Genomic DNA, 144,179 nt, shown 5'->3' with positions numbered 1-144,179 from the left:
AGAAGTGATTGGTCTGAAGGTTATGCTTTTATATTTGCTGATCTTACATGGAATACATGGAACTTAGTGATACAAAAAATCCAGAGATGAATTTGAAATTACTTTGATAACCTACTCTGCTTTGGGTACAGGCACTTGGAGATAACCTGGATAAGATCTATGCTGGCATAGGGAGAACATACAAACTCCACACAAAAAGCCCTGTTCAAAAATATAAACCAAAACTTCTTGAAAAAAAGTTAAGTTTAGGCCCTATTCAGTTGAGGTAAAGTAAACATAATGACTTATGTTAAACAGGCACAGTATTAATATAACACTTCAAATATCCTTTCCCTTGAATACCAGTTATGGACTGCCCACCCTGTGAATCACAAGGTTGGAGACAGGAAGAAAAATCCCCACTGAAAAACATTACTTTGAAAGTTATATTGGATTGAACTAAAATCGTCCATCTTCACATTTTTTAAAGTACTTATTGGAAAAGAAGTGACACATTAATAATCTAAGACTGTCAGTTACAAGTAAGCAGTTCTACTCTACTGCACATGATTACCTCGTGGTATTACAATGCTGGTGCTTGGCAGCTGCAGGTCTTGCAGTTCACAGGCCTAGCTGCAGATATGTTGTGTCTGTCAATATTATACACCCAAATACAACACTTTGAATTTTCCCTTTAGTCTTTTTAGATTCAGACAAATCTGATTGGGTACAATAAATCTTTGGCAAGGAATCATCATTAGTTTATTTATAAAGTGCTTTAATGCCACAGCTGAACAAAATGCTGTACATATGTAGGTAAAATAAAAGCATAAAAAGTGCATAAAAAGCATAATAAAACAATTAAAATGGATAAAGTAAAATAAAAGTAGTAAAATATATCAAATCAAATACAGTAAAAAAAATAAAAAATAAAAATAAATTACAAACTTCAAGCAAGTCTCAAGCTGGATTGAAGACCAATGAGTAAAAGTGAGTTTTAACATAGGTTTTAAAAATGGACACTGAGGGGCACTGGCGAATGGGCAAAGGTAGGTCGTTCCACAATTTAGGTGGTGCATTGATAAGGTCCAGGAACAGCTGATCAGCTGACCTGAGGGACCCAGGAGCAAAGCAGTTGAGAAGCTCAAATGAATAAGGTGGAACAATAGAATAATAGAATAACTTTATTGTCATTGTACATTATAAAACGAAATTGAGTGCAGTCCTCCTCGCTGCATGTGTAAATAAATAAACAAATAAATAAAATCAAATAAAAACAAAAAAATAAATCACTGAGATGAAAGTGCAAAGTTAAAAACACACATGCACACACATCCATACATCCAACTAATTCATTCATGGCTCCCTAATATTGCACAGAAAAGTCGAATGTTGCATTAAAAAAGCACTCAAATTATGGCAGCATTTGCCATTTGAACCTTTAAAAGCAAACTAATGGACTCTAAAATGCATAGGCAATCAGTGAAAAGTTAAACCAGGATCATTGTTATGTGCTCTCTTTTTTGGGTTCCTATTGAAAGTCGTGCAGCGGTGTTATGAACTAGCTGCATGTGAGTAAGAACGGATTTACTCCAAAATACAGAGAATTACAGTAATCCAGCTGTGATGACATAAAGGCTTGGGTTGAAATTTCCAACTGCTACTTAGAAAGAAAAGATTTAACCTTAACTAGTTTCCTTAAAAATATGAAAGCTTCACTTAACCATGGCATTGATTTGACTGCCCAAGTTAAAATCACTGTCCATTCTAAAACCAAAATTTACGCCTGTGTGCTTAATATGCATGGTTAGGGGACCCAGCTCGGCAAAAGGGGTCTAACGCGAGCCACTAGGTTCAAACACAATCCTTTTTTCATTAAAGTTTAAATGTTTAAGGCCCCTGCAATAGACTGGTGACCTGTCCAGGGTGTACACTGCCTCTCACCTCCTAAATGTTGGGTTAGGCTCCAGCTTCCCCATGACCCTTAATGGACAAAGTGGTACAGATAATGAATGGATGGATGGATGGATATATGTTTAAGGCCATCCATGTGTGGCAAGACAGGTTGTCACCTCTCTTACTCACTGGAGTGTTCACCTTCCCTCCCCATTTGGCATGCAACAGGTGTGGCCTATTGTGGTGATTGCTGGGTTGAGCAGGCAGCCCTTTTATATGAGAGCAGGTGCCTGCTCTTCAGGATGCCTTCACTCATTCGGCTGTGTGTCAGCGGTTGGTCTGGCTGGTTTTGCCTTGGACTCTACTCTGGATCTGTTGTGGTCTGCTGGCTGTGGCCGGGCTGGCCTGCGTCTCATGTTCAGCTTAAGTGAGCTGATTTTGTCTGCTCCCTGGATGGTATCATCTGGCTGTGTCTCCTTCCTCCCTGCATGAGGGGGAGCTTGTCACCTGGCATAGAGGTTGACTGTGCGCTGCAGCGTGTCGTCCCTTCCTGCAGTGCTCCTGGCTACACTGCTGTCTTGTCTAGATTCGGGGTTTGGCTCACCCTGGGTTTTATTAATCTTAATTGCTGCTTTTAAGAACTGCCAGTCCTGTGTCTTCTCACCCTGGAATCCAGCAATACGCCTGGCTCACCAGTTGTGGTTCCAGGGGGCGAACGTTAGGACCTCACCTACTCTGGTGACTAAGGGCAAGATTGAGCTCGTTGGTCCCACGGTACAGCCTGCTTCCTGGACTTTTGTGTGGCTTTATTTTTGTTTGTTTGCTGTGGTTTGGTTTGAATTGTGTTGTATTAATTTTTGTCCATTTTTCAGGTTGTTCGTTGTTTACCTCCCAGTTCTCCACCCCTTGGTACCAAGTGGTTGAATTCTTTTAATTGTTTTAGTAGCTACTGTTAATAAACTAATTTTTAAGGTCAATCACATTCTGTTGTCCTGGTGCATCGGACCTGCGTGTCTTATTATTGGGGTGAAATTCCCCAGTTGGCGTTGTCAGGTTTAGAATAGTTTTGATTTCCTCTCATCCCCCTTTTCCCCGCTCGCCACACTTGGCGTTGTCGGCAGGATTGCACCTTTTGACAGATGTGATTTATTTATTTTATTTTTTTTTTTTCCTTCTTTGTATAACTATTGTATATTGTAATTGTGGGTTGAGTTATTAAGACAAGACAGCAGTAGTGGCTGGAGATTTGGTAGCCCAGTTAAGGGCTGAAAATAAAAGACTGCTTGAGGGTGCTCCCCAGGCAGGTTCTAGTGAGACTGTTCAGGTTCCCCCGGCCGCAGCTGGTGGTGCCGCGGCTGCGGGAGCTGCTCTCACTGAGCGTTTGGTGATTGTGCCTAGAGATCGTCGCTGCCCCATGTTTGATGGCAAGACTGGTATTGGTATCAGCGACTGGGTGGAGGAAGTCCAGGCATGCATGCGTGCCCGCCATCTGTCAACGGCTGATCAAGCTTTGTTTCTTTTTGATCACCTTGAAGGGGAGGCATGGGAGGAAATAAAGTATCGCACCAGGGCGGAGAGGAGTGACCCAACCAGGGTTGTAGCCATCCTTAAAGAGCTGTACAGTTGCTCTAAGTCTTATGTAACCTTGCAGCAAGCCTTCTTCTCTAGGAAGCAGGAAGAGGGGGAAACGCTAATGGCATTTTCCCTGGTTTTAATGGCCCTTATGGAACGGGTTAAGCTGACTGCACCAGATGGCTTGCTTAACGCAGATATTCTCCTGCGTGATCAATTTGTGGAACATGTGTTAGATAACACCCTCCGCCGGCATCTTAAGCAGTTTGTTCGTTCTAATTCTACTGCTACCCTTCTAGAGGTGCGTGGGGAGGCCATCCGGTGGGAGAGGGAAGGATTTTCGGGTGGTGCTAGGGAACGTAGCTATTCCTTGCCCTCTGTGCATGGTTTGCAATATGGGGTGCACGGTAGTCCTCGGTTAGCCCCATCTGCCTCCTCAGGCTCTGATCTTGATGAGCTGAAAGAGCTTTTGAAGCAGCAGCAAGAACAGCTTAATCAGCTCACTAGGACCGTCACCACTTTGCAGATTTCTTTTCCACGGGCACACTCATCTGGCTCTGTGATTTGTCATCGTTGCCGAAAACTTGGTCATATTTCCAAGGATTGTGAGGGGGAGCGTGTTCGCCCCCGTGGTCCCCGGGTTGCTGGTCAGTCTTCTACTGTGGCCAGGCCTGCTAACATTGTTCAGTCGGAAAACTAGCACCCACTGAGCTGCGGAGCCAAAGCTCAGATGGGGGAAAGGTGGGCTCTCATGTGGCAGATGCTGCTCGACTTATGGCATCGTGTCCGACCATAGATGTTACTGTGGGTGGTGTTCCTGTTACTTGCTTAGTGGACACCGGGTCTATGGTGTCCACTGTCACGGAAAGTTTCTTCCAGGAACACTTTGCTCCTTGGGGACACGATCGCCTGCAGTCATGTCATTGGTTACAGCTTCGGGCTGCCAATGGTCTTTTCATTCCATATATTGGATACATGGAGTTGGACATCAGTCTTTGTGATGAGGTAATTCCGCGTTGTGGGATTCTGGTGGTAAAGGATCCAATAGGCCTTGAATCTTCTGTTCCTGGAATCCTTGGGATGAACGTCATTCGTCGTTGCTACCAGCTGTTGTTTGGGGCCCATGGCTGCTCTCTTTTTAACTTACCTGCTGTGGCACAGTCTCCTGGTCCAGTCATTAGGGCCTTGCAGCAATGCCACCAGGCTGTTTCCAGGCAGCATGGCCCATCAGCTGGTACTGTTCGGGTTCGAGGCTCTCGAGGGGTGCAAATCCCTGGTGGCGTTATGAAACTTGTGGCTGCTACCTGCCCCGAACAATTTTCTGGTCAGGCTCCACTTTTTGAGCCCCCGGAGACTGGTCTCCCAGCTGGGCTGCTGGCTTCACCCTGTCTGGTCGTGGTTGAAGGAGGTACCACCTACATTCCTGTCATTAATGTAGGTACCACAGATGTTGTCCTCTACCCACGAACCTGTCTTGGTGCATTGAGTTTAGCGGATGTGGTCAGCCTTCCCCCTGAGGTCACAGAGGTCAGATCCTCCGTCACAGTTTTTTCCCAGACAGCCTCTAATTCAGAGCCCAATGTGGCTGAGGCAGTTGACTTGTCTGCTCTGACAGAGCCTGAGCAGACACAGGTTGAGTCACTGTTGCAGAGGTTTAGCTCAGTTTTCTCAGTTCAAGAGGGTGATTTGGGGTGTACTAACCTGCTCTCCCATGACATTCCACTATTGGATGATGTTCCAGTCCGGCAGAGGTACAGACGTATTCCACCGTCAGAGTATGAGGCCGTTAAGGCGCATATTAACCAGCTTTTGGAGACTCAAATAATACGGGAAAGTAGCAGTCCTTATGCTTCCCCGATAGTGCTTGTTAGTAAGAAGGATGGCAACCTTCGTATGTGTGTCGATTACCATTTTCTCAATAGCAAGACGAGGAAGGATGCCTTCCCTCTGCCTCGCATTGAGGAAAGCCTTGATGCTTTGGCAGGAGCTCGGTGGTTCTCCACTTTGGACTTGGCCAGTGGTTACAACCAGGTGCCTGTCTCAGAACATGACAAGCCAAAAACGGCATTCTGTACACCATTTGGTCTTTTTGAGTGGAACCGCATGCCATTTGGCCTGTGTAATGCGCCAAGTACTTTCCAGCGTCTGATGCAGAGAATGTTTGGGGCTCAACAGGGCCAGTCTCTCCTTTTGTATCTGGATGACATCATTGTCTTCTCCTCTTCCGTCTCCCAGCATGTTCAGCGGCTGGAGGTGGTTCTAGACCGGCTCCAGAAAGAGGGTTTGAAAGTGAAGCTCGAGAAATGCTCTTTCTTTCAGCGGGAGGTCAGCTATCTGGGCCACATTATCTCTGATAAAGGGGTGGCCACAGACCCTGCTAAGATCGATGCAGTGGCCAAATGGCCCCGTCCCTCTCATGTCTCGGAACTTCGTTCCTTTCTTGGCTTCGCCAGTTACTACAGGCGCTTCGTGGAGGCCTTTGCCAAGTTGGCTAGCCCTTTCCATAAGCTGGTGGCACAGTTGGTGGGTACAAAGTCTAAAAGGGGGTTTGGCCAGGCACTTCAAGAGGCATGGACACCGGCCTGTGAAGAGAGCTTTGAGGCTCTGAAGTCAAAGTTGACCTCAGCTCCAGTACTGGCTTATGCAGATTTTTCACGCCCCTTCATTCTCGAGACTGATGCTAGTCATTCGGGACTTGGTGCTGTGCTTTCGCAGGAAACGGAGGAGGGAGTTAGGCCTGTTGCCTATGCCAGCCGAGGCCTTAGACCAACTGAGCGTAATATGGCCAACTACAGCTCCATGAAGCTGGAGTTTTTGGCATTAAAGTGGGCCATGACTGAGAAATTTAGAGAATATCTTCTGGGGCATCAGTGTGTCGTCTATACAGATAATAACCCATTAAGCTATCTTAACACAGCCAAGTTAGGAGCAACTGAGCATCGTTGGGCAGCTCAACTTGCTGCATTTAACTTTACCATCAAGTACCGATCTGGTCCTAGCAATACAAATGCTGATGCGCTGTCCCGTCAGCATTCATCAAGCGCCAGCTTGGCAGAGCAGGTGTTGCCTGGCACCCCTGTACCTGATGCCCTTCAGTCAGCCCCCTGTCCAGTATCTGCAAGCCAGTCAGTGGTGACTGTTCTGCCATCCCATTCTTCCTTGGATCTGTGCACCTTGCAAAAAGATGACCCCATCCTGAAGGATGTGTTGGGTTATTGGAGGAGGCAGGCTCGCCCCACTCCAGAGGAAAGGCGGCAGCTCTCAAAACCTTCTTTGGTTTTATTAAAGCAATTGAGTCGTCTTGTGGACAAAAATGGGGTTGCGTATCGGCGAGTCCATCGTTCAGATGGGGGGGAAGAGATTCTGCAGCTCCTTTTGCCATCTGTCCTTAAGCAGGAAGTATTGACACAGCTGCATCAGGAACATGGACACCAAGGTGTTGAGCGCACCACAGAGTTGGTGCGCCAGCGCTGTTATTGGCCTGGGATGTCCACTGACATTAAGGACTGGATTCAAACATGCCAGCGCTGCCAGGTTGCTAAAGACACAGGGCCTGTGTCTACCAGCTTCATGGGTCACTTGTTGGCTTCGAGGCCAAATGAAATCATTGCCATGGATTTCACATTATTGGAGCCTTCAAAAAATGGCTGGGAGAATGTTCTGGTAATAACTGATGTATTTAGTAAATACACAGTTGCTGTCCCTACCCGGGACCAGAGGGCATCTACGGTTGCCCAACTCCTGCTGACAGAGTGGTTTTTTAGGTTCGGAGTTCCAAGCAGAATTCATTCAGACCAAGGCCGGAGTTTTGAAAGCACCCTGATTCAGCAGCTTTGTCAGTTATATGGTGTGATAAAATCGCGCACCACCCCATACCACCCAGCAGGGAATGGGCAATGCGAGAGATTCAATCGCACTCTCCATAACCTCCTGCGCACTTTGCCAGTGTCACGAAAGCATGACTGGGCTTCCTGTCTCCCACAACTGCTGTTTAGCTATAATACCACCCCTCACCAAGGTACTGGTGAATCACCATTCTTGCTCATGTTTGGCAGGGAACCTCAACTTCCTGTGGATTTTTTGTTGGGTCGTGTCTCTGACCCTCTGCCAGGAAAGGTTGAGGACTGGCTGGCTGAACATCAGGCCAGACTTAATGTGGCTTTTCGGCATGCTAGAGAGCGCTTGCTGGTGGCGGCAGAGCGCCGAAAGGAGCACCACGATCGGGGTGTTCGAGAAGCTCCTCTGCACGTGGGTCAGTTGGTGTACCTTCGTGACCATAGTGCAAGGGGGCGCCATAAAATCCAGGACCTTTGGAGCCCAGTGGTCTACCAGGTTCTGAGGGCCCCTTTAGGTGGAGGTGCAGTTTATCCCATTGCCCCAAAGGATAATTTGCAAAACACCAGGAATGTGCATCGTGACATGCTGAAGGCTCAGGTGGGATCAGAGGTTGTGTCTTTACCTCTTCCACCTCCAATATTACCACCCTCAGAAGGTGATGAATCTCTGGAGGAGGATGTATGGTTGTTGGTTCCTGACACTCCGGCACCATCCACCTCTGGTGCCAGAAGGCCCCCGGCTTTGGCCACGGCGGACACTCAGCCAGTTTCCGAAACATCGGTGGTCATTCCTTCAGGGACGGATCCATCAACTGTTGGGGGATTGGTCTTGCGCCGTACCACCCGCTCAAGAGCAGGTCAACACTCAAATCTGCATCATCTCCCCCAACCAGTGGGTTAGTGTTTTTTTTTTTTTTTAAGATCCTTGCAACCAGTTTGCACTCTTTTGACTCTGGCATTAGTATGGAATGTTCATTAGTCATCGTCGGGGCGCCGATGTAAAATCGGGGGGGTAGAATGTGGCAAGACAGGTTGTCACCTCTCTTACTCACTGGAGTGTTCACCTTCCCTCCCCATTTGGCATGCAACAGGTGTGGCCTGTTGTGGTGATTGCTGGGTTGAGCAGGCAGCCCTTTTATATGAGAGCAGGTGCCTGCTCTTCAGGATGCCTTCACTCATTCGGCTGTGTGTCAGCGGTTGGTCTGGCTGGTTTTGCCTTGGACTCTACTCTGGATCTGTTGTGGTCTGCTGGCTGTGGCCGGGCTGGCCTGCGTCTCATGTTCAGCTTAAGTGAGCTGATTTTGTCTGCTCCCTGGATGGTATCATCTGGCTGTGTCTCCTTCCTCCCTGCATGAGGGGGAGCTTGTCACCTGGCATAGAGGTTGACTGTGCGCTGCAGCGTGTCGTCCCTTCCCGCAGTGCTCCTGGCTACACTGCTGTCTTGTCTAGATTCGGGGTTTGGCTCACCCTGGGTTTTATTAATCTTAATTGCTGCTTTTAAGAACTGCCAGTCCTGTGTCTTCTCACTCTGGAATCCAGCAATACGCCTGGCTCACCAGTTGTGGTTCCAGGGGGCGAACGTTAGGACCTCACCTACTCTGGTGACTAAGGGCAAGATTGAGCTCGTTGGTCCCACGGTACAGCCTGCTTCCTGGACTTTTGTGTGGCTTTATTTTTGTTTGTTTGCTGTGGTTTGGTTTGAATTGTGTTGTATTAATTTTTGTCCATTTTTCAGGTTGTTCGTTGTTTACCTCCCAGTTCTCCACCCCTTGGTACCAAGTGGTTGAATTCTTTTAATTGTTTTAGTAGCTACTGTTAATAAACTAATTTTTAAGGTCAATCACATTCTGTTGTCCTGGTGCATCGGACCTGCGTGTCTTATTATTGGGGTGAAATTCCCCAGTTGGCGTTGTCAGGTTTAGAATAGTTTTGATTTCCTCTCATCCCCCTTTTCCCCGCTCGCCACACATGCTTTAATATCTTCAAGACAAGTTAATAGAGTTTTTAAGAGCAAGCTAAAGACTCAGTTGTTTAAGGAGCATTTCCACACTTAGCTTAACTCTTCTACAGAATGAGTTAAAAAGATTTGTCCAGCTCTTTGGCTCAACCAAGTACTGAAGAAGCTGTGTGCACTGATGCCCAAGTTGATATTGTTTGATGAAATCGTGATGTTTGTATTTAAACAAAATGACTTACAAAAACTTTAAAAAAAAACCTGCTGAATGACTGTATAATAGAATAGAATAGGTTAAATTGACCAGACATCTCTTCACCTCGATGGTACATAAATTGGGCAGTCGTTTTCAGAGATATTACCACTCTTTTAATAAAAAAAGACCAAGGGTCTTTATAACATAAAAAAGTAATCTTCAATACATGCATAGATTTGCTGGAACTGAAAGATTCATCCATCCATCCATCTATTTTCTACAACTTATTCGGGGTGGGCTTGAGGGGGCAGCTGCTTAAGCAGGGATGCCTAGACTTCCTTCTCCCCCGGCCACATTCGACTGCTCGTCCCTGCAAATCCCAAGGCATTCCCAGGACAACTGAGAGATGTAGTCCCTTCAGCATGTCCTGGGTCAAATAACAAAACACCACTCTGACGCAGATCAGGGGGGCATTGCCCACGTGAGCATTGAAGTCCACCAGCACAACGAGAGAGTCCCCGGAAGGAGGGCTCTCCAACACCCCCTCTAAGGACTCCAAAAATGGTGGATGCTCTAAATTGTTATTTGGTGCATTAGCACAAGCAACAGTCAGGACCCATCCCCCCACCTGAAGGCAAAGGAAGGATACCCTCTTGTCCACAGGTGTAAATCCCAATGTACAGGTGCCAAGTCTGGGGGCAATGAGCATGCCCAAATCTGCTTGGTGCTTCTCACCGGGAGCAACTCCAGAATGGAGGAGGGTCCAGCCCTTATCAAGGACAGTGGTTCCAGAGCCCAAGCCGTGCATCGAGGTGAGTCCAACTATATCTAGCCGGAACCGCTCAACCTCCCACACCAGCTCAGGCTCCTTCCCTGCCAGAGAGGTGACGTTCCAAGTTCCCTTCAGCTGCTGCCCAGCTAACAATACACCCCACCTATTGCCCCTCCTGCAGGTGGTGAGCCTGCAGGACTGGGGGGGAGGGGGCATATTAACCTTTCAGGCTAAGCCCAACTGTGCCCAGTGGGCAAAGGCCCAGCCTCCAGGTGTTTGCTTCTGTGCCCCAACTCCAGGCTTGGCTCCAGAGGGGGGGCCCAGTGAACCACATCCAGGCAAAGGAAACCTGGATCCATTGTTTTTATATATCATAGGGGTCTGTTCAACCACTCTTTGTCTGGTTCCTCCCCTAGAGACCTGTTTGCCATGGGTGACCCTACCAGTGGCATAAAGCCCCCGACAAAAAGGCTCTTAGAATCTTTAGGACGAGCAAACTCCTCCACGGTAGTAAGGTGATGGCTAACGGAGGAGTGTAGGATTCACAAAAAAATTGAATTCTACTTTCTGCTTATTATACCTTAACAGCAGCTTTTTGAGCATAGCCATGGGATTCTGGGATTTCTTTGTGCAGTTTAGGATTCCATCTACAAATTTCCTGTATGTTGACATTGTTGATATGCAGGCAACTCCTCTTTATCCAGGGACTATCAACTTTTACTGTTGAGATAGTTACTGCATTTATCATTTCTTTCCAAATGTATTAAACATGAAGACACTCTTTAAGCAGTTTTAGTACTTTATCCTTAACCACTGTTTAAAGCACAACTCAATATTCTCAGTAGTCTCTAGTGGATCCCCCTTCATTGAGCTCTTGATGGATGGGCCTTTACTTGCCTATCAACCAAGTACAAAGCATATTACTAAAAAAAAAAGGGGGGGGGGGGGGGTGGATGCCTTTCAAAGCAACCCGCCTCAATCATAAAGCACTAAAAGTGTCTAATGATGAATTTCTCTGCAGAAATCCCAGCCTCTCAGGTGATTACCTTGTTTTCCATTATTTTGCTATAGTCAGAAAGCCAGAGGGTCACTTTATCAGGGGGCTACATCCAAAGAAAGGAAACTATTATATTTCTCTCTCAAGCACACTCATACAGACATTCACATTGTTGGCATCCATCTATTAATGAAAGGAAAACCATGAAATTTACTGAAATAACCAACAATGAATAAAAATTAACTGAAAATCAACCAATGAAAATCAAATGTTTCTTTTGAATAAAAATTAACAAAATTATTAAAAAAATAATAATGAAACAGGCCTGGAAAAAATATTGTCATTCTTAATTTAATATTGTTTAACTTAAACAATATGTTGCACAACCTTTTGAAGCAATCACTGCAATCCAACAATTTCTGTAGATGTCAATGAGACTTCTGCACCTGTCAACAGTTATTTTGGCCCATTTTTCATGAACAAACTGCTCTAGTTGTCTCAGGTTTGAAGGGTGCCTTTTCCAGATGGCTTGTTTTAGCTCCCTTCACAAAGGTTCAAAAGAATTTAGAGCAGGGCTCGTAGAAGCCCACTTCAGAATAGTTTGTTTTGTTCTTAGCCATTCTAGAGTGTTTATAGCTGTGTTTTGGGTCAGTATCCTATTGAGCCATGAGACCCATGACCTGCTACTGAGACCAAGTTTTCTGACACTAGGCACAACATTTTGCTCTAGAATGCTTTAATAGTCTTGAGATTTCATTGTGCCCTACAGATTTAATACATCCTGTGCTGGATGCAGCAAACAACCCCCAAAACATAACCAGTTCTCCTCCATGTTTCACAGTAGTGACAGTGTTCTTTTCTTGGTATGCTTCTTTTTTTATATATATGATATAAATACATATATGATGTAAAACACAATACCAAGTTTGATGACATTATGTCCATTATTTCAAAAACCATACAGTTTTATAAATTTTTTAAAAAATAACAGTTTTGGACATAGGAGGGTTGCGCCCGACAGCAGCGATATGTGCCTATCTGTTCAAAGGACATTCTCCCAGAAGCTTTGTGGTTTTTCAATGTGCATTGTGGCAAATTCCACATTCCAAATTCTGGCCTTTTTATGATTTGCTTTCAACAGTGGTGTCCTCCTTGGTCATCTGTCATGAAGTCCACTTTGGCTGAAATAGAGAGGGATGGTGTAATCTGATCCTGATCTACCTTGACCTTGGAGTTCACCTTTAATGTCTTTGGAGGTTGTTGTGGGATCTTTGATTCATTCATTCATTCATTCATCATCAGTCTCTTCAGTTTGTCATCAATTTTCCTCTTGCAACCACATCCAGGGAGATTGACAGTCACGTGGACCTTAAACTTCTAAAAATATGTGGAACTGTAGTCACAGGAATATCAAGCTGCTTGGAGATGGTCATATAGCCTTTACCTTTAGCATGCTTGTCTATGATTTTCTTTCAAATCTCCTGAGACAACTCTTTCCTTTGCTTTCTGTGGTTTATGTTCAGCGTAGTACACACCGTGCTACCATAAAGCACAATGGCTACTTGTCACTCTTTAAATAGAAAGATTGACTGATTACAAGTTTGAAAGCACCTTTGTAATTAAAGGACATACACTAGGCAACGCAAGGCAAGTTTATATGTATAGCACATTTCATGGACAAGACAATTCAAGGTGTTTTGCATAAAACAAAAGCATTCCAGCTGGGTGCAGGAAGCATTAAAAAGTACATTAAAAAACTTTAAAAAGAAATTAAAGAAATTAATAAAAACAGAAAAAGATAAAATAAAACCGATAAAAATGCAGGATTATCATGAATGCATTTTGGCCTAAACCTGTTACAACCGCACCAGGTTCTGCCTTGGATTACTAATTGTCCATACCCGTTCCAGTCATTACCAGCATACCAGTCATCCACACCGGTATCCAGTCTACTCACCCAGCTACTTATACTCCAGCACCACACTCACTCCTTGTCGGAATTCGTTTCATCATGCATGGATTATTCCCCTTTCCCTTCCCAGCTCCATATCTCCAGTCTACTCCTCCGTGTCTACAAGTAGTAAGACCATTCCTCCTGCTACCTTTGTTAAATAAAGTGTGTTAAACCTTCTCCTGTCTCCCAGAGGTCCTAAAGTGTAACAGAAAGTCTGACCAAAATACAGAATGTACTGACCACACAAGGAACTGGAAGACTGCCAACACATCGAGGAGTGTCTACACCTGGCCAAGAAATCCTATCTGGACAGTTTGGTGGGGCCTTATCCACTCTTCGTGCATATGGCTAACAGATTGCGAGGTTTGAGTACCCCGACTTTCTGGGGGCAGCCGATCCACAGTTACACGTGGCAGTTTAGAAGGCTATGACTGAAATCAGTTAGCTCAGCGGCCCACGTCTTCAGTGCTGCCTTCAGCACCACGGTCCACGTCTCCAGTGTCGCCTCCAGCTCTGCAGCGTCCCATGCCTGTACCCAGATCCTGCCCAGCTCTGCAGCATCCCATGCCTGTACCCAGGTTCTGCCCCCACCTCAAAGTCCGACCCAAGTGTTCCAAGGGGGTCTCTGGTCGAGACACTCCTCTCCCGCTACTGGTTCCTGGCTTCAAGGGGGTCTCTGTTCTAATTGTCTACTACTACTAATTGTATATTAATTGTCCACTAATTGTCCACACCCTTTCCAGCCAGTCATCACCAGCATACCAATCATCCACACCTGTATCCAATCTACTCACCCAACTACTTATACTCCAGCACCACACTCACTCCCTGTCAGACTTTGTTTCATCAAGCATAGACTATTCAGGCAGATCTATGCTCACGTGGCGTCTGTGTGTGGTCGGTTATGGCGTGGCTGACGCTGGTGAGTTTGCTCTTGTCACTGTCTCATTATCGTCAAGAAAAAAATGTTCATAAACGAAATAAATTCGTCATCGCTGACAAAAACAACACTGCTCTTTACCCAAGTGTCCAAGACATGCGGCCGCAAATCCGATGATGTGATTACAAAGTCGATCACTGTACTGCGGCCTAGAGTGTCCTGCTTCTGTGCCCCACCTCCAGCTCTGGCTCCACGTCCACGTCCAGGCAAGGGAAACCTGGATCCATTGTTTTTATTTATCAGCTGTACTTTGTCTGGTCCCTCCCCTAGAGACCTGTTTTTAAGTATGCCTTACTTTTTCCACCATCGAGTCCCATATGAATGGCAAAAATTATCCCTGCTCTCTTGTTCTCTTTGTCATTTTCAAAGGCATGTCTGAAGTGTTTGAAATGTCAATGGAAAATTGATCAATGTCTGAATGGCTGAATGTCATTAGATTTAAAGCCATTACTGTTATGCATCTGATATGTGGAAAGGTAAACAACAAATACATACTTTAACTATAAAAGTTCAAAAATACAGTATGTAGCAAAATAATAACTCAGTTAAAGTACTTAGTTAAAGTAGTTTAAAGTCATTTGATGTTAACTGAAAGTGTAAATTTAAGAAAGCCTGGCAGGCTCCAGAGCAGAGCCAACCAGGTCTACCCCTCACATAGACAACCCCCAGTGAACCTTTTATACAAACCCCATGTAAGAGGTGTTTGAAAGACAAACAACTGATTCAGCAGAGGTTAAAAAGGTAAAACAATAATTCTGACCCAGTGGCAGCTCCTGACAAATTTCTCAGGGGGGGGGCAATTGTTGTGATGATGACTAAGGTGACCCATTCAATGGGTAAATTAAAAAGTGGCAAGGCAATTGTCAGTTTTTACTGGTCAGCTGAGCAACATCACTTGTAACTACTACACTGTTAGACAAAGATTTTCCCTTTCACTACCCTTACCATTAATTAGGGGGACTAGATATGAGTAAAAAACAAAATATTTTTTTTTAAAAAGTAGCAAATTCAGTGTGGATCTTGACATGTTGCAATTCCTTTTATTTTATGAAAGAAGGCTATTTACAGTCACAATAGGAGACCAAAATTCATAAATCTCTGATATGATATAGATAGATTTGTGTAAATATGTAATACATACATACATATTACATATAGCTTTGTAAACATGAACAAAACTGAAGACATTAACCTACTGTATTAAAAACATTAACTATTAAATTATTGAAAACCAACATCAACAATTAACAGATTTTGTGTGTGTGCGTGCTTGTGTGAGCGTGTGACGGAGGGAGACAGAAAGAATGACTGTCATTATTTAGACCACATCAGTTGTACTGAAATTTTGCTCGTCTTTCTTTCAAAGCAGCGATCAATGACCCTTTCATTGAAATCAGTCATGTTCCTGACAAGCTCCCTCTCCGTGGAGAGCATGGCCAGAGCATTCAGATGTTCCTGCTCCATTGCATTTCTCAGGAATGTCTTAATCCTTTCAGTGCTGAGAAATAACTCTCAGCTTCAGCTGCCGTGTGGTTAGGAGGATGTTCAACAGAGCTACAGTCTTAGAAAAGGTCTCCTGGAGGTTGTACCTGAGAAGAACCTATTACAGTGCAAGTGAACCACAGAAGCCATTGAATTCAGCATCCTTAGATGAGAGACAGCTCTGTCTTCAACTTTGTTCAGCATATGCTGTCACAGTAGCATCCAGAGCCTCACCAGGAAATGTATGGCGGTGCGACTCAAACATCTCTGCCTGTAGCAGTGTGGCACTCATGAGGTGGTCAGTGAAGCAGAAGCGCTCTTTCAGCAAGAGCCAGGATTGTGTCACAGATCTTCTTTGACATCCTCTGCTTCTCCCCTTCTCCCAAGACTCCTCTGCTACTTGCTATTGCTGTTGAGACGAGTCCCTGAGGGCAAGCGGACCAACAAAGTTTGTTTGTACACAAAAATATGAGTGTCTGATGGCATTTAGAATGTTCATGTAGAAACACAAATATAGCTTTACTTCATGAAAAGTTCCTCTAAATGATTCACAAACGTTCACCAAAGCCTGCCGATAACCTTCGTTTCCTTGATCTGCCTTGCTGGCTCTTCTTCCCGGTACCCATCCCCCACCCAGTGCCTGCTGTTGCTGATCTCAAAGCATCATCCCTTCAGAAATTTAAGTACTTAGTTCTTACTCTGTGACCCTCAAGTGGATAAAACAAGTGTAAATAAGAAATGGGTGAAGGTATTAAAGTAGAGTGGTCAACACTGATAAGATGATGTCAAAATCTCTGGAGCAGAATTGGAAGATGCCACCAGAAAAGGCATACTACAGCCGGTCAGTCAATCCTGTCATGACCATTGGTGCTTGATAATTATCAGTGGCTTAAAATAATTGGCAGGTAATTGAAAACATATATGTCCATAGAAATGAGGAAAACTAGTCATTAAAGAAAGAAGCAGGACTGTAAATTTTATCCAAGATCAGCAACCAGAAGGTGTGGTGGGCCGAGAAGAAGCAGGCAGGCAGGTCAGGGAGACGAAGTTAACAGATAACCACTGCCCATGATTTGAGTATAAGGGACGGACTGCAAAATAAAAGTTCTACATTAAATTAAATATCATTAGAAAATAAAAGTGAAAAATAAATAAATGCATAATAGCATTTATTAATTAATTAATTAATTAATTAACAGACAAATAAATAAATGTTAATAAAAAATAAATGAAAAAATTTAATACATTAAATAAATCAAATTAGATAAATCAATAAGTGACATTAAGTAAATAGTCAATGAAAACTGTACATTTTATTAATTTATTTAGTATTTATTTCATGGGATGTTTATTAATTTTAGTATTTATTATCTATTTATTTAAATATTAATTAAATGGCTCTCCATATATTTCGTCCCAAATTGTATTCCATTTTTTCACAGTTTTATCTTAAGAAGTGATTCTGTAATTTTCTGCTGTTATGCATTTGTAGCAGCGAAACATGTGATACAACAGGAGTGGTCATTTGTTATCATTTAAAAGTCTCTTCCTGTTACAATACAGCTTATAATATTCCTTGCAAGCTTCACTGTTTTTTATGTTGAAGAAAACACAATACATCAGGCAAGAAAGCTGCTCTGTTATTTTTTCATGTTCCTTGTGACCTGTGGGCAATTCTCCAGCAGCATGGCTCCAATCCATTTCCTGGAAGTCTGCAGTCTTCTTCATCTTTAAGTCATGGCTCATCATCTTAACTGCATCATTCTCCTTCTCTCCTCTTCCTCCTCTAAGCTATTTATTACATGTATTCGGTACTAATCACTGCTATAATGACGTACTACTGTATTTTTTGCATTTTTAAGCCGGTCCAGAGCTTGTGAAATTGCATATTATATGTAAACGCATTTAAATGAGAACTGCAAAATCTACACATGCCACTTAATAACTGTGTATTTCACAAAGTTGGCCAACTTCAAATCTGTTTTACGCTAAATGGTAGAATAGTTTACAAAATGAAACTACCCATTAGTTTTTTTTAAAACTATTTAATATTTTTTAAATCAGTGTAAATCCCAGATATGTTACTGATTAATTGTTGACCTAATCTGCTGGGTTGTGAGATATTGGTTTTGTTTAGAATTACATACCTCATGAGTTGCATGATGTCTCTGTTAAAAAATGGCAAGGCTGTTACCAAAGAATGGCAGTTAATCTAAACACCGCCTACCTAAACATCTACCTTCCTACCTACCTGGCTGTTTAACTTTCACTAGTATTAAACAGCCAGTACAAAAATCCTCAATTATAAGTGTAGTAGTATTTCCAGAGCTCCATGAAAACCATAAAATGAGAAAGGAAACAAAACAAAACAAAACAAAAAAACAAACAAAAAAAATAACAATTACTATAAAAGGAAAAGAATGAAGTATTGCAGTTGTCACCCTAATCACTTGCCAATTTTTAAAATAATGAGAAAAAAAAATCACATATGTACACATACGTATACACATGAACACACGGATGGATGGATGGATGGATGGATGGATGGATGGATGGATGGATGGATGGATGGATGGATGGATGGCTGGATGGATGGATGGATGGATGGATGGATGGATGGATAGATAGATTAAATGATTTAAAAAATTAATCAGATTAATCAGTTTTTTAAACTGATCATGATTAATTACAGTTTATAAATTAATCATGATTAATCACGATTTGCTACAAACGTTTACTGTTAACTGACTTTCCCTTGTATGAACTTCAGATGTCTAAGAGTCAGTAAATGCAACATGTATTGTACTTCTACATGTTGTTCTAAATTATCTATACCATGTCCTTGATCATAATTCAGAATTCAAATATCATCATCTTACCAACCATCTCCATGGTAAAAATTGCTGTCATTAAACCACCAGATGTGATGACTGAAGTTAAACATCCAACATGTTTTCTTTTTATCATTGAAGTGTAAGTGTTAGTGTGCAGTGATACAAGTCCTATGGCAACAATTATATAATAAATTGTGTACCTCTATGTGTAGTCATTTATCTCTATTTTTTTTTTTTTTTTTTTTTTTGTACATTTCATTCTCAATCTGACCCTCTAGCTGACATCATCTGTGAGTGCTTTTTAATGAGGGAGGGGGCTGTGGCAACGCTACCCATTGAGAAGAATTAAACGATAAATGCTTACATGGCAGTCTTCAAAAGTCTTTAATAACACCAGAAAAAGTTGTTTGATTTATTGCTAGTTGCTTCTTTGAAAATGAATGGGTTTGAAAACTCGCTAAACATAGCGCCAAAGTTGCTTGGTTGGCATCACTGATTTAGTTGAGCACTGACGTGTGCATCAGGAAATTGTGCACTGACAAACATGCTATGTTGTTTGGAATGCATTAATTAAACTGAATAATGTGTTCAAGTCCTACCCCATACTTATAATACCATCTCATAAAATGCAAAGTATGTCATTTCTGGCACAAAGTGACTCTTAAAAATGAATGAGGAGTAAATGAATGATGATACAATGTAAAATGCTTGGAGTGCCTTAAAAAGTGTTGTATAAATCTAACCCCTTATTATTATTTACCAAGATATTTTTACAGAAGACTTGTTTAATAACCTTGTATAATAGTGTGTAATTAGGGATGTGTGATGGCCACAATAAAGTCAATGTAGTGTTAGCTAACCTTCCATTAAACAAGTTAACTGCTATTATTGCTACTTCAGCTAATGTTATGAGTCACAGTCAGATTGTTATATTTAATTAAAAAAAAACATCCACAAATAACATTGCACTTTTATAATGAGCTTTTTTTTTTTTTTTTTTTTTTGGAGTTGCTTTTTTTTGGATTCACCTAGCATCCTTTCACTCAGTCTGACAGTAGCAACACCTTCACTACATTTGTCACAACAACCAATCTTTATTAATTTGTCTATTAAAATGAACTAATACCCAGTCATCACTCATTTTTTGTTAAAATATTCCCTTCTAGAAGTGAAATCTGTCTCAAATAAAGCATTATGTCTTAAAGAGAAATGTCACATTTCTTTTTTTTTCCTTTATAGTTTTATTTTCACATGGTGTTGTGCTGTAAAAACCTTTAGTAGACAGAAGATTGAGTATTCCCAGTTTAAAGAGTCAGAAATGAAACCTGCTTGCTAAAGAGTATTCGGAAGTCGGCAATCAGGAAAGTTTTTCATTTTCTTCTGTCCATGACAACAAAAAAACCCTAACCTGGGGTTGAGTTTCAAGTGAAACCTATTTTGTGTATAGTTAGAGCACTTTACTTCATCAGTTTATGATGACTGGATAGGCTCCAGTTGACTGCCACCCTGAACTGGATTACAGGGCATGGAAAATGAATGAATGAATGAATGAATGAATGAATGTTTTTCAGTTGTAAAACATCCATCTTGTAACACAATTTACAGTCCTTTGCAAAGCCATGCAACAACATGGACTAGTTCACACAGACCCCATACGTAACTGTCTGAGGCCAACATGATGTCATAATCCAGAATGATCCACACTGATTTCCCTCTTCAACACTTGCAGCGCATCTTCTCTTTTTAGCAGGATTATTTTAGTTGTCATAGGCTGCTGTAACTGACTAGATGGCGATGCTGATCTGAAATCCTAAAACCATTGTTGCATTAGGTATAACTGTCATAGTGGTCTAATTCTTTTAACTTTTTCAGCCTACAACACAAAGTAGCATGTCAGTATGAAGACAAATTCCCTTGTATTCAGTCATTTGTGAGAAATTTAACCTTCTGTAAATGGTAAAAAAAAAATCAAGGATGCAAATGCATACATGCTGAAAAAAAGATGAGCTTACATATGTACATGCATCTTTAAAATTGATGTCTGTCAAAATGTAGATCAATGGGGCATGTATAGATATTTACAAGACAAAAAAGAAAAAACAAATTCATTGTTACAGATAGAAAATTACACAAATTAAGTGTTAAGGATGTACAAGTGGTTCAATTAACTCTTTTGTGGAGCAGAATCATGCTTCCAGGTGCAGCGACTCCTTAGATAAGCAAACAGGCTTTGATAAATAGTTTATAGAGTCAAGATGATTTATCAGCAAGTAAATGCCACCTTATGGTTAATTAAAGCTGCAGTTGAACACAAGATGCCTCTGGGAACTCACTTTGTACAGAGCCTGCTGTTTGAAGCAAAACTTGGCATGTAGACTATCAGAGACAAATCAGATTAAAGGTTTTGATTCCAGGTTTAAAAAAAAAGGAAAGAAAATTAACATTGTGGAGAAAAAGTTTGCCGAACATAGTTTTTGAAAACTAAATTAGAGCCTTTTAAAATGATTCCTTGCATTAACTGGAATACATTGTCCTTGACATAGAGCCCAACAACATTAGCTAAACCAGGCTAAAACACACAACTGTAAGTTGAGAGTAGTGCACACACAGATAAACTTTCTGGCAGACAGCATCAGCCAGAGGAATGCTCCTATTTGTTTGGCTATTAAGTTTAGATCAGGTTGTAAAAAATAAGTAAATAAAAGAAACAAAGAAAAAGAAGAAAAAAATGTGTAATGACCAGCCCTTTCAAAAGGTCATTTTAATCTATTTATTGATTTATTTATTTTGGTCAAAGCACATTCTTAACTGGAGTGTACAAGCAATCAACTATGAGGATTATTTGCTATGTCTTTCAGCATTTCACCCTTATAAATAAATGTAATAAAAAATTACATTAGTCAAAAATGAAGTTGTTTGGATTCCTTGCAAATAAATGCAAATAATCATTATGCTGACATTTTCAGAACAGAGCTCTCTGATGAAGTGCCAATCAGTAGGGACAGCATAATAAGTGTCAGTAACAATACATTAACTTTAGATATTCAATTTGCTCTGCTGTAATACATGAAACATTAGAACAAGATTGAGAGGATAGTGCACCAACTACAGCACTTGAATATTATGAAATGTTGGGTCTTTTGTCCAGCACTGCTCCTCCTGCTGTCTCATTTGCAAATGCTGTGTCACATTTTGTTGTCCCTGCTGATGCATGTCACCTTTCAGAACGTATAATGCTGAGTTAGGTGTTTGTCTCCCATCAGGACTATCCATGTTGGAAATAGCATTCACCCGAGAAAGAAAAGATGCTCAGGGGGGAAAGCATATACTCAGCAAAAGTAGAAAATGACATCTTTTGTTCACATGCCCTTCAAATTACCCACTGACAGGTACAATGTGTTTCCAGTTGTGGAATGAGCTTAAGTAGATGTCAGTGATCAGTGCAAAAGATTTATGCCAACAGTATGTCTGCCGGTCCTTAGTGGAATACATTAGTGAGTGAGCAGAGGAATAAAGATGACTGGATTTAAGGTTCTGTTTGGGATTGGATTATGAGCTAAACCCCAATGTGACTGACAGCATAATAAGCCTCAAAGATTTGGAATACTGTAATCACTATCTCCATTTAATAGCCATTAGTTCAAACATACTGTTTTCATACATTCTATAACATTTTCCTACCAATAATATATTTGATACACGTGTATTTAAATGTATCACATATAAAATTTCTTTTTTTTTTTCATAAATTTTACCATCTCTAGACTCCATGTTTCATCTAATTTTTTTTTCCCTTGTCTGTCAGTCTTATTGCCGTGCCCTTGGATTCAGTTTTTCTGGGGCTTTAATGGCTGCTCTGGCGGCAAGATGATTGACATCTTGAGCTGATTTCCCCACACTAATCATGACATCACTGCTTAGTCAATTTAATTTCACATCACATCACATCATATCATATCAAATCAAAATAGCCTGAATAGAAGGTGAAAAAGCCCGAAAGACATATTTCTCTATATCTTGTGGGAGAATAATGTATATTTTAGTATCATTTCCAGCATCAACAATTTCCTTTCACTTCAATGTGTTTTTAGTTATTTCAAACAAACCTTAACTGATCATAACTAAGAGCTTCTGCAGCAAGCAAAATTCATTTTGTTATTCTTGTTTATTTTTTGTTGGTTTGTTTGTTTTCCAATTTTCTGTTATCTCTCTTTTTATTTAACATTTACAGTTTTTTTCAGTTTATGATGTCACTCTTCTTGATGTACTTTCTTTTTAAATTCTCCTTGTACTAATCCTGTGTTGTAGAGATGGCATTTTGTCATTAGCAACACCCACTGTGTAGGCTGATAATATACTTGCTTTCTATCCACATGCTTGTGGTAAAATTGTAGGCATACTGCATGTTACTGGTGGATTTTACTAGGGAACACATTAGAGAACTTATACCAAATAAAGTTGCGGAATTTGTAGGATGTAAACAAGACAATAAACATGGCAAAAATAGAGGAAGTTAGGATTTGGTTAATTCCGGGAAGAAAGAATAATAGCAGTAGTGTTGTAAATGATACTTAAAGCCCCTGAACCATGCAGTAACAATGAAAAACAATGTCCATATTTCAATGATACATAAAAATACAGGTTATTTCAGACTTGGACAACAAGCTTATCTTCGAAACTTTCATCTGTACTGCTGTCAATCCCTAATTTCTGAGTATGAGCAAAAATAACCCTTCAAGAAAATGCAAGATATGCAAGGCAGCCAGGCCAAACATGCATACATGCAATCAAAAGCAAGTATATTCATGGCTTTAGAAAGAAGACTACAGTAGTGCAGCACACCACAAGTGTCACTATAAAAGGTCACGATGCTGTGATGATTTTACCATTTGCTTGTGCTTTCAAAAATATGACAAGAATAATTGTGGCTTAAGGAAAAGTTTAATGCTTTACTTGGATGCAAATCCTTTAATGTCACTGCAAAAACTCAGACATCAATTAATGTTCAAGTACCTTAATAGGACGTGACAGGCGTTTTGGCTGCTGGTTGTTTGTGGGCCTTTATGCTCTTTAAGTTCGATCAGTTTTGTTTGATAAACAAGAAAAAAAAAAGCCAACTACTACAGCTATGTGATGAATAATGGGTACTGCAAAGCACCATGACAGCAATTTTCACCACTTAACTGAATGTGAGTTGAGTGATTCTCCTCTTTCAACAATCTAGGTGTAATTTGTTTAAATATTGTGCTTTATTTTGGGTCTTTTCAATCTTTACTTGACATTTTCTTCTGAATGCACACGCATAGTTTACATTAGCAGCCAAAGAACTTTTGATTTGCCTCATGTCTTCTAACTCCTTGCTTGGTCATATAAACACAACAAATCACAAAGTGACCTTAAGAGCCCAAACCTGAACATGACACAATAATCTGTCAATATTTAAAATCTGTAACAACACGGGCACCTTTAAAAAAAACAAAAAAGTTCATTCCTAAATATTTAAATCAATATTTTTGTCCATAAAAAGTTAAACATTAACTGCTTTTTGATCATATTTCTGTCTCTTCCCTGCTCCCAGGTACTGAGGAGCCTTGGGCGCGAGCACTGCAGCTACAGTGAATCTGTGTAATTGGCAGACCGAGCTGCAGTTGCTGGCATCGAAAGCTTCACGTGAAATATAAATCTTAGACTTGGTTTTGAGTTGAATTGTTTATGACCATTGTTGTCTTTGTTACTTAACTTGAATTGTGTTTCTTTTTACTGAGGCTGGCTATTCTTGATGGAGGTCTTTTGAAATCTACTTGCTGCTAGTAGCAGAGGTTTATGTAAACACTATCTTGTGGACTGTTTAAATATTTCCATTTCAATAGTGTTTATTGTTTTACATTGTGCCCTGGTCTAGTTGATCTATTTGCACCAACTAGACCAATTTCCTGTATGCTACTAGCATTGTAACGTGTTAAAACTGTGCTACTGCCTTGACCTGGAGTGTAAATAAATTGTGAAATAAATCCAGATGTCCTGGGTGATTTTAAAAGAAGTATAACAAGTTGTATTATATCTTCAGTGGGAAAACTCAAAAAAGGACCTTTTCTATTAAGTTAATCATATTTAAAAACTTAAAATAAAACTACAAGATTGCATTGATGTCTAAATTCTTACACTGATTCCTATGACTATTTGTCCTTTGCATGTGCTAATATGACATCTACTGTTGAGCAGTGTTGGGTAGTAACACGTTACTTTTGTCAGTAACTAGTACTCTAATGCATTACTCTTTAATCAAAATAACTCACCATAGGGAGAAGTTACCGTTACCCTATGGTGCATTACTCCATTACTAGCTAAATTAATAAATTTTACCCAGCAGCTGTGAGCACAGGAAAGTCCACTTGTTGGGCATATATTTCTGTTAAGTCGCTTGTAAATATCTTTAGTTACTGGTTGCTGGTTGTTGGGCCTGTTTTCTTAAGTGCAGTTGCTTACTTTTCCTCTGCTCCTTTTGTGAAGCCCTTATCCTCTCATAGATGTGCATAAAGCAATGATCTCTGGATGCGGAACGGGAAACATGAATGCTACAGTCCGTTTTTCCAGAAACTAGCTTCCACAGCCCTGTTTCCTTGCTTATAGCGGGCATCCGAACTGGCATACCCCTACCCACACACGCACACATCTTTATTTGACAGAGAGACAGTAAATACAAAGATATATAATAAAAAAACAGGAGAAAGATGGAAGCTCAACATGCTGCATGGATTTAATTTCTGAGCTTCTGTTATATAACATTTTCTTTTTTTTTTTTTTTCCTGCTGGCCTGACTTAAATAAAATAACGTTACAATTTACTTTGACTTTGTTTAAATTTAGTACAACATAATTAAGTTATAAGGATTTTAAAAGGAGAGTTTTTAAAAATGTTCTTTTTCATATGTAACTAAAAAGTTACTTTTAACCTAACACATTGCTTTTTGGCATAAGTAATCAACAAAGTAACTGAGTTACTTTTTGGATGAACTAGTAACTGTAACTAGTTACTTTTTTTTCGGTAACTAGTAACAACACTACTGTTAAGCAGACAGATATGCTTAAAGTTCAACCCACCGACTGCTGCACACAACAGTGTCCAACGTTTGGGTGTTAGCTTTAAATCACATCCTGCATTGAATTAATGTTGGCAGCCTACACACAAGCAGAATGAGACTCTTCAGCGCGGATCCCCGCCTCCTCCTGACACGGGCTGCCACTGATTGGTCAACTAGCGAGAGTAGTTGTCAGGAGCACGCACTATATTTCACCATACAAACACAGGCAAAACAAACCAAAAGATTATATAAATACTTAGTAAACAATGTCAACACAAAACCTACAGCCGTACATGTCTGAGCCTGAATCAGACCCTGAAAACAAGAGTGAACAACTCAACAACCCGCAGCAAAGAATGCAGCAGGACGTATCTGTTTGGTAAATACTCTGCTTACCCGCTATAGTCCGATATAATGTTGATTGTCGTCCTTCACTTGCCCTACATATTTGTAAGTTCCACTGTTAATAGTGTACATGTGGCAAATGTAAAACAATGCTAACAGAGGTGGAAAAAAAACTATGCCCTCACCTGGTCCAGCCAGGCACCACAGCCACCACATCCAATTCCCTGATCATCCACACCTGTTCCTTCTCATCTCACCCTGCCACATTCACTCCAGTCCTGTCCTTTAGCCAATCACTTCCTGGATCCCTGATCAGTCACACCTGTCTCTCATTGGCTCACCAGCCCTTATATACCCCAGCACCACAGTTGCTCCCTGTCAGACCTTAACCTACGCACCTGATGGACTCACTCCCTCTCCCTTCCAGGCTCCATGGTCCCCGTATCTCCAGTCGGCTCTGCCATGGTCTGTCTCAGTAAAATCATTTATCTACGTTCTTTGTGATCAATAAAGATCTGTTAACCTACCATTGTCTCCGAGGGGTCCATGCATTACAGTATTGTTACACTATCATTAGCTATACTTCACTCCATGTACATCTATTGCTTCACGTGGCTAATCAGCTGGATATTTTTAGACTAGTAAGTGTGGGTTAATTCCTTTAGTTTGACCGTTGCTCACACACTAACTATCAAAACAAAACAGACAACTTATTCAGTTTTATTTACAGCTTGTGGCTCAGGATCGTAAACACGGTCTTTTAATGTAGGAACAGAGTCTCCTTTCAGCTAAAGCATGGTTGCAAATCCCTCATTGTACCAGCCATTATTCATCAAGCAGTCTTATCACAAATGCAAACGTTGACGAAACTCTGTGGCTGGCTCCCAAAAACAAACTCAATCTATTGCTGTCTAACCGTAGTTTCCTTCATGAATTTGAACAAATGTCGCTTTCCCTCACAGCCGAAGAAGCATTTCTTGTATGACATGTTTACACTGAACACGTCTCAGTGTCCACCGCGGTGTCTTCCACCTTACACAAAGCAGTAAAGGTGCATAAACTGGAAAGAATGACCAATAATGTCACTGAAATATCGTAGCAGAAAAAACTTGCTAAAAACTATTGTTTTCATCGCCATGGAAACTGAATGTAGAGACATACAAGAAAAGTCAAACATGCATTTATGAGATAAAAAAAACAGTGCCACGCACATGTCTGAGTGTTCAATACTATAACACTACAGAAAAGTCAAAATAGCATAACTAACATTTTGCCGACATACTTTTTAAATGTATTATGAAGATGATTCACTTTAATGTCAAGCAGAATTGTGAGTTCACTGAATAAATCTAAATCAAGGATTTTAATGATATCACCATCACTGTGTTAAATCAAAAAGATAAAATTAAAGGCATCCCTGAAGCTAAAACAAAACTCAGTTTTCACTGCAAATTTTATTTTTGATTAAATCCAGGGTAATACTGTCTGCATGAGCCTCACTAAAGCAACAAAAGATCCTCAGATGCATCTTATCTAATATATAGGGGCCATATTTTTACATCCAAATGCTAAATGGTAATTCTAAGAATTTTGAGAACTCTCAGCTTGCTAGTAACATTTTCAGACTACAGAGGGAAAATTTTGTGTCATTATAGACTGACAATAGAGTCACAGTGCATAAAGAATTGCTGTTGTTAGAGGGTAAAAAGAAAGCCAAGAAAAGAAACTTTGGCTAAGCAATTATAAAGCATGCATGACATGATGCACTTTACTTTAGCATTTTTAATTTATTTTCACTAAACAAATATACAAAGAAATATTATTTGAAGAAACCAAATTATAAAGCCCCACAGTTTATCACATGCCTAGCTGCAGATCTGACTAAATCAAAGGAGTAAATTTTGTTTGATAGTTACTAGGAAGCTGTGGTTGCAGAAAATATTAGCGGAATGCATTAGGTTTCCTTTCTTTTCCTGCCGATGACACCAATGATCTAGGTTGAGGGGGCTCGCAAGGCTGGCACTGTGCAAATGTCTTTTGACTGTAAACATGTTTCAGTGGAAAAGCAATCTTTCAGGCTATGGTTTAATGGCAGGGACTGTCTAGAGCATCTGATCATAAGCTATTTGATCATCAGATTAAGAGCCACAATGACTGGAAACTTGCCATGAAGTCAGTTAGAGGCTTCCATGAGCTTTGAAACAGCATTTCACCCGTCAATCTTATTTAAATGCTAAATAAGGCAAGATGTGAAATATGAAAAAAAAAAAAGTTAAAAAGTATACAATATATCATTTCAACTGAGGAGTCACAACAAAAATATGTGGCTAAATTTCTACGATCTAGTAGAAACAACCAGGTGACTCTTTTCATAAGTCTGTTGACAGAGGTAGGGGCTTTTTCTCTGCAATTATTGGAATTTTTTATTTTTTTTTTTCGTATTTATTTTCATTAACTTGAGATTCATAGCATCTATGTTATGATGCGCAGAAGTAGCTGATATATATCGTAAAAAGTATTCCTTCTGGTGCAGTGATAAACAAGACTTTTAAAGTATTTAATTAAGATGGATGACAAAATTAGGTCAGTAGGACAATGTTCTTTGACAAATACTTTAAAACAGACCTTTCATGGTGAAGCTCAATTTTGAAAATTTGTGGGTGCCACTAGGGTTGTGTGGCCCTGTAGTAATAATAATATTGGATTAGATTTCTATAGCGCTTTTCAAGGCACCCAAGGCACTTTACATTGTATCCATTATTCGTTCACTCCTCATTCATACTTGGGATGGTAAGCTATATGTGTAGCTGCAGTTGCCCTGGGGCAGACTGATGGAAACATGGCAGCCAATCGCGCCAATGTCCTCTAAGACCATCACCAAATATTTTTCCACATTAATACACCAGTGACGTGACACTGGAGGCAAGGAGGGTAAAGGGTCTAACCCACAATGACAGATTATCTGATTAACTGGGGCAGTGGGATTCAAACCACCAACCTTTCAATTATTTGACAGCCCACTCAAAAATGTGTCGCTAGGTAAATTTGTTAATTAAGTGCTCATGCTGGAGAAGGTGATGCAAGCTAGTTATAAGGTGATGGAATTACTTTGTCCTTGTAATAGGTAGTTCTCCCTTATGGAAAACAGACTTATATTTTACTGAAATAGTACAAAGACAAAAAAATCAAATAGTGAAACTCAGAAATTTTAATAATTGTTTTGTGAATTCACGTGTACTACATTGTTTCTGTTTTCACAACAGTCTTTACTTGCTTCTTATATTTACGAGTATTTAAAAAAAACCAATATTGTTGTGATGAAAACGATGATGCAACATATGTCACATCAAGATTAAAAGGCAAGCGTGTCCATGTGTTGCATCAGGTCTGAACAGTCTTTTGTCTTGTTCCTTTACTACAGGTATTTCTGTGTATTCTCTGAGTGTTTGAATAATGGTATGTATTATAGATGATGAAATTCAGAGCAGTGAAGCTCTCCTCATGTTTAGTTCTGAGAAATGCAATCTTTGTGAGGGCTATTTTTAAACCCAATCATATTACTGACCTGATGTCATGTAAAAGCAGACTTTTATAGTTTCCATCTGAGTGATATATTAGGATACACTTGAAATGTGGATTGGAGTGCTTCTTTGTAAAAATGCCATCCTCCACTTTCTTGCATTGTTGCATTGTTACATTTTCAGGTAGCAATATATGTGTGTATGTATGTGGGATGGGGAACCCAACTAATGACAGCATTTGGGTGTGAGGACTGTACAAACAGCATTTAGTTTAACCCATAAGAGCCCAACATGACATATTTGTCACATACAGTTTGTGAGACATTTTGCTTCAATTTATGGAATAAACTTTGCTCAAAATCCTGTTGAACACAATCTGATACTTCGTCCCTTCGTGTATCAAAGGCAAATTGTACAGGAGGATGAAAAAAAGATGCTGCACACTGCTACAAAGTAATGAATATTTCAAATAACATCTTACTAATAACATCTTACTAACATGGCTCATTGACTAGGGTTGTACCTGGTCACAGCCTAAATTTTGTTTAGGTGTGGGGGGCAATTGTGTTTGTTGCAGTTGGAAAAAGCCTGTGTATTTTTCATGTATGTAGCAGTGAAATGATGCCTTTTTACCCCTTTTTTTGGTGTGTGTGTGTGTGTGTGTGTGTGTGTGTGTGTGTGTGTGTGTGTGTGCTCGCACTAATGTGTGTTAAATAAGGTTTACAATCTTTACAAAATGTGTAGAAACTGCGAGAGAATATAATTACAAAAAGATTGAGAGTTTTGATTTAATGTGATTGTGAATATTTTGTGCCAAGGAGGTTAATTAATTTGTCTGTTAGCAGGTTTACAAAAACTTTATGGATGGATCATTTGTGTGAGTTTACCGGAGGTATAAATGTCCGTTTTAGTTGAAATTTAGATTCCAATCCCAATCTAGATATAGAGTGTTTTTTTTTCTTGTTTTATTTGTTTGTTTTTTTGTTGTTTTTTTTTTTTTTTGTTTTTTTTTGTTACTACTCCAATCAACGCTCATGAACGATCGACAGGTACAGGCAGGCACATAACTGGTTAAACTCTCACAAACGTTGGACCGGGTAGGCTGCCAAGCAATATAATGAAGTCAAATTTCAGAAGACATAAATGGGCTCAAAGGTTTTGAGCTAAAAACAGGTAAGCTGGCAGAACAATGGCTGGAAACTGATGGCAAACACAAACAGGCAATCTGGCAGGGACTGAAAAGGTAATGAGATGAGTAGGAACCAGCAAGTGGGGAGGTGAGGAAAATTAGATGATCGTACTGGCTGGAAAATAGGGCAGGAAGGAGCAGCTGGCATGGAAATGACAAGATCTGGTTAACTGCACAATTCACATAAGATGATGAAGTGGATCGATAGAACCGTGATACTCAGTTGGTAACTCTGTCAACCATTTGTTGTTTGGAAAGGACTTTATCAGATTTCTTGTATTTAAATAGGCATGTAAAATAATATAATTAAGTCAAGAGCTGCCGCAGTGTCACTAAAATGAGAAAACAAAATATTGACTGTAATTTGAAACAAACATATTGTATGATAACTACCTTAGTTTTACATCTCAACTAATGCATAAACTGTCGGTACTCATAACACAACCCCATCTTCACATCTCTCATCATTAGCTCCCCCTTTCTCACTGTCTTGCTCTGTCTTTCAGCTTTTATCTTCTTGGCTTTGCATGACTGTACTGTTCTATAAATAGCTTTCATCCAAATCATCTTCTCATGGAGGGAAAGGAGTGTTAAACCTAAATAACCACGCCTTTGCCTGACAGGCAAAAGGCCAGCATTTCACCTCTAAGCCTGACGCTAATCAAGGTGACAATATTTACAAAAAATGCACACGACTACTCACTGCAGCTCTGTCATCACTGACATTTCCCATTTTCCATCTTGTTATCTGCTGCCTTTTGTTGACATTCCCAAAGCCTCACGTGCAGAGCCAGAAACAGTTGAAGGAGGATCTAAAAATAGCTGCAGCATACAGCTCAGTGTGCACAATATGAGTGAGCACGTTTTTAATATCTCCTCATTAAATATGCATGAGATTAAGTACTCCAGACTCCCTGTTTTATTGAGTGACAAGCATTGTTTGAAATTCCTCCTTTCCATGCACTCATACCCCAAATTTGTTATTAATCCAGCTCAATATAAATAATCCAGTAAAGAATCCATTGAAATGATCTAGTCCTATATAAAATGTAGCAGATACGATCATTATCATATTACTGTGGCTAGTATTTCAAAGTATTCATTGACTAATTTTTTAAATCTTTCATAAAAACTAGCAGAGTTTAATCACAAATAAAAATCTTATAAAAATCTTATAAGAATCTTATAAGATATAAAGTTTGATCTCCCAAAAATAATGGAACAAGTTGCAAATTCTGTCTGTGCAACTCTCTGACATTCGTTTTAAAATGTTTCTATTTTGATTTGAGTGATTTAAATGTCAAAGGTTGCACACAGTCACCCTGCAGGGTATCTGTTTGTTGTGGAGCTCTCTAAAAGATCTTGGAAGGAAATGCTATGCTGAGTTTTTCCTATCAAACTGTGCTCAAAACCTTCTAATGATCTAAGCGGGTGCCATTAATTCCAATGTGGTTCATCAGTCCTGACCCAACAGACCATTCAGCATATGCCACAGCTATTGCCCATAAATATGGCCAAACATCATACATGCACTTCATGAGGACCAAATGTCTGTGGGCCACCTTCATCGATTTTCAACAATTCTTCATGAAAACGCCATATCTGTGGTAAAATAGGTGCAACTGCTACTAGGCAGCTGAAATGCCCTTTGCTGAATTGCCCCCCCATGACAGCTTCTGTAATCTGAAGGGACAGGTGTTGCCATGACAACAGCTTGCCTTGAGCTGAGCTGGCAAAGCTTACAAACAAATGATTACATGAGTGAAAAAAACTATGTCTGTGCCAGATATGCCAGCGAAGAACACTCTGCTTCCTCTGCAGTGGCTGAGGCAGATAAAAGAAAATCTAAATACTTATTATGTGTTTCTAAGTTAAGCTAACACAGAAAGTGAAAGTTAGCATTTAGCAGAGGATAATTTAGTAAAGAAAGAGCACACAAAAAGTGCATCATGGTTTATTTAGTGCAAAGCAATATGACAGGCAGAAAAGATTGAAATATGTGAATTAATAAGTTTGTGTCCAGCTTTTAATAGAGGCTCTGACCCTTTTTATGTTTTTATTTTCACTAAGGAACACAAAAACTCTAAACATAAAGCCAAAATTAATTTCCTATCTATAATTTTGAAATATCTTACATAACCAGGCAAGAGCTGTAGTTGGAAAAAAACAAACAAATCAAACAACCTATTTGACTTACATGCTTACGTGAACTACACTAGATGCTCTGGTCTTCCCACATTAGGTAATGCATTGTTGCTCGTAATGGCTGCATTCACAGCCACACATAAGGAACAGTAATACACACATACACACACACATATACTTGTCTTTTATGTTTCTTTATATACACATATATATATATATATATATATATATATATATATATATATATATGTATGTATGTATGTATATAAAGGATTTAATGTACAGTCCAATATATGATTTTGACATTAGTTCAGTTTAATCATTTACATCACATGTATTCTAAAATTGGCACACATTGTGGTTTATATTGTGGTGCCATGATTTATTAACTGTTTTTGTTTCTCTTTTGAGTTGTTTCTGTGGCTCCAGTCCTTTGGCTCTGGAACCAGCAGGTGGCTACAGGGCAGAGCCAACTAATTAGACCAGAATAAACACCAGTATCAACAGGGGGGGGGGGGGGGGGGGGGGGGGGGGATTCTGTTTTCCTTTGTTAGCTTAGTTAAGTTTTTGTGTGTCACCACTTTGTGCCTTTTTGTTTGGGCTGATCAGTCACTATTTAAGTTTACCCTTGTGTCTCATTTGTTTGCTTGGTTTGTTTGAGCTAGTTAACCATATTTTACAACTTTATCTTCTGGTAAACTGCATCACTTTACAGCTAAGTTTCACTCAATGCAACACGTCACATGCCAGTCACTGGCTATTAACACATTGGCCATTTTGAATGCTCACCACGACTAATTCATTAAAGAAATTCAACACACTAGTGCCTTAAAGATGGTGTCAGTGTGTATGGCACATCTTTTACCGCTCTCTACTGTTTATCTTTACCCCCACTCCTGGCTGAAGTACTGGCTTACCTTTGCCGGGCACTACACCCACTTCACCGGATAAGGCGTTTGGTCAGGGCAGCTAGGCTGAGGAATTGTTTGATCCAGTCTCCAGAGAATTTTCCTAAATCAACTATGAACCTGGTGTTCCTTGTACCCCACTGATCCCTGAGGGTTCCTGTCGTCGACTCAGAACCAATTGTTCCATCCTCCATGCCCCACTTCTCTTCATCTGCTCTGGTGTTAGGACAAACTCTGGATTCTGCAGCATCTTACACATATTTCACCTACTTCTTCGGATCCGGCATTCATTTGAATAGGACAAAACTTTTATTCTTAAGGATTTATTCACATCCCAGGGTTTGGTCTTTCTCTGCGTGCCTGAAACGTAAATCTCTGCGGCTGAGTTCAAGTCCTTTTTTTCATAACAAAAGAAAAAAAAAAGCTAAAATAAATCTTTTTCAGTTCTGCCATTCAGTTTGGTAGTAAAAATTGTTTAATTTGGCAATAATCTTTATACTATGTTTGATTTTGATCATAATAATCATCAGTTATTGAAGGTAAAATCATTAAATGATTGCAAAATTTCAAGGAGAAAATATCAATATCTGTGATACTTGGTATCGAATAGATACCAAAAGTATCACCCGGCCCTCACATCAAGATAATACAATGGACCTTACCCTAAATCTCGACTTACAAGTACAATACTGTGATAAAGTCCTGCTTTTTTTAGTTGAGGCGGCTGTCAAAAATCAAACCCCTCCTATCTAGATGCTACCTAGAGACAGCAGCTGCTTTTCATTTTCATTATTTCGCAAAATAAAAGCGATATTTCTAAAATTTTGACGAAGTGCAATTAAAATTTGCAGGTGCTTCCACTGAATGGTGTTTAGCACATTAGCCAGTATTCTCGTAAAATCTCGTCCTCCAGACAAGACTCCACTTTGAGGAGGATGGAGATTTCTAATTCTTTGTAAAACTCTTGCATTTCACTGTTGTTTGCTATCAAGGATAGCAGTTATATCTTTTCTTTAACTGTTTGTAAAACAATTTCCATCTCCTCCTGAGACTAGTCATACTGCGCCATCTTTATTTGAAATGAACTGGTCACGTGACCCCTTACGTCACGTCCGGGGATGTGTAAATGCAAAAAGAAACAGAAAAAAAAGTGTTTCCATTACACCTTTGCGATTTACTTTTATATCAACACGTCTGAAAAACCACCTCATGACAGCATAAAAACTTTTTAGAGATATTTGAGAGGTTTTTCAAAATGTAGGTGTTTCCATTACCTTTTTTTTTAATTGCAATATTTAGGTTTTGTGCAATTCTTGGGGTAATGGAAACGCATGTTTTTATTACCACACATCTCGAATATTTTAAGTGTTTTAATTGGAATAGCCAGGCTTCTCTCTTGTGCCTACAGCTGGTACAAAACGCTGTTATGCTCTTAGATCAGATGACCAGATGCTTTTAACTGTCTCAAAAACATTTTATAAATACAGAGGAGATGGACCCTTTTCAATTTTAACTCCTAAAATATGGAATGAGCTCCCACTGCAAGTTAGATAGGTTCCTTCTCTTGTTTTTTAAACTGGTTTAAAACCACACATTTACTCCTTGGTTTTCCTTGTTTTTTTTTTTTGTTTTGTTTTGTTTTGTTTTTTTTTTACATTGTACAGCACTTTGGTCAACTGTTATGTTCTTTTTAAGTGCTTTAGAAATTAGATGAGATGGGATGGGATGGTATATCTATTACATCAGGGTGTAAGGATGACATGGGCCTCTCCTTCTGTGGGTTCACCACCTGCAGGAGGGGCCATAGGGGTCGGGTGCATTGTGAGCTGGGCAGCTGCCAGAGGCGGGGACCCTGGGGGTCTGATCCTCGGCTGCAAAAGCTAGCTTTAGGGACGTGGGATGGTATATATGGTATGGTATGGTGGCCAACATTGCTCCTTGAGAGCCACTATCCTGCAGGTTTTCCATAGTTCCCTGCTCTAACAGAGTCATTGTGCAGCTCCTTATGGGCTGCTGGATCCATTTAATTTGTGTCATGTGTGCTGGAGCAGGGAAATTTGGAAAACCTGCAGGATTGTGGATCTGGAGGACCAATGTTGGTCACCCTTGGTATATATGGTATGATATGGTATGGTATGGTATGGTATGGTAGATAGATAGATAGATAGATAGATAGATAGATAGATAGATAGATAGATAGATAGATAGATGTCAGTAAATGTCAGTTTGGTTTTAACTAGGTTGCAGACAGTTTGTGTGGTGTGCCTTTTCAATTGTTTGAGAGTTGTAGTTTCATATGCAAAACAGTATTTATGATGCTTTATAAAATGTTGTATAACATAAACTGCACAGCTGTTTTGTGGAAATAAAATCACAGCCGGTCCCTGGAACTCTAAATTTTAACTTTACTTATTGTGTAACAGGAAGAAAATGGAGTAAATGACAAGCACTGCTAGCATCCCTTATATCTACAGTGGTGAGCTTTAGGAACAGTTCGTCTGCCAATTAGACTTTGTTACTGTTTTACAGAACTGGAAGCATTGGCCCATTGTTAACAACAGAAAAAAGGTCACAGTATGACCAATGTAAGATGTATCCTTTTTTGTAAAAAAAAAAAAAAAAAAAAAAAACAAGAAATCAGTTTTTGAAATATCTTATAATGAGCCAAACGTTGACTGGAATGCTTCTCTGTCTCACACTGTGTTTACTGTTATTAAATACACTGTCAACAACATAAGGACAACATAGAAACAGGGTGTTCATCAGCAGCCTGTTCTTAGCATTCAAAATCAGAAAAGAGTTTATTGTTTACCATTTTACACACACACACACACACACACATATATATATATATATATATATATATATATATATATATATACACTGTTACGTAGGGACTCCACAGAGACATAGGCAGGTTAACGATACTTTATTATCAACCAGGAATACAAGGTAAAGGTCTCACTGAGACAGAACTGAAGGAGTCGGTTGGAGGGACAGGAACCAGGAACAGAGAAGGGGTGAGTCCATGAAGTGCATAGGTTTAAGGTCCGACAGGGAATGGCTGAGGTGCTGGTGTATATGAGGACCAGGAGACAGGTGTGACTGGTTGGGCTTGATTATGGTGAGCAGATCAGGACCAGGTGTGGAGAATCTGAGATGAGCTGCCGGAGGACTACCAGCCCTGGCCAGGGGAGGTTGTAACACACACATGCAAACTCATGTGCACAACGGCAGCAAAATGCTCCACAATATTTGCTGACACATTTGTAACTTGTAGATTTAACCACTTGGTGGAAAGTCTCCACAGAAACATGCCACCACTCTGCAACATCTTGAGAACATTTCAGGACTCCAGTGCACACACCATGGAGACTTGACAAAGCCATAATTCCCAGAGTGAATTTTCACAGGCACAGTGAGAATAAGAGAGGCCCCAACAGTGATTATTGTTGTGAGGTGACAAATCTAACCAATACACCACCATGCAGCTCAGAAAATTAAATAATTTTGGTGTATTTCTGAGACCATTAAAACATTTTTTGTTTTAAGGAAAAAAAAAAGTTCCTGTTAGATAACTGTATAAGAGTAGGATTAACATCGGTCAACAGAAATCTTAAAACTCTACCCAAAATTGATCAACAGGCTTAAAAACAGATCCTGTCAGCTATTTCTGACTGTAGCTTTTCTTTTCTATGAATGAACTTGTTTTTTTAAGTTCCTATTACACACTGCACACATTAAAAAAAATTACAGAATAAATTAATTGTGAAACTATTTTTGGGGACCACAACCCACAAAAAGCTACTATTCCCTAGGTAGCACAGGCTGCCAGGGTAATTTAGGTTTCTAAAACCAGCTCTCACGTTTGTGCTTGTGACAGAAGAGCATTAAAGCATGGAGGCATTGTAAGTCCTTCTCTGTGGACTCCGGCTTATATTCTCGCAGAGCTGTCTCATACAGGAACACTTCAAATTAGCATCTCTGCCCACGGGGCAGTAGTAGGAAAACACTGGACTGTCTGTAACGTGGGAGCCAGGAGCTAGCTGACAAAGCCCAAAGGGCCAGAGCAGCCCTCTCAGCCTATGGTTAGAGGTTTTAGAGAGTGAGTAGGAAAAATGGAGTGGGTGGACAGATCCATCACTTTGAAGAAAGAATCGAAGCACAGTATTCTCCCAAATTAAAGAAGAGTAGAGTTGAGTTGATTGCTTAATGTGAGAAAAAGCTCACCTCAGCACTGTGTCAGTCATTCAAATCCACACATTCACTCTCAGGCATGGACTGTAAATGAAGCTGTCAAATAAACTTGTTAATGTGTCACAGTTTACGCATCAATGGCACATTAACACAAATTCCTTCTAATGGCACTATTTTCTTTAACGTGTGCATGTACGTGTGATGCAGAAATTATGTTGTAGTTTTGAAGCAGAAACAGATGTAAAATGAGTTTTTCACATGGACAGTTTAGCTTTAAATCTTAGCAAGATGCTTCTCTGGACAATACTAAGGTAATTTCTAACTACTGATGTGAACTGAGCATACAACCATAGTACATCACATCTCCAATACCACCTGCTGTGTGTGCACACAGCTGATTCAGAGAGCCCTCTTCCTCCTCATCGCTTCCAGCAGGAACATCCTAAAAAATTCTGCAAGTGGCAACCGTTCAACAGCTGATCTAGATAAACTAGAGAAGTTGGAAATGTTGATAGGACACTGCAGTAGTTTACTCCTGTTTATAGTATGTTTCTCTCTAGATGAAGGTGAGGCCATCAGAAGTGGTATGAGAGAGAATGTGTGTGTGTGTGTAAAGGGGCTTATCTGTGTGTATGCGTGTAAATTCATTCAACCTCAGGTGAGTAAATATTACAAGCAACCAAAGTGCATTGTTTGCAACTGCAGCTACATATCTGCTTACAGGAGTATTAAAAACATTATATCTATCCTGTTATGGTACATTTTAAAAAAGAAAAATAAATAAATACCTGCAATTAATATATGATTAATTATCAGTGAACAATTATTAAACATTTTAAATGACTGACAGGCCTCATGATACATGGAAAAAATAAAAATGCATGATGATTACTCTAATGATTAAGTGTCAAGACAGATAATTGAGAGGAATTTAATATAATGTAATGGTACTGCAATCATTCCTACTTGGTTGTATCTTCTGAGAAAATTTCAAGTTGCTGCTTTTAAACAGTAGTACTAATACAGAAAGTAATAAATATAGCTTTTAATCCTGGGTTGAACATTTTAAATGCTGACATATACCCAGGTTGCTGCTCTGACAAACCAGGTACTTCGAAACACGTAGAAATAACCACTTACATTAAAGTAGGGAATTACAGCTGAGAGTGAAATAAAAATGATAAAAACTACTAAAAACTGTCAAGTTACGTCAAGTTAGGGGCCAGTAATCTTGTGCATAAAAGAACCAGTAAAGGTGTGGAAACCTGGGGTACTGATTTTCTGAAGAATCTAAATTTAACTTGTATCTATCCAGGAAACAAAGTGAGAAAAACATAAAAAGTGTACAATTTGCGAGCAGTTAACGTCATCTTTATCTGTGAGCCAATATAGGTATTTCACAATCTGCCATGAGATGAGGTCAACAGTGACAAAAGAAGAATAAAAAGTCACTTATTTATTATCATAAACGTCATAATAATTTATATATTAGTGAAATATGGATAAGGATGAAATGAGGAGGAAGTCTCTAAACTTCTAGTTAGCTCAAAACCCACGACCTGTCCTCTCGATTCTGTTCCCTCTGACATCCTGCAGAGCATTTTGCCTACAATCAAAACTGCAGTAACCCATTTTATCAACTCCTCTCTTAAATCTGGTGTCTTTCCCTCTCCCTTCAAGCAAGCTCGGGTTAGCCCGCTGCTGAAGAAACCCACACTCAACCCAGCCCAGGTTGAAAACTACCGGCCGGTCTCACTGCTTCCATTCATGTCTAAATTACTAGAGCGTGCCGTCTTCAGTCAGGTCTCACAGTTCCTCCAAGACAACAACCTGTTTGATCCATATCAGTCTGGCTATAGGCAAAGCCACTCTACTGAAACTGCTCTCCTGTCAGTTACTGATTCCCTACGGCTTGCCAGATCCGCTGGTCAATCCTCAGTCCTTATACTGCTGGACCTGTCTGCTGCCTTTGACATGGTCAACCATCATATACTGTTCTCCACACTCTCGGAGCTTGGCATCTCAGGATCTGTCCTCACGTGGTTTATGTCCTACCTCACAGGAAGATCCTTCAAAGTAACTTGGCAAGGGGGAATGTCCAGATCACATGGGCTGACAACAGGGGTGCCTCAGGGCTCTGTGATTGGCCCTCTTCTCTTTTCACTATACACCTCCTCACTCGGTGCTGTCATTAGCTCTCATGGTTTCTCCTTCCACTGCTATGCAGATGACACTCAGCTTTTTCTTTCTTTCCCACCTGACGACACAACCTTCTCAATGCGAATATCAGCATGCCTTGCTGATATCTCCGCATGGATGAAGGATCGCCACCTTCAGCTAAATCTGTCCAAGACTGAGCTTATTGTCTTTCCAGCCAATCCTTCCTTACCGCCACAAATAAGCGTGCAGCTTGACTCTATCACACTTGTGCCTACGTCTTCTACCAGGAATCTTGGTGTCATGGTAGACAACCAGCTGACCTTTAAGGACCATGTTGCGTCGGTTGCCCGATATTGCCGATTTGCTCTCTACATCAGGAAAATCAGACCCTACCGGACTGAACACACGGCACAGCTCCTGGTCCAGGCTCTGGTCATTTCACACATTGACAACTGCAACTCCTTACTGGCTGGCCTGCCTGCATGCTCAGTTAAACCTCTGCAGATGATCCAGAAAGCAGCAGCACGTCTGGTCTTCAACCAGCCCAAAAGAGCTCATGTCACTCCGCTGCTAATTGAGCTTCACTGGTGTCTAGTTGCAGCACACATCAAATTCAAAGCTCTGCTTCTGGCTTACAAAACAATAACCCAAACAGCTCCTGTCTACCTTCACTCCTTAATCCAGAGCTACACTTTCTCTCAGCAGCTACACTCTGACAGCAAAAAACGCCTAGTGCTCCCACCACAACGTGGCGCAAAATCTGAAGCTAGACTCTTATCCTCTGTTGTTCCCCAGTGGTGGAACGATCTACCAAACTCCGTCCGGTCCGCAGAGTCCTTATCCACTTTTAAGAGCAAGCTAAAGACTAAGTTGTTTAAGGAGCATTTCCACACTTAGCTTAACTCTTCTACTCAACAGAATGAGTTAGAAAGATTTGTCCAGCTCTTTGGCTCAACCAAGTACTGAAGAAGCTGTGTGCACTTATGCCCAAGATGATATTGTGTGATGAAATCATGCACTTATGCTCAAGTTGATATTTTTTGATGAAATCATGATGTTTGTATTTAAACAAAATGACTTACAAAAACTACAAAAAAAAACTTAAAAAAAAAAAAAAAAACTGCCTCTAGCACTACATGACAGCACCTGGGTCCAACTGGACTCAAAGCAGTCTGACTATCACTTAATTATGATGTCCTATCTTGTTTGAATTCATGCTTGTGTTTTTCTTACTCTCAAATCTAAGTCGATTTGGATAAAAGCGTCTGCTAAATGACTGTTGAATAGAATAGAATAGAACAGAATGAAATAAAAAGACTCCATTAAAATTTGGCATGGGTATAAATAATTCTGGTCTTAACTGTATGTGACTGTAAGTCAGTGATCTTCACTATTTTTTGTATGAGAGCCATATTGGCAAAACAAAGACAACCAGAAAGACACTTTTACCACAAAATGGAAAAAGCCAACCAGGAATATCAACTTCATGAACTGGTGCAGGTTTGTTTGCAAAATAAACACAAAGTGTTGGAAATGTGGAAGAGAAATAAAACGTGTCTGTTTCCTTATAATTTTCTCTTTTCATCTTGCATAGCTCATGCATGGCTCAGGTGGTGGTGGTCAGGTGAGCAGGTCATCCAATAGCTGCATCACAGTGGTTCGATTCCCACTCCCCAACAGCTGCCATTGTGTCATTGGGCGAGACACTTCACCTTTCTTTCCTCCAGTGTCGGCATCGCTGGTGTGTGAATGTCGGTGAATGTTTGGTTATGGTCAGAGAGGCTGTAGGCCCGAATTGGCTGCCACATTTCTGTCAGTCAGCCCCAAAAACTGCAGTTTACCCTCAAAAACTCATTGTCTACTCATTTGTCCCTTCTCTGGTATGTCTGTCCCTTCTCTGTTATCTTTTTTGAATATATCCATGCCACCATCCAATGCTGTGGTGGGCAAACACAGTATTGCCAAGTTGGTAACAGTTTTTCCCTTAATGAAACCATTAGCTGCCACACAAGCCACAAATGACAACTTGGCGCACCATGTGAGGCTTGAGAGCTGTGTGTAACACTGTTTTAAGGTAAGAATGAACTTTTTTGTTTAATTGTGCATGGAAAGTATGCTTTGTGTAGAAAGTAAAATGAGAGCTTTTTGTGTAGTTTAAATTAATATTGGGAAAAATTAAGTTTCCCACATTTAAGGTGGAAAACAATCATTAACACTGTATTGTAGCCTTTATTGTCAACTATTTTGTACTACAGTACATGTATGTATGCACTCAGGGGACAAAAACTTTAGCCATTTGCACAGTTAGATGCCATTTGATCAATAATCTATTGATTTGGTTAATATACCAGTTGCTTTTGCACAGCATTAGCTGCTTTAATTAACTTGTAGCATTATTATCAATTGAAAATGAGATCCAACAGTTGTCAAGATTTTTAAAAAGCTGTGTTGCATTTTCAACCAAGAGCCCTTTTCTTTCATTTTCACATTTCTATTTTTGGACCTGTTCTGTGTTGTCCAGCATAGCCTTTCCTTCCAGAGGCTTGTTACTTAGAGCTGGTGGGATCTGGGCACATGTGTCCCTGTTTGTTTCCAATGTATTTTCAGAGAGGTTAATGCGTGCTGACATCACATAAATGTCCTCTCATCCCACTGAGAATATGCCAACCATGCAGCAAGCAAGCTGACTGCACACATGCAGGCACGCTCACACATGACTCTGTCCCCACCTCCCATCTGAGGTGATCTTTCTTCTTTCAATACACTGTAATTCCATCTTGCTTTATCTTAATTTGGCAATACCTAGCTTCCCTGCTTGATTACTCTAACAAGTACATGCCTTTTCTTCTGACAGACTAGAGCATTTTCCAGCTCTGATATACAACAGATTAACAAAAACAGTTTTAGGTCAAACACACATACACACACACACACAGAGAGAGAGAGAGACACACACAAAAAAGAAATCCAGCTGCTTTTATAGTGAAATGGTTGTTTCAGGCTGTTTGTGACTCTAGACCAGAGGTTCTCAGTCTATTTTTTTGGGGGGACCCCCTTCATGCAAATTTTAAAAAGCCTTTGAGCCCTTGCCTCACCCCGTGCTGTAGCCATGCTTGGTTTTATGTTTGCAAAAGTGACATTCTCACCATAAAAAAATTTTGTGGCTGAGTCATGTCCTTTGACAAAGCCAAAGTTAAATTAACAATATATAACCTTACTTTATTTTTTTTTTTTTTAACAGGGACAATGTGTGGACATTAACACAATGGCTCTGAATGTTCAAAGCCTTGAGGACCCCTTGTGCTCGTTATGGGGCCCATTGGGATCCCGGATCCTAAGTTGCAGCTTGGAGGACCCTGTGGCAGCTTCCACTTGTCATAGACTTTGCACCCTCAAACCAGGCAGGACCACTTCTTTGTGTTGGCAACTAAATTTTCCAAGTTACAGCAGCAGCATAGAGCCTATATAATTTTAATTTTAATCTTCATAAGGCCATCAGCGTCACCACTGGTACATATTAACCAAAAGCAACTGAGTAAAAATTGCTGGACTTTTTCTGCTCTACAAGAATATCTCCATAAAATGTTCCCAACATTTCTAGGTTGCAACAACAAAAAAACTGTAAGTTTATAATGTGATAAGGTCCAATGTTTTGTTGTTTTTTTGTTTTTTTACCTTGGGTGGCAGTTTTATGCTTCTGTTGGATGGAGACTTTGGAAAACTTTCTGAAAAAAAAAAGAAGACAACAGAGCTGTCGTCAGTAAAAAGCTACAACAAACAAGGCACCTCTGTGAATTGCTGCAGTAATGTACATCGGAAGCAGGGAACCATTTCAAAAGTGTCATGTCATGTAATAACAACAGCTTGTCAGAAAGCAATAATCTTATATGTATCTTTAGGAAACTGTTGACAGCTGTGTTGTAGTGCGCAGGTCTATGTTTTGTTTTGTAAAAAGCACAAGCGTTGATTGACAGTAGGCAGTGACAAGCCACCAATAAGGGTAATGATGTGCTGTGGAATTTCTAATAAATTACTAAACAGGATTCAGTTTTCACCTCATGAAATAAATGCCAGATGTAGTAGTTTTCTGTGCATTTTTTTTAAAGATATGATGACAGTTAAGGGAAGTTCATATAAAAACATCACTTTACACAACAAAAGAATAGTCTTAGACTCAGCTATGCAAAAGATCTTTTATACATTTATAGATTGTAAATGGTTGAGATTATGAGTATTATACTGGATATTATACTCTTCCATAAAAACCATTCATAAGTTACACAACTTGTCACAATTCATCTGATACGCTCATACAACTCATCTGATCTGATGTTGCTTCTACCAGCATTACAGTAGCAGGGAGAAAGAAACTGAACAAACTGTTGAAGAAGGCTGGCTCTGTCATGGTCCGCAGTCTTCACCCTGTGGAAGAGGTGGGCAGCAGGAGGATGAACATGAACAATGCCTCCCACCCCCTTACATGAGACTGTTAGAGCCCTGGAAAGCAGTATCAGCGGCATACTTCTTCACCTGTGTTGCAAGATGGGGAGGTAACGTAAGTCCCACCCACCCCTCAGAAGAGCAGATCACCCACCCACAACAAAGCTCATCATTGTGCAATATCTTGTCATAAAAAGTCCAGCAATTTTCCTTTATACAACTCACAACTGTACATTTTTACATTTATATCTATCTATCTATCGGTTCAACCCCACTTTCACTTTGCATTGCCTTTTACACATTTTGCACAGTATTTATTTTTTTTTTTGTATATACAGTATGCAGATGGGTGTGTTTTTATCTTGGGTTCTGTGTATTTTGTGTACATCTGTCTGCAACACTGTGAATTTCTCCAGTTAGAGATTAATAAAAGTCTAAAGGACAAATTTATACATAAAGATTGGTGAGCCTACACACCTGTGGGGAAAAAAATTGTACTGTCTCTCGTCATAACTTAACCAGCATTATCAGAACATTGCTGACATGATCCCAAGAATATGAAGTGGAGCAGTGATATAACAGGAGAAAAATAGCGCACATATAGCAATCTGTTGTTGAACTAATCTTGTTTTTATTGCTCATATCAGCTATTTTTACCCTAAAAGACAACTACGGTACAATCTCAAGTTTTAATTAGCCCACCCTTTGGCTAAATAAGCTATATTATCAAGTTAATTTGTTTTGTGTCTCACACCATCACATTCAAACACTTGCAAAGGCCAGAGGACCTCTAATTCTTCTTAAAGGGTTTATTTATAAATTCATTTGTTTCTTTGTGAAAATGCTGATACGTAGTCAGTGCCTTACCTGCAGTAGACAGCAGTTAGGGTACAACGGAAGAATTTAGATATAAGTATTAAGCTAATAGCTACTCAGAACAGGGTCACAGAGGGGTGAAGTATTCACATTTTAAAACAAAACCTAAAAACTGTCACAGCAGTTAGATCGAATAGATGTTTTACTGATCTAGCATCTCATATGCTATTTATTTTTTTAAGCAGAGAATTTCCATCCATGTTCTAAACTTTCTCTGAAACAGGCTTGAAGGAAAACAACGGCCAGTGATTTCAAGATTTTGACCAGTGTGTTTACACCTTTTTATGACTTTTTACATGTACAAACACACAACAAAGTACTTGCTTTATCCCAATATAAGCCTGCAGAATCTGTTTAAATCCAGTTTAAAAACATTTATTTTCATGTGCCTATGCATGAAATCTGTACTGTATCTTGTAACTTATCTAGATTGCTGTTTACCTTTAATCATTTTAATGTAGTTATTTTATATGAATTTATGTATTTTAGATTTTTTATTATGATTTTAATTGTTTCACAGTTTGTACTTTTCTTTATATGTTTTTGTTATTGTGTAAAGCACTATTAATTGCATTAAAGTATGAAATGCACAATAAACTTGACTTTCCTTGCCTAAAGAGATTTGTATCAGGAACAATTCATCAGTGCCATGTCATCAGCAATTTCTCAGTAGTGATATTTTGTCTTCACAATATTATAAAGAGGTCTGCAGATATAGGGTTTGATTTTACTAAAAAAAAATAAATAAAAGAAAGAAAAATACATTTATCATAGTATGTTTTGGTGATTTAACACTAATGGTGATAAGCCAGTCCATTAATCATATTCCTATGCACAGACAGAAGAATAAATGAGCACAAACAAAAACACAACACATTGACTTTAGGAGTGTCACCATTCACAGTAGGGTAGAAAAGCCTGGCATCATTGCAGATAAAGCCACTTGAAAAAAGGAGGATCTGTTTACTGCAAAGCAGTACAAGACATATGTTCTGCTACACAGTTCATTAACCCCATATGTTACCCTTGGCACAACACACCAAATGCTAGCAGAGTACAGTGCAGTTGAAGAGTAAAGTCATGTCACTGACAAATAAACAAGCTGGTAAATCAGACTCGCTTATATTCAATTTGCAGTGGTTTAAAAATGAATTCCCACCTTGATCTTATGAGAAAATCTATAAACAAGACAAATAAGGTACTTTGAATTACTCCCACTTTACCTCACTAAAAAAAAAACTATTGTGCTTTTGATTTCAATATATTTATTTGACAAATATTAGTCATTGGTTGCTTTTCATCTCAATATTTTATCCTTCATAAATTACTGCCTTATTATCGTGGTTGAATTTAAGTGCCCAAAGAATTGCAAGAGTTATTACTGCCCTTTTAGGGTCTCCAAGGTCAAATTTGTCTTGGGCAGGGGTCATTCAAAATGCAATCCAAAGAAAGGAAAAAAAAAAATTAAATTCTAGATCCCTTAGAGATGCTAAGACCTCACCCTTGAGTCAGGCCTGTGGTATAGACTCAACTATGTGCGCCCGGTTGTCTGACTTTTCCCCATGGTGTCACAGTCCAAATGAGCTAAACAGCCATGAACCAGTCATCTGCCAGGGGTACCAGAATGTGAATTGGGTAGCAATCTAAGGCAGAACCTTAAACTGTCTCTTGACTGGAGGGAAAAGCCCCAGACTTATTCTGGAAGTTGACAAACAGAGACTAGATATGGTCGAACTAACCTTGACGTAGAGCAGGGGTCAATCTTCTGGATAGGGAATGGACACTACACTGTCATCCTGGGTGAGAAGTAGCAAGTGGGGAAAGGTTTACTCTTGATTTGATTTATTTATTTATTTTTACCTAGGGCAAAACTTTAACTAACTTGCAACTGATGGACTCTAATAAAAGATGAATTATTTTTAACTTAATTTTATTCTCTAACCTTTTAACCAATAAGCACAATGTGAAGTGCTGTGTGACTCAGTCCATTCCTTTTTTCTTCTCTGTGTTGTATGCTCTAAGCAAAATGGAGTCACCATCATTAATGTAGTACATTGACAACACAGTTAAAAATTTTAATGACATCTGTGCCTCTGCACGCCTTAGGTTCAAATCCTCATGTAGTAAATTTGACCCAACGGATTGGAGATGACATCAGTCCCACTAGATGAATTGTTTACATGCAGAATGGAGAGGAGAATCAGTTAGTTTTAGCTGTATTTGTATAGTGCCAATTCTCAGCAAAATTATTTCAAGACACTTTACAGATAATTGATTCAAGCCAATTTCATTGTGGTCCAATTAAAACAAAGCCACATTAGTCTAATTTTAAATGGTATTCAAACAAGCCAATTTGTAAACAATATCAAAGGAAAAACAACGGATTGCATCAAATCTTATCTTCGATGCAGTCCCCAATCTTGAGCATGCACATGCCCTTGGGTGACAGTGGAAAGGAAAAATCTCCCTCTTAACAGGAAGAAAACACCTCTGGCAGCAGTGTTGTTTTTAGCAGCGATGACGAATTTATTTAGTTGACGAACCTTTTTTTCATGACGATAACGAAACGATGGCTCTCTGATGACGAAAACATGACGAGGCGTTTGTGAGATTTCGTTGACGAGACGAGACGAAAATGCTCAAGGGCTGATTGTCCAACATTAAAAATGCACATTTCTGCCTGTTGAATGCAATCTGTCAGTCAGCAATGCTGCTGCACCTTGGCCACGCCCACCACCAGACGTGCAGCGCACACAGACAAGCAGTTTATTCATTATGTTAACCTTTCCTGTTTTCCTCTTCTGACCGTGGTCAGAAGACACGGGGGAGATCCTTCTTCTCCAGGGCTGAAGTAGCATTTGCTTCGGGGTTAACTCCCTACGCTCCTCTCTACACTTGTTAACGGGGTGAAACACAAGGAAAGGAAGGCAGCAGTGGCGCTGAGAAACGGCTTTATTACAAGACCTCGTTCATACTTTTTACACCACTTCTCCGCTCTCTTCACTCCCGATGCACATATCCCTCCGCGTGCACGTTCACTCACGCTCACACACGCATGGAGCTGGCTGAACCACACACACAGCAGTTAGACACATCCCATAACACATAGATGAATCTTGACGGCAGCATCGACAAAGGGGTTTGGTGGAAGCGACGTAACGATATATGGACATATTTTAACTATAATCCATCATAATTCCACTGGCAGACCAGGTCAAGTTCAGCATGTGTTCCTCATCCTTTGCTCATGTTTTGGGCATGTGTATGTTCAGGGTGGATTATTGCACTTCAGAAAATTCTCAGAATTAAAGCCACAGTTACCAAAGTAAGAATGTTGTTATTCTTTGCTTTTTTGGAGTAATTGATTACAGTATTTGCTGTTGGCTGGGAAACTTTCTAAGTCTAAAACCATTCCTTTTAATTTTGTAATTACTGATGAAAATAAGCAAACAACAAGCTCACAATGTGTTGCTGCTATTTTTTTGTGTGACATTTTTGTATGATGAAGTAAGGCATCAATTTATGAAAAAGTTTAAATATAGAAATTAAAGCTTTCTGCCCACCAGCGGTTAAGTTTAGCACGGCAGCATTGCATCCCTGTTGATGGGAAAGTCTCGGCTAAAGCTATCAGTCTGGTAAAGGATCTGGTTATTATGCAAAAGCATTAAGATTAACTTGTTTTATGAATTACTTGTTATAACCCGTCAACCTTGATTCCACTTTTTAATATGTATTATTGACCTAAATTAATTTGTTAAAAACATATACTTTTTTTATTTGACTAAAACTTTTTTGGGTTTTCGTCTAATAAAGCTAGACTAAAACCATCAAACTTAGACATGACTAAAACGTGACTAAAACTAATAAGCTTTTTTGTCAAGACTAAAACTGAGATGCCTGCCAAAAACAACACTGTCTGGCAGAACCTGATTCAGCGAGGGCTGCCATTTGCCTCGACCGTTGGGGATGGAGAGGACAGGAAGGAGGGATCAATAGGCACCACAACCTTTAGCGAGGGAGACCTGCAGCAATAGAAGAAAAGATTTACAAGTTAATGATTCCAATATTGTCATAAAATAATAACCGATCAAAATTATGTCTTCATTACTATCACACAAAAAGAGCCCTTGATCCTTCCCAATCAAAAAATATATCATGCTAAAATAAGCTTCTTTAATAAGCTCATAACTCTCACATAAATATTCCAAAATTTCACATCCACTGACTGTATTTTCAAAAGCCAACTGGTATAACCCAGTCCTTAGTAGATCATTATCTGTGTATTTGATCCTGTTTCTCAATAAAATTATCAATGCAAGACCATCAATTATCCCTCTAGCTGTCCTCATTTTTTCAATCTGAACCCTCACATATTTGTAATTTCCTTTTTGACCATTTCTTTCGTGATTTTTTTCAATGAACCCCTTGACCCCATTACTCACACTCATTCCTATGAGCCTGTTTGACATTATGCCCAACAGAGTATTTCAAGAGAGAGCAGCTTTATTGGGCTAACTCTGCTCTTTGTGAAAAGAAAAGAAATAAAAGATAAGATGAGATGGGATGAGATGAGATGAGATAAGATAAGATAAGATAAGATAAGATAAGATAAGAGAAGATAAGATAAGATAAGATAAGATAAGATAATGTAAGATAAGATAGGATCACATCTTAATCACATAACAGTATTTGCCCAAAAGCAACATTTTTCCCATTTAAATGAATTTTAGTGGACAACTAGTTTACTCTTGTAAACTCAAGATCTAAAAATGTCTGGAAAAATGCATTTAATTGCATTTCAATTCCAGATAACAGAAAAAAGAGATATGAAAATATGCCTGGGCCAAAAACCGAACAGATCTAAAGTTAAAGTGTCATTTTAAGTACTTTAACTAGAAACCCTGGCTGTTCTCTGATTGTGTCCACAACATGTTATAGAACTTTTAACTTTTTTAATGTTCTGTCGACACTCTTCATTAATAGGCATTAATATCTGACAATAAGCCAGCTCAGCTTGCAGAAGCTTTACGAGTTTCATTTTCAGTCTGGTCATGGAGCAGAGGTGAACATCGCCTGCTCTGACTGCAGCTGTGAGCGCTAATGGACGGGGGAGGGAGGGTGGAAGCTCTGCTTATTGTGAAGAAGTAAATGTGCTTTCATGTCAGTTTCCAAAAGTCTCTAATAACCCCAGAAAAAGTTGCGAGATTTTTCGCTAGCCGCTTCTTTGAAACAGGGTCACTAGATGAGTCTGAACACTCGATAAATATAGAACCAAAGTTGCTAAGTTGTTAGCCGAGCTCTGATGTATGTTTCAGTTAAATCGGTGTACCAGAACTCTTGCACTGACAAATGTCTCGTGTTGTTTGGAATGCAAACTGTGACTAAATGCTTTAATTTTTTTTAACGCAATAATTTTTTTGTCATTCTTATTAATAATTAAGGTGTTAAAGTCCCACCCCTAAAGATAGGATAAGTTTGTTGTTGGCAACAGTGCAAAGAAGCTGCAATGTCATACAAAAAAACACAGCAAAAAATGTGCTTCACAGTACAGACACATGTCAACAATGAAAAACACTAACCACACTATGACATGGAATACTACCAACAATTAGAAGCTGGTATTCATACAGTCATATAATTACACTTAGATTACTTCAACCATCTTTATTCTTGCGTAAGTTAATACTCTAACCACATGTTTGCAGTTGGATCTAAACTCTCCAGCAAGTCTGCTCACTTAGGCCACGCATCACTCTAGTTCTCATGTTACTGGCTTCCAGTGATATTTAGGATCAAATTCACAATCCCCCCTCTTGTCTATGAAGTCTCAATTATGGGGTCAAAATACATTAGTAAACTTATAACTCTGTTTGTTCTTCTCAGACTCTTTTTCCTTGATCTTTTTTTTTTTTTTTTACTTATATATTTACCTGTGTTTGATAGTTTCTACATCTCACATTGCTTTTCTATGTTTCCTGACATTTTCATTTCCAATTTTGTCGTTGCCCTACATTGTCCTGGGGTGGAGAAACCACACTTCATAACTTTATTTTCTAGCCCAGTGCACCGTATAACGGCTGTGTTTTGCTTTACGGCCTTGTGTCACATGCCAGCAACTGGATATCAAAAATAAACATTCAACACTGGACTGACTTTTACTGACTGGAGAGAGCTCAGAGAAAAGACAAGATGGATTCCGAATTAGTCTTCGTCAGGACGTGCCAAAGTGTGAAGGTCTGCCAAAGTTTAGTAGTGCCGCCTTTAAAAGTGCTACAAATAAAATTGTACAGCTTACTCACTAGTGGCCTCCAAATATTGAGTACTGGAGTTTTCCTTAGTGAAAGAGGGAGTGGTTTTGCTATTCCTTAAGACTTGTGAAAAGGGCTCTGATTGTTTTTTGTATTTATGCATCCAGTTCAGTTCAGAGTACCAAGCCTTCTTGAAGTCTATGGGTGGAGTGCTGCATGATGCATCAACATGGTGTGTCACTGCTCTGAAAGGGAATTTCCATGCACATGTGGACAACAGTAAAATATTGTGAATTTGTAACTGGGAGAAGCAGACTGCCCAATCTAAGTCAAAGTAGCATTTTGTTATTGCACTTATGTACATGCCATCGTTTATCCATAACTTACATGACGTTTGACCATTTGGATTTCTGAACTGTGAAATAGCTGAACTGTTAATGAGCAACTATTGAAATGACATTTGTTCAGGGATGATGCAGCACCAAAATCCTTTTCATATGGAATATTCACATTCTAAAATCATACCTGTACAGACAATACAATTGCCAAGGGACAACAGATAAAAATTAGCCAATGGCTAAAATCTGACACTTGCATGTCAGTGTTCATTGATATGTACTGCCACTAAATGGGTAAAAGCTAATTGGCAAACCCCCAATTTCCATCTGTGCCGTAGTTTCATTCAGACTTCTGCTGAAGATCAAGTCACACCTGGAGTATGTCAGATGCAGATTCACCGGTGAGTGCAGTGCACCTAGCTGGATCCATGAGATCACAAGATGGAGATTTGGAGAATTTTGTGATTCTCCAATTCCTGTAATAATTCACTTCTAGAGACCCGGAAATTTAGCCTCACACAGAATTGTGGTAGAACAAGAAATAATTTATTTCAGGAACAGGCAGGAACGTGGTTCAGGAAAACTGGTAACAGTCCAAGGGCAGGTAACGCTGGTATCTGCAAAAACTCCAGAACACCAGGGTATGAGTCCACAATGCAAAGACGTGGTCATGGGCAGGTAGATCACAGAGACTACTTATCAGGGGAGCGATAATCTGTAGTCTATCCACAACAAAGTCCAATATCCAGGAAGCGTAAGCTGAGGTCAGTCAAAGGCAGAGTTAAATATCCAGGCAGGCTATCAGCAGGAAAACAATCCGACTGGGGCAGGGCAAGAGCGAAATCCAGTAACATGACCGGGTCAAAAACAGGAGGTCTGCAAATACAAGAAAAACTCAAGAACTTGGCAAGGTTAGATGACCATCTGGTAGGGAAGTAGAGACTGGAGAGGGTTTAAGTAGGGAGCCACACAGGTAGATAGAGAGGGCAATCACAGGCACCCAGGTGGAGCGAATGAGCCTGATTGCGGAGCTGAACCAGCAGTGCAGCTACCATGACACCTCCAGGATAAACGTCTCGTCATCCATGATAAAAAAAAAACAACAACAACAACAATAGAAAAGATTGAGATCCCTGACCAATTAATGATGTAATGTTTACAGAGTGCAAATCTGAGCTTTTATTTTGAAAATTACCATAAGCTTTTATACTTCTCATGTGATTTCCTGTGCCCTATTAGAACTACTAAGCTTGCTGCGTTCTGGATGCATGCTTCTTCAAAAATAGACTTGGTGCATATGTTTAGTGGAGAGCTGTGACAAGCCGCTTCGGGGAGTCTTCTGACATGCACCGCGGCATGCCCGATGTCAACTAAACCATTGAAATACCTCCGGAGGCTGCGGCACAGCCAGAACATGCCGCACAAGCACCTAGTGGAAATTGGCCTTTACATTTGTTGTGCATCTCAAGGTAATCAATTACTTTCAATTTTGTACAATATGAAATATCTTTAACATTGTAAAATGACTGAGAGGGAATATGTGCTGTGTTGCTTCGTAAACTGAGTAAAAGGAATGACTGAAAAGATATCATATTCTGGCTCTGTATAGCAAGGAAGTACCCAGTCCATAGTTTATAATGAAAGAGAGCAATTTTATTGGTGTACAGTTTGGTCTATCATGTTGTCGGCTATCAGCCTAAATACGTTTTAGTCATGCAGGAGGACGTTCATCTCTAAAATGGTCTAATTTGGTCTAATTTTTTAAAAGTCACACATCAATACAGCACAACACAGTAGATGAATTATTGTTTCATTTAATTGAGATTATCATAGTGTATGGAGTTCATTTAAATTATTTCTATAATTAAATCTGTAAATTTAACTATGCAATAAGAATTGTCATGGGGCTTCTGAATGCGTTTCATTTGATCATTCCTGTAACACAGTTTCCATTACATCCTGTCAGAAATAAAACAACGTATCGCACCAGCTACGGTCATTGCATAGTCATGAATTTTCTAGCTGGCCATTTATCAAAATGGGATTTGGTAAAATGTGTATTCACACATTCATACATTCCATTTACATTCAGTTTACATTTATTTACATGATTTAGTAGAAAAAACAAAGACTGACAAAGTAAAATGTCATCATGACTTGCATGCAACGAATGGCAAAAGCTTCACGGAAATTTCAACGTGACAGAGGTACTTCAGTACCATCTTAAAGATGGGTTCTTATTTTCATTAAAATAGTTTTTGGTTTGATATGAGTGATTGATATGATAATGAAAAAAACACAAAATTGTTTGCACATAACATCTCCTTGAGAATGACAAATATTTCAGTAGCAGTTTGAAAACTTAATATGACAGCAACAATATGGTGCTCAAGTTGTTCAAAACAGTACCAACATAAAAAAGTGTATCATGTCACTTTCAGGTAAGTTGAGACAAGATGATTTTGGATTTGGCTGCTCTACCTCCTTGGCAAATTACTCTTGTATGAGATGTGAAGTGTGTGTGCCTGGCAGGGGTTCAACAGTCCTAATAATTTCTTTGACTTTATTGATGAACAGATGTAGTGTCATTTGTCTTTGCCTACCTTGACTGTGTGAGTTTCTGAAATTGTCATGTAATTGATAGCAGAAGACGTTCGTGTACCATGTTGTTCTCAGAGTCTGGCTCAAGGTTATCCGTCACTGGAAGTAGAAATTTGTCAATTGCAAGGACAATAAAAACAAACTCAAATTTACTTAGAAATCTGCTTCTTTTTAGATTATTTGCAAAGAAACTATGATGATAAGACAACTATTGCACACATTATTTTATTTATTTTTTTTAGTTTTAATGATTCAAGGCTTTCCTTGAGCATTTCCATTGGTAATACTGAATGAGAACTGAATGTTCTTGCAGTTACTCACAACCTCAGTTTTAACTGCTCAGTTGTGTTGAATGACCAGACCTTCACACATACAACAAGGACTTGTCCTGCCACTGTTGTTTTATTATGCTTTAAATCACAAAGATCTCATAATGGAGTAACATAGGTATAGCCTGGGTCATACGTTGTATAAATCAACTGCTAACCACAACATCATCCTGCATAAAGGACTACTGAGATACTAAAATGAAGTAATGGAAAAGCATTTATTTTTAGTGCCTATAGACACAGATATTGGAACAATCAGATAATAATAGCAGTCAGTCAAAACCCTGGTATGCAAGGTCTCTCTCAAATGAGAGAGTTCATCTCTGGGGCCTTCTTGGTCAGAAAAAAAATGCAACAGCAATAATTACAATATTAATAAAGTCACGTTGAAATATGACAACTTTTTAAATATGCACGTGTTTGTATGATACTGAAATTTTAGCTTAGCTGTTGTTATATCTGTTTAAATTACATTTAAGGTTTGTGGCTCTTGTCACTTTGTCACTTCAATTGACAACTTTATTATTGTATAGGATAATAGAGTGAGCAAAAATGAATGCATAATGGACTTTAATGAGTTTAAATTATTCAGCTGCTGTATTTAACATATTGTAATTCCGCTTCTGTATGCCAGCTTCTATCCAGCTTCTATAATCATTTTCCAAAGAGTTTTTTGACATTGTCAAGGTGACAATATTATCACGCATCTGTTCATCTTATTGTCAGAGGTGGGATTCAAAATAAAGCACAGCTTAGAATGAAATGGAAAATGTGGTTGATAAGGTGTAGTAAGTTTATGGTGTGTATGTGTGTGTGAATGTGTGCATGTGTATACATTTGTGTGTTCAAAATTTCCACAAAGAGAGACATGCAGCCTCCAGCGAACCAAGTGAACACTATTAATGGCTTCCCAGCATGTCCAAAAGCCATCTTGTTCCCTCATTAAGAGAAAGTAAAACTGCCTGGACCTTTGCTGAAAGGCACCCCTTCCATGAACTGAAAGAGAGCTGACCACAGCCTTTAACTGGAGCTGCCTTTACACATCTCTGTCTTTCTGGACACCCTCTCTTTCATTGTCTCTGAACCCATCCATCATTACTTTACTCTTTTTATCCAGGAGCTGAAGACTTCTTAATTAGCACAGTCATTAAAAGTTTTAAAAAAAAAGACAAGAAAGAAAGAAAGAAAATCTCACAAAGACACAGTTCAGGCACTCACTAATTCTACATTCAGACATCCGTCTGTCAAATGGATGGATTGGGTGGTCTGAATATGCCACTGATGAGCTAAAAATAACTGCACTCATTTTTGTTTCATTGATTTATCCTTTTTCCTAATACCAACTGGGATGGCAATGCACTTGCACAGGATCTTTTTATTTACACTTATGAGAAGTCTGCCAACATTTAAAGAAAGATGAACTAAAGATCAAATATATAGTTTCCAAAACTACTAATCTAATACTGAAAATACTTGCATGCATATGCAGTAGATTTTACCAATCCAGTACTTTAACTCTTGAACAATGTTCATTTCGTTCTTACCAAGCCAATCTTTGATAGTCTGGTAGACCAACCAACTTATTGGGTTTTAAGTCAATGTTGTTACAACACTTTGTGTAAATGCTTAACACATGTTTGCTTTATCCCAATCTAATGGAATATGGCAATGTCCTGTTTATTTCCTGTTTAAAAAACATTACATAAAGTATGAGTGAATAATAGAGATAAAAAAAAAAAGTTCTTGAACATTTTTTTTAATATGATTATTTTTATATACCTGCTGATATTTATTTATTTTCATCCAGTAACCAACCTGTTATTGTTGTCCGACTTTCCTTTGAGGCATCTCAATTAATCATGATTTCTCTTTTGTTGTTGTTTTTTTTATCCCCCTGGCCTCAGTTTCTTTATTCCCACTGCAGTGTCCTGAGGAGTACTGTGTTTTGCTTTTCTTCAGAATGTAGGACACCGGGGACACAAAATCTTGGAAGAATTGATAGGAAAGTTTCTTGTATCAATGTTACGTTCCCCTGGGCTAGGGACCAGTTAAAGGTAACAAAGAACAAATGTCTGGAGTCTGGAGATTTGTAAAAGGAATATCAGTTTTATTCCTGCACAAAACAAATTAACCAAAACACAGAAATATACACAAAACACCTCGGGAACTTTAAAGATAACAGAAAAGGTTCCTATAAAAAAAAAAAAAAACAACAAACAAACAAAAGGTGTCCTTTTCCAGGTATAATATTTTCTACAATAAAACCGAAAACCAAAAGTCCTCCAGATAGTCTGGGATTACTACAAAGGAGAAACAAACCAAAATAAACCAAGTTAGATAACTCAAAAGCGTCTCCTAATGAGAGCGTCAATTATTAAACAGTTGAACACAAATGTCAATAACACAAACCAAAATCCGCCATAATAAAAGCGGTTCGCATGAATAACGGAGAAAATCTTTTCACCACAACAAAGAAATCAATCTGAAAAGTTCAGCACAATCAAATCCAATTTTGTATAGGTTTACCATCCAAAGTATTCCACTACACAAGGACAAAGCCACCCTGGTGCACTGGTGTCACACAACCACACAGCCGCCCTGACAGGTTGTGTCTGCACGGTTTTTATAGCAGAGGAGTTCTTCTGGGTTGCCATCCTTGATTTATCCGGGTACGTAGTCGTCCACTCCGGACATCAGAGGGAGGGGACGTGGCTTGGAGCGGTAGCCAATCCTCGCATTGCTCTGGCACAGCAGTTTTGCATCGTCCTTATAGATGCACAGGCCTGGGGCCGTAACAATCAAACACTGAGTTTAAAACTTTATGTTCTTGAAACCAGTCCAAACACTATTCTCTTTAGATGCACTTGCTTGTTTAAGAAAAAAAGAAGGAAAGAAAAAATGTAATTTTATTGGTTCTTCTCAGGACTGTTGTCTCTTTTATCAAGCCGGATAATCCTGGAAATAATGTGAAAATTTTTCATAATAATTTAAAAAAAATGTATCTCCATTTTTATAATACTAATAAGTTAGTTTGCGCTGAACTAATGATCTTCATCTTTTCAAAGCTCTTCGTTTTCACGGCTTTCCAAAACCTTCTGATGTCATTCACAAAAGTCTCATGAGCAGAGAATATTTTCACCACCTTGATCAACTGGAATGAGAACCACACGAGCAAAACCATTTATTTTTCTTGCATCTTGTGTTCAGTATCAAGTAGGAATCAGGTGCAAGAAAATAAAGAATTGTTCCTACAAGACAGAGGGTAAAATGTGAAGGAACATGGAGCTGACAGCTGTAGCCAGTTGACAGTTAACAATGCTGTGACCTTGTGCAGGAGTTGCATAGCCATTTAAAAAAAAAAAAAACGGCTTGTATGCACTAACGTATGCAAGAGCACATACACAGCAGGCCCAGGTGTGAGGATGACCTACAATTTGCACACCTTTATTACAATCTGGAAAAAAACTATAAGGACATCATACTGCAATTGTCCAAGGCAAGGTAAGTTTATTTGTATAGCACATTTCATGTACAAGACTACTCAAAATGCTTTAAATAAAACATTAAAAGCATTATAGCAAGGTGCAGGAAGCAATAACAATCGCATTAAAAACTAACTTTTAAAGAAATTAAATAAAAACAGAAAGAAAAAGCTAAAATAAAATAGATCAAATCAGAATCAGAATACTTTTTTTAATCCCTTTGGAATTCCTCAGGGAAATTTGTGTTTCCAGTACAACCCATCCAAGACTAGACAATAACAACATATAACACAAACAGGATCAGGCATACTGAGGCAGCAGCCGTTTCTACAGCGCTCCTTTGTCTTAGATATACGTGAAAGGTAACATTAGGGGAGTAAGATGTAAGAATGCAAGAATTAAAGTTCCAGTGTGGGGAATTTAACAGTTGCTTTGATAAAAGGCAGTAAATAGAAAAGTTTTTGATCCTGATTTAAAACTGCATAGAGTTTCAGCAGACCTGCAGTTTTCTGGGAGTTTGTTCCACATGTGAAGAGCATAAAAGCTGAACGCTCCTTCTCCATGTTTAGTTCTGACTCTCGAATAAGAAGGTAGACTTGACCCTGATGACCTGAGGGACCTGGTTGGTTCATAACAAACCAGAAAATCCAGAATGCATTTTGGTCCTAAACCATTCAGTGCTTTGTAAACTAACAGCAGGATTTTGAAGTCAGTTCTTTGACAGACAGGAAGCCAGTGTAAAGATCTGAGGACTGGAGTTATATGATCCACTTTCTTGGTCTTAGTGAGGACTCGAGCAGCAGCGTTCTGGACTAACTGCAGCTGTCTGAGGGACTTTTTAGGGAGACCTGTGAGGACAGCAGTACAGTAGTTCAGTCTACTAAAGATAAACGCAGAACAAGTTTTTCTAAATCCTGCTGAGTCATCAGTCCTTTAATCCTCGATATGTTCTTCAAGTGATAACAGTCCACATTAACTAGAAAAGAAAGAAATGATCTAATGAAGCTATGTATGAGTTTGTGTGTGAGGCACTGATAATATTTGTTTGTTGATATATCAGTGGTAAATTGTTGTTTACTTGTTCCATTTGTGGATTACCTTACTAACAACAAACAACATTTGTTTATCCAACCAATATGAAGCTATTTAATTTCTTGCATTTGTTGATACTTACACGAGAAACCTCTTCACTATTTAGTGAACATCTTTCAGCCCTTATTTAAGTCAGCAAGCATCTCGGTTGATGAGCACTGACCTGTTTAATCAGTGCAACTGTACTATCTCATTCATTGACTTGCATCATGGCAGACAGTATCCGCTCCAACCAACTGTCACAGAAAAGTACTCCTGACGCAGCCAACCGATAAAACCCACCCAGGCAACTTATACTTCAGTTACATTTCACAAAAGGACAGTCAATGCAAATGCTTTGTTCTACAGCTGGCATTTATTTAATAATTTATTTATCAATTATTGATTGTATGCATGATGAATACATAAAAGTTTTTCACGTTTCTACATGTGTTTTTCTGAAATGTAAAGTTATTTAGCCCTTGGTAAAAGTGTTTCTGCGTTGTACTTTTGTTTTGTAAATGTAAATATGGTTTCTATTATGTAAATGTGCATTGCGACAATGTGAAAGTGTTGCAGTGGATGTAAATTTGTATCGAGAAAATGTTACAGTGTTTCACTTAATGTAATATTGTTTTGCACTTCCAGGCCACCGTAGTACCAAGGAAATGAAGCAGTTTGTAAACTCATTATACTACAGTAACTGGGCAATAAATAGTAGATACATATACCATAAAAAGAAAGAAAGACAAAAACACTGATTCCAACATGATTTTGTGTTCTAGATCCGTAACCAGGACATGTCTTCAGCAAACATATGTGGCACAACATAACACAACATAATAAAAAGTCATAATGACTTTAAGAATAATAAATGATTTTGAATATCCCTGCATTATTCTTCAAACTGCTTTTTATCAAGGTTTAAAAACTGTACAGCTGTACTGTCAATAAGCATTTCTCTGGCTCATACATGTAGTATCAACACACACACACACACACACACACACACACTTGGAATTACATGTGACCCAAATAACCTTTCATGCCTATAGTTCTTTCAGAATTCTAAAAATAACTGCTAACATTAAATGAAATATGACTGCACTTAAATGTAAATAATGCAATGAGTGGTTAGAGACAGAGACGTGTAGATACCATGCTGCTTGTGCATTTACAGTTTAAGGCAATGTTTGATTTCCATTTTGTTTATGATGTTGGCATGGTTTGTTAAGAAAAGAAGTATGGAAAAGCACACTTATAAATGCTATTTAATAAGTTGATAACACCAGTTTTCCCTTATTTTAGAAGTACTTGATCATGTAAGTACTTATTATTACTTAAACCCCCCCTGCACACACAAACACACACACATACACACTTAAAAATCTTGTTCATTCACAGTGAGATGAGCAGCTGGTCATTTTCCAGCTGGATGCCATTGAGCAGCAGTGCACGAGAATAAAGGGTAAATGAGATGACACTGCAGAAAGACAAAGTCAAACCTCAGCTTTTGAAAAACATGATAGAAACATACCATTAATGTTTGTTTTAGTACTAATTTACTGAATATTACGATCACCTTATGACTCAAAAAAGATCTGATACTTAAATCTGCAGCTATTTTCTGTCTCTTATGCTATGTTATGATGGAATAAACAAGTACTTCGTCATTTTGACTTTGTTGACCAATAATTGTTCTCTGTCTCGACAAATTTTCCAACGATTTGTTATTCTTAAGCTTAGTCCAGTGGCTGGACTTAATAAACTGACATTTAATATTTTAGAAAATCTAAAACATGTACACTTTTTATACGTCAACCAGTGTAAGGATTTCGGAGGCGTAAATGGTTGTATTTTATATCAGAACTTGATCTTTTTTCATAATATTATTGATTACATTATTTGGTTTTAGTAACTATGCCTAATTCAGGGTTGCAGGGAGCTGGAACCAACACCAAACCTATCAGGCGTGAGACTGTGTATACCCTAGATGGGTTGCCAGTTCATCACAGAGGACAGACAAGACAAACAACCACATACTCACCCAAAGGATCAATTTAGAATCACCAAATAACCTAAAATGCATATTTCTTTGGACTGTGGAGGAAGCCGGAGTACCCAGAGAGAACCCATGCATGCATGCAGAGAACATGCAAACACAACACTGGCAGCTTTTCTTTGTGTGTTTAAGTCATTTCTTCCTCTCAGCTTTTTGAATCAAATCAGTTTTCACCAGAATGCACCAAAGGTTAGTGCTGAATACAGGCTTTTGTGAAAACAAATAAGCAAATGTTTTTCTTTCCCTTTTTTAAAAAAATCTATTTATAAAAGTAGTCTTCAAAAACAGGTAAAAAAAAAATACTTAACAGTGACACTAGTGAGAAGTCTAATGGAAAATACTCGGCGTATCACCGGGAGATGATGACTAAAAACATATTATTGAAGAGTAAAAATGCTGAGTATCAAAATATATGTCCTCATAAATGCAACAAAACCAATACCAATTTTGTCAGCTTCACTCGGTAGTGTCTTGATTTAAATGAAAGAAATCTATATTGTCATACAAAACAATCTTTTTATTCATTTATTTATTTATTTTAACTAAAGAGACCCAATATCTAAATTGGCATTTCTGCATCTAATCAATTCTGACTAGGGCATTAGTTATAAATATTAAAAATAGCACTCTGAAACATTCAAAAGAATATTTGACTGCTATTTTTTCACTATCATTTCTTTTTTATTTTGACTAATCAAGAATGATATAATAAATATATCTATTAAGATATAAAAACTTTAAGTCCCCTCCAGCAATTTTCAGTAACGTCTTCTGCACATCCCCCTTTTTTATCAGCAAAAATAATCTAAAGAAATGTGCCACAAAATAGTTTTTTAGTTTATTGGCTATGTCTCCATTAAATATATCAATGGCAGAGGGAAAGATCAATTCCTCTGCTATAATGTGAGGCGTTTAAACCAGGAAACTGCAAACTACTTCAGGGAGGTTGAGCATTTGACGAGACAGATGCTGCTTTAGCAAATCATATCTGCTGTTTACAACAGTTAAGTAAATTGTTTCTAAAGTTAAACAAACAAACTTAAATTTTTGCCATAAAAACAAAACTCTTGTGACTTTAGTAGTGCATGAGGCATGACACTGGAAATACAGATGGTTTGAAGCCGACTGCAGGTGGCTTTGTGTATGGCTTTTTGGCAGCAAGACTTGTGTAAACGAAAAAGTGACGGAGAGAAAAACTGTATTTATGGTGTGTCCAAGATAAATGACGGCAACAACAGCATAAGTTTAGAGAAAAACCCAGCTGGTTTTTGAGGAAAATTTCAAGAGGTAAAGAGGAGATGTGATAGTGTCACTCCGAGGGGAATACAGCACTTTCCCTCATTCAGCAGAACAGGGCACCTTTGGCAGTGTGTCACTAGAAAGGAAGTGCAAAAGTGGCTGGTGTCTAGTTTGTGGCTAAACCAATTATTCTGCCTCTAGTGAGAGTATCTCTCCTAGTATTGCAACTGTTTGGTCGTCAGTTTTGGTGAATCAGTCTCTCATGGTTTAACTATACAGGACCCTGTATGTGATGGTCATAAAGGGTGAAGATGATTCTTTAATAGACTAAAGAAAATACGTCTAAGAGTTGGTGTTTATCACCTCTTCAAAGAGGACAAATATTTAACAGTGTGACTAAGGTATGTTGATAAGAGCCAGGTCAGTTTAGTAAGGTGTTTATTCATGCACCTGTTATATTTTTGTTATCCTCAATCTTAACCTTAAACCTTAAACAAAACAAATAAGAGCTTTTTCTATAAACCAAACAAAATGTCAATACTTATTGGTAGCTTAATACTCAAACCAAAATGCTATTCAAACTACAACCAAAAGTTTCTATACAAATGTTAACCCAAAAGCTTCCCACAAACAATAAGAGCACAATACTCTCAATTACTCAATCCAAACACATTCGTGAACCAAACAAATGGGAAATACTCAGACCAGCGACACTGCAACAATCCCAGTTGGCGAGCTGTGGCCCTAGTGGAACACAGCTGCCTTCATTGCCGGTGCATGCCCCTTTTTAAAGGCCAGGTGTCCTGTTGGTTGGCTGTTGGTAAGAAAGTGCAGGAAGGCAGTCATCCAATCGCTGACAAGCGGGTTTCAGAGATTGGTGAGAATGTACAACTGTACAAACTTTGCATATTCATTTTGTAGCTGGTTAGCTCATGGATGATATACTCACACGCACACATATATATGGGGTGGGACTCGATTAAAAACATTAATCTAATTAATTAGAGACTTTGTAATTTATTAATCTCAATTATTGCATTTTAAATGCATAACAATATTTGCACCAAACAGCAACATTTTTTAGTTCAAATGGATTTTAGTGGATGACTGAATTAAATAATGCATTGTAATTGCATTTCAGTTCGTAACAGTAGAAAAAGAATATTTCCCTGCCTGAAACTTAAAAGACATACAAATAAAGTGTCATTTTAAGTACCTTAACTAACTATATATATATATATATATATATATATATATATATTACTGTTTAACCACACAGTAGCAAAGTACAATAGTAAATAATGACATTTAAGATGAATTGTTAAAATGTTAGGGGCTTTCTGGGTTCTGACATTGTGTATCTTGATTCAGATACATTAACATTATACCTTTCCTAATACAATATGTCAGAACATCAGTTGTGAATGTTTTGCTGTGAATGTGTCTCTTTGAGAGGTTCAGTGTGTCGTGGCAAATTCCATCACCTGAAAAACGATTTTTAAATAAAATCTAATTATCTCACAAAGTAAAAAGTAGTATCATAATTAGGACACAGACATGCCACTTTGTTTTACAATATTAGGACTTCAGACTCATACCCCCCTAAGAATTGTTTCTCAAGAGCATTAAAGGTGGCTGCATTACAGGTGCTTCATCACAGGCACGTGGACACAAGGCTGGAGCACCAGTAATAAAAAGTAATGAAAAGGGTGAACACTAGAAAATAAACTGGCAGTATTGCTTTAAAGACTGTGATGGACTAGTCTTATGTCCAGGGTGTAGCCTGCATCTCTCCCTATGACAGCTGGAATAGGCTTCAGCCTCCCCATGACCGTGAATAAGATGATGGGTGGTACAGAAAATGCATGAGACTTTGTCCCCACTCCCCCCCAAAAAAAGCTAAAATTGGTGAAGTATGGCCCTACATCCCTTTTCTCAGTGAATGGAAGCCTATAAATATAGTTATGGGCATACAACTATACTGTTTACTTTCTCCACATTTCCAGCTGCCAGCAGATGGCCTTGGGCCAGCCCTGTCCCCTGCTGCTCGTCAACACTTTGCTACACTGTACATTGGCTAGTTGAATTCTGTGTACAAGAGTGGTACAGAAAGAAAAAACTAATTGATAATAAATAAATAAGCATGCTGGTTCACACTCTTGGTGTCATCCTGATAAGTGAAATGTCAGTCTTTACAATTTGCTTAGTGGAAAAATCCAGCTGGGTCAAATCTGCCAAACAGCTGTCCAAAAACATAGACAGCTGATTGCAGACCCATGTCTTTCTTTATCCAAAACAGCAGTGTCACCAAATAAACTAAATGCTCCAGTGTCACTGTTGAAAGACATTAAAGCAGTGGTTCTCAAACTTTTTCTACCATGGTACCCCTTTGGAGGAATAAACTTTCCCAGGCACTCCCATCCATACATACACAGCAGTAAAGTCTGTTTTAACAGCAGATTCTCTTTGCATTTCTGAGCGTGCATGTACATGTCCATGTGTCTTTCTGGCTTTTTCCCAGCTAGATGAGGGGCATTGCATTTATGTGTTTTCTAATGTTTATATTTGTTTTGTGATCCCAGTAAATTTCACTAGTTATTGTGTATATGTTCCTCAAATAACTTATCGAAGAAGGAGATGATATGACACAATAAATTGAGCATGATGGGACTACACAGTGTAAACAGTACGTGTCTGAGCAATTTACGTGCTTGGAAAATAAATACAATTATTCTTTTTTGCAAATAAATACTGTGTTACGAGTCTAAGCAAACATCATGAGAAGTTAATCACTCTACTTACTAATATAGGCTGCAGTTTTGATATAATTGGTTGTAGTGAATCTTGGCTGAACGATAGATCATTCACAGATACAGTATCTATAATCTTTACAGATAATGATCACCAAAAATAGATGTGGCAGATCTGGTGGTGGTATCTGTCTGTATATTTCTCAAACATTGTGTGAGTGTTCACAATGATCTTTTAATAGCTTACAATCACACTGACTCTCTTTTTGTTGAAATAAGTCCAGAAAATAGAAAAATCTCATTGTAGGTGTGATCTGTCGTCCTTAATAACTTTATGACCAAACTGGTAGAAACCTTATTCTATATTAACAATAAAAATAAGAGTTGTATCCTACTTGGAGATTTCAGCATCAACCTTTTGAGGGATAATGCAGCTATACTTTATAAATACCATACACTCATTTCCTTTCTTTCCTACCAATGATACTTATTCCAGAATTTTTCACTCCACCAAGTTTGTTATTAATGACATTATAATAAACATTCACAATTCTAAAATAAAAATAAAATACTCAACGAAGAAACCATGCAACTTGCTTGGAATAGAATCTGCGATTCTGATGCTGCATTTGACTCTCTTATTAAAGAACTTGCGGAAAATTGCTGTGAAGACTGTCACATGCAGTCCAACCACTCAAAATCAGTGGCTCTTTATGGGGATATTAAAGTCTATCTACATATAAATGTTACATAAACAATCCAAATGCTATCAATAAAAATAACTACATCAATTATAGAAAAAAACTCACAAAGATTATTAGAAAGAGTAAGAGTACTTATTATGCAGAACTCATAAATACATCATTAGTGATTCTAAGAAATCTTAGAAAACACTAAATAAGGTCTTAAACAGGGGCGAAAAGACCCTATACTTTCTGACAATGATAACACTGTAAGTAATACCAGTTTTGCAGACAAATTTAATAATTATTTTGTCTCTATTGGAAAAAAAACCCCATCTAATATAATCAGCCAACCCCATGGTGCCTCTTTTAAACTGGGCCTAGTAGGTAATTATCCAAACTCTTTCTTCCTGACGCCAACTGATTGTGATGAAGTCCATAAAACAATGGATATAAAAGGTTGTAATTCAGTTGGAGCTGATGAAATTTCTAGTAAACTCCTGAAAAAAACATTATCAACATAATTATTGAACTTCCTACCTACTGTATCAATCTGTCTCTGGAGTAGTGCCCCAAATGTAAAAAATGGCAAGAATTACATCCGTTTTTTAATCCGGTGATAAGAATGATTTGATCAACCATCGTCCAATCTCCATTTTGCCCACTCTCTCTAAGGTTTTGTGAAGAGCAGTTTACAGTAGACTTAGCTCCTATCTTATAATTGTACATTGTAGTCCCCTACTAATATGGCTTCAGAAATAAAAACAGAAATAGTAGTATTTGATCTAGCTGAAAAGACTAATGATGCAGACCCATGTATAGAATAGAATAGAATAGAATAGAATAGAAGTACTTTATTCATCCCAAGCTGGGAAATTTAGGTGTTGCAGCGGTACAGTCATTTAGCAGTTGTGCTTCTTAAGGTAGCAAAAAAAATGAAAAACAGTATAAAAATTTCAATATTTACAAGACTTATACAATTAGGTATTTAGCTATACACAGTAAGAGTGAGAATAGCCAGCGAATAATATAGTCCAGTGCAATGATTAGTAGTGAAGATGAGGAGTTTAACTGTGCAAGGTTGATCCAGTCAGTGCAAAGATTCACCAGTTACAACAGTCACTCATATTGTTATCTCTGAGACCATGATGATGAGTTAAACAGTCTTATTGCGTGTGGCAGGAAAGATTTCCTGAAGCGGTCCTTGAGACAGCGAAGCTGTCTGAGCCTTTTGGAAAAGGAGCTCCGCTGTCTGTCCAGCACAGGGTGGAGAGGGTGGTCCGGGTTATCCAAGATAGATAACAGTTTGTTCAGTGTCCTCCTCTCCACCACTGCTTCTAAAGTGTCCTGTCTGCAGCCAATGACAGAGCCAGCCTTCCTGATCAGTTTGTTCAGTCTGTTGGTGTCACTGGCTGCAATGCTGCCCCCCCAGCAGACCACAGATGAAAACAGGGCACCGGCCACAACAGACTGGTAAAAGATTTCCAGCATCTTGCTGCACACGTTGAACGACCGCAGCTTCCTCAGGAAGTAGAGTCTGCTGCAGGCCTTCTTGTACACAGCTGTGCTGTTGGTCTTCCAGCTCAGTCTGTTATCAATAGTCACTCCCAGGTATTTATATTCCTCAACCGTGTCCACATCACTACCCAGGATGCAGAGGGGCTGTGGAGCTGATCCCTTCTTCCTGAAGTCTAACACCATCTCTTTGGTCTTGTCCACATTAAGCAGCAGGTGATTCTTACCCGCCCACTCCACAAATCCGTCCACCAGCCCCCTGTACTCCTCCTCCCGTCCACCACTTATACACCCAACAACTGCAGAGTCGTCAGAATATTTCTGAAGGTGACATGACTCTGAGTTGTACTGAAAGTCTGTGGTGTATAAGGTGAACAGGAATGGAGAGAGCACAGTGCCCTGCGGGGCTCCTACATCGCTCATCACCACATCAGACAGGACACCGCCCAGCCGGACAAACTGCGGCCTGTCTGTCAGGTAATCAGCGATCCAGGAGACAGAGGACCCGCCGACACCCATCAGCCGCAGCTTCCCACTCAGTAAAGAAGGCTGGATGGTGTTGAAGGCACTGGAGAAGTCAAAGAATGTGACTCTCACAATGCCTCCACTACCATCCAGGTGCGAGTGAGCTCGCTGCAGCAGATAGATGACAGCATCATCCACCCCCACACGTGGCCGGTAGGCAAACTGCAGAGGGTCGAGAGAAGGTTTCACCAGCGGCCTCAGGTGGGCCAACACCAGCCTCTCCAGCACCTTCATCACATGTGATGTAAGGGCAACTGGACGGTAATCACTGAGGCCAGATGGAGATGACTTCTTAGGAACAGGAACCAGGCAGGAGGTCTTCCAAAGTTGTGGCACCTTCTCCAGGCTGAGGCTCAGATTGAAGAGGTGCTGGAGAACTACAGACAGCTGGCTGGCACAGGTCCTCAGTATCCTGGGGCTGATACCGTCCGGGCCAGCAGCCTTGTGTCTGTTCACTCTCTCCAGCTGTCTCCTCACCTGCCAGGCTGTAACAGTCAAGCCAGGGGAAGGGGTTGGGGCAGGGGGAGGTGTTATGGGTTGAAGTCCAGTCTGATCCAGTGGGCTCACTGTAGGGTAGGGAGGGGAGAGCAGTGGAGCAGTTGGAAGAGGGGGGAGGTGTGGGATGGCTGGGGTAGGGGCAGAGGAGACAGGGGGAGTCTGAGAGCTAAACCTGTTGAAAAAGGTGTTAAGCTCGTTAGCTCTCTCCCTATTACCATCAGTCAGTCTGCCTCTCCCCCCACATCCTGTGATCTCCTTCATTCCAGACCACACCTCCCTCATGTTGTTCTTCTGGAGTTTGGCCTCCAGCTTCCTCTTGTAAGAGTCCTTACACTCCCTCAACTTGTCCCTCAGTTGGTGCTGCACCCTCCTCAACTCCTCCCTGTCTCCAGACCTGAAGGCTCTCTTCTTCTTGTTGAGTAGGGTCTTCAGGTCGCTAGTGATCCACGGCTTGTTGTTTGGGAAGCATCTAACAGTCCTGGAGGGCATGACAGTGTCCTCACAGAATTTGATGTATTCCGTGATGCTGTCCGTCATATTGTTGATGTCCTCCCCATGAGGCAGGCGGAGTGCATCCCAGTCTGTGCAGTCAAAGCAGTCCTGCAGGGCCTCCTCAGCCTCCTGTGTCCACCTCCTCACTCTCCTTGTGGGCACAGGCTGCCGCCGGACAATAGGCACATACTTTGGTGAAAGCAGAACCAGGTTGTGATCTGATCTGCCAAGGGGGGGAAGGGCGGTTGCACTGTATGCTCCCTGTGCGTTTGCATACAGTAGGTCCAGAGTTTTATTGTCCCGAGTGGAGCAGTCCACATACTGAGTGAAGTCAGTCAGTGTTCTGTCCATGCTAGCATGATTAAAGTCCCCTGTGATTACCATGAAGGCATTTGGTTGCTGCGTCTGCAACCGGGAGACGACGGAGCTGATGACGTCAGCGGCGGCCTCCGCATCAGCTGATGGGGGAATGTAAACAGTTAACACAATGGCTGATGTAAACTCTCTTGGCAAGTAATACGGCCGTAGCCCAACAGCCAGCAGTTCCACGTTTGGGTTGCAGAGACGTTCCTTGACACGGACGTGTCTGGGATTGCACCAACGTTCATTCACATAAAGCACAATCCCTCCTCCCTTCTTCTTACCGCTGTCTGTCACGTCTCTGTCCGCCCGCACGGTCACAAAGCCGGGTATAGAAACGCTGTGGTCCGGAATATGTGAGTGCAGCCACGACTCCGTAAAACTCAGTAAACTGCACCCACGGTACTCCCTCTGTGTTTTAATCAGCGCCGCCAGCTCGTCCATCTTGTTCGCCAGAGAGCGCACATTCCCCATTATGATGGCAGGAACAGCAGGCTTGTATCTCCACTTCCCTGCCTTCACCCTCACTCCGGCTCTGCATCCCCGGCGTCTCCTCCGTAGCTCCTTCGGGATATCGTGCCTGACCCCCGGCGACAGTACAGGTTTACTCAGCGCTAACAGCTGGTCGCGAGAGTAAACAATGGGCCTGCCACTGTGAGCGTTGCTCCGGGTTACGAGGAGTAACGAGAGCAGCAATAAAAGTGAAAAGAAGAACTTGGAGCATACAAAAACCATTGCTGTTCCGTTGCAATAAATAATAAACACAGCGAAAAACCAAAGGAAAGATAAAATAAATACTAAATAAATACTAAATAACAGTAAAAGCACCCGCAGAACTGGAGCTGCTGCAACAGGCGTCCGACCAGGACGGAGGCGCCAACAAGCAACTATGGTATTTGTATTTTCCTATATCTATCTCTTGATACCATCCCATCCTAATTGATAAATTGCAACACTAAGGTATCAGAGGCCTAGTGCTTGAATGGTTTAATAGTTATTTGTCTGGAAGATACCAATGTGTTTCTTTAAAACACCACACATCATCATATAAACCCATCAACCATGGGGTCTCCCAGCGTTCATCACTTCTCATCACTTTGTATATTAAAGACTTTGTGAATTCCTCATCTGTAACACTGTTTAACACATCTGTCACATAAAATTGTTCTTGCTGATGACAACTTGTTTTTTGTCCATAAAAATCCAAATGAACTTGAACAAATCATAAATAGTGAGCTTGTAAAAACAGACATTTGGCTTCAGTGCAGGAAATTTTCTCTTCATGGAAATCACAAGAGTCAGCTCTACAAAGTTTTTTAGGGATCCTTAATGATGAATTTCTAAATTGTACTATTGATGATTTGAAAAAAAAATCTAAATATTCAGCTTTATTTTTTAAGTTATCTTCTTCTACTCTCTGCACTTCTCCTACTATATAAAACTCTATTAGAACCTCATTTACATTACTGCAGTATCATCTAGTGTAATATATTTTCAACCCACTTAAATAAGCTGGAAATCCTCCAAAAGAAAGTTATACATGCCTTGTCATGGTCTAGGTTTAATTCTCCCAGGAGGCCACTTTTTCAGTGTTATAACCTCTTAAAGCTTGCAGAGTGTAATTATCTATAAAATGCTTATCTAATGTATCAGGTTGTCCATAAATGTAACCATAAATTCTGCTGCCTCATTCCAATCTTCCTTCCTTCGCACACCTATGCCACCAAGAATAAAAACAAAATTACCAGGAAAATTGTACCAGTTTTAGCATTTTGTGTGTACAGGACTGCAGATTTGGAACAAGCTTGATGAGAAACTGGCCATCTCCATCTTCAAGAGAAAGCTAAAATTGCAACTTTTATCATTTTACAATTCATCTTAGGCAAATTCTTAACATTGTTATGTATAACACCCTGGTCTGGAACTAATCCATACTGGTCTGAGTCCTGGGTGTTTAAAAGTTTATTTCTTGCAGAATGTGTTTATCCTCTACAGCAGTTCTCCCCAACCATTTTTCCCTGAGGAACCCCTGCATGCAAAAAAAACTGTGCCCCCAAGCATCTAGGTTTTATGCTTTCATTAGCTAGCTTCTCACAACAAATGATGCATTCTGGCCGGGCCTATTTCTTTTATTTTATTTTTTGTTTTTAAAAAGATTAATCATCAGCACTGTGGAATTTCTAAGACATATCTCATTAATGAACTGATGCCAAGCTAGTGTTTTCTGGCTCTCAAAACACTGGCTTTATGTGAATGAAACACCCAAATAATAAAAAAAAAAAAAAAAAAAAAAGAGACATAAACTTAACTGAATAAACATCAACTTGTGGACATGGCCCTAATATCAAGCACACTGGCACCGAACAGTTAAAGCCTCAGGGAGCCTCTGTTCCCCAGGATGGTAACCACTGCTCTACATGTGGTAGATGTACTAATCAGGAAGAGATTAATGAATACAGTACTTGGGCTACAGCCTGTTAAGATGGATCGGACACTGGTCAAAAGTTGAAACAACGTTTGAAGGAGCAAAGAATCCTGTCAGTCAAATGCATTCAATTTTGTAATCAGTAGTATTGTTCAGTGCAATAAAAAAAAATATCTATTGTTTCGTTTTGGTTTCATACTGCAGCGCCTTTCTTTTTTTTTATTATTATTTTTATTAATTTTTTTTTTTTTTTTTTTTTTTTTTCATTTTTTTTTTATTTTATTATTATTTTTTTTATTTATATTTATAAGGAGCTGCTGCATACTGCAGCTCCTTTCTAAGAGCACAGTGTTCTCCTTGTAATCATATTCAGTATGCCATCTCACCAGAACATAACACAGAATCTGGGAAGTGGAAGGAAGCTGAATTTATCTCACTCTGTGATCTAAATACAAAAGGTAATTGCATTTTAGAGGAAGAGTCTAACCAAAATCGTAAGCATGGCGTTATAGGTCTAATGTGAATGCCACTTAAGGGATTAAACTCCTTACTTTCAGCCTAAAATAGTTTAAGAAACAGAAAATAGTTTACAATTAAAGTTAAATAAATAAAGGGTTAGTCTATTAGAGTAGTGGAAGCAGTCTACTCCTGCTGAAATCCCATTGGCTCAGAGCACAGTGCGCTGTCATCATTTGTGCAGGATTGACTTCTCAGTGTGGACAAGAAACCACGAGACAAGCAGATGATTGACTGCTTGGACACAAGGAAATTAATAGAGAAATTAATAAGAAGGGAATATAAAGGGAAAATAATAGTGGGAAAAAAGGAAATATATAGGGGAAGGAATAAAGAAATATATAGTAAAATTAATAATAAAATAATTAAGTTATGTGAAAATAAAAAAATGAAATATATTCATATTTATTTGTCTATATATTATCCTAAATGATTTCTGTTTTAATTTATTGTGTTATTGATTTGTCTATACGTATTCTCTCATTTACTTATGTGTTCTAGTCCGGATTTATTATCATTAATTATTATTTTTATTATTATTATTATTGTTGGCACTCTTATCATTCCATAAGCAGCAGCACTTGTAGTGGCAGCAAGGCAAGTTTATTTCTATAGACCACTTCATGTACAAGAAAATTCAGAGTGGTTTACGTAAAACATTAAAAGCATTATAGTGGAGTGCAGAAGAATCATTCCAACTACGTAAAAGAATTGAAAGAGAAACAAAGACATAATTAAAACGGTGTGCAAAATCATAATAAAATCTTATAAAATAATTAAATTTAAAAGTTAAAAGCGAGCAACAGTTTAGGTAAGTTCAAATTTATCATGCAGAATTCATGCATAAGCACATGAGAAAAGAAACGTTTTAACCTGGATTTAAAATTGTCTACATTTGGTAAAAATGTAATCTCTACTGGCGGTTTGTTTCACTTGTTTGCAGCATGACAACTAAATGCTACTTCTTTATGTTTAGTCTGGAGTGTGGTCTGGACAGATGTAGACTCCTTGGATCTAAGAGCCCTTTTAAGTTTATGCCCTGAACATGTTTTGGGATTTGTACACTATCAGTAGGACTTTAAAATCTATGCTGTGACTGACGGAAGCCAGTGTAAAGATTTTAAAACGGGTGTGATGTGTTCAGATCTCTTAGTCCTGGTTACAGCTATAGCAACAGCGTTCTGGATGAGCTGCAGCTGTTTAATGCTCTTTTTGAGAAGCCTCTAAACATGAAGCAAACAGCAAGGGAGGCAATGTGCAGCTTAAATAGATCGCCCAGAATGGATGGGTATGTTTGATATGTAGCATGAACATTTGAGGCAGCTCACATGGGATGCAGCGCAGCAGCTTGAGTTGTCTGCCTGAACTAGCTCGCAGGCATCTCTTCATTTGTTTCTGATTTTTAAAAAAAAGAAAAAAAGAACTAAGCTGCAGCTCTAGTGGCTATAGAAGACTGTAACTGCTGTAACAGCAACAGACCATGGTTTAGCTGGTAAATGTTTCATCTTCTGTCATCTGTCAACATCCTCAAACTATGAGTAAATAAAGTTTTAACATAAACAGCACATGCGCCTTCTTCAACTTAAATACAAAAGGTCTCTACAGGCTGTTTTTTTAAACTAGTTATATTGCCTTTTATACTCAGAGACAGCGCTTGGGGGGATAGGGGATGGTAAATGATGAATGGACTGTACTTATAAAGTCAGGTTGACCACTCAAAGTGCTTTTACATGACATGTCACATTCACCCAATCATACACACACTCATACAGCATTTTATTGTTACATACTAAGTGCTTTCTACTATCACTCGCATTCATTACCCCAATAGACACATAAGGAGGCAATGTAGGATTCAAAGTCTTGGACAATCTGGCATATAGTCAGGGGAAGCCTGGAATCGATCTACCAACTTTCCGGTTGGCAGATATCTTTTTCTTAAAGGGAGTCCCTTTTTGACTCGTCACACATTCTTTGATACTTAAATAAGTAGGACAGTTAGCCTGGTCCAGGGCAGACTTGCACGCTGATGTTGTCTTTATCTGAGAAACAACCACATAATTAATGATAACTGACTGATGAAGAGTAAAATGTCATGGCAGATTTGGGTAAGTCAGTGTGCACAGCCACACACACACAAATGACCGGGAGACACACGCAGCAATGGCAAGTCCAGAGAAAACAAGGAAAGAGTTTAATCTGGAACCACAACTACACTTTTCCTATCAGAGACTGAGTTTTTTATTCAGTTGTCCTTTGGTCTGAGGTGTGTTAAGACTGAATTTATCCTGACAATCGGCTCTGTGGCTGACATGTATCGGAAGTATTGAACATGCTCAATATTTACAACAAATAGCCTTCCCGTGTGTGCACATTATGTCCCCTTGAACATCAACATCATATAAACTTTTAAATATGTTGTCTAAAGCAAAAACTGTTGCACACTTGTCACAGCCGTTCAAATGCTGGACTCAAAAGCAGTCACAGAGCAATAACATTTAACAGTTTTATTTACAGCATAGGGGATGTGTTACTGAATGATGAGATCAGGTTGACAGGCTGCAGGCTTGTGAACAGATCTCTCGAACTTGGCTGGTGACAGCTGGCCAACAGTTTTAGGGTTTGCAGGCAGATTTCCTGAACTTAGCTGGTAAGAACTGGTTGTCAGTCTGTAAATGGACAAGCAGGCCCATTCTGGGGCATGGTGACCAAAGGCAAGTTGGCAGGTAACACAGAAGAAAGTACCAGGCCAAAAGAAAAATTATCAACACTAACCTCAGGCTGCTTGGATCTCGGGGCTCCGTCTGCTCAGGAGAGCTTCAGGGGATTCTAACTGCTTACAGCCGACATAAAGAAACTCTTTGTTTCTGGTCATAATGAACATTTGTCATAACATTCTTGTCTTTTATCTGTGTGGGGGAAAAGTGATGTCTGTGATTCCAGATTAAAACTCTTTCTTTGTTTTCTCTGGACTGAGTGCTTTATTTCTAGCTTGCACACAGTCCAGACCCGGCACTACAGGCGGGCCCGAGTGGGAAAGTCCCACCCATTGAAAAGTCAGGCCCTCCCATCCAGCCTTTTATTTTAATTTATATTTTCAATGTGATCAATTTGATTTATAATTATTTAACAGCTATCTTTATAGTGGTACTAAATTATCAAAAGTAGAATCAGTTCCCATGTGTACTTTTTGCATTGAAAAAATGTATCTCTCAAAATATTTGCAAGTTGTGTGTGTTTGTATATTTAATCTATGTGTGCAATGTAACAAGACCTAGGAAGATAGTAACCATAGCAACCACAGGTGCATGTGTCTCTTCATCTCCTCTTTCTCTGGAGGCATCATCTGCAGCTGGATTAATCTCAGTCTGACTCGTCCTTACTAAGTGTAGTAAGTCACAATTACATGTTTAGTATGTCCTGTTTTTGTCTGCTGCAGATGTTTCCTGATGTTTTACAGAGTTGAATTTGCACAAAATGAAACAGGATCAGTCTGTTTGAGCTCTAGTTGCCTTTCTCTTAGACAATGGTCACATATTGAATTGGTAAATTGGAATTTGTCCTCTTATAAAGTCAAAAGTCATTTAAAAAAAAGGGTAGCAACGTTATTAACGCCATTTATTTTAACACTGTTACTCCCATCGCTGAACATGACACAATGAGGTAGTGGTGTGAATTTTTTTCTTTAATACAGACACGAGAAGTAAATAACAGTTTCAAAAGAAAAGTCTTTAATTCTGATGACAAGGGTAACGGTCAGTAGAAAGTGCTCAGCAGTTTAGGCGCGTCAGGATTATTGACATAACAGAAGACAGGTGTCTAGCTCAGCCCTATCTAGGATCTGCCCTCGAGTGGTACCACCACCACAAGTCAGGGCACCGTGACACCTTGAGGATGGAATCCAGACATTCCTTCTTCAAGCAGATATGATGAGTGCATAAAGTCAAGATAACTGAGTAAATATCAAAATTCCATTCCAGGTAAACATATGAAAACCAGAAAAAAGGAGGATGATCACTTGTCGAGGAGCCATGATGCCATACCCATCCACACAGACAGAAAGGGATAACCCGACAGCCTGGGAGGAAAAGGGAAGTGGAAACAACAGAAAAACAAAATTAACTGCCTATCGATATCATGAAACCTTTGACCCTTAACTACATGTGGTTAATGCAGTTTGGCTAAAAGGAAAAAAAAAGTTATAGTTTGTATTTTGACATGTTTTTTTTTTTTGGAGATAAGAATGCCAGCAACTGAGCATGTGGTTCACACTTGTTAAAATCTGCAGGTATTCACTCATAGCATTTGCATTTAAAAACACACACACAAAAAAAGAAGTCAGATAAAGAAAATTCACGTATTCCTTACCATTTTTAACTTAAAAGGATGTTTAGATAAGTTTAAGACTGATGACTAATAGTGTTTATTTTCTTGCTGCCATAGTGAATCACTGCAGTGCAAGAAAGCACCATGATACTATATGACATAATTAAGAGCAGCAGTCAACATCAACAGTGACAAACAATCCAGCAAATAATGGAAACTTGCCAAGTATCTTTGTTGTTTGTGTTAATTTGCAGAACGGTATAACTTCCTTATCATTCCACACAGCTGGATGCTTTTGTTTGGCACTATTTTTCCTCCCTCTAGTGAAGCAGAAGCTTTAGCAGATATTTCAGTCACATGCTTCTCATTTCATGATTGCTTTGCCAAATCTAATTCTACCCCTCTTCATCAGATTTTTTACCCTGAGAGCCGAATGCATTGCAGCTTTTTCAAACATGGGCAATATACATAACACAGCCAATTAAGAAAACATCTAAATCACTTTGTCAGGGGCGTGGCCAAAGGGGTGGGTTTGGGGGGGAGGAGTAGCCACCCCCTCAGATTTCCTCTCAGATCCTCAGATGTCCAAGTGCAAGTGAATGCTGCACACAATGTACATTTATGTTGTTGATTACAATCTGGGGTGTCGGACTGAGAATGTGGGGATTGTACTTGTCATGCCCTCTCCTGGTCTGCCCAAGCCTTTCCTGCCTTTCCTGCCTTTCCTCAGTAATCAATCCCCTTATTGCTTACACTTGTCCCAGATCAGCCATACCTGTCTCCCTTTCATCCGTCAGCCCTTATATACCCCAGCACCAAAGTCACTCACTGTCGGACATAACCTACGCACTCTATGGACTCTTCCCTTCTCCCTTCCAGGCTCCCTGGTGTCCTACGTCGGCTCCGTCATGGTCTTCTCCAGTAAGATCCTTTATCTGTGATCCTTTCAATAAAGCCTTGTTAACCTGCTCCTGTCTCCAAGGGGTCCATCCATTACAGTACTATTTACCCAGGTTTCACTTCAAGGAAAGGCTCTCAATAAATTATTTTTAAAGGGGCTTTTGTGTTGTTTTTTTTTTTTTTTTTAATTTCTAATTAAACAATGTCATAAATAAATTCACCCCGGCTGAACGAAGTGGTTTAAAGACAGGATGCTTAGTTAAAAATAATAGTGGATGTTCTCTAAGTTCCTGATCACCTTTTTAAAAATGTGCTAAATGGTTTAGACCACACCTGCAACGGTCGATTGAGTTCTTTTTAGTGATGGACAGCTAGAGGCAGGAGGAATGAAAATATTGTGTGTCCTGAAGCTACTAAAAGAGAAAAGAAAACAGAGGCAGCAGAAATGAGGTGAGGAGAAGGAGCTGCAATATAAACGTACACACAGTTTATATTGTTATTTTAGCCCTTTCTAAATGATCAACCATGAGACATTTAGTATCAGTAGATTTCCTGTAATCTCAGATTGTGAAGATGTCACTGTCATTGCGCCATCTGAAAAAGAAAATAGACTTTAAAACCTGTAATGTTAATATCAAATGATCTACCATAATTTTACAGAGTTCAAATAAAACAGAAGAGGAGAATATTCCACACTAAGAAGGTAGTGAATGATGATTCAGACAGTTTAATTATAACCTATGTTCTAATAACTACTGTTGGTACATTTGAGTCAGATATAATGACTTACAGAAACTATTTAATCTTGAAAAAAGTCTGTCGTGTAATTAATTACTTGTTTAAATAAATCATACATTTCTTGATTTCCTTATTTGCTCTAATGATTGAGGTGTTAGTGAGAGAGCTGGGTTCAGCGATGTTTGGAATGATCCACAGTAAAGTTTCCCATTTGAAATCCGAGCAGCCAAATCTGGTCAATTTCATCAAGTTTTTATTCTCACCTTTCACTTGACTGCAGCTGCACCTGCAGGTAACAAGGTTGATTGAAATGGTAAATGGTTTGTATTTATATAGTGCTTTACTGTACCTGGAACGATACCCAAAGTGCTATACATCATACATCACATTCACCCATTCACACACAGATTCACGCACTGATGGCGGAAGCTGCCTTGCAAGGTGCTCAACCAGGACCCATCAGGAGCAATTTTGGTGTTTGGTGTCTTGCTCAGGGACACCTCAACAGGCCGCAGATCGAACTGGCAACCCTCAGGCTACAAGATGACCACTCTACCCACTGAACCACGCCGCCCCATGGCTATATATATATATATATATATCTTTTAAAAAGACTCACCATTTATATGGTGAGTCTTTTTAAAAGATGAGAGTAGGTAGTTGTCACCAACACCAGTTGGTTAACAGCAAAAATCTGCTTGTTATTGATAAAGTAGGCACTCCGTGTTTAGTTAGTTCAAATCTTAGCATGATGTTGACTTCTGTTATTGTCTGAGTAGCTGAGACCATTTTGTTCTCTAGCTGTTATCAATCAAAAAGAAAAGCTTTTAATAATTATCACTCCATTACTTCTGTCAGCTGTATCCAGATTAAGACAGGACAAGGACAGAGAGGACAGAGACATCTGCTGAGGATGAGCGTATTAAGGATTTAACAGGAAGTCTGACCCTCAAAAATTTGGAGTTTTATTATTCAAGAAATATAAGACGGACCACATATGCTTGGAATTTATAAGGAGTAAATTAAGAGTTTGGTCCTTTTCTATACATTCATCTGGTCAGATTTCACTATGGGCTTCAAAATAACTCCTGAGTTTTTCTATTTTATTTTACATGAAAGTAAAACTACAGAGTAAAGTCTGGCTGAATCCATATGTAGAGCAGTGATGGTGACCTGTGACAGGCTGCTCTGTGGTTAGATTTCTGGTTGAAACCTGAAACAAAGAAAGACACAAAAGAAACAAATTTAACCCTAAAGCTGATGTCTATATGATCAGAAGAGCAGAAATAATAATTTAAGTTTACAGCCAGATTGGAAGGAAAAGCATTAGGAGACAGGGCAGCAATCAGTTAGCAAGATAATGAACAAACATGATTGACAGTCTGACAGGTAACAATGGCAAGGTGGTAGGTAGAGTTATAGTTGTGCTGACTGTGGAATTGGGAACAGATCAGAATAGAAGCAGGAGTCAAACTGAGATAAAAGACAGCTATATTAACTTTTTAGCACCCCCTAAGGTCACTTCTATTGTATTTGACAGCCTTCAGACATACTCCAATATATGACTGATTTTTTATTTTTTTATTTTTTTTCCCCCTTTTTTGTGCTTTACTCTGCACAATTTTCCAAACAATGTACAAGTGCTGTGAAATTTAAGGATTTTTCCATAATTTTTTTTTTTTTTTTTTTTGTGTGTGTGTGTTTTGTGTTTTACGTTGTTGTTTTTTTCTGCCTCAGCTACATGTTTTAAGACAAAATGTTAAAAAGGATAATTAAAAATGAATTATTACAAAATAATTATAATTTTGTAAGGAAAACATTTATAAATATAAGAATATAATTAAAGGCTTACTGGTTTGTAATAAACCAGGTAATAAGTAAAACAGGCATGAAGCGTGTTTTTCTCTTTATTTTATGGATTTATGTATTTTTAAACCAGTAAATGCTGTATCGGTATCATACCTATGGCACAAAAAAAAAAAAAAAAAAAAATACTAAAGTTGAGTGAACTTTTAAAAAGTAAGGCAACCAGCTGTAAAGCTTTCTGGAGTTATTTCAACTAGGTTGTGTGAACCTAAATTAATAGAATAGAAATACTTTATTAATCCCTTCGGAGAGCCCTCAGGGAAATTTCCCAAAAATTTTCCAAAGTTAGGATAGCTTTTCAGGTGTAGTCATGCCTTTGAGCTGAAACATGCAGTTAAGTTGCCTTTGAATAAATTGAATTTTAGGTTTGTCCAATTTAAATTTATAACTTTGATTTACCCTCTTAATGTAGAGACATCAAACTTAGTATGCATTCATGCCAGGATAGTCTGCCAGACTTGGTACGTTTGGGGACTCGGTTCAGATGGGGATGCAACATTCTTCCAAAACAAGTTTGTGCTCACGCTGCGCTACTCAATGAGCAAAACAGAGCTGCATCAGATCCTAGCAGTCTTGGGTTGAACGAATTTCTATCAGAACTTTCACCGTGTTCTTCCACATCTTACCATGAGCTGTGTGTTTACCCACAATGGCGTGCGCTGAACACACAATGCATTTTGCTTTGTAGTTCAGTTTCTGTATTTGGTCCACTTGAAGCAGACCAAGATTTAGTTTGTAGGCGGACTAAGTCTGCCTCTTTGATCCAAATCAGAGTTTGTTTGCGCTTTCACAATTCCCCAAACAAAGCAGACTTTCTGAGCAAACAGACCAGAATTCTAATAAAAAATAAATAAAAAAGCTGGTGTGAATGCACCCCTAACAAATTTTGTTGAGTTTACTCAAACATGATTTGCAGCTGGTTGTATTACTTCTTTTGGTTTTCTCAGCTACTCATCCTTTAGTTGAGAAGTCTGTATTCCATCCATTCATTTTTTTATACTTGCTTATTCCAATGTAGGGTCGTAGGGGACTAGAGTCTATCCCAGCAGCTACTAGGCAAGAGGCAGGATACACCCTGGACAGGTCACTAGTTCATCACAGGTCCATCTCAGGGAGACAAATACCTACTCACACTCACTCGTATGATGATACAAGAATGCCTAATGTATGCCTATAACCAGAATGTCAATATATTCCTATCTAGTACAGAGAATATACATATTTATGTAAATTATGCACACTAATAGACACACAAACACTCAAATATACACTATTGTAGCATTTGTTTGAACTTTTATTTTGTTGTCATGGTGAGATAACACTATTCCCAAAACTTAACAACCATTATGAAATGTATGGCGCCCTCATGCAAGTTTATAAAGGCACAAATCATTATCAAAAGTTGTCTCCGCTAAAGAATTTATTCCATTGCACAGCTGATTTGTAGACTTGACATTTTAGTTAGTTTAGTTTAAATGTTTGTTCATCAAACCTAGAAAAGAATGTTAAAATGAAAGTTATGGTTTTTATAGTGTGAAAGTATTCATTTTTACGTAAATGTGTAACTTTTAAATAGAATTTTTACAGTAAAAGGTTTTTAGTAGAGTATGTATTCATGATTAACCCCTGCACTGTTTGATAAACTGTGCCTGTTTGTTTGTACAAAGCCACAACACACATTATATTCTGACCAGTACAGACACGTAAATGTGTTTTGATCACAGAGAAAAACATAAAAATGGTCATTTATTCCCACTGTTACAACCCAATGTAAATGTTTCTAAAAGTAAAGCGCACAAAAGGAGACTAAACTGATAGTGAATCACTTACATGATTTTCAACAGGGAGATTTGTATTCAAGTCCAATATGGAGCTATTATTTTATTTGTTTTATTTTGCAATAAATGATGCAAACTTCATTTTCACTTCCTGTTTGATTTGGTTTCAGCACCAAAGTTACTAATTTAGGGTTTGGAAAACGAAAATGTTAAAGGTTAACTCTACAACATTAAAGACAAAGGTGTGCAATAGAAAACTATATTTTCTACGTAGACAAAGTGACATCTAAGGTGTCATTAAGCATTTAATTAGGGTCCGAGCCATACGAAGTATGGAAGGACCCTATTGTTCCTGAAATGTTTGTTCGCCTCCTTCTAAGCCCTTCAACCCCAAATATGACCCCCTAAACACCCATGAAAAGTTGTGAAACTTGGCACACACCTCAAGCCCGGCGAAAATTGCAATATTCTAAGGTCCGCATACACTTCAATGCAAATTTGGCTCAACAGCGCCACCTAGACACCAAAAAAACGCCCAAATGAATTGGGCCCCGAAAGTCTATTTCGACGTATGAAGACGAAACTCGGCACACACGTGAAACACCCCGAGTCGAGCAAAAAAGTCAATCAAACACCTGTTGCCATGGCAACGGGGTGCCCGCCATCTTGGCGTGTACGTCCATTTTTTCCCATTTTTTGCACTTTACACACATCGTATTTGAACGAACTAGTCTGAAGGGATTCGTGCGATTGACTCCAAACTTGGTGGGAAGCTTCCTGACAAGTTGGGGACCAAACGCTCCTCAAATCTTTCTAATAGGAAAAAGCGTGTAACCGTGGCAACCAACAGAAAATTACCTTCTCGCCATTAAACACGGTTTGCTCATATCTCCATAGAAATACATGGGATCTGCACCAAAGTTCACAGTATTCATACGTGTAACACCCCAAGTCCAGCAAAGAAGTCAATCGAACACCTGTTGCCACGGCAACGGGGTGCCCGCCATCTTGGAGTTCACTGCTATTCTTTCCACCTTATACACATCGTATTTGAACTAACTAGTCTGAGGGGATTCGTGCGACTGACTCCAAACTTGGTGGGAAGCTTCCTGACAAGTTGGGGAACAAACGCTATTTAAATCTCTCTAATAGGAGAAAGCCTGTTGCCATGGCAACCATAGAAAAAAGCCTTCTCGCCATGAAACACTGTTTGCTCCTATCTCCATAGGAATACATTGGAACTGCACCAAACTTGACAGGAATCATACTTGTTGGGTCCTTAACGCATTACAATACCTGTTGCCATAGCAACATAGCATGTTAGCTAGCATATTAGCATAAAAGGAAAAAATGCTAACTAGGTATATCAACATTTCACATTCTCAGCTGGATGTTTTACCATGTTACTTACTATGTTAGCAGGTTCCCTAACATGCTAGGAAAAGGTGTATGAGACGGGTGCTGGGGTCCAGGACGCTCGGACCCGATGGATGCCGCTTGCGGCTTTAATTATACATGTAAACATAGATTATGAGAGCTTGCACAATTCCATTCATTTGATAAACATTTAACATTATCCTACAGATCCTGAGTTCCTCCTCTTCAGTGTGCATCAGTGTGTGGTCAGGCAGAAACCAGAGCTGACATGCCCATCTGGGAAATGTGTTAAAAGGTATGTGAAAACAGCTTCCATTACTGGATGAAAACTGGAGGAAACGAAAAAAACTGTCGGAAAATGAGCAGATAAGGCAGAAAGAGAGGCAAAATATGAAGGAAAAAGGGTTTCTTGTAATTTTTCATGCCATACACCACTTCTGACAAGTGTTTCGTTGTCATGCTGTTAAACATTTAAAAAAAATTTACTTTTTGGCAAGACCAGAGAGCTTATGATTATGTGTGAAAAAACGTCATTATTGCAGGATCACTACAAGCCTGCTAATGGTCTCCGTCTCTTGTAAGGACATACCATTATCATGTCAGTTTATGTAACTCAGCTGCTGGTGAGATCATTATGACTTCCTCTGTGCTCTGTAGTTCCCAGACAGAAGACTGCAGTGTTTTGCACCTCTAGGGAAGCATTCAAAAGCCTGGGTGATTCACCTGTGAATCAAGTCTGTGTGTGAGAACAGAACTGAATTATCCTCCATCGTCACAAAATCAATTATTTTTCAATGAAACTCAAAGTCAACCTGAACAGCTGCCTACAGAACAGATTAGCTGTATAACTCATACAATTTTAATCAAGGGTGGATAAATAAACCCCTAAATACATAAATCATACATAATATATAAATAAAAGTTCTTTTAAATGAAAAAAACATAGGGCTGTCAAGTGGTTAAAATTTTTTAATCAGATTAATCACAGCTTACAAATTAATCATGATTAATCACCATTCATGACCAATCTGCCTGTTTTTACTGTGTTGTATCAAAAGAAGGAACAAACTAATACTCACTTGGTTTTCCTTCACTTTTTTACATTATCACTTTAGTTTTAATAATCAGTTCAATATTACATAAAATCAAGACCTTCAAAAAATATACATCTTATTTGTACCAACTTTTCCTGGTCAGTGTCCGTGCCTGGCCCCCATCTAAACTTTTCTAGACACCCCTGCACATCTGAAGTATAAATCCATTCTACCACCTGTCATCTACTTTATTAGAGAGGGGAGCTCCCCTGATTTATATCTCTGAACCTTTTTATAATTTCTCTTACTACATTCATGGCACCTAAATGAGCAGGCCTGTGTTTCCAACATCTGCACACCACTTATGATTTAGAGATGATGCCCCCTTGTTTCTGTGACAGTGACATTGATCTGATTGACATGAGACTGAGAAATATAGCTTACTTTAGCTAGTGTGTCCATAAGCAATACTTTTGGATACATATGTGCCAGTGTGAATCATAAACCACTGATTTCCTCCCTTGAGTTGAGTGATAAACAAACGCAACAAGAGAGATAGTGCTAGTGATAGAAAAGCCAATCAGCTGATCACCAACAGCCATTCACAATAGGAGAGGGAGGGGGGAAGAGGAGGCTGCCACACTGTGCAGAGTGCAGACGACCAGAGCAGGGACGTTTGTGCAAACTACATGAAAAGGTTTTTTTTTTTTAAATGCAGGAAAAGTGCGGGTGTTGAACCATCTCACCAGTAAGTGTGAGTGTTAAAGTATCCTCATCTCCTACAGGTGTGACGCCCTCAAATCCATGCATAGAGCCAGTGGACTCACTTTTTCCATATTGCATCTAGACACCTCCATGTCTTGCCGTCAATGATGATGGATGCTGCACATGCATGAAATACGTTAAAAATTTTAACTCAATTAATTGCAGAAATTAGTTACCACTGTTCACGCATTATTTTTGACAGCCTTAATACAAAAGTATTAAATAAATCCAGAAATTAATTTAAACCTAAATGCATGAGACTGGCAGAAACTGGAAGAAAATCCTTATTTAAATATATAGTCTTTATTTGGCCCTTTAACAAATTTCTACAAAGAAACAAAAATTGTTTGCATTTATGTGCAGTTTATTGATGATAAGTAAGAATTATTGTACTGCAAAACATATCCACCAAGGTGGATAAGATAAGTATTAGAATGTGTGCAACAGCGTTGTACCTGTTTACCATAAAGGGATGCCATAGGTCTCAGAAACTGTATGATGATCAATGATGATACATTAGGCATTAAAGGGTTAAGTGGGAGTGGAGTGGATGGAAGGGCCTGCTATGAGTCAAGACCTCAACCCAAGTGCAAACTTGTTTGATTGGCTTGGGTGTGATGAACCAACCCTGGCTGACCTTCAGCAAGTCCTGATAGAGAAATGGGATGCTATAACACAGCAGAATGTGACCAGGACAATGACAATAATAAAGACAAGGTTTTGGCTTTGTGTAAATCTTCAACATGCTACTGTGATCTTAGACAGCGTAAAATGAATGAAATATAAAAATGGATGGTAAAATAATGAAATATTAATATATATATATATATATATATATATATATATATATATATATATATATATATATATATATATATATTTCTTTTTTTCTTTATCTTACCTTACTTCAGTCCCGGCGCCAGGACACAGTAAGTGGCTGGGCAATTGACCGCTGTGGGTGAGCACAATTTTTCTGGCGAAATTTGAATTTAAAAGAGAATAGATTTCAGTTCCATTACTCAATATTTGACCCACATCATAACAGATTAAGTATACAATGTGATTAAAAAGAAGAATTTTCTCAAATAACTTTTGTCGACATTTAAAAACTCATTCACAGATGTCAGCTGTAAAACGACAGATTTATCAGAAAATAGAACATTTAATTTATGAATAACAATGTCAGTCTAGTAATTTCAACCAGTAATATATTTTATAATTAAATGACAGACTATCAGACTACAAGATCAATTAAAAAAAAACCTTAACAGTGGTATTATGAGATATACGTTCAGATCCATGGATCAGAGTTTACACGAAAATGTTATTTTTGTGTAAAATGTGATTAATCAAGATTAATTAATTACAAAGCCTGTAATTAGATTTTTTTCATTATTATTATAAAATCGAGTCCCACCCATTATATACAGCACGTCCATATGTGAAAAAACCAGGAACAAGTCTCCAAAAGGTCATTTTGATTTATTTACAGATTCTCAAAATGGAGTTTCTAAGCTTTCCAACGATGTCTAACACATGGAAATAAAAAAATATTTGAAAAAGGTGTGGCCATTTGAATGTTGTCATCCCCAAACTTCTTATGTGAGAAATCCGGCCTCAAAGTTTTTAACCAAAGCTATTCAGCATAAAACACACCCCCTAAATGGATGTCCAAAGGAAGTCTGGCCGGGGCTAAAGAGGATTTGAGGGGAAGTGCATCTGAAAAAGACAGGGAAGAAAAGGATATAAGGTTAGACAAAATTAAAGCTGTGTGTGTCATTTTTATATCAGTCTTATAAATAAATGAAGGGAAGCAATCTGAGATGTGTGATAAATAGTACCTTCTGTGCAAAATCAAAACTATAATGCATTTTGATCTTCTTGTTTGCTGATGGGGAGGGACCAAATGACAATTGAGGGTCCATGCAGGCTTTTCTGCAGGCAGCAGTCATCTCATTGTATGCAGTGTTCTCTTTTTGCACAAGGTCAAGATGATCCTGTCGTTTTTTGACTGCTTCAGACTTCTATCCTCTGGAAGGCATAGTAACTGGTCGTTATTCTGGTGGCACTGTCAGCAGAGATCTGTATGGAGCCTGCAGCTTCTGATGTAGAGCTGGTTCCACAGGGCTTTGAAGCTTGATTTACAAATTGCATGCTCCCATGAAGCAACACATATAACCCATGTGTTACTGTATTTTAATTATCAATGGCATTTAACATAACTGGTCATTAGAGGCATTGACACATACCAAGCTCCTTAGCAGATTTTCATATATACACGCCACACTGTCATTGTCTTCAACAAAGTTCTTTATAAATTTGAGAGCTCTGCTGATCTTCTTACAGTTGATGAACCTGTGTGTCTATGATCGAGCCCTCTTTCCTTAAGCATGGTCTTGCGCCATTCTCATCAAAGTGTCTGATGATATTGTCTTTGCCAATTCTGAAAATTAAAGGAAAGAAAATACTTGTATCAGAATATGGCTCATGCTAAATGGAAGTTTACCTGGGGGTAGTTTGGATTCATAGATTGAATTGCAATGCCACATCATTAGCATTACAGTCAGTACTTATGCATTGTTGAGATTTAAGTATATCATTAGAGGATTGGGTAATTCAGACTAAAAGCAGTTGCTCCTATTTTCACATCTAAACCTCCTATTACAGCTTACTATATGATTGCAGTTTTGATGTATGCATAATTTGCATTTTTAGTCACATAATACAAAACCAATTCTTGCTCATGAGAAATAGGGGTGAACCTTTTTCTACCTTGGTGAGTTGATAAAATCTAACAAAAAAACACTGTTTGGAATACCGGTATGGAAGTTTACGTGATTAAAACTCAAACACTAAGCTAGCAAATAGTAGCGTTAAATAGATAAATGTGCTGAAACTAACCCCATGAGAAACTGAAAAGTATTTCTGCAGATTTCATTGCCTCCTATTAAGTATGATGTTGTGGGATGTTTTTTTTTTTTTTTTTTTTTTTTTTTTGTCTGGGTTTTTTGGTGGATGTAGTCATCTCCAAAGTAGCTGCTGTACACCTGTTACCTTCAAGGTGTCCAATTATTCGAATGTCCTGCCTCTTTTTCTGCTGCTAAAGAATGCATCCGTATGTTATACATAAGACTAGAGAAAGTTTACGGTTACATGGTGTCCCATGTTGAGAATTCTTCCATAGCATTTACAGTCAAAGTTATGAATCTTCACCATTTCTTTTTCTGTGGTGTCTTCAGATGTTACTGTAGATAGCTTTTGATATCTTATCTTCCATGTCCTCCACTACGAGTCCAACAGATTCTTTGTCTTCTTCATCTCCATGTTCAGGTAATTCAAACTCTAGATTAGGAATGTTCTCCAGTGTTATGTATGAGGGGCCGTTTGAGACATTATTCAGAATTACCCTCTCACAGACACATGTGAAATTTAAGTCATTCACACATTATACTGAAACCTCTCATATATCATACTGAAATCATTCACACATTATAGTAAAACCTCTTATACACTATACTGAAACTGCCTCTTATATACTATACTGAAATGCTCTCACATACTATACTGAAATGCAGCTCCTCTCATCCTTGACTCAGTGTTTGATAAAGAAAGTTCTCAACTCTATGTTACTGTTTTCATTTGTCAGTGTTTAAGTCAGTGTTGAAGCACCGTGCTTATGTAACTGAGATAGTAACTGTGTTGTTGTATTTATAATATTATATTAAAATTTGTGGCCGGGACACGGACATTTTCAACTTGTCATCTTGTTTGCATAAAGTATAGCAGGTGTAGATTCTGTTCAATGGCAGTGGGACTGTTTAATTCTATTGATGTGATCATGAGTTTATGATGACTAAGTGAAGCAGCTGGCTTTTTCAATACTATACTGGCCTCAGCAGATACTATTAAAAGGTTTAGGTCTAACACGACAGCAACCAGATAACTGACAGTAGCAAGTCTGAATGAGGATACGCTAACTAGCCACCTAGCATAACTTGGCCATTAAGATATGCAGTGCTGTCAAAGGAAGACCTGGACGGCACTGGACAACATACTCTTCATCTGTGTTTGGAGTATTCTCCAGGATATGCCTCACAGGTCTGTCCAGGTCTTCGTCATTTAGGGATCACAAAAACCTATCAGCTGCTGCTCCAATGCTTCTTTTGGCCGGCTATGAAACGTGGTGTGGCCAGGTTCTGTCGAACGTGTCATGTGTGTCAAGTGGTGGGAAAGCCTAATCAGGTGATGGAACAGCCCTTTGACCATGTGATTGTAGATTGTGTTGGCCCATTGCCTAAAACTAGAAACGGTCACCAATTTCTGTTGACAATAATGTGTGCGACAAACCCGTTTCCCAGAAGCTGTCCCTCTGAGTAAAATTACTGCTAAATCTGTCATAGGAGCTTTGACTCGGTTTTTCTCCACATTTGCATTACCCAAGGTAATCCAAGCAGACCAAAGCACAAACTTTCAGTCTCGTTTGTTCAAGCGTGTCTTTCAGACCTTAAAAGTAAAACATGTAACTTCCAGTGCATACCACCTGAAGTCCCACCCGAAGTGTTGTAACGTTGGCATCAAACGCTGAAACCTATGTTGCGTAAATATTGTTATAAGACCACTAAGTCGTGGGATGAGGGTGTCCCATTTGTTGTATTTGCTGCTCGAGAAGCAAAACAAGTGGATGTTACGTCCATCCATTATGTCCTGAATGATTTCAGTATGATATATGAGAGGTTTTACCATAGTGTATGAATGATTTCAGTATAATAGTCACTCTCACATATTTCTAAAGCTTCCGCTTGTTCGGATTCAGAATCAGAACCTTTGGAATGTCTGTGCATATTCAGGCAATTGGTTTTTTCGTACAATCGTTTTTCTCTTTTTTTCATTTTCAATCAAAATCAGAAAATGAAAAAACAGTAACGACTTTCCTTTCCCAATCCCAGAATCTAAAGACGAAAAACGAGAAAAACCTAATTAAAAACAGGCCGTTTTTTCTATTTTGGCAATTCCTTTTAATATTTTTCCTTTGAAATTAAAGATGGCATGTAAAACTGGTAGCCTCAGAGTTGGAATAAATCTTTCAAAATAAAAGCCAAGATAAACATGTAGCATTATGCAAGCACCATAGATAATGTTATAATAAACATAAAAAAATAACTGTGTTGGTCCATATGAACAACATTAATATGTTATTTCAGGCAGACAGTGACCCAGAGGTAATGAAAAAATAAATAAATAAATAAAAAAGCCTAGTGGAAAACAAGTACAGGATTGCAAGAGATTGTTCACTGTTTCTGTAATCAAAAGTGCTGTGAACTGCTAAGTGATGATTAACGGCTGGAATTTACCTGTACATAGCTGCCATATTACATGGTGGATAAGTCAATAAAATAATATTGAACTTAAAGCTTATATTTTCTCGAAGTGTTTACCCAGTCGAGATCACACCTAACGCAAACAGTGCAGTGCCAACTTTCTTAATAATTTGATTAAATATTGTCTTATTGTCTTAGGGATGCACACCTGAGTACATTAGGTATTTCAACAGTTTTATTAACATAACCTCTCCATAATGTCATAATATTCATATATATATATACACACACACACACACACATTATTATTATTTATTATTATTTGGCCACCTCGTGGGAATAAATGTAATGCAAGCAAATTGTATACATGTATAATTTTAAAATATAAACAAAAAAAACGTGTTAATCCCAAAATAAAAACTACATCTATATGTTCTTTTGAACAGACAGTGACCCGGAAGTATAAAAAATTAAAAATAAAAACCTAGCGGATGACATGTAACTAGGGTTACAACAGATTGTTTACTGTTTCAGTAATCATAGTGCTGTGAACTTTTTATAGCTGTTATTCCTTGTTGGCTAAGTTACGTTGAACATCTGGAATTTATCTGTACAAAGCCGCCATATTACATGGTGGACAACTCAATCTGCCAAAGTGTATGCAGCATTTTCATTCTAATTGTTCAGTGGGTAGGCTTTTTGCACTGTTTTCTGAAACAGTAAATTTAAATGGTGGAGTCTACAGAAGGAGTTTCATCAGTACATCACAGGGCAACTTCTAATATTCTATTTCCTTACACACCTGCTGTCATTGAATTCCCACAAGGTAGCAGAGTACATGAGGGAAAATGGACTAGACTTTGGTACCTGTGGGACTGCCAAAGAATAAACATAACACAATATACCATACACACACTCCAATGTACAAAGAAAGCTGTTGCAAAAATTTCCACAACAGGGCCTGATATTGAACCTAAGTGAAATTAGGGTGTAATCAAGACCTGTTTCTGTGTTTATATCTCTATGGAATAAGACTATCCATCATTCCAGTATTTCTGAACATTAAAAAAAAAAAAATTTACTACACTGTAGAATAATCCTTATTAAATTAACAGTTAAATTCCCTGGCTTTCCCATAGGAATCCTGGTAATAATTTAGAACACAATTGATTTATTCATAAAAACAGTAATGAACAGATTCAGAATTTAGTGAGTAACCGTTGTAGTTACTGGTATCTGTGCCAGGCTTGTGTTGATAACAACATAAAGGAAAGATCTCAACCAGTTTAAAAAATAAAAATAATCATTTTTAATAATGCAAGCAGAATGAATAATGGTGAACTAAACATACATAAATAACTGTGCTGGTCTATATAAAACAACATATGTTCTTTCAGGCAGACAGTGACCCAGAGGAAATAACAAAGAAAAAAAGAAAATCCAAAAAAAAAAAAAAAAAACTATAAAAATAGTAGTCTAATGGAAAACAAATAACCAGCATTGCAACAAATTGTTCACCGTTTCTGTAATCAACGTGCAGTGAACTGCTAAGTGATGTTTAACCGCTGGAATTTACCTGTACAAAGCTGTCATATTATATGGTGGAAGAGTCAATAAAATAATATTGAACTTAAATGCTCATATTTTCTTGAGAAATGTTTACCCGGTCACACCTAGTGCAAACAGTGCAGTGCCAACTTCCTTAATAATTTGATTAAATATTGTCTCATTGTCACAGGGATGCATACCGGAGGACATTAGGTATTTCAAAGCCTAGAGGATGACACGTAACCAGGGTTACAACAGATTTTTTACTGTTTCAGTAATCACAGTGCTGTGAACTTTTTATAGCTGTTATTCATTGTTGGCTAAGTTACATTGAATGTCTGGAATTTATCTGTACAAAGCTGCCATATTATAGATTAAAAAAACAGGGGACAAGATTCCACCCTGCGTGATGCCATTGGACTCTTTAAAAGGGGCAGATATACTACACCCCCTCCCCCAGTTGATGTGTATTTTCTTGTTTGCATACCAGTAGGCAAGAATCTTCACAATATAACAAGGCACTCCCTGTTGTTTTAACCTAATAAATATTTGTTTATGATTTATTCAGTCAAATGCTTTGGAAGCATCAATAAAACATATGAGTCCAGATGAGTTTTTGGCCTTGTAGAGATTCACTGTTTCTTTAAGAGCATATATACACATGTCAGTGCAATGATTTGGTTTAAAACCAAACTGATAATCAAGGGAAGTAATAAACTCACTCACTCTGTCAAGCAGGATTCTTTCAATAACTTTGGATATAACACTGGCTAACACTATAGGCTCATAATCATCCAGGCAAGTAACTGTTCCAGTTTTGTCCTTTATTAATGGCACAGGCAAGATGGACATTATTGAGTGTGGTAGCATGCTATGGATCATATAACCAGTAAAAATTAGAGCTAAGAGAGGAGCAAACCTCAGACTAGCATATTTCAAATGTTCAGCAGTAACTAAATCCACATGCTTGTTATGTATTTTTCACATGACACTATATTCCTCATCATATGAATTATCAGCTGTATTTCTCCCAAACAGCCCTCCTCCGAATGATAAACAGAAGCTTAGCTAACAGCTACCTGAGCAGAAAAAAAAAAAACATTTTGTAAAAAGTATGTTTTTTGTTTTTTTAATGGAAAATAGTTTTCACTGCTCTCAAAGTTAAAACAAACCATATACTCACCAACAGCTCACATTAACAAACTATTACCTCATTACTGCAGAAGTGGGAATCCGTAATGGAGGAGCACTGTAGCTGCTGCAAGCTAAAACTTCAAGGCAGTGCCGTTCAAATCTCCATCACAGTCCAAAAGGACTCACTGTTTTTGTGCTTTATGTCTCAATTAGCCCTCACTTAGTTCTTGTCTAAAGTCTTGATATTATATAGACCTAATCTATCAATCTGTGTGTCTGTATTTTTCGACTTTATATATGGTAAGTAAACTTTTTAATTCATGAATTGGTGCAAAGTCTATTACTAACGTTTCCAGTTTGTTTGCATTACTGATGATGTGCATGTTGTCAGAAGCTTTAAAGCTCATTAGATTTAGCAGCTACATAGTCACTATTGCTAACTCAGTAAGAAAAGTAGCTATTGGCTGTCCTAAAAGTCGCTAGAAGTCACTAAAAGGCGTCATTGTCTAATTTGCATTCTCAGCCTGTTATATATAGTTGATGCTGCTGTGGAGAGGGATGACGGAAAAAAAAGGCAAAAAATGATTTAGAACAGCAAAAAATAATAAAATAAAAACATTCTTCAGTCAATAATTTCTTTGTTTTTTAGTTTAATTTTATTAAGTATGGTCAACATGTCTGCAACATGTCACAACACTTTTAACTTTTTAAATATTTATATCCACACTCTTCATTAATAGACATTAGTATCTGACAGTAAGCCAGCTCGGGATCATCCAGCAGCAGCTTTGTACGTTTAATTTTCAGCCAGGTCATGAAACAGAAGTGATCATCTTCTGAATGCAGCTGGGAGCTGCTGCTGATGCTATTTGAAGACCAAGCCTCTTCTGAGTGCTTTTGGACGAGGGACTCATCATTAAGAAGAATAAACTATATTCATTCACGTCAATCTCCAATAATACCAGAAAAAATGGCTAGATTTGTCACTAGTCGTTTTTTTGAAAATATGTTGCTAGAGGGGTCTGAAAACTCACACATGTGGATATATAAAAAAATAAAAGACCTAAATAGTGCATTAAAACAAAGTAAACTGTAAGCTGTTGTAAAATGTAAAGAGATCAGTTAACCATAAAATACTGTGGGGAAAAAAAGAAAAACTGATCTTCATCAAAATTGCAAAATTGCATTATTTCACAAAATAGTGAAAAAAACAAAATGTAGAATAAATATTTTCAACCCTTGTACAAGTTATTGACTTCTATCAGTAAAAGTTTAAACACATATGGGATAATATTTTGTCATTATTGGGAGATTATGTTATGAAAACCTAATTGACTCAGATGTGCGTCCCTGAGACAATGAGACAATATTTGATCTAACTATTAGGGAAGTTGGCACTGCACTGTTTGCACTAGGTGTGATCTCGAATATTATTTTATTGACTCATCCACCATGAAATGTGGCAGCTGCATGTGGTACATTCCACTGGTTAAATTTTAACTTAGTAGTTCACAGCACTTTGATTACAGAAACAGAAAACAACCTGTTGCAATACTGGTTACTTGTTTTCGACTAGCTTTTTTTTTATTTATATTTTTTCGGTCAACATAGTTATTTATGTATGTAAAGTTTAACATTATCCTATATGCTTACATGTTACGTGTTATTTTGGCTTTTATTTTGAAAGATTTATTCTAACTTCAGGGCCACCCATTAACATGTGTCTTCATCCTTCGTTTTTAATTTGGTTTTTCTTGTTTTTCGTCTTTGAAATCTGGGTATTATAGGTAAAGGAAAATTGGTTCTGTTTTTCTATTTTTTTTTTTTTCGATTTTGATTGTAAATGGAAAAAAAACAGAAAAAAAAAATAAGTTTAAATTTTGGTTTAAAGTGAAAAATCGAATTGCCTGATCGTACATGGACCAGAAAGTTCTTTACCAAGTATTCCAAAAATGTGCTGTAACAGCCACCATTTAGACCTTTTGCAATCTGTTCTTCATGGTCCATCGTCTTTGAAAACAAAACCCTACTTTCTGTTGGGGCAGTATTCGGAAACCAATAGCAAAAAAGTGGCCAGTGTTGCTGATTGGCTGAAAGATGTAACAAAAGCGCTTGAATAGCCAGAAAGTTGATATGCAAATCAGATATTGTATCATCCCATCGAAAACTAGGAACCGGCTCCCACTGAGTATTTCCTCTGAAAGCACATATATATATATATGTGTGTGTGTGTGTGTGTGTGTGTGTGTGTGTATATGTATATATATATGTATATATGTGTGTATATATATGTATATAAATATATATATATATATATATATATATATATATGTATATATGTATATTTATTTTGTAGCTGTTTGAAGACATTTGCTAAGTTGTGTGTGCATATTTTGTCAGGAGTTGCAGAATTTCATGCAGTCAATTTGACATGAGCTTTTAAATGTTTTGACTTACAGCACAGAAAAGGCCATTTTCTTCACTTATTTGTTTCTTTTATTTTTCATTGAATATGTAATGAACATTAAATCATTGCCATTGGCCTGGTAAAAACCTGTCTTTTCTCTTGCATTTATGGAACATCCTGAGCTAAAAAAAAAAATCATTGGGTCCAGATTACTGTATAACTCTATTTAGAGGCAGTGTAAATCCCTGGGATTTTTACATTTGCCCATCATCAACCCATTCAGTCTTTCCTAGCAAGCACAGCTCTTGGGATTAAACAGATAGAGAAGGGGGCGGGGAGTCCACTGGGAACTGGCTCTTTTAGCTCTTGCTTGGAGGATGATGGTCAGCGACCGTTATGTAATCCGAGTGGATTTCAAATGCATCGTTGAGCCATTCTCCTCTGTGCTGCGTGATGCTTTTGTCTGTGGTGCACTAACTGGGTTGCCCACGCACACTAAACAACACACATCCAGGCCTTGATGTACAGTAACCTATAGTCCCTGCCTCCTATGCACTAAAGAGTCCTTCACATTGCAAAGGACACAAGTGCCTAACACTTAATATAAACTGACCCTGAAAATGTATTTGCATACAGAACCTGATAGCTTATACGACAAGGCAAAGAATAATAGATGTTCTAAAAAAACCTGATGTAGAGAATGTTTCTGCTGTCCTACCACTGAGATATTGTATCAGTTATAACACTGTGGTAAAATCAGCTTGAGTCAAGCTAAAGAACATTAAAGAGAATCCAAGGACACAAGTAACCTATACTATATGTTTTTTGTTTTTTTCCCAAAACAGTCAAATTGGTGCAGTTGCTAATTTATTAAGCTCCCCAAGAAAAAGGTTGAGATATGCAACTTTAATGGCTTCAACATCTGTTAAAATAAGGAAAAAAAGACATAAATTATGTTAATTTTTTGTGACTTCTCTCAGAAATACACTGCTGCTGTGACAGCATCTCTTGGGAGTCTTAGGAACAACTGACTTCAGTTTTATTGCAAGAATAGTGCATGCATTGAAATATAATACTTAACTTCAGTTTATTCTTTCAACATATGTTGTCATGTAACTTGCTGATTGTTATCGGTTTGGTTGGAAAGAAGTCTTTTTGAGGCTCTAAAGGACTGACTGTGGCTTAAACAACAAAACCACAGAATCAGAAAAACCCATCACAGTTTGAAAACTATACTGAGTACTGAAATTATGTGATTGGAGATTTTCAACCTTGAAAAAATGGAAGCCAAACTAGGAGGTGGTCTCTAAATTATTCTAGGTCCATCATAGTAAGATTACTGATACAACTTTAATGCAAAATTGACCATTACATTGGACCCGGTGAACCTGACATGATCAGATTAATAGGGGTTAATGCATGTAGAGTTTAATTCAGTGATCCTGGAATAAAAGTTAAATTGTCTTGTAGAGATGTTGATTTAACATAATCATTTAAAACTGATAAGAATAACTGCCAAATATGAAGACAAGTTTAAATATACCATAATAACAGAACACTACATGTGCATTCAGCTTGTATTTGTGAGAAACTGAACACAAGCAAACCCTCCATCAATATCAGATTTTATTTTGCATATAAACAATTCCTGATATTCATGCATATAGTATATTGAGCTGACATGGTGGAGAGAGATCTTTCTTACTAAATTTAATATTCCACCTAATGCATAAGGACAGTACCGTATGGTATAATAACACAGCAACAACCCACATTGCTCGTACTCAGTGTTACAGTGTCACAAATAAGATTATTAAAATTGGTTAACTCCATTTTTATAAACTTCTGGTTACATTTTCAGCAAAGTTTTGTAGAAACTAAGGTCTTATTGGCCTCATAAAATTTAGACTTCATTTAACTGAAACCTGATATATTTTACTATATATCTACATGACATTTCATAATATGACATTTCAAAATACTTATATAATGCATGATACATTTATATCACTGTAAACATGAAAACAAAACAGACATCATATATTCACTGTACTACATGTACTGCAGAGTCAAACAAAGTGCTTGATAAAATACAAAGATTATATGCACCCCTGTTCTCGCTGTGATTGTTCAGAGGTCAGTTAGCACCGTACAGTATGACAGTCTAGACAGCTCTGAGGATACAAGCTGTTTTATATTTATATTTGGTATTTTTATTACTCAGCTTTTTTAAAAACAAACAAAAAAGAAACCCCAGTTACCTTTCAAAAACAGCAAATGAGTTCATGTCTCTGAGTTGTGGTTCAGACAGAGTCCACCTTCACCTGGTTATTGTTGGTCATTAGTGGCGACGGTTTACTCTTGAGCCTCTCCCCTGCATCGTTGGAGCTGTCCTGGAAGAAGATGCGAGCTGTGCACACTGACACTACAATACGTTTGTACTCCCGCCGGAAGTTCTGGTTCAGCACACCATAGACAATGGCATTAAGGCAGCTATTGAAGTAGGCCATGAAGTAGCTGGCCACAAATAACCACTCAGGGATGAGGGGCACCACCACCTCTGGTTTGATTGCTACAGCCAGGCCAATGAAGTTGAGTGGTGCCCAGCAGACAGCAAAGAGCACAAACACCACAAACATCGTGACAAAGTTTCTGACATCGTGCGGCGTCAGCTTGGGTCGATTGTCTGGCTTGACCCGCCTCCTCACCTGTATGACCAATATCCAAATGCGTAGGTAGCAGTAGGTGACAATCATGATGGGTAAAATAAAGTGAAAAAAAACCACAGCAATCGTGTACGCTGAGCTGGCTGACTGTTCAAAGGTGCAAGAATAAACTCGTGGGTCATACTGAAGTGAACCCACAAACAGGTTGGGCACAATGGCCACTACAGTCAACGCCCATATCAATATCACATAGCAGACAGAGTTTTTGTCACTATACAATTTATCGTATTTGAGGCTGTGACAGATGTAGCAGTATCGATTGATGGCGATGCCAGTGATGTTGAAGATGGAGCCAATGACGCTGACACCCATGAGGAAGCCGCTGATCTGGCAATGAACGTAACCCAGATTCCAGCCATTGTGGAAAATGGCAGTAAGGACCAGAGGATACGGGTAGATGGCCACCACGAGGTCTGCTACCGCCAGGCTCACCACAAAGATGTTCCCTATAAACAGAATGGGAAAGACAATGACATGAGTCAGTGACTACAGCAATGATCAACAACTTTTACTGACTTAATAAACATAAATAAAGAACAAACAATTCAATGAGACAAAACATTACACTTATTTAATTAGGAAAATGATCTGAAATTTCATATCTGTGAGATAAAGGTGTTGAAGCTTATATGGCCAAAACGAATTGTTTACATACAAACAAATCAAGAGTCCACCCAGGATGAAGATACTATACTTAAAAACTACAGTTTGTGTTGAGCATCAGACATTTTTGGCTTCAATCTCAGAATTTGTGCAGGCAAGTATAAATTTCTTGGAAGATAGAGTTTGTTCCCAGACTGTGGCATATGGGATTGCCACTGGTTGCAGAATTTGATCCCATTGTGTCCGCATTGAAATAATCTCCAATGATGACAAGCCTTGTTTTTCTAGTGATGAAGATTTTGCATTATCATGCTGCCTCCACCCAGAGCAAAACAGAGCATATCAAAGACTATCTCCGGATTTTGGGAATGGGGATGATGGAATGGCCTGCCTGGAGCCCTTACCTCAACCCACTGCACACTTGTGGTATTAGTTATGGTCTTCATACCAGAGTATTCAACACAAGCACGTTTTGGCTATGTTTGGTTATTCCACATGCTACTGAGGCTCCTGTTTGTTATTCACAGGTGATAAATAGTTAAATTGCCAGTCTTTCGACTTCAGTTGTTTAATAGAACTCAATAAATGACAACAAACAGGAGTCATTAGCTGAACAAGCTTTTTTGAATTGGCAGAGAAGATTTGACAGAAAAGTGTTTCATGAGCACAACCCGCATACTCTATTCTGCTGGTCATCATACAAGTTTATTTAATAGGAAAATAAGATTAATTGCATTGTTACAACAACCTACCAAACACAAATTTCCTTACTTTTTATGTTAAGGTTTCAAATAATTTTGTACTGTTGGTTCACATATGACCTTATTTTAAGAAATGTTGATGTAAAACCTTGAAAGTAAAAAAGCCTGTACCTTTCCTTTTTTTTTTTTCTTTTTAACATTTCCACAGAATACCAGCTTTCAAACAAAAAACAGCAAAACAATTATCACTGCAAACATTATATACAATATCAGCCAGTTGGTTTTAGGATTAGATGCAATGAAAAAGTCTGTTGCCAATTTTGCCCTACATCTGATAAAAGTTTCTAATTTGGGACATGAAGTGAACGTGACATCTGGTATGATCTCAATTAGAGTACAACTATAATACCATCTAACTGTAAATTGTGTGATGATCTAAATGAGTTTAAAGCTATTGGTTTTATAATGTAGAAACATTAAAAAACAGAGTAAAAGTTAATTTTCACAAAAGACGATTCTTTTAAAAATAAAGAACTTTAAATGGTCTGTATTTAAATAGCACAGTGAGCTCTCTAGGACAGGACTGAACTGGCAACCCTCGGGCTACAAGATGACTACTCTGATGTGGAAAACAGTTAGCCATAACTTTGGTATGGATGATTTGTAAATTTGCTTAAATATGCATAGACACCAGATCAGTCCTATAGACCAATCTGGCGGCCGTTTTGTGTGTTGCACCATCTTGCGGTGCCGCCATCACTGAGGTTGCCAGTATTAATTACCTCTGAAGACATGGACAGAAGCATGAACATCTGGACTGACAACGTTAGACAGTGGTCTACATTTATTGATAAGGGTATCTTCTCTAGAGATCTCACAGTTATTCTGTTTTTATATTAGTTTGACATAAGTGCATCAATGTGAACTATGAAACTGCAGACAATCCACACTGGAATATATAATGCAAATCTCGTTATAATAAGTTATCAAAAGTTGGTTAAAAAAATAGTTTTAAAGTTTTGAAATGGATGCAATTTTTAAAATTTGTTAGATATTTGTCATAGTTTTGTTTTAACTGCTTTTGGCTGCTGGATCCATTTGAGTTACTGACTGAATAATTTTTATATTCTGGTCACAACGTTGACATAATAAGGGCAAATAATGTCACATTCCACAATATCTCCCAAATTAGACATTAATTTCCAGCAACACTGCAGCCCCTTGACTCTCTGTTAGCGTTATCTAGCATATCAAATGTCCATTGTGTCATGTTAAGTTGGACAGCAGCATGGATACGCACAATTTAGTGTCAGATTGAACTGTTCACCAAAATTTAGCGTGTTTTTGTTGTTGGGAATAAAATCCATGGCATGTTATTTCTCTTCTGCTCTCTCTATGGCTGGTGTCCCCCCCCCCCCCCCCCCCCCCCCCCCCAGTGCAAACAAACTAGCATCAGCAGACAGTGTCAACCACTGCCCCCTCAGTGTCACACAGACAGACACAGACAACAGCAATCTTCTTGGAATAAAGCTCCATGATCTTCGCATTCACTTTTTTTTAACACAGTTCCAATTTCCCACTACCGTTTGAACTAGGGCTGCAACAATTAGTCAACGTTGTTGACAATAAAAATAGTTGACAATGAATTTACCCCTCTACTATTGTAGCGCAAAAAAAAACAAAAAAACAAACAAACCAAAAAAAACTACAGAGTGAGACATCGTCTTCTTTTCTTATCTCTGCTGAGAGTTGCACATGCACAATAAAGTCCAAAACAGCGGCAGAGGACGTCAAAAGTCAGGGATAACGTCACGTTAAACTTACAAAATAAATTAAATGTGAGATGAGTAAAGCAGACCTTGTGTACCACAGAAGTGCATCTGCAATGCTCGAACACTTAAAGAGGAGGAACGTCGGACTTACATAACAACCTCATGCAAGATTTCAAAGCTGAAAGTGAAATAAGAGCCATTTATAATAATCATGAGATACATAATCCGATTGGTCAACTAGTCGTTATAATATACTGTGACTAATCGACCATCAGAATAGTCATTAGCTGCAGCCCTAGTTCGAACAGCCAAGAAATGTGGAAATCCATCCAAATTCATGGACATGGTTAAGAAAACAGTAAGATTACCATCTGTTCTACTTACACATGCACAGAAATGCCACCTCAGCAATGGCAGCGGGTCTACTTCCGGTGTTTGCCTGCAGCAGTCTATAGAGACATCCATTTGATTTTTGCTACTACATCATCATGAACCCTGGAAAGGGCTTTGCTGAGAGGGATTCCATCTGGAAATCTTCTGTTTGTGTGTACGTGCACTTTATTACTTGTGTGTAATCACAATGCATAAATGCATTCTCTTTGTAATTTGCAAAGTGTGAACTTCAACTGTCACCTTTTGATTTCGGTAAATAAGAAAAAAACGGGGGAGGTCACTGCTGCTAAATAACGCATGCATGTAGTTGGCAGCAAGGGCTCTAGAATGTGCATGCTTGACAAACAGAATCTACAGATTGCGTAGTAATCAAAGCCACATAATTTTCCTTTTCTTTCTCTCTTTATTCCCAAACCAGTGGAAATGCTGCACATGTTTAGTTAGAGACCCACTTTTGCACAGAGGTGCCAGATAGCATCAACCTCTTTCAAAAATGCACTAAGTCACTAAGCTGCCTGCAATGACAATAACAGAGAATTGTATCATGTTGTCACATGGATTTTTCACAGCTGTCACATAAATATACATTGATGAAATGTGTATTGTAATGAGCATAGCATTGCAAGGCAAATGACAAGTCTGGATTCAGTTTTGCGAATCTGTCACCGATGATAAGATGCATTTCCTACATGTCAGATTGGAAGTAAACGGCTCCTATATCTCCACAATCACTGCAGTGCAAGATCCAATTTCATTTTTGCACTGACTTTTGGGTAGACAGTATCAGACTCATCCACCCCTCCGCCGACCCCCCAACTCCCCGCAGCTAACAGACAGACCTGTCACTCTCACCTGAGCATTAGGAGCAAACCGCAGATCAGCTAAGCGGCCTGTTATCTCTAAAAGGACATGCCGACCACTCCACTGCCAGGGATCACATGTGCTTATTAATTAAGCCTTGTCCTTTTATATCTGTCATTCAGCTGCCCTCTATAGGGAATTAAGTGCACCCTCTGTTGTCACTAGATCACATGCTATCTTTAATGTTCTATATGTGTGTTTGCTTATGCACATGTGTAGTTATGGGGGCATACACAAGTGGACAAAATTATTGGTACCCTTTGGTTAATGAAAGAAAAACTCACACAGAAATAAGTTGAACGTTTTTTTTTTTTAATAATCCTGTTGAAGCATGGTTGAAAGGCAATGTCTGACTTTCATTGGTTAAATTTCATAGAATTTTTTAGCTATTATTACTTTTTGATTCAAGTTATTTCTGTTGCTGTTGTCCACGTCTGTATATGAAGATTATTACAAAGGTACCTGTAAAATGTTGCTTCACATGTTGCTTGTTCCTAGTGAATGAAGAACTGTGATGAAAGATAAAAATCACATTTAAAACCCTGGTCCTTAGTCATTATTCATGGTGATAAAAACATGTCAGGAATTTTCACTTTAGTTCAAAAAGTGCTTTTACTCTAGTGTGCAGATTTAGAGTTATTAGTATAAGCAAGTGTCTTAGGTTTGTTAACTGCTTAACTGCCAGGGAACATGTTTGCAGGCATCGAACGCCGATATCAACACACATGCACATTGGTTTGTGCAAAGTTTGATTCTTTGATGAAGTCTACAACTAAAACAAAAAGGCTTTTAATTCTTTTAAAACATCAATGTACTTTATTATCTCTCCTTATTGAACTGATACAGGTACAAGAAACAACTTGTTAGTGTTGTCTCATTTCCTAACACTCTCTAATAAGGCAAACCTAAATAAAGTAATGTATTATAACAAACTGTCCTCTCTTTGTGACAGTGCTGTGGTTTTCAAATAATGTTAATTCAACTGTTCATTTACTAAACTGTAGTTTGTGATTCTGTGGCACCTTATTCATTGGTTGAAATGTCTCCTAGAAGTTAAGAAGTTCTAACATTTTAACCTAAATGTTGCCTCTTTGCACTTTACACATTCAGCTGAACAGTCACGATTAACATTTCTTTTGTCACGTCTAAGGAGTGTGAGCCTAATTTAAACCCTCCCTTTGGTCCTGTTTCTGTCTGTGCCGACTCCTCAGGGAAATATCTGGCTCCTTAGCAACTTAATGCTTTGCCATCTGTATGCAGCTAAAGTGTGGTAATTGGGAAAACTTACTGTTGGACTAGATATCCAAGTGTTGAATGAGAGCTTCCTCCTAACTATGAAGATGAGGGAAAATGTGTGTGTAGGGAGTAGGGTGCAGTTGTGGGTACTTTTAAAATTAAAAGAAGCTTCTTCATTCAGAGGGCTGAGACAACATGCAAACAGTCAAGTTTATGGGGCTCTCCCTCCTTATTTTGTCTTTTGTTTACTGTAGCAATGCTGTTGGTGTATTTTCAGGTCTCACTCAGCATTAACAGTGTTGACCTTGACAAGGTGAAATGCCTATGGACAGCTGGCTCTGTTGGCTGTTGGACTCTCTCTCTCACTCACAGTCTCGGTCCCTGTGACTAGTCCTTTGACTGACACGTCATTCTGAGTTTTCATTTGGCTTGGGGTGAGATATGGCCTGGTCCTGTGTCCCTTTTCCATTTCTGCAATCCCACACTTTCAACCAATTCCTGTTAGGATTTAGGTACAACTGCAGCCCATCTGAACATTTTTGCCAGTGTAGCTTGCAATGAATTTTGACACAGCCCAGTAAGGCGAAAAGATATACAGTTCATTTAATGTCCGCTTGACTTTTTTCCACAGTTTACGGTGTTGTAACATAATCTCAAAATGGAACATTGTGATTTTATTCCCCTATGACAACCACATACTGTGTTTCTCAGCCATGTTGTAAATGAAACATGGGCATCACATCCAAATTATTTTTAAACCTTTCAAGTCACTACTAATTCTGACAGTAATAACACCACCAGCATGAGACATTTAAAGAAGAATTTTCCTCCATTTCTCAGAGCAGTTAGTCCTGTGCAGTCAAGCTGAATGTGAAGCGTCTGTGAGCAGCAATGTAGAGGACTTTCAGCAGATTTTTCAAAGGGATTTAAGACCTGGCTTTTTACTTGGACATAAAAGGTTAGCCACCTTCTTTTTCCTGAAGCAGTCATTGCAGTCATATGAAAAGGCTGTGATCTGCAATGGAGTTTACATCTTCCTTTTATGTTTGCTCACTGACTCCTTTCACCTGTCCATTGACTCTTCTCCATTCATAAACTCCTTTCCCTAAATTGTATTTCATATTATCTGATTAAATAAGCTCCTAGCTTTCCACTCATTATCTTCATGTGCTGATCAGCGTCTATACTGTTAACCCCAACCAGCTCCTCCAGCACTTTGTTGTTATCCAATTCAAAATAGTGACCTCTGAAGCAATTACAAATATAAATAAATAATGGCCATGTCAGTTGTAAAAGAGTATTAGCCCTAAATTAATGAGCCAATTACTGATCCATGTTTAATCAAAGGAAATTTAAATTCATGAATGAACTCCAGTCCGACAGAACCAACTCATCAGCCATCCTGTGGGGAACACAACTGTCCCCATACCATAAGGTTCCACATTTGGTTGTATTTATCCTACTTCCAACATCACAAACCTCCTGACCTTCAGCTTTGACACGAAACAGGAAGGCAGAGCAAACAACTCATACGTAACTCTTTCTGTTTCCTTCAGATTGCTTTGCATTACAGCCAGGGTGTTACGTTTTTCATTGTAACAAGCAGCTGTTACACTTTGAGAGTTGTGAAGCTTTCTCAAGCCGTGACATCTTGAAACATTCTAACAAGTTTCCAAGCAAGTTGCACTGTGACTTTTGTTATTCAAAATGTGCTATCTCAGCTTTCTCTGCAGCTCTTTGTCACCTCGCTGCCTAAGGTTTTCATTTCCCAGCTGTTCGGCTTTCAACGAATGCTAGGCTCAGATAATATATTGCATAGTAAAATCGATTAGATGTTTTTATTTTATATATATATATTTTATAAAAAGTGCTCTGAAGTGAATCAAACAATAACAAAAAATCTGTGTACTACCACCAAGAGGACAGTCATAAACAACTTATTATAGAGATGTGAAAACCTCCATGAACCTAAGATCTGTGTTGTCTGGAGCATCATACCCTGGTAATGTGTCCTAACACAAAGTGGTCTCCAGTGAGGGGTCAGACAAAGAGTGATTCAAAGATCTTGGCACCAAGATCTCATCACCTGAGGGGAGGAAAATTTAGGTTACGTGCATTGAAAAATGTGTGTAAAGCAGGGACCTTGGTGGTTTAATTTTCACCTACAGAAGTTGGCATTGGGGAAGACACAGAACTTGCTGGAGGGACTATGTCTGTGGGCTGCCCTGGGACTGCCTCTAGATTTCCCCAGTATTAAGTGGAAGAAGTGCATGGGGAGAGGGAAGTCTGGGCTTCCCTGATTAACCTGTTGCCCTCTCGAAGACAACTCAGATAAGCAGTAAAAGATGGATGGGTGGTCTTCAATTCAGTATAAAAATTCTACACCTGGATCTTAGTCTCCAGGCTAAAGGCCCATTTATGCTCAGTGCAGAAGATGAATACACAGACGCACTGACAATTTCGTTCATCATCTCCGTCAGTTATGCTCATAATTTGTTCTGTTTTCAGGGAGCTCAGCGATCCATTGCTTGATGCAGAAGACAGAGAAATACCACCGGAAATTGCGTGGGCAGTGCTGAGCAGAACAGCTGACATGTGACCAGTGAAAGAAACAAACCAGAGAAGAATAGGATCAGGAAGGGGGAAAAGGGGAAAAAAAACAGAAGAAGAATAAAGACGAGTACAGCAACTGTACAAATTGCACAACCTTTTGAAAAAAAGGCTATGTGAGTGTTTAGGGCATGTTGGGTGGTTAGAAAAAACTTTATAGCGATGCATTACCGCTTCCAAATGGTGTCTGAAACTGACGTCAGCTCGCAGGAGTGATCTATGAACTTAGTACTGCCTGCTAGTGGAAGGATTGACTTAACAACCATGGCAATGGAAAAGATGCATGGAAGTATGAGGACGCCGACGTTTGACAACGTTTGAAATGGACGTCGCTGTTTTTTATATAAGGAAGCATAAATGAGCCTGAAGAAGCCATGATTTCTCTAAGTTCTTATAAGCATGCAACATCCAGCAGCTTTAATACATTAAAAGATTTACCCAGATTGCTCAATTTAGACCCAGTATTACAAGTCTAGATCTAAGAGAACCTCAAGCTCCACAAGCTGCTAAATATAAATCTATGTTTGATGTTCATTCTCCCTCCATACCTGTAAAATGCATTTTCATTGTTATTGTAAAATTATTTTTGTTTTCTAGCTCAAGGCCATAGGGCTGCATAGTGGTGTGATGGTTAGCACTGCGGCCTCAAAGCTCAGTGGAGTTTGCATGTTCTCCCTGTGCATGAGTGGGTTCTCTCTGGGTACTCTCTTCCAACCGTCCAAAGACATGCATGTTAAATTAATTGGTCACTCTAAATTCTCCATAGGAGTGAGCATAAATGGTTGTTTGTCTCTGTGTTGGCCCTGCGGCGACCTGTCTAGGGTGTTCCCTGCCTCTCGCCTGCTAATTGCTAGGATAGACTCCAGCTTCCCCACAACCCTGAATTGGACTAAGCAGTAAAAACAAAAAAATGAATGAATAAAAACTTCGAACAATAGTTGAAAAAATGACACCTTATTATATAAGAATATATACAGATACAGATGTGCTCTTAAGGCCATCTCATTGCTTATGTCCATGGATGGATGGACTAACAGAAATAATGCAGAAATTTCAGCAACCACTTAACATGCATGTGTGGCTCAAACATAACATATAAAACAACTATACGTTGTTTTTTCTGGATATGCACATTGTTATATTATATTATATTGTTATATTTTTCCTGTATGTGGCTGTCCTCTGTGAGGTCTGGAATTGGACAGATAACAAAAATTATGCCACATCAATGCAACAATTTAGAAGGATCTTTATAAAGGTTTAGTAAATTAAAAAAAAAAACAAAAAAAAAAAACAAGGGATTTTCAACCTATAAAAAAAACAAAACAAAAAAAACAGTATCCCACATTTACTTTCATTTTGTTTTGTTTTTTTTTTGTTGTTTTTTTTTAACCCTGTCCTGTCCAGCATCCTAACATGCAGAACGGTGGTCTGTGTGCCATATTTTGCTTGACAGATTTGCTCTACCAAGGGAGACATGTTATATACATGACTGCCCTTGATATTTTTTATAATTTTTATTGAAATCTTATTTTCTTTAGTCTTTATATGTCAGTGCCGAACCTGACAGGGAGATAGAGGAAGAGGGGGAAAAAAGAGGGAAAAGGACAGGTCATCAAACATACCTGCAGAGAAAAGTACCGACACACAAACATCAGCAACATCTAGTCAGAAGCAGATGGAGAGACAAGCACGTTTGTGAACATGCACATGTGAACGTGGGTGTGGCCATGCAACAAGGAAGAAATGTGTGCTTGCAAGGGGGCCGTGATCACGCCGCACCCTAAAGCATTACTGGGGGACGGGGGCAGCCCGAGGCCCCAAAGGCCCAGCAGGTCCACAGAGCACCAATCCCAGGACAGCCAAAGCAGACAGAGCAGCGGTCCACTCAGACCAGAGCAGAGGGTCCCCCAGACCGGAGCCCCCTGACATGACGGGGCAGGGGCACCGGGCAGCACAGGGCGATGGTGAGCACGCCCGGTGAGCGCTGTGCGACGTGGTGGCCGCACGGAAGTCAGGCACCCCACAGGCCAAAGGGCCACCCATTCCCCCCAGCAGAGCCCCGCCCAGGAACCCGACGGGGCCCGACCGCCCCAGGCAAAACCACTGCCGGCCACGCCAACCCAACACCAAGGCTAGGCACCCCAGGCACAGGAACAATTCCTCAGCCCCCCCCCCTTTCTTTACCCTAACCCTTACCTATTCCCACTCAGTGTGTGTGAGTGTGTGTGTGTGTTATGTGTGTAGTGCAATACTATTAAATGTGGTAGTGTCTAACATGTAAATAAAATCGGGGGGAGAGAGGTCACAAAGGGAGGGGATGGAGGAAGGGCCACCTCGGCGGCTCCTGTCCGCCCACCCACAGCCCATGTGCCCATTCCCCCGAGGCCCTAAATGTATATTGATGTCTAGGTTGTGATTAAAATCTAGTGGGGCCAGCAGTCACAGGGGTTTTTACGTTTATTTTGGCAGCGCCATCGAACTTCATTTAAATGAACCAGAACATTTAGAACATTTACATTCTGCTTTTGATAGCTCAGAGCTGCCATTATATACATCTTTGAACTAGATGTACATAATGGCACAACATTCTCTTTTTGTTGGTTTAAGATGTTTTTTTTTTTATTTTTTATTTTTTTATTTTCTGCTTTAAGAGCATCCCTGTCTCTGTTTCTTTTTTATTATTATTAATTTGTGTTTAATTTCAGTTTTAATGTGCATATTTTATTTTATTTTATCTTATTTTATTTCTATTTTATTGTAAAAGCACTTTAGTCAGTGATGTTGTTTTTAAAGTGCTTTATAAATAAAAATGGTATGATATAGTATAGTATGGTATGGTATGATATGGTATGGTATGGTATGATGTGGTATAGTATGATATGGTATGGTATGGTATGGTATGGTATGATATGGTATGGTATAGTATGATATGGTATGGTATGATATGGTATGGTATGGTATGGTATAGTATGGTATGATATGGTATGGTATGGTATAGTATGGTATGATATGGCATGGTATGGTATGGTATAGTATGGTATGATATGGCATGGTATGGTATGGTATAGTATGGTATAGTATGATATGGTAGTGGACAAAAACAGATGATAGAAGTGTCTAGTAATAATGGACCCCTCTAAACTTTCCTTGCCATCACAAAGGACAAAAACAGTGACCACTGGTGGTGGCAAATGTCTGTTTTCTGTTTCCAAGCATTTATGTCCCTGTGGGAACAACATTCAAGTTTTAACCAGCATACCGAAACACTTCGAAAAGGACAGTCCAATTCTTCTGTTTCATCTGGTTATTATTTTTTTTTTTTTTTAACCAAATTTGCAATAACCTTCTTTCATGTTTGCATCCCAGGTCAACCAAGCCAGGCTCCTGGTGACTGCTATTTTCCAGTGTGAACATCACAGCATGTCGGGTAGGGCTGTACAAAATGTCTTTTGAACATTGCCATAAAGATGTATACTCAACAGTCACGTTGTTGGACGCGTGATGATAAGTAAAACAAACTAACTCCCAATGTTCTCATTTTCCTCAGCTAACATACAAGAAGAGTCTGTCTGAAAAACTACAACTAATTAAGATTTAAAGCTTCTTGGATACAAAGATTTGTAGAGAAACTTTCAACAACATATAGTTTATTGTAGATGAGCATAATCCAAAGTCTGCATGCAAAACCAGAGATGAGCATGACAAGAAAATAGAGCACACTATGATAAAAGAATAGAAAGATCCATTATTTACTTTTCTAATTCAAGAGACAGTGCAGCCTCCCATGACACTGTACTAAGTCCTCTTGAAAATGGCGCAGGCGTTTGGCTGCTTGTGTAACAGTCTGCACTGCTCATTCCTATGGGTCCACCCATTTCTCCATTCTCCACAATAAGAGGCTGCAGTTCAATAGTGAAGAAAATGATCCAATATGACTCATCTTAAATTTTGGGAAAATTGGGTCAATCCACTCTTTGGAATCTTCCAACAATGTTTTTGCTTTCAACTATCTCTGTTAACTTAAAATTAGCAGTACATTATGGGTTAGTGTTAAATTTATTCCAGAATTGCCAAGCATAGGTGCCTTCAATGAAGCCCACATGATTTGGAGGCTTGTAGAAGGAGATAATGTACATACTGAAGGTCAAAAGCAGGTGGAGTCAGTTTGAACAGGTTAGCCTTGGAAGGCGTTGAGCCACTAAACTAGACATGTCATCACTAATGATCAAAAGTCAAGTCTAACTGCATACCTTGTGAAAGAAAGTTGCATGTCAATGTGAATGTGAAAAAGAAGCAAGAAAAAGACCCTTTAGTGTGCCGCCAATGGCAGAACAGCAGTATATTGTTCAATTTTATGTATGTTAATATGTGAAAAACCACCACTGGAATATGAATAAATTTTAGTATTTCAAGTAAGTGACAAATGAGATTATATTGACATTACATCTATAGTCATTTGCATACATGTAATGGCGCTGTAATGACACTACTAATACATTTCTCATACAGTCAGTGGCATTTGCAAACGTTAGTTTTAATGCCAGGGTATAGTTTGGTAAAAGCCATGCCACAAAGTCCTTGACTAAAAGACAAATGAATATTATTGGGTGACAGTGTCAGGCACATGAGGTAGCCCATGGAGATATGTTTCTACTGTATGAAAAAATACCAACAAAAACATCTCACTTTAGAACAAGCTCAACTGACATGGTGAATTATCTTAGATGCTACAAGGAATGCACAAAAACTGCTAAACACAGTTACAGATGTATGTAAATTATCACGACAAACTACTGTACTTCCTGTTGCTATATTATTTTAATACAATACAGTTCAGTTTAACTCATCAAGAAGTTTGATAGGGTAGTGCTTCTGTACACAATTATATAGACCACCTTCTTACCTAAGGTCATATCAAACTTATAACCGTGTTGATATTAAAAAGATGTAATGTACTAAAATTATATAATAGTTCAATTTGATGATCAGCATTGTCACAATGCAATTTACAAGTTTTGACTTTTTAAATGATGGTTATCAGACACAGCAAGTCATTGCAGTACAGCTACACTGTCAGTATAGCTCACCTGGCGGAGCATGTGTGTTAGCACATAGGTCACATAGGATGGCATGCAGTTGATGTAAACTTCAAATATGAGTATTGCTTCAATTTTGGTTGGCCGACAACAACCGATTTCATACCAAGTAGGACAGGGCACCAAAAATGACAAATTGCAAAGAAGTATAGGTTAAAAACAGACAACAACTGCCTCGGATAATCTTCATTATTTTAACACTAAAGCCAAGAATATGCTTGGTTTTTTCATATCAAATTCACGTAGGCAATCTGCTCCATGAATATAAATGTTGACATACTTGAGGGCACATTAGAAAACTTCGGATAGAGTTGTTGAAATTGCTGGGTGTCAACAAAATGATAAACATGGTGGCAATAAAGGAGGCTAGCACTTCATTCAGTTTTCAGAAAAAAAAAAAACATCCGTATCATGGATGTTATAAAAGGCTCCTAAACAATCAACAAGAGCACTAACAGAACCAAGAGCAGCTCAGAGCCCAAATTGTTGCTTGTATTTCTGAAACCGCTCTCAGGTAGCAGCAAAAATGACAACATATTGACATGTGTACAGAGGCTGGAGAACCATGTTAAAATGGTTTTACATTTACACAATTCTTTAAAGAAAAAAGAAAGTTTCTTGAGTCTTCAAAGTGAAAATCGTATCAGGTTTAAAGGGAAAATGTAGCAAAAATGTAAATCCTCTGGATGTGCTGATATGATATAGTACTTTAAATCGGTCTGTGAATGTTTCCATCACAAGAAAAACCATCAAAGTATATCATATTCTTTCTTTTTTTGGATTTGTATTTTTACTGTGATCATTACTGAGCTCTGTCTTGCTCATACATGATTCAGTGATCTGCAACTCTTCCAACAAATATGGAAGTCTTGAATAAAGATGAGTCATTAATGGATGAGCGGAAATTATGTGTTTTTTTCTGTGTGCATTTATCTGCATATAATTGTGTGTTGAGGGCATTTGGTGAGGTTTTGTGGAATTCACTAATAAACACTAGCACTATATCTGGAGCAAAAACAGAATTGGATTGTAATGGCATTTGGTAGAACTAGCGTCACTTTTCAGTGGAAAAATGATAAGAATGATACAAAATACACATAAATTAACAACTGTGATGTTAGAGCTTTACTTGAAATTCAATAATAAAAACCAAAAAAAGAAACAGACAGAGAGAAAGAAGAGAAATAGAGGGAGAGGCATGGAGTCAGCCTTATAATGAAGCAGTGTCATTATGTTCCTGGATCACTATTGGATTTACTGTTATTGTGTTTATGAATGAAGCCAGTGACAGCCGTGGATGATGACTCTCAGCACGTTTAATCTGCTCACGTCTCCCACAGAAGCTATTTCAAGGGTGCTGGATGGATGCAAAAATGCACAACATACAAAACACTAATAATAATGAACATGCAATACATAATCTGTCAATATCCATCTCCTTTACTATACAGAGAATTTGTTTTCAACTGCCGCCAGAGTAGCAAAAAAAGGAAGCACTTAGATAGAAGAGCTTTATTCCCACCCTGATGTTGCAAAAGGAAAGAAGGGATTTAGAATCTGACCTTAAGTGCCCTGTATGCTAGAGCGCTACCAACCAGCAACTGTGGATCAGGAAGCAGCATCATGCTCTGCCAACCTGATTTTTACTTGCATTCGGCCCCAAGGCTGTTTTTGTACAGCACTTTGCCCCCAAGAATACAGGAGATTATTAGAATATTTAAATAAAATCTTAATCACAACAAAAAAAAGTCTTATGAATGAACACAACAGAGTTTTTTTTATTTCTGTGGTCTGTGTTTTAATCCAAGGTTATTTCCAGACTTGTGCTTCTGTGCAATTATCTTATCAGGGTAAAGACGTTTTCCCATTGGGTAGGAGATTCCTTCGAGATACTCTTAAGTTAGCACACAATGTCCTCTGTCCAGCAAAATTCTTAACAGCAGAGCAATTTTTTCCTTCAGTAAGAGGAATTTTGCAACAGCAACAAATTTCAGTGCATTGTTTTATCACCAGGACATTTGAGAGACCTAAAACAACAGCTCAAAGGACTACTACCAACAAACCGACCAGCCTCTTGCAAATCTCAAATACCAAACTAAGTAGTGTCAATCTCCTATTGCTACACCTTTCTTACAGCAACTACTGCAATTTTGAGGATCATGTGCTGTGAAAATACCTGTCCGCCACACTTACTTTCTATGTTCAGGGAGCAGAGATGACAAAACACCACGGGTGGTGTCACACTGGATGTCAGCCAGGCCCCCACAGCTGGTGGCATGACACAGCCTGACAGGTCCAGTCACGTCTTCCAGATAAAACCCCCCAGACAACTTGTCCAATGTCATGTTGTCAATCTGATTACACAGTCTTCATGTGTCATGAACTAGTGACAAAACACCATATGAAAATGAACCTATTTGTCAAATCATGCATAAAAATGTTATATTTTTACAACTCCAAAACACCAAACTGTTATCCTTAGCTTTATGTGTCCTAGCATTTATTTTTCCATCATAATTGTCTTGATGAGTATCAGGTCACTGAGTGCAGGTTACTGTACTTTAGATCCCTGAGGAGCTGTGGGCTGGATGTACCATGTGGCTACAGCTCTTGTTGCTGCTGGTGCTGCTAAGATTTACAGTACTCCAGCTGCTCCCTGTGTACTGCACTCTGTGGTTGAGACACAGCATTACATTTGTAGGGCTTTGATGCAAAGTAACATAGCCTGTCATCTTTTTACCATGTAAGATTCAAACCAGAAAAACAAAGGGTAAGGCAGCAGAAACTCCCATATGATGCCATTTCTGCAAAGCCCCCTCTCCGCCCCATCCGACTTACATTAATGTTGCACGAGCAAATCATGTTGTTGACACCAGTAACCAGACACGGAATGAATACCACAACTGATTTCCCTGATCAATTCACTTCTGATTCAGATTCTCCCAATTCTCTGCTATTTATTTGCAGAGAATTGGGAGAATTGCTATTTATTTGCTTTTTATTATTCCTGTTTTCTGTAAGCACTTTGAGATTCCCTGCAATATAAAGTGCTACGCAAATAAAATTTATTATTATTATTAGTTTTTTTTGTTTATTTTTTATTTTTTTAATCTGATTTAGTATCACTTGTGCTTAGATATCAAATAGAGAAACCAAGGACTTGCAATGTGAGACTAATGGGAATGAAGTTTCATGGATTCACAGGAAAAGGCATCTGAGATCCAGAATGAATATAATCTGATAATGGGCTATGGCATATATTGACATATATGTGGTCTCTTTATTAAAAATAAACAAAACATCATAGACTTAAAAATACAGTTTTGAATCACATTCTCAAAAAAAAAACACTCCCCTCCATCAACAGAACATTCACATAAATGAGGCAGCAGATTCCCACCGGGCTGTCAGTAAGTGTGGACATGTTCAATTGTTTTAAAGAATATAACTACTATGAAATTGCTGGGAAATTATGTCTCTTTTAAACCAAATATGATGAGCACACTGCTGCACTCTAAAATCCAGTGTGTTGTAACGCCTTCCCAAGCAGCCAAAAGACTCAATGCATCCATCGAGACACAGTAGAAAAAATGAGTGAAAATATTGTGCGTTTCTGAATTTCCAGAACTGTATGACACAAGTCTGCAAGACCTCAAGAAGAAAGCTTGGTCTAGATAGTTAAACTCCTCCACACTGAGCCAAAAAGACCTGGAACTAGTCAATGTGAAAATGGAGCCCCTTCACAAGCTGGAATTTCTCAGACTGCTCTCTGGGTCTCAGGAACCCACAACCTCCTATTGCTTACTCACTTTTTACCACAAGGTTGGTGCATCTTTGTTACTGACAATATAGCAAAAAGAAAACTGTGAGCTCCTCACCTACCAACTACGGTGCTCTGCTGACCAGTATGTTGAATCCAGCAGCAAGTGTGTAGCATTCAGTCTAAATGGGTTTTTAAATTGCTTTCGCTGATTTTCTGTTATTCTCTCATTGGTTCTTGTCTACTTCTCAACTCTTAATACTAACTTAATAGTTGTTGTTCTAAACATTGAAAAAGGCAGCACACACCAAAATTAACTTCATCAACAGCACGTGGATCTTAGTCAACTGTTCATGCAAAACCCAATATTTGTAGCTAAACTGCGCAACCGGCATGTTGGTTAAACAATAAAGTTGGAGTGAAGAGTCTGTGAGCAGATCCATAGCTACTGGTATCTGTAAGCCCCTTTATAAACAAAGGAGGCACAATTACTGCAAGTCACCAAACCATTAAATACCACTTAAGAGTGAAATGGTTCATTTTTCTGTATGAAAAATGTACTTGCCTATGCCTTATCTCCTTCTAGAGCTATCCCTGTGGTGGAGATGCCTACCATTCAAGTCGGTCACTGTAGCGAATCCAGCAGTGATCAATCACCAGTATAAATCTATATAAAGTAACACTATCTGCCAGAACAATGACCAATACAGTGAGCATGATCAGCCCTTGAAACTCTACTCATTATGCTTTATTCACTGGCAACGGGGAACTTTGAATTTCCAATCTCCAATTTTCAATTCCTTCCTTAGTAACTAAGTATTATGTTTTTTATTATTATGTTTTCATTTATTTGTTTATTTATTTTGTTTTCTTTATCTTAAAGTAATTCTTCTAGGTTTGGGACCTTAGAACTCCATGCTCCTTTTTTTTATCTTATTTATTTATTTATTTTTTTTAACGGCACGCTGACATTTATTATGTACATTCCTGGCGCCATTTTTGCCCTCCAGCATTCCAGAGGTGAGAAACTGCATTTTCACAACTTTGTGTTCCTGCCCAGAGCATCAAGTCACAGCTAAATTTTGTTTCACCGCACATCACACACCAGCAACTGGATATCAACACATTAACCCAGAGGACATTATCGGAGAATGAAAAGAAAAGAAAAAATGACGAAGCAAGAGATAAAACAAGAGTCAACAGCGGACTGACTTTTACTGGCTGGAGAGAGCTCAGAGAAAAGGCAGTATGTCAAAGAAAGAGGAGGGATGCCAAATTAGTAGTCGTTAGGGAGTGCCTCAGTGAAGTTAAGTAATGGGGTTCCACCATAGACTGCATCTCTACTATAGTATTTTATTCATAGCACATTTATTAGGACAAGCTAAGGAAAAGGTTAACAACATACCTAGATGTCTCTTAACTCGTGCATGTTAAAAATTTAAACAACAATGTTGTGTATTTTGATTTGATAATATGAAAATAGCCCTTCTTTCAATCTTTGTCAAACTTACCTTTGCTCTCAAAACTATTCAAACCAGAAGCACTCAGAAAGTGCAGACCTCCGCTGAGCCATTTTAATCTTTTTTCTTTTGCTGATGATTGTGGGCATTATTATTGAGTTATAAGATGTAATGGCAAAATTGTCCATATCCCCCCATTTTAATTAATCAATAAAAAAGAAAAATCTGGATCCAGGTGATGATCTGGATCCAAACACTTATTCCTTATTCCATTTCAGAGATTTCCTGAAAATGTCATCAAAATCCATTAATAACTTTTTGAATTATGTTGCTAACAGACAGACAGACAAATGCTGCTGAAAACACAACCAGTGCCATGGGCAGAGGTAATGAACAGAAGCAGAGAAATTAATGCAAAGAAGCTTTGGCTATGTTCCAATAAATGAATGAGGATGACTCAGATGGGGGAGAAATGGTTAGCTCCTCTTACTACAACAGGACCAAGTTTAAACCTCCTTGACAAGATAGTCATTACGAGATGCAACTAGAAGATGGCCTGTTGTGATGTTTTATAACATTTTGGATATGCCTGCACTGAATGTATGGGTCCTCTACCGGAGCTGCATCGAAGCCACAATGACAGGGTCTGTGCTCACTTTGGTTGAGCTCTGCAAGCAGCTGCACACTGAGCACACCCCAGACCTGTCACCACTACTAAGCGGGTTCAGCATGCCAACAATGCTGAGCCAAGGAACAAGGGCAGTTTGTGTCATGAAACGTGAAAAAAAACAACAAAAACAAACCAGTATATATCCACAACGTGCCAGCACTCAGTCTGTGTACAGCGTGCGTGCTGAATGTGAGGAGTTACGTGTGTTACTTATTTACATGAATAATTTTTTCCCAAAATCCAATATAAATGTAAATGTAAAATACTTATATTTCAACAATCAACAGTTTTTTTTAGCATGTTTTGAAAATGACCCCCTCTGGCGGTTCTAGGGGGTACTGAAATGTTGACACTTCTACAGTTCACCCCCAAAATCTAATCACCTGTTTGCTATTCCATTTCAAAGATTTCCTGAAAAGTTAATCAAAATTTGACCATTACTTTTTGAGTTATGTTGCTTTGTCACAGAAAGACAAACCAACACTGCTGAAAACATGACCTCTGCCTTGGCGAAGGTAATAAACACTTTTTTACAACGGTGACACAAAGACGCTAATTTGTTCAATATTGCACTATACCTTTTAAGCAAACCACAGTTTTAACGACTTTGTTTTGTTCTGCATTGAAATAAAAATAGCACACTATTTTAATGAGCAAATTACAATAATATTGGGTTTGAAAGGACTGAGATCCCATGAGCAGATTAAGAACTGGATTTAGTTTCCATAAAATGCAATTGGTCCTAAACCTTGCAACAATTAAATTAGTTTAATCAAGTAAAGAACAAATGGCAAAATCAAACGGTTCCAACATCTTGCAAGTTATTTTGTTCAGGTCTTATTCTTTTTAACAGAAAACTGAACAACTTTGAAAACTTTTGCACAACAGCCCAGAAAAGTCATGAGGACAGCATGAGTTGCTCTGGCTGCTTGTGATAAGCATTTCTCCAACAGCTAAGATCTTGAGACCAAATACTTTACTGCTAAGTTAACAGGTAGTTATGAGCTGTGTTTAAAAATAGAAATTGAGAAATTATAAGGTCAATTATTTTTGTTAAAATATAAAAATAAAAATATATCTGCTGTATTTATTTCCAGAAAAGCATGTTTTTGTTTTTATTTTACTTGCAAATAGAGGAATGTTGCAGAGATAGTCGTAAAAATCCACCCCCTTGGAGTAAAAGTGACAAGGATCCCGATTTTAACATTGTAGAAATAAATATCCCTGAAAGTGTAAGACTTTTTTTTTCCTTTTAAAGAGCTTGATTTCTAAAAAGGGAAAAGAAAGAAAAGAAAAATGTTAAAAAATGACCTTTACATAATAAAAACACAGATTTATGTTTTTATATTTTTATATTTTATGTTTGTCCTTGAATGTGTTTCCATTCAAAAACACAAAGAACTTATACAATGGTGAGAAATTAGGAAGTGAAATTTGACTTTTAAAACTGCAGTTTACCCCCTTCACCCACACAAAAGATAGATCACATCTCTCACCATGCCTTCCATAATGTATTCCACAGGTGATACCACTCTAGCAGAGTAGTTGTGTAAAAAGCAGGCCAGTGCAGTGCGTGGCAGGGGGCTGATAGGTTGACCCAGATAGAGACAGACTGACTTAAAGTTTAACCAGGACACACAGGACTGGTTGAAATACAGCGTTATGGTAACCACAGCTCCTCTGTCACTGCATCTCCCTCAAACACTCACCCACTCACAATCCCAAAACCAGCCAAAAGCTTTATTTTCTGTTTTGTTTTGGGTTTTTTTCTCATGTGGGTTCAACCAATTTCCTCAGCGACTCAACTGGAGAACAAACAAAATACAGATATGACTTGATTTCCTGATAACAAAGTGGAAATTGGTAAGAAAGACAACAAAGGTCAGGTCAGAGTGTACACATGCAGCTTTTCAGACAGAAAGCTACTGTGTGGATGAACAGAAGTACTGTCTGCAGATGATCACATGAATGCTCCTGAAACATTTGATTCTTCCAGTTGTGCCAAAACTTCAGCCGGTTAGAGGATGATGACAAAGAGCCTCAAGGCTTTAGACTCTTACATGGAGCCATTTATGATAACTGAAATAATAAACTAAAGTCTTACATGCTCAAGATTTGTGTTCACTGGACCTGACGTTGACAGCTGAGATCACTCTAAATGTGGTTTGTTAAAAAAGGGTATATCAATAAACAATGCAGCAGAAGCACACTCTATACTTGCCCATTAATAACCACAGATTCATATCAGCACATTGCAGGGTGTAGGGTTGCAGTCAACCACATTGCAGGATACTTGTTTGCAGCACAGACAGACTTCTGTTCCCTTACATTAGGCTTCCAGTAAACACTGTCCCAGGTGTGGGGATAAATGCTCCTCCAAGATCTGAAAACCTCTTGCTTCACACAAACACCAAATCTCAACATATGTTACCACAGTAAACAATGGTCTACAAGTAGAAAATGTGCTTTCTCTTAAAAGGCACTGGATGATCACTCTTCTGAAAGAGATCAAGAAATGGAATAATATTGGAAAATAATTCTCACTTTCAGAATCAGAAAGCAGTAACAATAGAGTCTAAAAATACCCATAAATAAAAAGATTTTCAAGGTATTTTTTGGTTTAAAGCTTCATTCGCTTTCTGATTAACTAGATTCTCTGTTGGCCAAATGTAAACACGTGATTACCATGGTGTTGCAGTTCATTTCTACTTTAAGACACTATTCACCACGGACACACAAGCTAACCGTTTTCACTCAGGATGTTCTTTTACTGGGAGTAAACAAAACACCAAGCTTTGTTACTATGATGATTAACTTTAGTAAGCTTATAAGTGTATACCTTTTAGTAGCGCTGGGCCACATGGCAAAGAATATCACCATGATAATATTTTCTATAATAATCGATAAGTTCTAGTCATATGTATTTACAGTATTTTCACTCACATTTTTATCAGCTGCAAGGCTGTTACTCAGCAATTACCCAAAGATTACAATGAAGTTCATTACAAGTTGTTTGGTGAAAATGAGCTGCCCGGATATTCAGAGCATGCCATGAAAATTAGAAGAGTTCGCTGGAAGTAAGATGCAGGAGGGTGTCTAACACAAAAAAAAGGGCTAAAAAAGGTTCTTAAATATCTTAAAGGTTATCAGCTTTTGTTTTTAAACAAGATTATATTAAAAAGTTCACATAAGTTATATTTGAAACAGACCATGTGTAATTTTTCTTACCTGCCCTGGGAAAGCTTTAATAATCCCATTAAAATCAAACAATGACACAACATGAATACTGATGCAGCAGTTTTAAGGAAACAGCTACACACAAAAACACAGCCATACACAATCTTTACATTTTTTACAAGTAAAAAGACTAAATGACCAAATTACAAAATTGATTAAAAAAGAAAAATGTCTCAGACTTTATACAAACACAAAATGTCCTCAAAGCACTTATCACCTAGTCACGCACACATGCATGCAAACAGCAGCCAATAACAGGGTGACTTGGATTCCCATTAGCAATTAGGAAGCAGCTTGATCCTGTCAGAAGATTGGAATGATCCCATTTATGTAATATAGGTCCCTAGAAAGCAAGTGCATAATGAGGAGTTATTGCTGCTCATTATAAAATGAGCACACTCATCATGCTTCAAGGTTATTGAGGTCATTGTGCAAAATAAAAATATAAAAAAGTCAATTTCATATTTTTGAAAACATCTATTTGTGTCCTAATTGTGTTTTTATCAATATGATTTACACACAGTGCTTTGGCGGGTTACTTTGCTTTAACTGTACAGAAACGGTCCAAAGGTGTTTGCAAGAGTAAATCATAAACATTGTCAACAGTAAATGTCCATTCCTCAAAGTTGTCACCTTTCCTTATCAATATACTTTACTGCGGTTTTAGAGGCATTTTCATACAAGGTGAAAGTGAGCTTATCATCTACCGCAGTTGATAGCAGGTGTGTATCTGAGTGTGTCAGTGCAGCTTGCTTCATCTTTTCAATACAGCAGCAGTACAACTTCAGGGTTCTTCTTGTTTTGCATGAAACATTTGCAGCTTGGTAGCAGACATCAGAAATCTAGTGTTTTCACAAATACCTAAAAGCCATCTGTTTCCTGCGTGGATGCCACCATTTCTGGTGTTTGCGCTTGTATGAATAAGATGCAGAAGCAGGAATGATTCACAGTTTTATATGATGAATTTTTAACAAAATGAGTTTGTAACTGTCATAAAGCTAGTAAACTTTGCTATCTTTGCTGTTCTCATAGTAAATTGAGGTCAGACTATAGTTTAAGCAACCGTTGAGCTTTTTTACATATGATTACTTCGTGCAGTAGTTATGTCCATTATCCTATGTGACCCCAATTGACCAGTAAGAGCTCAATGTAATCCCTTTAAACCATAGTTGGAATTCTTTCTGTATTTATGTCATCTTTTAACCTTGTTTTCAGACTTATATACCATAAATCTGATGGCTTTGAAAGGATGAGACACATTTTATTGCTGTGGTTAACAGCTTATGCTACCATTTTTTTTCTTTATGTCATTCCAAGTGTAAGAGATGGACATGGACTCTAATTTCATATTTACAGACTGTAAGACCTCAGCTTAAAATTGCATGCAGAGCAGACAGAATGTCATTTTCACACTAATCCCTACATCAAAAACCCCCCATCATTTTTTTACATCACTAGTATTTCCTATAGTCAAGTATCTCTAAGTGTGTATTCTTACAGATCCAAACTTCAGAAACGCTTTCTGTGTTTATAGAATTACACAACATACTCAGGAACAGTTTCCAAGCATGGACAAATCTTTATAGGTCAACAGTAAATACACACACACACACACACAGACAAGATAAAATTGCCATAGACACACACACAGCAGCTGGGACACAGATGTCAATTACCCTCCCACGCTTGTCGTACAAAGCCTATATCTTTTAGTTAGTGTGTTTTACACACTTCCAAATATCCCAAAACAGTGACATCAACAAGCTGGTGGTAAAAAAAGGAACACACTGACAAAATACAAATGTATTTTCAGAAACAGCACTCTTCTTCAATTTTTTTTTTTTTTTTACTGCAAACACTTTCTGGGAAAAACAGGCAAATCAAATTCAGCAATACCACTTGTATTACACATAATATGCAGATATATTGTTCACATCATACAATGTCAAACAACTGTTAAAAATACACAATAAAGAGAATTAAAAAGTAATTACATGGTTTACTAATGGCACAAACATCAATTTAAACACAGATAAGGAAAAAATCCTTGCAATGATTTTAAACCTATAAAATCTTTGTATTTTTAAAGGAGAAGTTGTTGTGTCATCATTGTGTTATGTATTGTGAAAGCTACTGGTTGCAAAGTTCAGCGCTTGTATTCATAGCCTTGATTGCATGTCATATCCAAGTTGGCCGGTAGATGAAAGAGTCCACCGGCCACACATATTTTTTATTGGCCAAATAATTAAATTGTTCTGCACACACATACCTCTATGCACATGTTATTTTCTATAATACTATGTTTTGTTGCATCCAAACTGAAAGTGGAAGTCACAGCAACATTAAACAAAGGCAACAAGAAAAATGGTTTTATTTGATGAAGTGTTAATGTCTGAATTCATTAACTAAAACCTGATCAGACTCCTCCCTCTCTACTCTTCGTGCTTTTACAGTCCGTGAAGTCTGGCCTCCTGCTCCTAACAGTCCTTGTGCCACAGCATTACAGCCTTGGTGGGATCATATTCTCCCTGATTTTTGCTTTTTATTTTATTGTTTAAAAAAATAAACTTAACAAAAATTGATAATAAATCCATTTAAAGCTTATTGATCTGATTCATGACAAATCAGTAATATTGAATATAAATAGCTTAGCAATAATCATAAAAGCTGATTTATAATAATAATGAACTTAATAACGGATCAGTACAATAATAATGAGTATCATTATTAGTATATTGATAAGTTAATCGATTGACAGCTGTTCGTAGTCTTGCGGACTTACGTCCTATAGATAGATAGATAGATAGATAGATGATTATCAAGAGGAGCCTTATACCCATAAAGCTCCCTTTGGCAAAGCTAAAAAAAAAAAAAAAAAAAACAAAGCTGACAGCAAGTGTTTGGGGAACCTTTTCATTTGAATCAGGTGTGTTGTACCAGGGAAACACTAAAACCTGCAGGATGGTTGATCTCGAGGATCGGATTTGGTGACCACTGCTTTACAGAATACTTAATTGTCACCTGATCCACAACATCCAAACTAAAAATAGAACAGTACATAATCTCTTGCAGTCAAAATAACCACATTTACAGTTCTAGCGCTGCACATTTCTGCACATTTTACACTTCGACTAAATCGTATTCATCGTTCTTTATAATGCCTACACATTTTATATAATGTAAGAATGTAAATAATTAAGTGTGTAACATGCTTATTTCATACATTTCTTTCTGTAGAATACCTAGGCATTAGATATGTTTCATACTTTGACAGCAACATATACATGCATGACAGTGGAGCTCCAGGAATGGAGATTAGAAGTGATCATAGCTGATAGTTTGTGAAATAAACCGCCAAACACAGTCATCTCTTTCTTCAATGATACTTTACAGTTCTAGATATGCACAACGTTTTTAACTAGACTTTCTTAATGAATAACACATTAATATAAATATAAATTACTTCCAAAGGAACAACATACAAGAATGCATGAGGCAAACAAAGACACCATTTGTATACATAAGAGTAAAAACTTGAGTGAATTTAGATGTCCAGACCAAACAGGAACACTGATTTGTGGATGAACTGAAAAAAGGTAATATTGCTCAGCACATTTCCAACTATACTTCAATACATATCATTCCATTGTGATTAAACAATTCAGTTTTTAGGACTTTGAGGATATTAATTTCTTCCTAAATATATGAATTAATACCAACTGTGTTAAATTTATCACATTAAATCTGACACAGCTGTCAGGTTGAAACTTTCTGTTTTCCAAATATTCAGGTTTAGCTCCTTTTAACTTCCTCCTCAACTTGGATCAAGTCTACCAGTAGGGCTGGGTATCACCACTAATTTACTGAATCTATTCGACTCCATTCACAGCAGCTTAATTCAATTTGATTTTGATTAAATCTGATTAGATTTGATATCAGCTAATTTACAGATATTTATGTAAACACTTATTCTCAGATAAATATGTTTTAGAAGCTGATATTGGAAGCGATAAAGCAACCTTTTAATTGTGTATGCTGCCTGTCATGTCGCGATAAGCAGTAAGTCATTACATTTAAAGCTTGTCTGTGGTAATACAGACTAGTTTCTTTCCACCAGGTTCCCATAGCTATTGTTTGTCTCAGACCAGCAGCTATGTTCTGCCCGGTGTGATCTGGAAAAAATTAGTCTGAAGACATTTCGTTTTCATGTTAAAATCCGTGTCACTAAAATGTAGCGCGGCATTTATACTACCACAGGTCCACAGCGGTGGCAAAACATTGGACTGTAGCCACGTCCTTCACAACACCCTCACCACACTCATCATCCAGGGCAGGGAGATACTCCACTAACATGGAGACGAGATGGCAGTGATGCCGTTTTTCCAACGTGTTGGTGAGTTTCTTAAATCCTGGGTTGTTCACTGTGTTAACTGAGAAAAAGTTCTGTTTGTTTATAACGTTTAACTTTCTGTGTCTCTGGATTATTTAGTTGCAACTCACAAAAATTTAACGTTTTTCTATTTTCTTGTGTCGCGTCGCAAGCCCCCGTGTGGACGTGTACGAGCGCAACATTTCACATGTATGAATGTCGCCTGTCGCTTGGCTGGAGGAGGGCAGCGATTTCCGCCTCATTGCGCAAGTTCAATAGAAAATGATGGAGAAGGAGCGACGTCGCCTCCCGTGTGTCCAGCCCATAACTGTCAAGGTGTTTGCAACTCGCGCTGAATAAAACTAAAGCAGACGGGGCTGCAATGCCTGCAGCGCTTCATTTGCAACTGAAAACAGCACAAGAGGAAACGGCCAAGGACAAAAATAATCGAATCCTTTCATTTTTATGATCGTTGTAAACCCAGATCGTAATTGCGATTAAAATTTGATTAATCGCCCAGTCCTGCTATCATACTTATTGTTTTTGGTTGTGTTTGGTTTCCATTCATTGTTAATGAGACTGAGAGTCCATTCTAATTACTGTTTTTGTTTTTGTTTTGTTATTTAAAATTTCTTCCAGTTCCAGTGTAAAATGTTCTTTAGAAATGAAAGTTTATTGATCTTTGAAAGGGTGTATTTGCATTATTATGGCATTGTCATTATATTAGTTGAAAATGGTCTCAAAATGACAACACATGACAGCTTTGCGCAATGTTATCGCATAATTTCTGAGAAAATTTTCACACAGCAAAAGTACTTATCGCGACAGTCCTATATGCTACGATCTCACCCAGGATCGGTAAGTCACACGAGAATAGGGTCACTGTTGTCACCGGAAAAAGAAACATGTTTCATATTATGAAAAAAAATGTTTCCAGGTTTTATGAATCGATATTGGAATAAATTACAATGAAATTGATTTAAATCGATTCTTTTTTTTCTTTTTTTTTTAAACACAGCTCTATCTACCTACATTTTAAGTTAATATGGGCTGTTTTTTATTAATGTATTTATTTTGAGTGACATTTATGCCTTAATTTGGCTAGATATAGAGGTAAGGTGATAGGAAAGTAGGAAAGAGAATAAATACCACAACAGGCCCATGTTCATGTGCAACCCCAGGCCTGTAATGAACAGTGTAGTTCGTCACTAAAATGACAAAGGAGCAGATTTGTTACATGTACTCCCATCATTTAATTCTGAAAAATGATTTGCTGCTGAGATGATTGAGACAGGTTGGCTGAGATAAAATGCTGCAAGGACTTGAACAATTAGAAACTCTAAAGTTCTGACAAATTTCCAGCAGGGAAGGGACTTTTTGTTACTTTAAATTATTTCTGCAGGACTTAATTTAGACACTGGTGTGTGTGATGGAACTGAATCGTGTAACTACACAGGCTACAAGTTCCTGGAAAAACATCCCTGAGGTGGATGTGCAGCTAAATATGCAAGCACAGACACATACACAGAGGGCTGCAGGTTAATTCTGTAGTCATTAATCCTCCTCTTGACCCTCAGCAGGTAAAACATAAACATTCTATCTGAAGTTAACCTCCATCTACTTCTTATAATACCTAAACTACACCGACAAGAGGATTGGTCAAAATGACCCACTTTGCAAAAATGTCCTCAGGTTGACTCTCAAATTGGTCTTGACAGGGACAAATACACACTCTCCCTCACACACACACACACACACACACACATTGAACTGATCTAAAATTACAGCACAGGGCAGTAATTTGGGGTCTTGACAGGATGATTTAGTTTATGCTAAATTAATGGACACGTGTGATAAATGAATGATCAATTACTCATTTTTGACCTGGTGGTACTGTATTTAATTCTATGCAGAGAACAACCGACAGCATCTGCTGCCGCTCTCTCTAAACCTAATTGAATTACAAAAGGAGAGTGGAGCACATTCTCATCCTCTGCCTTTACTAAAGTTTGACCTCAGCTCTTCAAACCATTTTCATCTTCATCAAGAGAGCAGCTTTTCACCTCTGGCAACATCATCAACCTTCCTTTGTGGCTAAACTGCCAGCTAAGGATGTCTATACCTCAGGTCATCTAACTGTCCCATCTCAAAAACAATATAGTGGACCAAAATCTGCTCTAAAGTAACAATGTCATAAAACCAAAGACTTCAATATGGTTACATCAAATCTAGCCTAGGGGGATTTTTTTTAAATAACCGTGACCTTAAACTTGGGATAATTTTATGCTATTGTCAAACAGTCAAGTAATTAGCATCCCACAGACTCTTAAACTGTCTTCACACGTGCAATGAATCAATTAAATTATATAGACATGCTCCAGAGGAAGAGCATATGACAATGAAATTTGCTCCAGTGTCATGGACATTATATTTTTTTTCTTCTTTTGTTTAGTATCAAGTCCAGAGAATGATCAAATCAGTGAGGGTAATCCACCAAAGAATTATTGGCAAACAAAAATGATGACTGGTGAGTTAAAGCATCATACTCTTAAATGCTGACCCTTATGTTACTCTTAGTGTTCTCGTCATACAAATACAGTAACAGTGTTATTTATATCAAAACTAAGCAAGAAGTTGTCAAGAAGCCCAGTTGCCGAAGTATTTCTTGTTTGCCTTTCCAATAGAATATTTCCAAAACAAGCTAAATGACACATGAATGTTAAGAAATCAGAAGCCTTGCTTTGCTGCAGCTGGATGTCTGAGCAGGAAGTCCTTTGCACACTACAGTACGTCAGGAATTGTGTTTGTGTGTACAGTTCCTGTTCTCATCTGAATAATGATTCCAAATAACTCATCTACTGCACCAGAGAGCTGACAGGGTCAGAAACAAACAATTTAGCCCCAGCTCTAAATGGAAACAAATTCTTAAATCATATACTTAATGGCCACATCATTAATACATTGACTGCTACCAACAAATCGGCGCTAAGACCAGAAAAACAGGGTGATCCTGCCTCTGAGGTATTACTAAAGAGCAATAGGTTAATCTCCACAACAGTCCGAATGTCATTTCTTATTAACACCCACATAAAAAAAACAAAGAAAAGAAAATCTGTAACACTGCTGTGTGTAATCTTTATTTCATCTTGCCTTTTTTATGGCGAGTAAACCTTTTCTCAACAAACTGCTTTATTTGGAGAGCAGAAACTGTCTCTCAGTTGCATCTATTTAAAGTAGAACTCCTGAGATATTGTGCTGAGTGCAGAATTAACAAAGAATCTTTTTAATAATCATAATGAATAAATGTAAATGATGCCATACCTATTGACTCAAATCTTCAACAATATTGCAGTGCAATGTGTTTCATAAAATGTTATCTGATTATTTCTTCATAATGCTACATGCCAGAGGAGTTCTCGCCTATATTCTCAGAGAAAATAAAGCCTAGACAGGGTCACTGAGCACCGAACAGCATGAATGTCTAACTTCCTACTGCTTAATTCTCTATTGCTTTTGGACAACACCCAAAGTACGCTGGAATGAATCAAAACGATGTGTGTCTATGTTTGAAAGTGTGACTAAACACACTCGTTTAGACAATAATCACAGAGAGCATGTTTATGGGTCATTAACGTGAAGCATACTGTGCTGAAGAAACTTCACTCAGTAAGCTCCTGCTCATTAGAAGGAAGTGTGGGACTCAACTAATTATTTAAAAAACCTGACAGGCCACAAAAAATGTGCCATAATCTACCTCTTGAGAATTGGTACACAGCACTGCGCTGCTAACTGTGACTAATGTCACCACAAGATGGACATTTCAAAATCAGTGCTCTGTCATAACTCTGCAGGCAAGACAAAGTGCAAGAGTCAATGTCATGCAGTTAGGTTCACTTACTACACAAGGCTTCATGGTCAGTAATACAACATGCATATGGAATCATTTTAAGCAATAACAGAAAAAAACTAAACTGGACGCTTGCAACAAAATTGAGACTGAATTAAATAGACCAGTGGTCGTTGACTCAAACATGCAGTTGATGTCAGGATTTGTGGTTCAGTGTCAAAATATCTTTGCACAACCAAACTACTGGATGTGTGCACACAGATCATGCGTTAAAGATCATAAATCTATAGATTTAACCAGTTGTTTGCCCGATATAGAGAGTATTGCTGACTTGTTTCCCTCCACTTTCAGCGTGAGGAATTTGAAGTAATTTCAGGTAAACACAGATGCATAGCTATGTCAACATAATTTAAGGTTAACTGATCCATTCACACGTTCTACATTTTCCTGCTTCCTTCGCTTTCTCACGCATCCAAATGATGAAAGTCCCTCTTGCTCATTGAGGCATTGTCCACCACCCTGACACCACCTTCCACCAGAAGACTTAGAGCTCCTTGTTGAGACATGCTCAGACACCCGCCTGCACAGCTCTTAGCAGAATGTGTTCCAGCCTCAAATTTGCCCTGCATGGAGTCCGAGTCTGTGCCAAGACTTTGAGAAGGAACTCTTAACTGAAAAACATGAACAGTTTAGTGGCAGTCTTTTCTAGTTGAACCATTTCATTCTTTAGTTTGTAGCATGCACTGGCCATTTATAGTAAAATATCCCTGTGATAGTGAGTAGCTTCACAACACTGTTATTATCACACAAGCCACTGTTTGGATACAAGTGGGTTTTCCCTTGCTGTGATCATAAAAACAATTATCTATCAGCTGAAGAAATGGTGTTTTGTGTCACATGTCAGAAGCGTCAGTAAACCTGGTGCAGTGGACACACAAAGCTCAACATCCCAACACACGTCTCTTTCTTATTGTCTGCACTGTATCTATGTTTAAATTATGTTTTTGTGAATGGAGAGCATTCCTAGTATTGGATTTTTCATGATGCAGACGTTTACAGAAGTGTCCTGAAAACAACTGGGATGAATGTTTCATGAATAAAAGGAATGTGTGTGTCCATGAATCTCTTAGGCAATACACATTCTAATGTTAAGAATAACTCTTTCTTTCTCTTAACAATAAAAAAAACCTTCTTAAATGGTCTTCTGAGTAATACGAGCCATGACAAACCTGCAAATAGTAACACTTCTGTTCCAAAATCAGGTATAAAACTTGAATAAACATAGTCTGAACTGTGTCACTGATTCACACCAACAACACGTCTTTCTCTAACCTTATGAATCCAATGTCCTCGTCTCTGTGCTTTTTAAATTTTTTTTATGGTGCACTCATCTGAAAAGTGTTTGTGAGTTAGTGTAGTGTGATAAATTACTTTGCTGAACCCACAGAGAGTGTATGCTATGGTTGCATGAGACAATGTTCACAAGGCTGCATCAAATGGCATTCATGTGTCTGCCATAATAATCATCATTATATGCCATTCAAGTGACTCACCGCACTGGCCCATGGGGGCGGTGCTGTGGCTTTCTGATCGAGCCGTTTGCTTGTTATCTCGGTGGGTGAACTGCAACCTTTTTTTTTTCTTTTTTTTTTTTAAGACTCATTGATGGTAAAATAAGAAAAGGGAAACTGAGAAATGTGGAAACGTGTTATATGAGAAGATCAAATTGAGTTTTCCTTCTGTATTTTAATTTAATTTATGAACAAGAGCCCAGTGCGTGCTTTCCTTCCTCATCATTGTCCTGCTTTAACAGTCATAAAGTTCCAACCATAGTCTTCACACAATGGACCAACAGAGGTGTGCAAAGCGCTTCACTCAAGGTCACCTTGAACATAGATGAGAGTAATTCTCTCTTCTGATTTTCCCAAACAAGATTCAGACTAGTCCCCTTCCCATTACCATCCAGCATCTCTAACCTCTAAGCTCCTGCATGTATGTGCATTTAATCAAACAGTTAAAACTCTACTGTAGGCACTACAGTATGTATGTGTTATGCATAGTTCCCCTTGGATGAGCATTAGGCTTTACTTGATCTCACTGCCCTAAGCTTCCCACGTGTGTCATCCCAAGCTCCTATCAAGCAGAAAGAAGTTTTCACTGTATAATATTGTAAATAATCAAAAATAGAACCAGGAAACATGCAGCGAAGGGGTGTAGTAAAAGTGGTGTTGCTGGGGAAGATGGGGTGGGATTGTAAATGGCTACAATAATATTCTCCTTTGTCATATTACTGGACTCATTTTGTCTTTCTTTTGAAGTGAAAACACACTCTCCAATGTGATAGTGAGAGCGAAGAGAAACATGCACAGGGGGTCACGACCAGATGCCAAACACCTGTTCTTGTTAAACTTAACCGTGGCAAACTAGTCAGCATTTCAAAATCATAAACAGCTTTAATTTACTTTGTCCAGTGGGCCATTATGTAATCTGGAATCCACAAGGTTTGTATGAAAACCTGTCTTATTGTGTGACCAGCTTGATGCAGAGCGCTATTGGCAGAATTCCTCTACAGGTATGCAGTCTGACAACATAACGTCCTCGGAGAACAGTGGGGGTGTTGGATCAAAGTGATGCAAACAGACAGGGTGTCATAGAATATGAAGGGAGGAAGGTCAAATTTAAGTGAAAAGAAAAAAAAATCTAGTCAGTGTGTATGAGGATGAGCATAGTGTGGGAGGAGGAGGAGTAAAAATGATGGTGGAAGACCAATATGAGGTGCAGAACTTGGACAACTGGGTGTGAAATGGCACACATGAAAAAAATAGGGATTTTCCAAGAAAAAGAAAACAGTATTATTCCTATACAATAACCGCAATTCATATATACAGAACAGATTACTGCAGGATAATCCTTTAAGTATTAGAAAATGGTTCAATCATTTGAAAGATGGAGCTTTGTAAGTCAAAGTCTGTGGGGATGAATATTTAAGGATGGCATGGATGCTGGTGCAGGTCAGGCTAGTTTCAGTGTTTCATAAACTGCTGATCAACTTGTATTCAAGACTATTTTAAGGGGAAACAAAGACAAATAAAAATAAAACAGAATAGACATCCATAGTGCAGGCTGTCTGGTTGTAGTACCTGATGTGAGACTGATGTTATCAAATACTGTAAGAGATGTACAAGTATTAAAATCCGGGCTCCAGACTAACTTTTTTTTACGAGGAGCACAGTGGCCCTTAACTTAAAGTTTTAGGAGAGCAAGCAGAAAATTTAGGGGCACACACTGAAATCGCCTTGCATAGCAAATATTCACATTTCCTCTCATTTTCACTGTATTAGTAATAAATACTTGAAAAATAAATTCAGAAATTACGATGTTTACAGTTCACATATTTTTTTGCAGTTGACATAAAAAAAAAAAAAAAAAAAAAACATCTTACCGGCCGCACTAATACAAAACAAAGAACTTGTCAAATCAAATCAGATTTGATCTCATTTTATATTCATTTTGTAGTCAAAGCAAAACTGCAACTTTGTCACCATCATCCCCCACAGGGCACGGTGTGACTTGTCCATGTAGTTCCTGACAATAAACAGCTTCAGGGACCGATACTCCTCTCCAGACACTGTTCCCAACTCCTCAGTAAGAAAAGTAGCTATTGGCTGTCCTACAAGTCGCTAGAAGTCGCTAATTAGCATAATCAGCCTAGTACATATAGCTGTAATGGATGCTGCCATAAAGAGGGACGTAGTGGGAAAGGCAAAAATTGATAAAAAGGCAACCTAAACAGCAATAAATAAATAAATAAAATTCATAAAATAAAATAACAATTATGTCAATATTTTCTTTATTTTTTAATTCTGTTTTTCAAGTGTATTTTGTTTTTTAATTTGGAGTCTGGAACATCACAACACTTTTAACTTTTTAAATTTTTTTGTCCACACTCGTCATTAATAGATAGTTCTCTAACAGTAAGCCGGCGCAGGATCCTCCAGCAGCAGCTTTGTACGTTTCATTTTCAGCCTGGTCATGAAACAGAGGTGAACGTCGTCTGCTCTGAATACAGCTGCTACTGATCCGAGAAGACTAAGCCTTGTATGAGTGTTTCTGGACGGGGGAGGGATCTGCACAGCACCTGCTCCTCATTGGGAAGAGTAAACTACGTTCATTCACGTCAGTCTTCAAAAGTCTCCAATAATACAAGAAAAAGTCGCTAGATTTGTCGTTAGTCACTTAAAAAAAAAAAAAGCCACTAGAGGGATCTGAAAACTCGCTAAATATAGCGACAAAGTTGCTAAGTTGGTAACACTGAGGAATAATAAATTCCCCCAAGACCCGGCTCTTTCCACACATAAGCCAATCACAGTGCTCGTTTGTCCCCACTCACACGCACATTGGCTGTCGTCTTCTTCGTTGGTGTTCATCTCCTTTTCTCGTGTTGAAGTTAGTTTGAGTCGACAAACCAGCAGCTAATTTGCGCATTACTGTGAACTACTGGGCTGAAGAGGGGAGCAGAAGTTTGTTAGAGATCAAATTAATTCAGTTATAACTACTACAAGAAAAAGACCAGCAATTGTTTTGGTCACCATTGAGCGAGTAGATGAAAATTTACTTGCACTGTCTCACATGTTAGTCGCAAAATGGCCATTTGGTCGCAGTCTGGAGTCCTGAAAATATATGATAAACTTTGCAACATGTGCCAGTAGGAATAGATGTTTGAAATATTGTTTTAAACATTTAGTTGGAGCAGCTGTTTTGTAAATTTGCAGGCCTGGGTTGTAAATATAAGTATGTCACAACATCATGGAAAGTGGGAGAGGTCTCATGCTGAAACTCTGTGACCTGTTACAAGCAGTGTAAAGATGTGAGTGAATGTATGGATGGCTGACCCCCAAGAAGGGTGATGTATCTTTAAACAGATGGAGCACATCAAATGAAACCCTTTAAAACTAAACAGTGTTTTGTGCTTTTGATTTTTCAAGCTGTGGAAGCAAAACTCCCTTTTTTGAACTTTTCAGACTACCATTTGGGTATTTAAGTTGTGGCTAGCTGTGCTACTGATAGTTATAAAGATTCTTTTTGACACTGTTTATAACTAACAAGAGAAAGTCTTCAACAAAGAAACTTTTCATCAAGAAAATTGTGCTGGAATAGCAGAGCAGCTAGACAGTTTCATTCTATTTTTAACAAGTGCAGTCTCTGCATACATACGTATCTGAGTTATGACTAAATATAAATCTTCCTAATTCAAATCAAAAGCTCACCACTTCGTGCTGATATGTTCAGAACTTTTTTCTGTTATCCTGTTAAAAAATACAAGATAAACCCATCAACCCACACAACTTCGCAGAGATAAAAATCACTCCAATGCTGGAGGTTTCTCTGTGACTGAGGCTACCATTGGCTACATTTTTATCGTCAAGATGCTTAATATTCGAAAAATCAAATGTTGTTTTCACTGAAACTCATTACATCACATAACCGCATGCACAGAAACAACATGCCCCACAGGAACCATCTAAATGAGTGCATGCATGATTATTTTTTCATGAAAAGGTTTAAACCACCCCTCTCACTCGTATTGTAAATTCTTTCGGATCGAGGCAGATCGGATAAGCTGAGCTGTTTACATGGCACATTTTTATTCTGATTGGATGTTTGATTGGATGAAAAGTGTTCCATGTAAACGCAGCTATTGGCCTAAATGGTTAGGTCTTGTTATAGCATTTTTTCCCACCTCTAGAAGGGAGAACAAAACTGAGACCAGAAGGTGCAAAACATTAACAAAAAGGTCTATCTTTATGTCTATCTGTAAAACAATGTCAGATATTAATCTACACTTTGGACATGAAAAACAATCTGAGCCTGTCAACTGGAAAAACAAGCACCTTTAATCTGCTGTGCACAATGCCTGAAGCTATTACACTGCAGGTGTGTCACGGATGCTGGTCAAGGCTTTTTTTCCTTCCTTTTTTTTTTTGCTTAATATGCCTTGGGTTAAAAGACTTTTGTTCCCATCGATATTCTACAACCAATACAGACTGACAAACCCTGTAGTCTGTCAAACATATGTTCTATTAAGTTAAGCAATTTTATGTTACTCTTATTAATATTATAGTTCTCTTGCAAAAAAAAAAGAAGAATTTCTGCTTGGATTTTGGAGAGCACCATCTCCAATCTCAGAAAAACAAGGTCAGTCCACTGGTATGTTCCAAAGAACAACCAATCTTGGCTACTGGCTGGATGGGGCTTTAAAACTAATTTGCATGCATAGTGTGGAATTGATGAAATAAAAACAAACTTCCAGGAGACGTAGCCCAGCTGGGTGGAGAAGCTACTTAGAATGTTTTGGACCTGTTGTGAAAATAGCAGACCTGACATTTTCCCTTAATGGCTGAGATATCACCAATTCTGTAAGTCCTCGTGCCTTTACCACAGATGTGTAAGTCTAAAAGAAGTGGTTGAGTTTATCTAAAGACATCACGCTGGGTGTGAAGTTTTGTTCATTTTGGGGGCAACTGCTCTGCAAATTTAACCAAGAAACAGTTGAGTTTCACCAAGAAACAAAATAATAGGTCATGTAAATGGCATCAATCAGTCAACCTAATATTTCTACTTGCATGCAACCTTTAATATAATTTCTCCTCTTTGTAAGAATCCCTTGCTGGTTCAAACATTACTAGATGTTGTAGTAGCACTTAAAATAATTTAAATTTATCTAATTCTAATGCTTCCTAAGTAATCAACACTGGCCATAAAAAAAAAAAAAACTGGATCAGTTTACAATGCATCGGTTTTAACAAGTGCTTACTGGGTCAGTTTTTTTCTCCTCAGATGACCCTGGAAAGAGGCCTGCACACAGCAGGACAACGTGAAACCCACCAAGACTTTAACAATCCAGTCACGTCAATTTTTTTCTTTGCAAGAAAGGTTTGCCAAGATTATTGCTATTAACGTTCCACGCACATTAACCTAAAAAGAAACAAACTAAGTCATGGTGATTCAGGGTTATGAACTATCACCATATGCCTGACTTGTAGGACACTCACTGATCTGTTGCTTCCTTTGTCTTGTCTTTATGTCTTCTATCATGGACCAGGAGCGCTCTCTCTGTCTCACCAACTCCTGTGTTATGTCTGAGAACTGAAGGCAGCAGCAAACAAGCCAGACAAGGTTGGCAACAAATACAGCAACGTCATTATCCCCACTTTCATAGCAACGGTGCACATCAACCTTATCAGTTGTGTCCATAACTTGAGCTAAAGTTTGATTGTTTTTCATTATGAGAGCCAGAGAGTCTCCAACATCAGGGCAAAGTAGATCTGCAAGTTTAGTGTAATTATTGAAAAAGATTTTACAGGTCAAACATGTTTTAGGACACGCAGGAGTACTAACAGATGCTGCTATTGCTGACTGTAAATTATCATGTGCGAGGCAGCCCCTGGCTAAGTTACCAGGCACCCTTTTTTTGTCTTTATCCTGGCTGACAGCAGCGAGGATCGCTAACTAATCTATAGCAGGGTGTTAAGTGCCATGAGTAAAAGAAAGAGATCCTTATCCCCTCACACTCAATGTTCATTTATTCAGCTCGGGCAAACTATAAATTAATTGCAAAGTCATGACCTGCTAGCTGTTGTGAGTCTTTAATTAGTGTGTGTTTTTCACCCACTGAGCCATTTCATTGCTGTTCTTGTGGTGTTAAGCTGCTTCACCACAGTGCGCCGCTCTGATGTTTGTCACAGGCATTAACACAGAAACTGACAAATCTGGCGAGCAGCGATGACTTCTGCACCTCCACGCCTGTCGAAGAGTAAGCATGATACGATACTGTGAACCACTCCTTAGCCAAATAAGGATTTAGACTAATGTTTGTTTTACCTTTTAGTTCACTTCAAATTATGGTGATCTGTTGTATAAAGCAGATTATCTAGATATCAAATTGAAAACTAATATTTCCTGATGAGCTGTGTGAAATATGACACTACTTAGAAATGTTGTTTATTTTATTAGAAATGCAATAGAATTATGTCATGGGGAAGGACAAAAAGTCAAGCTTATGTCATTTTGAGCACATGCACGTATTCTCAAACGTTCAGTTTCTCACTTATTCGGGCTCTTTCAAGAACTAAACCTATGAGGACCACTTGAACTCTGCTTATACTTTGCAAAGAGCTGAAAGTGCTTCATACATAATACAGAAACTTCAGACATCTGCTCCATACATACAGCTTTAAGATTAAAACCCTAAGATTTTCACCACTATTTATATTTTTCTGCAACAGCAAATCAGTATAGTTTATATTTGCTCCAGCTAGCAGCGTAGAAACTCACAGGAGAGAATGCATTCACTTACTGAGCATTACTGCTCTTAAATTTTATCTCACTGATCAGCATCCCTATTTTGCTGCTCCTGCAAAGCTGTAACATGTTGTCGCTAATGCAAAAACAATGTCCTGAGGCATACTACTTAGTGTTTAAAGCTTTCAGTTGTTACAAAATCAACTTTCCTGGAAGAACCTAAAGGTCAAACAACTGCAGGAAGAATAATCACTGTAACAGGAAAACATCAACCCTGGCACTTTGGTCATTCCAGATCTGTTCAGATTAGCATGTGGTTTTTAATATCACATTATCAGATCAGAGGGGAAATAATCAGACTGAACATCTATTTCTTCACCAAACTTCACCTTTATATAAAGGTGCATTCACAGTTCCCATAAGTGAGAAGCTGAAACTTTTTCTTCTTCTTCTTCTTCTTTGGTATTAACTGGAAAATCACATCAGGACTGCAGTTATATAAAGTTCATTTTACATAAGAAAGAAATGAGATGATAATGCTCCACTAGTCTTTTATCTAATCCTTTATATGCTGATTTATGTCTGACAATTAATTAGCCAGACAAGTAAGAAGTTTGCTGGGAGCTCTCTGTTTTTACTGTACGCTCTGTCAATGGTAATGACAGGGCAGAGCAGAGTCGAGTGGGTCAATCCACACCAGAAAACAGGCTGCTTTGAATAGAGGTGTAAAGTCATAACTACAAATTGTGCACTGGTGTTGTCTCACTGTGCTATTTTCACCTAAGAGAGTCACAGCCATTTTATTAAGACCCCAGGACAATAAAAGCAATGATACCAAGAGACACCAAGAAGAGCTCAACTCCCAAGCCAACACTTAATGTATTTGCAGCTCTTGTCCATCAGTCACTGCAGGTGAAACTGTAGCTGTGCGGGACAGAGGGGGCTCTGCAGGGTTCGCACAGAGGCAGCAGTAACACATGATACAGCCACCCGACATTACCAGAGGATAGCTTTACAAAACCTCAAACACACTTTCTCAGCCACATTAAACTTTACATTAAAACTTGACCTTTCTTTCATCTTTTTTTGTACTTATTTGTTTAGCCATGCAGAGGATGTGTTGTTTGAGGCAACAAAAAGTAGTAAACACAGCCATTCAAGCAGGAAGTGGTACAGATGATTCAAACACAGCTAGCACGGAGAGAATTATATTCATGTAAAAATCTGAGAAACTTCCTGTTTGGAATCTCGGTAGAGATGCATAAGATCCAAACCAAGTTTGGACCAAAGGCTTACAGTTTCTCACAGAAGGAGTTTGAAAATAAAACAGGAAGCTGCAAAATGAACATCTACTGAGTGACATCTACAGACAGGGATTTGTTTTCTTTCCATAGTCATCTCCCTATTATGCTTCTCATTGCAGAGCCAATTTCCGTTTACAATTTACCAACAAAGCTAACGGATATTTAGAAACCTAAAACATTCATTTTAATTAGGAACACATGAAAATACCACTTAATGCTGCATTAATTCCGCAAAATCTTCATTACGCCGAGACTGATAATAACTGTAAACGATGGTAGAAGTGAAATATCATTCTGTCGGCACACAGCCAAGTCACGCAATGCTGAAAAGGGATAAACACCACGTCACACTCCAAAACAAACACTCCGCTACAATGTGGAGCTCTTGGTTTATTTTGCAGCAGCAGAGATCAGCACACAAAGGTATCAGCACATGGAGGCTTTTCCCTGCGTGTCACTGCGGATTGTGAATGGCACAGCAGGTGAGCTGCTGCTTGACTTCACTCTGCTGCTGATTTTGTGAGGTTTTGTGAGGAGAAAACATAATGTGACAGTTCACCAGCCACCTTTTCAAGTTACACCTGTTCATCTGCTTATGATCAGATGCAGAAGTGATTAAAAGTCAGAATGGAGAAGAACGTTGATTTAAGTGAACCTGGACACCTCAGGGAGGTTAGTTTAAATATTCCACAAACTGTTCGTGGATTGGAAAAACAACGACTGGTGAGGAACGGGAGAAAACATCCGTCCTGCAGTAGTTTTCCATGAGAAAACGCCTTCTTAATGAAGCAGAAAAACAACTCAACTGGTAAAAAGTTGTAAAGAGGCATTGGTATTTCAAATCAGTACTGGTGATAGTGATATTAACGGGTAGGATGATTACGATATTAGTCATTTTGAGATGAGTGTTCTGAAGCTAGTGAAAAAAAATTGATTGACAACCTGTCAGTGTAACTGCTGATTATCTGAGGACCTTTATTTAGTTGACAGACTCTTCCAAAATTCTCTGCAAACACAAAGCAAAACAGATTTAATTACAGAAAATATATCTAAATATACTATTTTAAACTATGCTATCCTTCAATAAAAGCCCAACACATCAAACCAGAAAGCTGCAGCAGCAAAGACGACTTCCAGCAATGGCAGACCATTTCAGGACAAAAAGATTAGAATAACATAACCAGTTCTGATAAGTCTACATCTTTGCTGCAAAATTCAGATAGTATTAACAAATTTCAGCATTTAAAAAAACATGTGAAAGGCACCAACTGTGGCGGCCAGTCGTGAAGTAATTGATATATTTGAGAATTCTGAGCTCAGCTAACCTAAGCGTTGCTGCTAACCATGACATTCCCTCTTTTCACCTTTACTTTCAGAAAGACGCCGCTACATGCAACAAATCTCATATCACCTCCTGAATGTGACAATGAGTTTGCTGTACTCATTCAGCCTTTGAGCACCTTTGAGATGCAGTTTAATAGGATGATCCTAAATGTCGAAATGCCCCTGCATCTCTGAGCCATGTTTCCACATCTGTACAGGTTCTAACCCAGTACTAGCTGAGCGCAAATGAGACCTTTCATATTCTTTAGACACATTACCAAAACCCTGACTCCTGTGTTTTTCTCTCATTCACTGACTCAGGCTGCCAACATGTGACCAAAGTATGTGAACAAACATGATACCATTTTCTAACAAACACTGCTGACAAACAACCTCACAGGGTCACTTTGCCACTGTGCTTAAAAATTCAAATGTTAACCCCTTTTAACAGGATGCTGAATCAGTTTACAGCCATCTGTGAATGCAGCAGCAGCTTTAACTGAAACATGAAGGAGAAGCTTTTAATCTTGTGTAACATGCTCTGGGAAAAAAAATAAAAAAAATATATGGAGAAATAATATGCATTAAACCATCCCAGATTATATTCGATCACTTAATGGTTCAATCTTTGACATGCAGCTATCCAAAATACCAGCTAAGACAATACCCTGTTGGCCTGATTTATTTTCTCTCTTATTCCTTCATCTACTACACAAGTACATTTAAGATGATTTACTGGCAGAGAGCTGAGCTCACAATAATGATTCTGCATCCAGCCGTGCAGCTCAAAGCGTTCACTATGCGTCGTTGGCTTCATGCTCGCTCTCTCACTGGCCATTTCATGCGCTGACAGAGGGTTTGGCCGCGCAGAGACAGCAGTGATGCTGCTGCCTGCAATATGTGACCAAGTTTCCTGCCAGGTTCTCCACTGAGTATATTTCATTACACGTTATTTAATTTATCCCCTTCTTGTCAGACTGCTGTGCAGCTTCTAACAACATTTAACTCATGCCAAGAAAATGTATGCCTGTTTGTTTATCCATAGAGGAGACTCCGTGTAGTCCACAAAAAGGAAATTGAATTTCGTTTTGGGTGGGAAATGAGACTGTTAAAATCCACCCCTGAAACTTCCAAGAGGTGAACTGAAGTATGCGGTCAAACAATCATCTGAGGCATCAGATTCCTGCAATGTCCTGGTAAAACAAACGCCGATTAAAGTGTGAACTGAGAGGATTTACATCAATCAATAAGTCTGCCAATCCACACACAATGTGCCAGTGGCTTCTTGAGCAGCAAATTGTTAGAGCCTTAAGTTAGGCATGTACGTCTTCTGAACTTTGAATAGAAAGTAGCGAGCGTGCTTCAAAGACATGAACTTGAGAATCTATGTCTCCTGCTTATGTAGGGTAGGTTAGTATTCATGGGCAGTTTTGCAAAACCCAATTAGGCTGAAGTTGTTTGTTAATTTATTTATTTATTTGTTTATTTGTTTATTTATTTCCTCACTTGTTTTGATATGGAAACTCTTCTTCAAGATGGCAGGCTGCACTTTGAAAAGAGAGCTGCATGGTTTATTGAGCTGGTAGACTTCACTTAACCACATACAATGACTGTGTTAAATGAGGAAATAGGCTAAACTAATTTAACAGTATGCTTGAATAATATCCTGCTGCTTCATTGTGACCCCCCCACCCCCCACCCCATAAAGAATGGAGCAACTTGAAAGATGCAGTGTCTTATACTCTGATGTTCTGTCTTATACTTTGTCCGTAAATTAACAATAACCATCACAATCTCATTTATGGAGACTGAGGTACTGAGCAGCACAAATCAATGACGACCTGCAGTTTCATGTGTGCTTTATCAATTACTGATCATCAAAAAGTGAGGATAAATATCCTTATGCAACCTATAACATTTCATATTACCCACAGGAACGATCTATCCACATGATGGAAATCTGTTCTGACCCTAACATTTTTGCAGTAAGTGAAAGGCTAATGTCAGGAGTGCATTTAGCAAATCAGCCTACTACAACCTCCAAATGATGACAACCATGATATGCACCACTGCCAGTTAGTGTGAGTAGACCTGAGCGCGACAGGAGCCTCTTGGGTTTTCTCAGCAGCTCTCTGTCCTCTGACTATTAAATTATGAGCGTTTTACCACCTCCGCTGAGCAAAGTAAACACCGCTTTGTCAATCTAGTCCGAACTCCAGGGCGCACAATTTAATCCACAGCCCACGTCATAATGACATTCACGGTGAAGTAACCAAGTGTATTAAATACTAATAATTATAATAACAATAAGAAGAATAAAAAATAATAAACACATAAAATACAAATGCGATTAAAAAACACCTTCCATCAATGACCTAACAGTTTGTTGTCAATCGTTATTAAACTGAGTATCCTGGCTGGAATTACATCAGAGGGGGAAAAGCCTGGGAGGCATTAGGTTAAGCAGCGCCGGGTGAGCGCTGGGCTTTCCCTGTGGCTTCAGACTGTCAATAATCGCGATAATGTTTCTTTTGGCTTTGCTCTGCTCTGAGCCTTTTTGTTTTAAACAGCCAAGAAGGCCTAGCCAGTGGAGGTCGGTGATATTACATCAGTTTTCGAAGTTGATGTCAGTTTTAAACGTCAGCCCCATGAGGGAGAGAAGAGTAATCTAGAAATTAAAAAAGGGAAAGAAAATAGTTCTGACAGCTGTTAAATAATAATAATAATAATAATAATAAGAAGAAGAAGAAGAAGAAGAAGAATGTGTGGGCTAAACATGTCTGTTACAACGTGAAAAAAAAAATCTGGTTATGTGACTGAAAATAAATCAGCACCGGTAATAAAGTGTCTGACAGCACGCGCCTTTCAGCTGATAAGCGTCTCTATAATAAAATGTGTTGTTTATCTCTTTTTAAATAACTTGTTTTTGTTTTGTTTTGTTTTTATTCTGTTTGTTTTGCCCTTCTTTATTTTCTTTTTTGTTTTTATCGCAACTGAGTAATCACGTGCGCGCCGCTTAGGCGCCACGCGCGCATACTTTCCCACACTTGTCACACTCACCTGCGTTCCTGAGCTTCTTGTTCCGATACACAGAAAATATGACCAAGAGGTTGCCAAGGATGTCAACGACGGTTGTGAAGATAAGGAAGCAGCCCAAAGTTGTGGTGACCCACGGTGGGCGGCTCAGGACGGTGTCACTGGGGTCTGGCGTGGAGCTGTTCAGGTGGGACCCATTTATAACCATTGTATACAGTCGCTGAACTTTCCCAACTGAGCCAAATTCAACCTGCAGTGACTCCCCGTGAGTCCTATCGAGTGGATTTCGGAGGCGCCGGTGGTTGGATACTATGACCTCCCGCGGGTTTCATGTTCATCCTCTCCACGCGCGCCTCTTCTTCCTCTCCCTGTTGTTCCTCACCCTCGCGAGGGCTCTACCAAGCTGCCGTGGATCAGCTCTGGCAGCCTCCCCGCTCTCTCTGCTCGCCTCGGTGTCACTTCTGCGCCCGTGTGCCATTCACTTTGTTGGTACGCATGTGTGACATGAAGCCGCCACTTCAAACCTTCCCAGCATGTGATCAAACAGAACGAAGAGGAGCGGTTTTGTTCCGGGGGGGAAATAGCGCCGCTTGGTGGCCGCCGTGCGCAAGAGCAACAGAACGGCACCGAGAGCCTCCTACTTTTCATTTGCCGAGTGCGTGTTCATTCATGGCTGTGTGGTCTGCCTCTCGCTTTATTTCAGAAGCCCATTCATTATTATTTTGCCGAATCATTCATGTTTGACCTCTTTCAGGGAAAAGACTCACATAATTAGAGAGGCAGGATAATCATAGTTTACATAAATTCTTTGGCACGTCGCACTGACGGTGAACCAGAACAAGAATTGGTCTTAAAATTATTTGAAATTCACGTTTCCTATCCTCGCAGTTTGATTGCAGTCAGCATGTCGTTTATTCTTTTTGTTTCCGTCCTGTTTCGTTTCACGGTCCCACTTGAAAATTATGATTAAATTTGATTTATAACCCAGCATTTATTATATGAAACATCAACAGAAAAAAAGTCAGTAATCTCACTACTGACTTGTTTTGTTGTTGTTTTGTTGTTGTTTTTTTAAAACTTACGCCGCGAGACACACTGGCTTCTTGACTAAGGTATGATTTGAGAAAAAAAAACGCGGGGATTATGTTAAAATCATAGCCATTATGTTATCGTTAGTTAATGATGTTCAATATAAATGGGTCAGCCCCTTCTTTATGCACAGGCAGCTTCTATAGCCTGTTCACGTGCAGTAAAAAATGGCAGTTTTTCATG

The 144,179-nt window shown here is 38.6% G+C and overlaps 1 protein-coding gene across 1 annotated transcript; it reads right to left on the bottom strand.

Moving 5' to 3' along the window:
• Window positions 1–97,212: 97,212 nt before the first annotated feature.
• mtnr1aa (melatonin receptor 1A a) lies at window positions 97,213–143,430 on the bottom strand. Its single transcript, XM_041982943.1, has 2 exons — window positions 142,932–143,430; window positions 97,213–98,771 (listed from the first exon to the last, which is right to left on the bottom strand). Exons 1-2 carry the CDS (start codon window positions 143,113–143,115, stop codon window positions 97,903–97,905), a joined length of 1,053 nt encoding a protein of 350 aa, XP_041838877.1. The 5' UTR covers window positions 143,116–143,430; the 3' UTR covers window positions 97,213–97,902.
• Window positions 143,431–144,179: the final 749 nt, after the last annotated feature.

This window comes from Melanotaenia boesemani, chromosome 4, assembly GCF_017639745.1.
Source record: "Melanotaenia boesemani isolate fMelBoe1 chromosome 4, fMelBoe1.pri, whole genome shotgun sequence".
Lineage (NCBI taxonomy): Eukaryota > Metazoa > Chordata > Actinopteri > Atheriniformes > Melanotaeniidae > Melanotaenia > Melanotaenia boesemani.
This window is presented reverse-complemented; position numbering and strand designations above follow the sequence as displayed.

What these genes read in the sequence shown, in the direction of transcription:
- mtnr1aa (XM_041982943.1), bottom strand. Translation starts at nt 143,115, where the DNA reads ATGGTTATAAATGGGTCCCACCTGAACAGCTCCACGCCAGACCCCAGT. An exon ending in CAAGAAGCTCAGGAACGCAG is followed by an intron (nt 98,772 to 142,931) that starts GTGAGTGTGACA and finishes TTCTGTTTATAG; the next exon opens with GGAACATCTTTGTGGTGAGC.